At 38.2% G+C, this 144,179-nt stretch overlaps 1 long non-coding RNA gene across 1 annotated transcript; it reads left to right on the forward strand.

Moving 5' to 3' along the window:
- The first annotated feature begins 45,555 nt into the window (after nucleotides 1–45,555).
- LOC138987571 (uncharacterized) lies at nucleotides 45,556–99,983 on the forward strand. The gene is made up of 3 exons (XR_011463917.1): nucleotides 45,556–45,681; nucleotides 72,503–72,736; nucleotides 99,067–99,983. It is a non-coding gene; the product is annotated as an uncharacterized lncRNA (long non-coding RNA).
- The last annotated feature ends 44,196 nt before the right edge of the window (nucleotides 99,984–144,179 follow it).

The following is a 144,179-nucleotide window of genomic DNA, read 5'->3' on the forward strand; positions in this document are numbered from 1 at the left end:
CAGGATAAATAAGAATCTCTCTTTCCAAGCACAGCTCATGTTTTGTTCCTGGGGATATCAATGCCATTAATTTCTGATCAGTATGTCTTTCTAGAATATAAACCTTGTTAATAATGTAAAGTCTCTTGATGCCTACAAGTCCCCAGCTCTTCAGAACAACCTTGAAAAGAAGGTAATTTATACGACAAGAGTGGTGCCATGTCACTGGATTTTGAAGCGGGGAAGGATGCATTCTTTCCCGTCTTTTTATATTTTGTGGTGAGATAGTTTAAGAGGCTCCTGCTGTCTCAAACTGTCTCCTTCAAGTGATGACCATGAACTGGGCTCAGAAATGATTTGAACACTTAACATTTTCAAGGACAGAAATGTCTCCCAACGTGGGAGAGAGAGAGGGGAAGAAAGGATGATTTTATCACTCTGCTTTTCTCCTACCCGGCCAAACTTAGAGACACAAGAAAAACTGAAAGATGGAGATTCCAACACAGAGCTTGCAGTGCCTAATTGTATGCTGTAGAAATTAATGGCATAAATGCTTACTGAGGAATAAAAATATGCAGTGCTATTTAAGCCATGGTTTAAACAAATATAGCTTATTTTCAGTTAAGAGTGCTAACATGGCCACTCGCAGCCAAATCTCTTCGCAGAGCCTGTCGGCCACACTGTTTTCCCCACCGTGACAGATTGGGTTTAATTGAAAAGTTGCTAGTTTAGAGCTGTCCCTGAAAACTTGCATGGTGAAACAGAATCGGCTTGGTGATTGTCCTTCAGTCTATTTTTACATAGCCTCTTTATCCTGGTCATCATTTTTTTTTTTTAGAAACTAATATGAATATTTCCCATAGCCATCAAAAACATTTAACAAGGGGGAGTACTTACTTGTACTTAAAAATGTTCAAAGTCTTTGGATGATTGCCGTTCCTGATTCTTGTTTTTCACCATCAATGAACTTTCTGTGCCCTATTTATGACATGGGGTGGTTTTTAAAGAGCTATTTGAAACCCAGTTAGTGTACCATCAGAAGGAATAGCACTGAATAAACTGAAATAACTTCTCCAGGAGAGTGAGAGAATTGAGAAGAAGGTGAAAGGCAGGAAATTAAGGAGGTAATGAATCTAACTGTCCCAGTTGGGGATTTTCATTGCCATATTTATTTAATCATTTTCCTCAAATGTCTATTTCTGTGCATAGTACTGTTCAAAGAAAAACTGAAGCATATTTAAAATTTTGAGGTTTTATTTAAGCAAAAGTCAATCTGAAGAGCAGTGTACAACCTAGCAGGCTTCCCAGGCAGTGCTAGTGGTAAAGAACCTGCCTGCTAATGCAGGAGATGTAAAAGACATGGGTTCAGTCCCTGGGTTGGAAAGCTCCCCTGGAGGATAAAATGGCAACCTACTCCAGGATTCTTGCCTGGAGAATCCCATGGACTGAGAAGCCTGGTAGTCTAAGATCCATGGAGTCGCAAAGATTTGGACAGGACTGAAGTGACTCAGTACACACCTCACACATCCAACCTAGCAGATAAAAGGAGTTCTGAGGAGCTGTTGATTAATGAAACATTACTTTTCTTTAGAGGGTGGCAGGAATTTATCAGGCAGGTTTACGATTCCATGCCTGGGAGAGCTGTAGCCGTAGTCAAGGTAAGTTTTGATTTGGTGACATAGGGCTTTAGCACAAGCAACTCCATTTTGAGCCTGCTGTATTGTCTTTAACATTACTCTATGTGACTTTGCGTTGATCACTGAGGAAGGCTTTCTTATCTCTTCTTGCTATTCTTTGGAACTCTGCATTCAGATGCTTATATCTTTCTTTTTCTCCTTTGCCTTTTGCTTCTCTTCTTTTCACAGCTATTTGTAAGGCCTCCCCAGACAGCCATTTTGCTTTTTTGCATTTCTTTTCCATGGGGATGGTCTTGATTCCTGTCTCCTGTATAATGTCACGAACATCCGTCCATAGTTCATCAGGCACTCTATCTATCAGATCTAGTCCCTTAAATCTATTTCTCACTTCCACTGTATAATCATAAGGGATTTGATTTAGGTCATACCTGAATGGTCTAGTGGTTTTCCCTACTTTCTTCAATTTCAGTCTGAATTTGGCAATAAGGAGCTCATGATCTGAGCCACATTCAGCTCCTGATCTTGTTTTTGCTGACTATATAGAGCTTTTCCATCTTTGGCTGCAAAGAATATAATCAATCTGATTTCAGTGTTGACTATCTGGTGATGTCCATGTGTAGAGTCTTCTCTTGTGTTGTTGGAAGAGTTTGTTTGCTATGACCAGTGCGTTCTCTTGGCAAAACTCAATTAGTCTTTGCCCTGCTTCATTCCGTATTCCAGCCCAAATTTGCCTGTTACCCTAGGTGTTTCTTGACTTCCTACTTTTGCATTCCTGTCCCCTATAATGAAAAGGACATCATTTTTGGGTGTTAGTTCTAAAACGTCTTGTAGATCTTCATAGAACCATTCAACTTCAGCTTCTTCAGTGTTACTGGTTGGGGCATAGACTTGGATAACTGTGATATTGAATGGTTTGCCTTGGAAACGAACAGAGATCATTCTGTCGTTTTTGAGATTGCATCGAAGTACTGCATTTCAGACTCTTTTGTTGACCATGATGGCTACTCCATTTCTTTTAAGGGATTCCTGCCTGCAGTAGTAGATATAATGGTCATCTGAGTTAAATTCACCCATACCAGTCCATTTTAGTTCGCTGATTCCTAGAATGTTGACATTCACTCTTGCCATCTCCTGTTTGACCACTTCCAATTTGCCTTGATTCATGGACCTAACATTCCAGGATCCAAAGACTAGAGATCTCTTCAAGAAAATTAGAGATACCAATAGAACATTTCATGCAAAGATGGGCTCGATAAAGGACAGAAATGGAATGGACCTAACAGAAGCAGAAGATACTAAGAAGAGGTGGCAAGAATACACAGAAGAACTGTACAAAAAAGATTTTCATGACCAAGATAATCACGATGGTATGATCACTCACCTAGATCCAGACATCCTGGAATGTGAAGTCAAGTGGGCCTTAGAAAACATCACTATGAACAAAGCTAGTGGAGGTGATGGAACCCAAGTTGAGCTATTTCAAATCCTGAAAGATGATGCTGTGAAAGCACTGCACTCAATATGCCAGCAAATTTGGAAAACTCAGCAGTGGCCACAGGACTGGAAAAGGTCAGTTTTCGTTCCACTCCCAAAGAAAAGCAATGCCAAAGAATGCTCAAACTACCACACAATTGCACTCATCTCACACGCTAGTAAAGTAATGCTCAAAATTCTCCAAGCCAGGCTTCAACAATATGTGAACTGTGAACTTCCAGATGTTCAAGCTGGTTTTAGAAAATGCAGAGGAACCAGAAATCAAATTGCCAAGATCCACTGGATCATGGAAAAAGCTAGAGAGTTCCAGAAAAACATCTATTTTTGCTTTATTGACTATGCCAAAACCTTTGACTGTGTGGATTACAATAAACTGTGGAAAATTCTGAAAGAGATGGGAATACCAGACCACCTGACCTGCCTCTTGAGAAACCTGTATGCAGGTCAGGAAGCAACAGTTAGAACTGGACATGGAACAACAGACTGGTTCCAAATAGGAAAAGGAGTACGTCAAGGCTGTATATTGTCATCCTGCTTATTTAACTTCTATGCAGAGTACATCATGAGAAACACTAGGCTGGAAGAAGCACAGGCTGGAATCAAGATTGCCAGGAGAAATATCAATCACCTCAGATATGCAGATGACACCACCCTTATGGCACAAAGTGAAGAGGAACTAAAAAGTCTCTTGATGAAAGTGAAGGAGGAGAGTGAAAAAGTTGGCTTAAAGCTCAACATTCAGGAAACGAAGATCATGGCATCCGGTCCCATCACTTCATGAGAAATCGATGGGGAAACAGAGGAAACAGTGTCAGACTTTATTTTTGGGGGTTCCAAAATCACTGCAGATGGTGACTGCAGCCATGAAATTAAAAGATGCTTGCTCCATGGAAGGAAAGTTATGACCAACCTAGATAGCATATTCAAAAGCAGAGACATTACTTTGCCAACAAAGGTCCGTCTAGTCAAGGCTATGGTTTTTCCAGTGGTCATGTATGGATGTGAGAGTTGGACTGTGAAGAAAGCTGAGTGCTGAAGAATTGATGCTTTTGAACTGTGGTGGAGAAGACTCTTGAGAGTCCCTTGGACTGCAAGGAGATCCAACCAGTCCATTCTGAAGGAGATCAGCCCTCAGTGTTCTTTGGAAGGAATGGTGCTAAGGCTGAAACTCCAGTACTTTGGCCACCTCATGTGAAGAGTTGACTCATTGGAAAAGACTCTGATGCTGGGAGGGATTGGGGGCAGGAGGAAAAAGGGATGACAGAGGATGAGATGGCTGGATGGCATCACTGACTTGATGGACGTGAGTCTGAGTGAACTCCAGGTGTTGGTTATGGACAGGGAGGCCTGGCGTGCTGCGATGCATGGGGTCTCAAAGAGTTGGACACGACTGAGCGACTCTGCTGAACTGCACTGATGTCACTTTATGATCTTCATTTGAAAAACTGGTCTCAATACATTGTCATTCTTGGTAAAAATTCCTTCACAGAACTGATCAGGAGATTTCTATGTTGAGAGCCACTCTGTTTCCAAATTTTATGATCCTTTTCAAGGAAAATAGAAGGCCAGGTTGTCATCCGTAAGTAGTAACTTGTCTCCATTTCAATAAATATGAATGAATAATTAGTATGACTGTGGTCTAAACGAGCCCAGTGTCTTGTTACTCAAACTTTGCTCCATGAACCAGCATCACTTGGGGGCTTATTGGAAATGCAGGTTACCAGGCCCTTCCTCAGACTGACCAAGTCAGACCCTGTAATTTAACAAGACCCCCTACCCGCAGTATGCTATTAAAACTCCAGAAGCACCTTCCCAAATGAATACGTGTGAGACACCTGAGTGAATTTCTGGGAAAAATTTTTGGGTCTAGAAAATGTCCCTTACTTTTGTTTTTCTAATTTTTAACCACATAGTTAAATCTGCTGAACAGATGGTTACATTTAGGATTTTTTTTTTTAAGGTCTTGAAAAGGCAGCCCGTTTTTGGACAGCAGAAAGAATTTCAACCACCTAGGTACTCCAGTCTATTTGGATGCAGGAAATAACACCAAAGAGCAAGCCCTGAGGACTATGTGGAATGATGACAAACTCAATTGCACACAGGTGTAGAGGACACAGTGAGTAGCTGTTGGGCTGACAATATTAGCATCAGCTATGTAAGCATAATTATTGGTCAAGGGCAGATTGTTGTAAAACAGCTAATAAACAGGAAGCATTAACTTCCCTCGCACAGGGCCTTTGCAAAACCAATATTAGGCCTATGTGTTCTGTACATGTATTTTCTCTGAAGCCAATTAACCTCTTTATTGGAAAACAAGAGCTTCGTTATTGTTGAATGTGGCAGCTAATCCTTCACAGTAGATAACTTTCATTGAGCATGAGTGGAATGAGTTGTGTTTACTTCACTGACTGACATTCCCACACAATTAAAAGAAAGATTAATTGTTTAATTTCCTCTACATTGGTGCTAGTGAAGGCTAGGAGATCCATAAAACTAAAAACTATAGTTTTTCATTCACCCAAGGCCAAGGGAGCTGTGGAAATTTATTTTTGGACAGTATATATCTTTTTATTATCCTGGCCATGTAAGGATGGGTGAGGGCTTTGGGTATCTTTGTAGAATCAATTTTTATTATATTTCTTCCATATAACTTTGAAGGTTCAGACCAAGATAAGATATGAGCCTATAGATTTGTCAAATTACTTTGATGTTTCAGACCTCAACGTTTTGGCTGACACATGTAAGATAACACATGTAAGATGCCAACAGAAAAGAATAATGAAAATATAGGCAATGACTACTTTAGTAGACCCACCAAACTGGACATGTATTTCATAATTACAACTTGTACTATTAAAGTGAGTCCACCCAAGGTTGCAGGAAGAAATTTCATGAGCCAAGGTATGAAGTCATTGACCTTGCTGAATTTACTTGGAACCCAAGTAAAAGACTCAAAAACCAGGATGTGAAAGCATGAGGATAGCAGCTCTCTGTGTGTGAGTTTGTGTGTGTGTATGTGTGTACTGCATTACTTTTGTTATTTTATATTCATATTCCATCATCTGACCCTTGTCTTCAGTTCCTCCAATCTTTTATATTCCTTAGCTCTAATGCCCCATTTCTTCTGTCTTAACTCTCTTCTGTATATATCCAAGTTAAAGTCTATTCATCTCTAGTTCACTCCTACAGTTGAAATATATTTCCCCCCCCTGATTTTTGAAAGCTGCTCCAGTGCCTGAAGTTGTAGAGATATAAATATCCAAGCTTGGCCCCTAGATCAGTGTTGTTCAATAAAAGATAAAGTGAGCTATGTCATTTTAAATTAAATTATAATTTGAAATTTTCTAATAGCCAGGTTAAACAGTGAAACAAATTCATTTTAATTATATTTGTATTTATCCAATGTATCCAAATGATTATAATTTCAACATGTAATCAAAATAAAAGTATTATTGTGATATTTTTACATTTTTGGGGATTTGAAATTCTGCATGTATTTCACATTTACAGTATATCTCAGTTCAGATCAGCGCCACTTGAAACGCTCAGTAGCCACATGTGACAAGGAACTTAAATCATCAGAAGATAAACTTTATATATACACAAAGGTCTTAATTTTTGCCATGAATGTGAAATGCTGTTTACAAAAATAATATTATGCATTTTTAGACCCAGGGAAGATTCATCTTCATCAGTGTTCACCAAGAACTTCACATTATTTGTTGAACTACTGACAATCTGAAAAAGGTCATGAACTCTTTTTAATCTTATCATTTCTTGTTAAAATTTTAAAAACTTTCAACTGGGTGGGCACAACTACATCTTTTTTTCTTCATTCATTTTTGGGTGAGGGGTGTATGGGAGAGCACATTGAAGCTACTTTATCTGAATCACTTCCTTAGAAAGACCCCTTGCACACATCTTCTCATTTGTAGTCTTGCAGGAAAACCAAAGGACTTGGATAATTCAGCCTGAAAAATGCAGCTTTCACCATTTTTATTATGCTTTCCATTATGGTTTAATAAAATTATAGCTTTGGCTTTCCTTAGCATGTTATGGTATCTCTAAAATACTTGTGATGTCTGTACCCTACCCTCCGTTTAAAGCTTTCCTCTGCCTCCTGAGAAGAGATATGCACAATACGCTTTATTAGTCAGAAAACCCCACGGGATAGCTTCTCTTTCAAGTACTTTCAAAATCTCCTGTGTTTGTTCTGCCAATTCTGGCTGCCTTTATCAAGTGAAAGAACATAATTCTCATTGTCAACTTTATGATCTAAATCACAGAACAAGCTCTAAAATGGGCTTATCAAAGGCAGCTCATACTATCTGCTAGGGCACAAGTTACACAAACTGTAAGGAAATAGAGGAACTCCCCATTAAAGGAAGGGGCTTCCCAGGTGTCTCAGTGGTAAAAATCTGCCTGCAATGCAGGAGACATGGGTTCAGTCTCTGGGTCTGGAAGATCCCTGGAGAAGGAAATGGCAACCCCCTCCAGTATTGTTGCCTAGAGAATCCCGTGGCCAGAGGAGCCGGATTGAGCATGCAAGCCCATTAAAAAAACAAACAAACAAACAAACCACAACAACAAAAAAAGAAGTTTGAAAACTCAAACCTATCAAACAGATCCATTAGAGAGGGTTTTTCCCTATCTCAAAATAATTCTTTTTACCCCAGGCTTGCTTTAAATCAAGTTCTCTCTCTCTTCCTTGCATTTAAGTATTTGTTTATACATCAAAAACTATTTCAAAGGGAAACTGGAGAAAAAAGAAAGTTAAAGCTAAAGTGATGGGAATTGGTGCCAAATTGAGATTAGTTGAAAGGGAAGATAAATCATTTCTAAACTTACTGTCTAAGGTGAAATTAGATCCACCATTTAAAGATTCAGGTTCTGCTCATTTTCACCTTAACATGTACCTGGACAAATTATGAATGAAATTCTACAATGACCTTACTTAAAATTAATTCCCTACCCACCACCATTACATATATCCACAGAGAGGGAGCTTTTTAGTTTCATTCCAGACAACTCCGCAGTATCTCTGTGAGATGATGGCCACTGATTAATGTTTGTCTGAGGAGTGTAACTGCACGTTTTTAGAGCTGCTGGAAAGCCAATTCTTACCAAAAACAGCTGTGAAACCAGACTGACTTTTAACCTCCCCTGTTGAACACAGGAACTCTTGGCACAATTACAGTGCAAGTAGCACAGAAGCTATGGGGTTACCATTATAGAAACAGACTTGGCCAGCAGGAAATGTTTACATCCTGCATGAAACCCTGATGTTTGACATGAAACCGGAACTGCTCACCGTGGTTTCAGAAAACAAAAGTCTCCATCTTTGAATTCGCCCTCTAGTCCAAACAAGCAAATACTCCTATTTCCTCACCATCAAATCCCTCCCCTCCAACCACTCCTTTCTTTGAACTGTTTCTCTGTTCCGTAGACACAGAAAATAAACAGCCCGGCAGTGCTCTGTGTAATGAAATGCAAGCCACTTCCACCAAGGATCACACTCAGTAGCAACACAACAAAAAGAGAGGGACTCTGGGTTGATTAAGGCAATTCCTCAAGCATCTCTTAAGTAGGGAAATTATATTTTCATAAAAATGAACCACAGAAGTAAGACAGCGAGTTGTGCTATTAGCTTACTGAATTTGAGCCTTGAATTTGAACTCAAGAGGAAGTAAAGACATGCTGCCTTTTACCAGATCCCCCATGATCAAACATAGTTGTGTGAAGAGGGTAGAAATGAGAGAGAAAAACCTGGGCTGAGCAGATGAGGATATAGAAGAGAGAAGTTAAGGCCCTGTCCCAGTCTGTAGCAGCCCTTGGCAACGCTATAGCATCAGGAAACCACCTGGCCATGCAGTTTCCTGCCAGTAACTGGACAAAGGAAGGAGGCTATTAAGGCTCCCAAAGGACTATTAATTAGTTTAATGAGTAATGTACACCTGATACCCTTGGTTACTGCCCCTCCTCCACCAGCAAAATATTAAAGGGATAGGAAACTCAGAAGTGGGCTCTGTTTATCATCTTTCAACATGGCTGATATATGCACTTAAAAAAAAAAAAAAGACCACTAGAAAAATATGGAATCATGTAAATGCTCTTTGTTACTTACAAGAAAATACCAGGAACCTTGACCCTATCCTTAGGATATACACGAATTATTTTAGAACTTTCTATGGTCTTCAAAATAGTTTCCTACTGTCAAAGATATTAATAGTAATATGGGAAAATTGAACAATAGATAAATTTAAATACATTTAGTTTTTGGATCAGACTTAGTTCAAGATATCTTCTTAATCAAGCTATTTAAAAATGTTCATTTGTTAGGGAAAGCTTTGGTAACCTAACAACTAAGTTGATGACCCTATGAATTTCAAAAATAGTAAGATCAAATTATGTTTTAATCATCATCAAAATGTAGTTAGCTATATTTCTGTCTCTATTTTAAGTTCTCTCAACATCACGAAATATATCAATGGTTCTCTTATTCTGATTATTTTCTCACTACAGCTATTTTGTTTTCAACTTTTCTCATCCAGTTGGCATTCAATGGAATCCCACTACTGCATATTTTAGTCCTTCTCAGTCTTCTTTGCTGGATGCTCCTTACATTGAAAGTCTACTAAATTTTGCCAATGATGCTAGGGTGCTGTTATGTGGTTACACTTAATTCTTGGTTGATCACATCTGGTACCATAGCTTTATATAACTTCTGTATTTAACAGCTGTCAAACTTACATCCCAAGGCCCAACCACTTCAGACTTACCATATTACATTTCTACATAGATGCCTAATGGACTTATGAAATGTATTTTTTAAACTTTCATTTTATATTGGATTGTAGCTGATTAACAATTTTGTGATAGTTTCAGGTGGACAGCAAAAGGACTCAGCTATGTGTCTCCCTCAAATCCCCCGGGCATCCAGGCTGCCAGATAGCATTAAGCAGAGTTCTCTATGTTATACAGCAGGACCTTGTTGGTTAACCATTTTAAATATAGCAGAGGATACATGTCAATCCCAAACTCCCTAACTATCCCTTCTTCCCCCCCAGCAACCATAAGTTCATTCTCTAAGTCTGTGAGTTTGTTTCTGGTGAAATCTACTTTTTCTGAAGGCTTTCTCATTTCAGTAAATGGTAACCCTATTCTTTCTGTTGCCCCAAACCTGAAATTTTCCTTGATCTTCCTCTCTTTCTCTCATAGTCAACATAAATAAATTATGATAGCTCTAATTTCCAAATACATCTGGAATCTGGCTCTTTTTCACACCATCCTGCCCACAATTTCCTTAGTCCAAGCCAGCATCATTTCTCTTCTGGATTACTGTAATATTCCCAAATGGTCCTCATGCTCCTATCCATGCTCAGAAACACCCTATGGCTTCACACATCACTTAGAATAAACTGCAAGGTCCAAGTCCAGGATATAAATCCCTACCTGAGCTGTCCCTCTTCTTCCTGCTCTTGTCTCCCTTCTCCCTCTTATTCACTAGATTCCAGACACTCTGGGCTCCTTGAGTCCTTTGCTATGTTGACTTCCTTCGATTTGTCCCTCAAGGTCCACCCTTCATGTTTCTCCCTTTTCTTCTGTGCCTTGGTAGGAAGAAAGTTAGGGATTCCGTCAAAGGGTGTCTTAGGCCTCAGGTTCCAGCCAAAAGGGATCACTGCTAAGAGATCAGAGGAAGATAGGACAGAGTTTGTATCCACTAGCTTTCTCCCTGCAGGTTCTCCTTATTAAGAGGAGTCCAATCCTATATAGCAGCCCTCTCTGCACATTCCTCTCTGTCTTGAGATTCCTGTCACCAATCTAGCTCCCCATCCCCTCAGGCCTAATATGAATAATAGAGACCCACTGTAACTAGTCATACACACTGTATTTTTCCCAACAATTTCCTTGTACTGTCTTTGCTCTTTACACAGAGACTTGTGATGAGGCTATACTCAAATCACTCTACAGAGACCCTGACTGATATAAATTCCAAGCACTACCCTGCTTCAGGGTCTAGACCCTTGCACGCACTCTTCCCCATGCCAGGTGTGTTTATCTCCCTGATAGTCCCATGGCTCAGTTCCTTTCGTCACATCTGCCTCCGTTCAAATGCCATCCCAAGAAAGAGGCAGTCCTTGACTATTCTAAGTAAAATAATACAATCTCCCCTCTCTATCCCATTGCCTTGTTAGTTTTTCCCTGCATAACATATTTAACCCACTGGTGTGTCATGAATCTATTTGCTTATTGCCTACATCCATCCCCTTTGCATCTAAGAATGCAAAGGATGCTCTATTTGAAAAGGAACTATGTGAACTCTGAAGTGTCCTTCTAGCCTAGAGCAGAACTTGGAGTATATTAGGTACACACTTATCATATGATAAATGAATGAAGTAAAAGAAATAAATGAATGTATTTTGAATAATATGAGCAGAGGATTTAGTCAATGGGAGTACTGCAAGGGATCCATTTTTGTAGCTGGATTCTGTAATCTGAGGAAACACAATATATCAGGGGTCCAGTGTTCCTTCTTCCCAAGTGACTTCTGGATCCTTTCTAATCTTTTGATATCTAGTATTCAGCCTTTTTTCCACCGTTCTTTGAACTCTGCTTGCATAAACCAAATGAAAGAAGTCAACTCTGAAAGATATAAATATAGAGTTTGAAGAGAGAATGAGAAGCAAACCAAGCCGAAGACGGGCAAGCAGAGTTGAGGAAGTCAGCAAGAGAATGCTAATGAGGAGAATATGAATGAGGGGAGCAAGAGTGAGTCTAGATTTAGCAAGAGGAAAGCATTCTGCTCTATAGTCACCTGGAATTGGTAGTCGACCCATTTCTCCTGATTTATTTTCAGGAACAAAATAAAAAGATGGGTTCATAAATAAAATAAGTGTAGGTTCATAAATGTTACTTATATGAAGTATATTTAAGGCATAAATATGTTTAATAAGCAGTTCATTTTCAAGGCTATGGAGCCAAAGCAGGTCATAGAAAATGAAAGCCAGTAGAACTGCAAAAATCAAGAAAACTTTCCTTATAATCACTGAGTCACAAACAGACAAAGTGAGTAATACCTCCTTAAATCATTGTGAAACAATGGCAGCTATGAGTTTCAGGAACTGTACACACATTTTATGTTCTTGTCAATTTCCCTTTATTTTCATAAGTAGCATCACTGAACACTTTGCATTAAAACATGCTTTTGTGGATGAGAATCGCCTAATGCTGTATTTAAAAATCTGTTTAGATCTTCAATTCAGATGCTAGGAGTGCAATATAAAACCTCAAATTTATTGAATATCTTCTATGTGTGAATCACTTATTTATTAATATATTTCAGACTCCTGATTCCTGCCCTGAAGGAATTAACAGTTTAATAAAGGAAACCAGTGCTTTTAAAGTAGTGATTAATATCAAAGGTGTTTTACTAGTAACATGAATAAAGTCTGTGAGAACCTGAACACAGAAAAGGGTAATATTTCATGGAGGAGAATCAAATGAGCAAAGGATTGGCAAACATTTTAAAGGAAGTAATTTTTGAGTTGAAAATTATTTTTTCAACAAGAGTTTGGAAAATGACATCACTTGGTTAAAGAAAACAGCAGGGAAAAGGAGCAAAGGTTTTCAGAAAATAGTGAGAATGGACAAAAAAAACATGAATAGGCAAAAATAACTTGTAACATCAAAGCACCTTAAGGCTAGGTCAAGTCACATGAAAAAAGGAAATGACCACATGTGTTATATAAATGAAATTATGTACAAATGGATAAGAAGTGACAGATTTGAAAAACATTTCAGAGTTAGATTTGACAAGACACAATAACTGATTGGATTTGGATGGAGAGATGAGAGAAGTAAATTTGGCTCCTAAATTTCTACCTTGGGGAACTGACTGTATAAAAGCATTCTTAACTAAAATATTGAATAGAGTAGGGGGAACAGGTTTGAAGAGTTGGATGATGAGTGTAGCTTCTTATGCAATGTAGAACTTCTACAAGTTCTTGGTGAAGATGTCCATTAGAAAGTGAGAAACACAAATCTGGATGTTTAGGGTATTCAGTCCTGCACGTATAGATTTGGGAGTAATTGTATAGGTGTAACTATCCATGAGGCTAATTCATATAACTGATGAAATCAACAAAGTGTGCAAAATCAAGGAAGGAGATATGAGTCCTTGGACTAAACACAGATCCGAGGGTATGTGTTGGGTCGCACAGATTGTGGCGCTGTACAGTTCTAGGAATACCATTCATTTAGGCTATGAAGTGAGTGGTATCTATTGTAATTGCTATCCTGAAACTGGAGAAAATAAACCCCATAGATTACTTCAAGAGGGAGAGAGGTGACTGGAGGGCCAGGAGGGACAACCAAATATCAGAGGCGGAGGAAGGAAAAGTATCAAAACACATGCATGTCTGAGCCAGAATTATCACAGGGGTGAGAGGAAAACCAGAAGTGTAGTGTTTAAAAATGGAGGTGCCATTTTCAAAGGAGGCATAATCGACAGTGTTAAATTCTATGGAAAGGTCAAAGGCAATGCAGAACTGAAGGAGTTCTTTGTACCTGGAAACTAGGAGATGATTGCTGGCACCAGTAAGACTGAGACTGGGGCATAGTTCAGAAGTCATAGTTCAGTTCAGCTCAGTTGCTCAGTCATGTCTGACTCTTTGTGACCCTATAGACTGCAACACGCCAGGCTTCCATGTCCATCACCAACTCCCAGAGACTACTCAAACTCATGTCCATCGCATTGGTGATGCCATCCAACCATCTCACCCTCGGTTGTCCCCTTCTCCTCCTGCCTTTAATCTTTCCTAGCATCAGGGTCTTTTCAAATGAGTTGGTTCTTTGCATCAGGTGGCCAAAGTATTGGAGTTTCAGCATCAGTCCTTCCAATGAATATTCAGGACTGATTTCCTTTAGGATGGACTAGTTGGATTGCCTTGCAGTCCAAGGGACTCTCAAGAGTCTTCTCCAACACCACAGTTCAAAAGCATCAATTCTTTGGCGCTCAGCTTTCTTTATAGTAACCAACTCTCATATCCATACATTACTACTGGAAAAACCATAGCCTTGACTACATGGACCTTTGTTGGTAAAGTAGTGTCTCTGCTTTTTTATATGCTCTCTCTAGGTTGGTCATAACTTTTCTTCCAAGGAGCAAGTGTCTTTTAATTTCATGGCTGTAGTCACCATCTTCAGTGATTTTGGAGTCCCCAAAAATAAAGTCTCTCACTGTTTCCATTGTTTTCCCATCTATTTGCCATGAAGTGATGGGACCGGATGCCATGATCTTAGTTTTCTGAATGTTGAGCTTTAAGAAAGCTTTAAGTCAAATTTTTCACTCTCCTCTTTCACTTTCATCACGAGGCTCTTTAGTTATTCTTCACTTTCTGCCATAAGGATGGTGTCATCTGTATATCTGAGGTTATTGATATTTCTCCTGGCAATCTTGATTCTAGTTTTTGCTTCATCCAGTCCAGCATTTCTCATGATATACTCTGCATATAAGTTAAATAAGCAGGATGACAATATACAGCCTTGATGTTCTCCTTTTCCTATTTGGAACCAGTCTGTTGTTCCACATCCAGTTCTACCTGTTGCTTTCTGACCTGCATACAGATTTCTCAGGAGGCAGGCCAGGTGGTCTGGTATTCCCATTCTTTAAGAATTTTCCACAGTTTGTTGTGATCCACAAAGTCAAAGGCTTTGGTGTAGTCAATAAAGCAAAAGTAGATTTATTTTTGTAATTCTCTTGCTTTTTCGATGATCCAGTAGATGTTGGAAGTTAGAGTGTGGTAGGTCAAATAATGACTTTGAAAAGAGAAAACTGAAGTAACGTGTGGAAACTATAAATTCTTCATTGTTTCAATTCAGATTATTCCTTTGACTCTTGCATAAGATCCAATGGTGCTGTGTAGAAAATTATACATATATATGTATGTATAATTTTAAATATATATTTTAAATTAAAGAAATTAAAGTTTTGCTCTTATAATTTTTTTTTTTTTTTTATTTTATTTAACTTTACAATATTGTATTGGTTTTGCCATATATCAAAATGAATCTGCCACAGGTATACATGTGTTCCCCATCCTGAACCCTCATCCCTCCTCCCTCCTCCTCCCTCCCCATACCATCCTTCTGGGTTGTCCCAGTGCACCAGCCCCAAGCATCCATTATCGTACATCAAACCTGGACCGGCGACTCATTTCATATATGATATTATACATATTTCAATGCCATTTTCCCAAATCATCCCACCCTCTCCCTCTCCCACAGAGTCCAAAAGACTCTTCTATACATCAGTGTCTCTTTTGCTGTCTCGTATACAGGGTTATTGTTACCATCTTTCTAAATTCCATATATACGCGTTAGTATACTGTATTGGTGTTTTTCTTTCTGGCTTACTTCACTTTGTATAATAGGCTCCAGTTTCATCCACCTCATTAGAACTGATTCAAATGTATTCTTTTTAATGGCTGAGTAATACTCCATTGTGTATATGTACCACAGCTTTCTTATCCATTCATCTGCTGATGGGCATCTAGGTTGCTTCCATGTCCTGGCTATTATAAACAGTGCTGCAATGAACCTGACTCTACAACTTCCATTTTACTGACTTTTTAATGTAAATTTCTGTGGATGCAGCTACAGTAGAAGTATCTATCTATATGTTACCTTTAGATGATTAGTAGTAGTGTCTTGGAGAGCTGTGTTCAGAAGGATCCTGAGGGTTTCTATAAACTCAGCTCGAAAGTCTCAAATGTATCTGTCACAGAAAAAGAGCTGGGAATGCAGCATGTTCATTTTCAGAACAGGGAGTTTTTTTCATCTGTCTTTATATAGCCCAACACTTTATGCAGTGTCTGGTCCCATTTATTGCCATAAATAGTGGCTGAGTAAATGAGTAAACAGATAAATTAATATACTCTGAATTGCAGTGAACTTGAGTTGGGTCTTGATCAATTTGACTCAGTGAATATTTCTCAATCCAATGTCATTATATCCTAATGGGACCATAAGTAATTTTCTGCAAAAAAAATTTATGAAACCTTGCCAATGATTACATTGAAAATGATGCATTGAACTTATGGTGTGTAATAACTACATTCTCACTCAAATTCCAGCTTGATTTCTTGAGTGAAAGATAAATGGGAAGATTCAGAGCTGAATTTCTAAGAAGCATAGGATGTTCTGTTACATGCAGCTGTGGTCGTGTTTTCCAAACAGGATTTTCCCATCAGTAAGGTACAAAGAAAATCATGAAAAGTGTTGAATATCTAGATATTGGGAAGAGGGAAATGTCAGGTGAAAGATGTTATCCCAGGCAATGGGAATAATAGAATATGCTCAGCATGAGAAGGACCTGCACTAAGCAAGTTGAGTGGACTGAGATGTTCTGTGGAGATGCTGTAGAGGTGTGAAAAGATAAGGTCTCTCTACTGTCATTCACTGGGTGAAAATGTTAGGAAATATGCTTTTCATTCACCTGGAGAAAAGGAATTTGATTTCTATTTAATGAAAGAGTCGGTGTGCCTTGATACTAGGCAAAATAATAATAATAATAGTCATAATAGAAATAAAAGTCACTCAGTAAGTTTGGAGATTGGTTCAGGAAGGGCAATGTCATGGAAACATTTACTGGTCAAATTTTTCCATCCAGCCTCCTCCAAAAATAAATAGCTATTATCTTAACAGCCCATGAAATGCATACAATATAAGTTAAGTAATATAATTTTGTCATTTGAGGTCATGCTAACCTTCTTAAAGACAGAGCCAAGTACTCCCTAAGTTAATCATCACTTATTTTGGAGTTGGTGGCTATTTTGGCTTGAAGAGTTGTTCTGAACAAGCATGTGAAAGGCTGCTGAAATGTTACATTTGTTTATGTAAGGTCAGGCTAACCCAGAGGTCTTCAAGTATTATAAAGTGAGAAAAGTTTACATTGGTCCACAGTTGTGTGTGTGATTGTGCAAAAGATAAGCCATTCTTTACTACCCTACAAGGTCACACTACTCTTAAAGTTAAGTGCACTTTACAGAAATAATATCCATTCAATTGCATGTGAAATAGACTTGATGCATAGCATGTCTAAAGTTGTATTTCAGAACAGTCATTTCAGTGTATAAAAGGGGCAAACTTACATATTGAGAGTAGTGTCAAATCTTCAGAATTACTTTAAGACATCACAAAGAGAGCCCTCAATTATGAAGTTTTATATTTCACTGACTCATGTCTAAACAATCAGCATATGTCTTGGTGAAGAGCAGACTACTGGCCTGAAAATTAACAATTAATTTTATATTAAGTTTGGCAGAATGGGAACGACACAGTCAATAGTGCTAGCAAACAGCATGATTTATAGATCACTTTTAATTAAACATGAATTCTTTAAAGTTATTATAAAAAAGAACACATTACATTTGGTTTCTTTATCATTAATATTTTAGTAGGGGTATCGTGGGTGCATTTTTATACATCTGTATATATTTTTTTAGATTTTGTCCATCTGTCCTACCTGGCTAAATGCCAATATATGGATTAAAACAATGATCACAAAGATAAATGACCCAAAGGAGACTTTCAGAACAATTGATAATGGAGCTGAGATAAATTTGATATTTTAAGTGATCTTTCTCAAAGAACAGTGTGTTATTTGGAAGCAGCCATTCATTTTTTTCAATATTAAATATTTGTCAGCTCTTATAATTGAAATTTGAGCTAAAAACTTATGACTAAGTAAAATTCAGGGAGAGAGACTGTTTCTATATGTCAAGCTTGGATGAAGAATCTTCAATAGGAAAGCTGCCATTTCTTTTTTCCTTCAGATAAGCACTTTCTTTTTCTTAGTGGAAGGTCAGTTTAGAAGTCTATGGAAGGATTTAAGATAACTGGCTTTAAATTGAAAAATTTCAATAAACTCAAGATACCTGATCTCAAGCATTGCTTTCTCAAAGATGTACAGCTCAAGAAATAAAGGAAGCATGGAATGGAAACACGAATGACAGGGAAACATTTCCCTCTAGAAATTTAGAGATAAAACACGAAGTTTAGCAAGATGGAGCCACAGAGAAGAAATTACACTATATATATTTAACTTTAGACAAATATTGTAATAATAGCACTCTAAGTCACAGTCTGTGAATTATTTGATAAATATTTTATTTAAGATATACTAGTAGAATATTTATTAGTTTCCAGGCACTGTATGGGTACTGAGCATACAACGGGAAGGATAGACAGAAGAGATTCCAGATCACCTAAAGCTTTACAGGCCAGTGAGGGGGACAGACGATATAATCATACTGAAAGGTGTACAGTTACAAATGTTGCCCCACTGGCTCTAAAGAAAAAGTACAGGGGTTTATGACAAAGAAATATGGCACTGAGGAGTGAAAGGATGTTTGAGGTTGGTTTAGAGGTTGAATAGAAATTAACTAGGTGAAAGGGGCACTCTCAAATAATATTTATTAATGAAAGAAAATAAATTCCAGGTACTTGTCCCTGTGGCTAGAGAACAACATGAATTGGCTGAAAATTTGAAAATCAGTGAGACTGAAGAACAAAGAGCCAAGTTCAATCAATTCGGGAAAAGTAGGGGTACAGATCAAACTAGTGCTGAGTGTTGGTCTTTATCTCAAGAACAAGGAGAAGCCATGGAAGAATTTAAGCAGGGAGAAATGATCAGTGTATCTTTTAAGAGCTCCCTCCAGCTGTAGGATGTTGGATGGATTCCAAAGAATCAGAATGGCTATGGGTAGAAGAGTTCTAAAGAGCAGTTGTGAGAAAAAAAGTGCTGTAGCTCAGACTTGGCTAGTAGGGGTGATGGAGATTAAGACAAGTGGATGGTTTTAATGTCAATAAGAAAGTAAAAGAGAAAATATTCAGCAATTGTGCTGATCAACATTCTTGGTTGAAAACAACAAAAACAACTCTAGAAAAAGAGAAATTTACTGGAAGCATATCAAGAACCTAGCAGAATTGAAGGGAAATTGGAAAATTGAATTTGGGAAACAAATGAGAACAAGAGAAGTGAAGATAGCCAAGAACATGGCCAAAGTTACCTCGCTGGAATGTCAGTGCAACCATGGCTAACTGTGGACAATCTCAGACTACTTCTGCATCTTTACATATTAAGGCCCAGTTAGAGCATTCACTTCCTTGAGCATAATGTATGGTTCAGTGCCCTGCTGCCTCTGGGAGTAGCAGAGGTATAATTCACCTCCCTTTAGCATCTATCCTTAGTTGATGGGCTCCATCTCCCACAGTGACCTAACCAACAAGGGATTCTCCTCACTGCAAGGATGTTCATTTCACGTTTAAAAATCAAATTGCAATGAATGCATGCTGCAGTGTTAGACTGAATATGGCTGTTAATACAGCAAGGCATGAGACATAATTATGGCATGCTAATTCCTTAGATGGGAAATCCTGAAAAATTATGGGTTTGATGTAGGCTAGGGTTGGCTTATTTTCGGTGTGTGGGAAAAGGGAAGAATCAAGAGTTTGTTCTTGGACAAATAATTTAAGGATAAGATACCTTTGAGTCTCATTTTGACTTAAACTTTATTATCTTACGCCCAGTTCACTAAACTATTGGTGTCTCTAAGTAGGAAACTCCATTCACAGTTAAAGTGAACAAAATTGTTATTGTTACTAATGGATTACTTATCCTTTTCATCTTAATAATTTAAAGCTCTTTTTCTTTGATGAAATCCTTTTAATAATATCTGTCATAGTTCAGCATATGAATCTGTTTCTTAACCAAATAGGAAAAAATGAAATGGCTCCTCTCATTCTATCACTATGAGGTTCTTACCTTAATGTCTTTGGCAACAAATATCAATAAGATAAATTCTATTGCACATTACTATATAATGACATACCAAGTTTTCCTGGTTGGCTCATATGGTAAAGAATATGACTTCAATGCAGGAGACCTGGGTTTGATCCCTGGGTTAGGATGATCCCCTGGAGAAGGGAATGGCAACCCACTCCAGTATTCTTGCCTGGAGAATCCCAGGGACAGATGAGCCTGAAGGGCTACAGTTCATGGGGTCACAGAAGTCGGACACAATATAGGGACTGCTGCTGCTGCTGCTAAGTCACTTTAGCCCTGTCCGACTCTGTGCCATCGCATAGAAGGCAGCCCACCAGGCTCCCCCGTCCCTGGAATCCTCCAGGCAAGAACACTGGAGTGGGTTGCCATTTCCTTCTCCAATGCGTGAAAGTGAAAAGTGAAAGTGAAGTCACTCAGTCGTGTCCGACTCTAGCGACCCCATGGACTGCAGCCCACCAGGCTTCTCCGTCCGTGGGATTTTCCAGGCAAGTGTACTGGAGTGGGCCACCGTTGCCTTCTCCAATTTACAGACTAACAACAACAGAGGCTACTCAGGCAAGCATAATTCTACTACTTATAATTCTTCTACTACATTTCTTTTTTTTAACTTTACAAATTGTATTAGTTTTGCCAAATATCAAAATGAATCCACCACAGGTATACATGTGTTCCCCATCCTGAACCCTCCTCCCTCCTCCCTCCCCATACCATCCCTCTGGGTCATCCCAGTGCACTAGCCCCAAGTATCCAGTATCGTGCATCAAACCTGGACTGGCAACTCGTTTCATACATGATATTATACATGTTTCAATGCTATTCTCCCAAATCTTCCCACCCTCTCCCTCTGCAACAGAGTCCATAAGACTGTTCTATACATCAGTGTCTCTTTTGCTGTCTCGTACACAGGGTTATTGTTACCATCTTTCTAAATTCCATATATACGCGTTAGTATACTGTATTGGTGTTTTTCTTTCTGGCTTACTTCACTCTGTATAATAGGCTCCAGTTTCATCCACCTCATTAGAACTGATTCAAATGTATTCTTTTTAATGGCTGAGTAATACTCCATTGTGTATATGTACCACAGCTTTCTTATCCATTCATCTGCTGATGGACATCTAGGTTGCTTCCATGTCCTGGCTATTATAAACAGTGCTGCGATGAACATTGGGGTACACGTGTCTCTTTCCCTTCTGGTTGCAGGATATAAAATCAACACACAGAAATCCCTTGCATTCCTATACACTAATAATGAGAAAACATAAAGAGAAATTAAGGAAACAATTCCATTCACCATTGCAATGGAAAGAATAAAATACTTAGGAATATATCTACCTAGAGAAACTAAAGACCTATACATAGAAAACTATAAAACACTGGTGAAAGAAATCAAAGAGGACACTAATAGATGGAGAAATATACCATGTTCATGGATTGGAAGAATCAATATAGTGAAAATGAGTATACTACCCAAAGCAATGTATAGATTCAATGCAATCCCTATCAAGCTACCAACGGTATTCTTCACAGAGCTAGAACAAATAATTTTACAATTTGTATGGAAATACAAAAAACCTCGAATAGCCAAAGCTATCTTGAGAAAGAAGAATGGAACTGGAGGAATCAACCTACCCGACTTCAGGCTCTACTACAAAGCCACAGTTATCAAGACAGTATGGTACTGGCACAAAAACAGAAATACAGATCAATGGAACAAAATAGAAAGCCCAGAGATAAATGCACACACCTATGGACACCTTATCTTTGACAAAGGAGGCAAGAATATACAATGGGTTAAAGACAATCTCTTTAACAAGTGGTGCTGGGAAATCTGGTCAACCACTTGTAAAAGAATGAAACTAGAACATTTTCTAACACCATACACAAAAATAAACTCAAAATGGATTAAAGATCTCAGTGTAAGACCAGAAACTATAAAACTCTTAGAGGAGAACATAGGCAAAACACTCTCTGACATACATCACAGCAGGATCCTCTATGACCCACCTCCAAGAATATTGGAAATAAAAGCTAAAATAAACAAATGGGACCTAATTAACCTTAAAAGCTTCTGCGCAACAAAGGAAACTATTAGCAAGGTGAAAAGGCAGCTTTCAGAATGGGAGAAAATAATAGCAAATGAAGCAACTGACAAACAACTAATCTCAAAAATATACAAGCAACTCCTACAGCTCAACTCCAGAAAAATAAATGACCCAATCAAAAAATGGGCCAAAGAACTAAATAGACATTTCTCCAAAGAAGACATACAGATGGCTAACAAACACATGAAAAGATGCTCAACATCACTCATTATCAGAGAAATGCAAATCGAAACCACTATGAGGTACCATTTCACACCAGTCAGAATGGCTGCGATCCAAAAGTCTACAAGCAATAAATGCTGGAGAGGGTGTGAAGAAAAGGGAACCCTCTTACACTGTTGGTGGGAAAGCAAACTAGTACAGCCACTATGGAGAACAGTGTGGAGATTCCTTAAAAAACTGGAAATAGAACTACCTTCTACTACATTTTTGATGCTTAACGGAACACGACTGAATGACTAACACTAACTAATCATTCAGAAAATAAATCATTGATTTTTAATAAGTAGCCTACAAATATTTGGGGCATGCTAAAAGAATTCAGAGTCTAAATGCACATTGCTCAAGTAGAGTTAGAAAGCTATTCTCTGTAAATGAAGAATGAGACCTTGGGGAGTCAGTCTTAAACAGTGTATTATGAAGAAGGGACCATTCTTAAATAAAAAGGCACTCAAGTTCTTAATTAGTTTAAAATATTAATAGACATAGTAATATAAAAGACTATTGAAAATAATGTACAATTCAAAATTAATCATACATATTTAATTTTTTAATATTTACAATTCAGGTAACATTTTATTCAATTTTTTCTTCCAGTTTTTTTGATATAATTGACATATAACACTGTATAAGTTTAAGGTGTATAGCACAATGATTTGACTTATGTACATCATGAAATGATTACCACAGTAAGTTTAGTAAACATCCCTCTTCTCATATAAGTACAAAATTAAAGAAATAGAAAACAAAATGTTTTTCCTCATGCTGAGAATTCTTAGGATTTACTTTCTTAGCAACGTTCATACATAACATACAGCAGTGTTAATTATTAATCATGTATACTACATTACTAGAATATATTTATCTTATAACTGGAATTTTGTACTTTTTGACTGCCTACATCCATTTCCTGGAGAAGGCAATGGCACCGCACTCCAGTACTCTTGCCTGGAAAATCCCGTGGACAGAGGAGCCTGGTAGGCTGCAGTCCATGGGGTCGCTAGAGTCGGACACGACTGAGTGACTTCGCTTTCACTTTTCCCTTTCACGCATTGGAGAAGGAAATGGCAGCCCACTCCAGTGTTCTTGCCTGGAGGATCCCAGGGACGGGGAGCCTGGTGGGCTGCCGTCTATGGGGTCGCACAGAGTCGGACACGACTGAAGTGACTTAGCAGCAGCAGCAACATCCATTTCTCCCTCTACTCCCCCTACCTCTGGTAACCACAGTCAGATCTCTTTTTCTACAAATTTGTTTGTCTGTTTCTTTGCTTGTCTATTTTTGAAGTATAATTGACCTGCAACATTGTGTTAGCTCCTGTTATACAACATAATGATTCAATATTTCTGTGCATTACAAAATAGTTACCATGATAATGTTAGTTATCATCTGTCACTATACTAAAAATGTACATAGTTATTGACTATATCTTCCCACACAGTACATTTCATACCTGTGACTCTCTTATTTTGCACCTGGAGGCATCCACCTCTTAATTTACCTCCCCAATTTCTCTTCTCCCTCCACCCACAAGCAACACTCTTTATTTATTAGTCATCCAGGCCAATCATCACCCCAACATACACACAGACACACACATAAACAAACAGAATTCCCAGGCAATCACTAGTCTATTTTCTGTGTGGCTTTATCTGCTCTAAACAGTCACATATATAATATCATTCAATATACGACCTTCTGTGTCTTGCTTTGTTAACTTAGCATGTTTTCAAGACTCATACATTCGAATAATAGCATTTCACTTCTTTTTTTTGTGGCTGAATAATTGTATGGACATACTACATTTGTTTATTCATTCATCAGTTGGTAGTTATTTGAGCTATTTCCACTTTATGGCTATTATAAATAATATTGCTATGAACATTTGTGTGCAAGTATTTGGGTGAACATGTTTTCAGTTCTCTTGGGTGAGTGGACTTGCTGGGGTATATGGGAAGTCTACATTAAACTTTTTGAGAAACTACAAAATTGTGCTCCACAGAAACATCATTTTACATTCCTACCAGCAGTGCATTAGCGTTCTACTTTCTCTACATTCTCACCAACACCTGTTCTTTTCCTTAAAAAAAAAAATATCATTGACATCTTGGTGAGTGTAAAGTGATACCTCACTGTAGTTTTGAGTGGCCACAGGACTGGAAAAGGTCAGTTTTCATTCCAATCCCAAAGAAAGGCAATGCTAAAGAATGCTCAAACTACCGCACAATCACACTCATCTGACACGCTAGGAAAGTAATGCTCAAAATTCTCCAAGCCAGGCTTCAGCAATATGTGAACCGTGAACTTCCTGATGTTCAAGCTGGTTTTAGAAAAGGCAGAGGAACCAGAGACCAAATTGCCAACATCCACTGGATCATCGAAAAAGCAAGAAAGTTCCAGAAAAACATCTATTTCTGCTTTATTGACTATGCCAAAGCCTTTGACTATGTGGATCACAATCAAATGTGGAAAATTCTGAAAGAGATGGGAATACCAGACCACCCGACCTGCCTCTTGAGAAACCTGTATGCAGGTCAGGAAGCAACAGTTAGAACTGTGCATGGAACAGACTGGCTCCAAATAGGAAAAGGAGTACGTCAAGGCTGTATATTGTCACCCTGCTTATTTAACTTATATGCAGAGTACATCATGAGAAATGCTGAGCTGGAAGAAGCACAAGCTGGAATCAAAACTGCAGGGAGAAATATCAATAACCTCAGATATACAGATGACACCACCCTTATGGCAGAAAGTGAAGGGGAACTAAAAAGCCTCTTGATGAAGGTGAAAGAGAAAGAAGGGTGAAAAAGTTGGCTTAAAATTCAACATTCAGAAAATGGAGATCATGGCATCTGGTCCCATTACTTCATGGGAAATAGATGGGGAAATGGTGGAAACAGTGTCAGACTTAATTTTTTTGGGCTCCAAGATCATTGCAGATGGTGACTGCAGCCATGAAATTGAAAGATGCTTGCTCCTTGGAAGAAAGATTATGACCAACCTAGATAGCATATTGAAAAGCAGAGACATTACTTTGCCAACAAAGGTCCATCTAGTCAAGGCTATGGTTTTTCTAGTGGTCATGTATGGATGTGAGAGTTGGACTGTGAAGAAAGCTGAGGGCTGAAGAATTGACACTTTTGAACTGTGGTGTTGGAGAAGACTCTTGAGAGTCCCTTGGACTGCAAGGAGATCCAACCAGTCCATTCTGAAGGAGATCAGCCCTGGGATTTCTTTGGAAGGAATGATGCTAAGGCTGAAACTCCAGTACTTTGGCCACCTCATGTGAAGAGTTGACTCATTGGAAAAGACTCTGATGCTGGGAGGGATTGGGGGCAGGAGGAGAAGGGGACGACAGAGGATGAGGTGGCTGGATGGCATCACTGACTCGATGGACATGAGTCTGAGTGAACTCCGGGAGTTGGTGATGGACAGGGAGGCCTGGTGTGCTGAGATTCATGGGGTCACAAAGAGTCGGACACGACTGAGCGACTGAACTGAAGTGAACTGAATGATTCGGGAAATGACCTTGACCTTATTATATGCCTATTGGCTCTTTTATATCTTTTTTCTAAAACTGTGTATTTGGATTCTTTACTCACTTTTGATTGGATTTTTGGTCTTTTACTGCTGAGTTGGAAGCATTCTTTTTATACTTTGAACACTAGACCTTTATCAATTGCTTGACCTGCAAATATTTTTTCCTGATCTGTGAGTTGTCTTTCCACTTTCCTAACAATGTCATTTAAAACAAAAGTATGTAATAAAGTTTGTTTTCTTTTTGTTGTTGTTATTCAAGATTTTGGTATTATATCTAAGACCCCATTGACTAATCCAAGATGATGCAGATTTTATATCTGTTTTTTTATTATTTTATTTTTATTCACTTTTTTAGGGTTTTACAATTTTAGGTCTTACATTTAGGTCTTTGATCCATTTAGAGTTAATTCTTAGTGTGATCTGGGGGTCCAATTTTGTTCATTTGCAGGTAAATAGCCAGCTGGCACAGGACACATGTTGAAAAGCCTATTTTTTCCCCATTGCGTGGTCCTGGGACACTGTAGGAAAGCAATTGACCATAGATATCTGGATTTATTTTTGGAATCTCAATTCTATTGCATGGATCTCTATGTCTATCTTGCTATCATTACCACACTATTTTGATTACTTAGCATTGTAATAAGTTTTGAAAGTGGGAGATGTGATTCCCTCCAACCTTTTTTTTCCAACAAGTTTATAATATTCTGAGTCTCTTGAATTTCCACATGAACCTTGGTGGTCAACTTTCAAGTTCTGCAAGAAAAAACATTTAATATATTGATGGGAATTGTGTTGAATGTTTTGATTAATGTGGGGAATATAGCTATCTTAATAATATTCTTTGACTCCATGAGCATAAGATGTTTTTCTACTCATTTAGATCTTTTCTTGCTTTCAACTATGCTTTGTAGTTTTCTGTAAGCTTTTGCCCTTCTTTGCTTAAATTTATTCATCTGTGTTTATTCATTTTTATGCTATTGTGCTTCTCTGGTAGTTCAGTTGGTAAAGAATCTGCCTGCAGTACAGGAGGCCCAGGTTCAATCCCTGGGTCAGGAAGATCACTTGGAGAAGAAAATGTCAACCCACTCCAGTATTCTTGCTTGAAAATTCTATGGACAAAGAAGCCTGGTAGGCTACAGTCCATGAGGTCACAGAGTCGGACATGACTTAGCAACTAAACCACCATGGAATTGCTATCTTAATTTCACTTGCAGATCATTCATTTTTAGTGTAAAGAAATACAACTGATGTTGATGTATTGATTTTGTATTCTGCAACTTTATGAATTCATTTGTTATTTATTTTTGTGTGAACTTTTTGGATTTTCTACATATCCAAAATGTCATCATCAATGTTATCTTCAAATATAGTTTTATTTTTTCCTTTCCAATCTGCCTAATTTTATGTTTAATTTCTTGTCTTGCTTAACTGATCCAATTAGATATTGAGTAGAAGTACAGTGTTCAACAAAATTTGCAAGAGCAGACATGCTTGTCCTGTTCCTACTCTTGGGAAGAAACTTTCCATCTTAATAAATAATACTTTAGATTATATTTTATTTCTGTACTTTTATGAGTGCTGCAATACCTTATTTAGAAATTTTCAATAATTGAATAAAATACTCAGAAATCACACAGTGGAAAATGAGGAGAAGCAAGGAATAGTTCACTTTCCTCATTCTGTTCTTTTTTTTTTTTCTTTACCAATTCATTCTCCTTTTTCAGGTTGTTTTAAAACACTGGATGTAAGTAAGTTGTCCCTTTATTAAAATACTTGGGTTTTCAGCATTTACACTTAGCTGAAAATTATAATGAAATATTTTACTTTTAAATATATTTATGGTTGAGACTACCAGAGGTATTATTTTTAAAAAGGACATAATATCGTATCAACAGAAGACATCAATTATTATACTCAATTATACTGAATTTGTACTATCCAGAAATAAGAGGTAACTATACACAAGAGTTCCAGAAAAACATCTATTTCTGCTTTATTGACTATGCCAAAGCCTTTGACTGTGTGGGTCACAATCAAATGTGGAAAATTCTGAAAGAGATGGGAATACCAGACTACCTGACCTGCCTCTTGAGAAACCTGTATGTAGGTCAGGAAGCAACAGTTACAACTGGACATGGAACAACAGACTGGTTCCAAATAGGAAAAGGAGTACATCAAGGCTGTATGTTGTCACCTTGCTTATTTAACTTATATGCAGAGTATATCATGAGAAACGCTGGGCTGGAAGAAGCACAAGCTGGAATCAAGACTGCAGGGAGAAATATCAATAACCTCAGATATGTAGATGACACCACCCTTATGGCAGAAAGTGAAGAACTAAAGAGCCTCTTGATGAAAGTGAAAGAGGCGAGTGAAAAAGTTGGCTTAAAGCTCAACGTTCAGAAAACTAAGATCATGGCATCCAGTTCCATCACTTCATGGCAAATAGATGGGGAAACAGGGGAAACAGTGTCAGACTTTGTTTTTTTGGACTCCAAAATCACTGCAGATGGTGATTGCAGCCATGAAATTAAAAGACGCTTACTCCTTGGAAGGAAAGTTATGACCAACCTAGATAGCATATTGAAAAGCAGAGACATTCCTTTGCCCACAAAGGGCCATGTAGTCAAGACTATGGTTTTTCCAGTGGTCATGTGTGGATGTGAGAGTTGGACTGTGAAGAAAGCTGAGCACTGAAGAATTGATGCTTTTGAACTGTGGTGTTGGAAAAGACTCTTGAGAGTCCCTTGGACTGCAAGGAGATCCAACCAGTCCATCCTAAAGGAGATCAGTCCTGGGTGTTCATTGGAAGGACTGATGTTGAAGCTGAAACTCCAGTACTTTGGCCACCTCATGGGAAGAGCTGACTCATTTGAAAAGACCCTGATGCTGGGAAAGATTGAAGGCAGGAGGAGAAGGGGACAACAGAAGATGAGATGGTTGGATGACATCACTGACTCTATGGACATGAGTTTGGGTAAACTCTGGGAGTTGGTGATGGACAAGGAGGCCTGGCATGCTGCAGTTCATCGAATTGCAAAGAATCGGACATGACTGAGTGACTGAACTGAACTGAACTGGTACACTTAATGAGAATATATATCAACACTCTTTGGTCTCCCTGGAGCATACATGTTTCAAAGGCCACTAGCTGTCATACCTAGAAAGCATGTCTCTTTTTTAATGTACCTAATAGCTCTGATACCAAAAAGTCCAAGGAAGACTTACTGAGGTTCCGAAGGAGAGAAACCTTTACTGAGTAGAAAGATATCCTTGGAAATGCAAGATTAAAATGGGTGCTCTGATCATTATAGTTTTTCTTTTTAGTTTTTTAAGCTCTTTTTTAATTGAAGTTACAGTTGGTATACAATGGTATGTATAGTTGATACACTATGTATACCAAAGTGATTCTTTTCAGATTCTTTTCCATTACAGGTTACTATAAGATATTGAAAATAGTTCCCTGTGCTGCACAGTAGGACCTTATTGGTTGCCTATTTATATATAGTAGTGTGTATTTTTTTTATTCCAAACACCTAGTTTATTCCTCCCCACCCTTTCCCCTTTGGTAACCATAACCTTGTTTTCTATGTCTATAAGTCTATTTCCATTTTGTAAATAAGTTCCTTTCTAATTGTTTTTTACATTTCATGTATCATTATAGTTTGATATGATAGATATTAGCAGAATCTTTTGGTTTCCTAATTATGACGACAAAAAACTAGCAGTTCCTATAAAATATATCTTTTCATTTGTTAGATAATTTATAAACATTTATGAAACTTCCAGATTCTCCCAAGATGAAAGGAGAATTTGGTTATTTAACCAAAACCAAAATCCATTGACAGGTTTTAAGGAGAAAATGAATGTTATCTGACTCCATTTAGACAGAATCACATTGGGCTCTGAGTTAAGATAGGATGTGGAGGAGGAACTGTGGAAGTAGCAAGGGCAATTAGAGGGGTATTTCCAAGAAGCAGGTGAGAGGGGCTGGTTGGGCCAGGCTGACAGTGGTGAGGATGGAGAGGTATGATTGAATGATAGGGAGGTAGATAGAACAGTGATAGATCAGAGGGCAGATAGATAGGCAGATGGATTCATAGAATAGAATAGAACTGTCAGAACGAAAGAAAAAAATTTTTCGTTGGGTCAAACTGTCAAATCAAAAGGCAGATTCTCACAGGAGAACAGAAGGTGATTCATTTATATTAAGGCTAAATATATATATATGTTTGTGTGTGTGTGTGTGTATGTGGCAAAACTCAAAAGTAAAACTAGTCAAGGCATTGACCAATACAAAATTCAATGTTATTATTTCTATGGGGGAAAAAAAGGCGAATGATGCATAGGGACACTTCAAAGGTACCTCAGTGGGAAGTACATGAGAATCTGTTTTATTATCATATGTAAAAAAGAACAAAGAAACAAACATGTAAATAACCCTCAAAAATCTGGAAGGGTATACATCAATTGTTGATAGTAGTTAACTGAGCAAGGACTTACGGGTGAGATATATACCCATACACCTTTGTATTATTATTTCATAAGTGTTTTTCAGGATTTCTATAATGAACAAGTAGTGACCATGTATTAAAAATACCTGAAGCTAAAACAAACTCCCCAAGTGCTTGGTCAGGCATCTTGGCTTAAGGTCTTGGAGGAGACTTGTGTTCTTTGGGGATCCGTCAGCCACCTCCAAAGCCTTCAACTGACTGCAGAGTTTTGAACAAGCCAGTACTCACACCTGGTTATCTGTCAGCTTTCTAGATCACTAGTGCCAGGGTACAGGGCTTTCTGAGAAGAACCACATGGCTCCAAGCGACCAGGTCAGCTGGCTTGAGTGAATTCTTGTTTCATCTAAGCACAGAAGTGTTGGTTCTCCAGGTTGGGAATCAGATATTTCTTAAATACATAAAAGAAAATGTAAAAAAAAAAAAAAGGTACAGAACAAAATCGAAGTAGTCCTTAGAGGAAAGTGTAATACTAAGTAAATAATCATAAAGCAAAAACGATTAAAAACAGATTAGGTAAATGATTAGCTAAACAATTACAGAAAAAGCAATAAAAAAGAAAAATTCTATACCAATGAAACAAGAAGAAAAAGACAGAAAACTATCAAATCAAAACAAACCAAAAGAGAGAGAAATAGAAAGGAAAATCAAACTAGAAGTTGGCTTCTTTGTGTGAAATTCCTCTTAAGACGACAGAGAAGACATGGAAAGGCTATAACTCAAAATAAGAATGATAAAGGAGAAATAACTACAGAAAAAGTAGCTATTTAAAATAGAATAAAATGCTATAAGGAACTATAAAGCAACACATTTGAACATTATATGGTAGATAAATTTTGCATATTATAAGATATAAAAACTGACAGAAAAATAATATAATCTTGAATAGATTAATAACAATTAGATTTCATAGTAATCAATTCCGCTCTCCCCTCACTAAAATAAAGAGCCCCTGGCCTAGAGAATTCTACTCTGATCAAAATTTCAAGGCACATATAGTCCATATTTTATTATAAATCCTTTCACAAAATAAAGAAGGAAACATTGACCAAATAATTTTAAAAGACTAGTGTAACCTTGATTTCAAAAGCAGATAATGACTATACATAAAAAAGAAAGATATGAGCCCATAACTCTTGCAACCAAGATGCAAAATCCTAATTAAACTAATAGCTAAATATAATCCAGAGTTAAATAATAATAACAATATAAATATATCATGATAAATAAGGTTTATCCTAGGAAGGCAGGGATATTTTAACATCAGAAAAATATGTCAGAGTAACTCAGCGTATTAATATATTAAAGAAGATATATTCACATGACTGTCCCAATAGATGTAGAAAGATTATTTGATAAATTTCACTTTATGACTGATAATGGATTCTTAGAAAATCATAGAAAATTATAGAAAAGAACATCTTTAACTTGATGAAACCATCATACCAAGTCTAAGAGCAAACACAACATAAGGTAAAAATCTTCAATACATTATCTGAAAAACAAAAATAAGAGAAGGAATTGGCTCATGTCTGTACTGTTACCCACAACAACAGATATTTTAACCATTACATTAAGTCACACACGAAAAATAGAGATATAAGTATGGGTAGGGAAAAATATTACTTAACAGATGATGTATCAACTACACAGAAAACCCCCAAAGAATCAATAAACTATAAAACCAAGTGACAAATTAAGTAAGAGGTCAGACGAAGGAACAGCTTTCAAAATTCAGTAACATTTTTCTAAACTAGAAATAACCAGCTGAGAAAATATAAAAAGAGACAATACAGTTCACCACATTACCAAGCTCCATTTAAGAATTAAATTGAAAAGAATACACACACCTTTAAAGAGGAAATGAGTTAAACTGTAAAAGGACATAAAAAAAGATAAATAAATGGAGAGAATGCCCATACATATGGATGGGATGACTTAATACTTTAAAGGTGTGAGTTCTCCCCAAATTAATCTACAAATCAAGTGCAATTCTCATCAAAACTCTACCAAAACTTGGGAGAAATTCAACAAACTTATTCTACATTCATATCTAATTCTAAATGAAATTAGAAGCTAATTTAATATTGGGGGTGGAAAAATAGCAAGTTGAGATTTATTTTCCCACCAGACAGTTAGGCTATATTTTAAAGACATAAGAGTACTAGGTGCAGGCTCAGAACAGACAAATAACTAATAGAACTGAGTAGAGCACAGACATGAGCCCAGGGGCGGTGGGGAAAGGGTGGCTTATTTGGTGATGGCTTTGGCAAAACTGGTTCACTTTACAGAGCAGAACAAACTTCACAGAGATAAAGATTATACATCCTGGTCAGCCAGGATGGGAATAATAAATTAAGAAATGATGATTGTGATCTTTAGATGGAGGAAGGTTTCCTAAACTAGAGCCAGAAAACACAAACCACAAAAACCGTAAGACCCTAAGCTGATGGACCCTGTGCAGTGAAACAGATGAGAAAAGTTATTATCAGTGATTGACTGGGAGAAAAAAACTGTTTAGAACCTTAAATTATTAAAGGATTATTACCAGATCCCTGGATCAGAAAGATCCCCTGGAGAGGGAAATGGCAACCCACTCAAGTATTCTTGCCTGGGAAATCTTATGGACAGAGGAGCCAGGCAGGTTACAGTCCATAGGATTGCAAAAAAACTGGACATGGCTTAGCAACTCAACAACAGCCTAGTCTAAAATTATGAAAAATATTGAAAAATTGAAAAATTGACAACAACAAAAACCCAGAAATGCTAGAGAAAATGTATAAAGTATATAGAATATATAGGAAAAAAAAACTTAAGTAGTATTTAAGTATTAAGCAAGTATTTGAAGAAATTCTTGATCATTTTAGTATTCACAGAAACATAAACTAAATAAAAAAGGAAAAAGTACTTGATTATCAGATTGGCAGTAAGGACATAGATAAAACCAAGTGCTGATCAGGATGTGGGGAAACTAGAACCCTTATGTACTGCTGCTGCTGCTGCTGCTGCTAAGTCACTTCAGTTGTGTCCGACTCTGTGCGACCCCATAGACAGCAGCCCACCAGGCTTCCCCGTCCCTGGGATTCTCCAGGCAAGAACAGTGGAGTGGGTTGCCATTTCCTTCTCCAATGCAGGAAAGTGAAAAGTGAAAGTGAAGTCACTCAGTCGTGTCCGACTCCTAGCGACCCCATGGACTGCAGCCCACCAGGCTCCTCTGTCCATGGGATTTTCCAGGCAAGAGTACTGGAGTGGGCTGCCATTGCCTTCTCCGTGTACTGCTGCTAGTTATGTAAACAGGCATAAATATTCTGGAGAACTGTACTCACTAAGTGAAATGACAAGGATACTCACAAAAATGGATATGTGCTCACTGTGACCTAGCAAACTTCTAGAAGCATACCCTAAAAGTTCTCCTGCAAGTCCATGAGAGAAGAGAAGAATTGTTTGTGGATTTGTTTGTATAATCACCACTATGTAAAAGATATTTCAATTTTTGTGACTATAATGGAATAACATGCAACCTTCAGAGGTAGTGAACCAAATGTACATACAGCAAGATGAATACATCCTATTTCTTAAAAACGTTTTAGAAAAAAGTAAGAACTAGAATAAGATATATCACTTATGTAAATTAAAGCACATGCATGCACATAAATGATACAACACACTACATAAAACTTACTATGTGCATAAAATATCTCTTTCTAATTTACAAATACCTGCGTATACAAAAACATATAGGCATTAGAATAATTGTGGGGCTACAAAGTAGCCCAATGCAATTCTATACTTTTTGTGTATGTTTAAATTTTTTCAAAACTTTTTTTTTTCACTTTACATTAAGTACTTCATCCAGTCTCATCTGGATGCTGCAGAATGAATCTTAAAGACAGACTCATAGAAACACCACATCGTGCTGAGAGAATTGCTTCAGTTTTGTGCAAGATCAGAACTTGGTGTCACTATCCAACTAATATCGTTCCAGTTCCTGACAATGAATTCTACAGAGAGATAATCTGTCTGCTGCTCTGTTCTACTGAGAGTCCTGGATATCAGGGCCAAGAACTCAAACTTCCACATAACTGATCATAAAGTTCTTGGAACACCTCCATCTCACATGAACCTGATTTAGTTTTTACTGCATTAGGATGCTGAATCCTGAATCCACTTGTTCCTAACACAACTCCATCCTCAGAGGGATTAGGATCAAAATCAAAGACAGGACACATGTAATACCTATTGCTATTCATATCATAAAGTGCCCTGCTTCTAACACAAGTGCTTCAGCAATCATAGTTTAATAACAGAGGCACATAATGAACAAGGTGTATAATTAGAATTCTCACAATTTGAGCTAGAAGAACAAGCCTTCCAACTCTTCCATTATCAGAAGAATAATGAATGTATTTTGAGTATAATTATAATATTTCACTGAATTATGCTTTTCTCAAATTCTAGTATCTTAAACAAACATAATATCTATATGAAAAAATGATTGCATTTCAATTCCCAGGGAGCAGGTTCAATGGTATATGAGCATAATTGCCTATATAAAAATATTCTCTTTTGATGATTGTATAAAGTGGTAACTCCCAAGAAAAAAGTGAAGAACACTTTAAAGGTCACCTCATTCATCTGCTTTCCAGTAGTTCCAGAATAAAACTGAACTAGTTAATCATCACTTTTAAAGTGATAACAAGTAGTCAAATAACTTGTGAATGTTATAATGCAATACAGTATAATGCAATGTGAATGTTATAATGTGATTTTATTGTCTCTCAGATGAAATTTCATGGTTCAAGATCCTCAGGTAGGAATTTAGTAAATTTCACTTTACTAGATTTAATTTGTTAATATGGTCTCAAAAAAATATCTAGTAATAACTGAAGTGCTCCAAAAGACTTACTCAAGTAGGTGTTTCAATGAAATACAGAAAAATAAAAAGGGAAGATGTAAACTATCTCAGGGAGGGAAATAAGAAATTACAAATAAAGTATATTAATAAATATAAAATAATATTATGAAAATTTGGGGCAGGGGGCTTAATCAAAATTTACTGCTAAAGATTTTCTAGAAATTCAATATTGAGTGAGGTTTTGACTCAAAAGTAAGATATCATAGGAATGCTAAGGTAGAATTTAAAGGTTTTTATTTGTTTTATAAATGATGGTTCATAATTACTACTATCTTTAAGGCAGTCTATATAACATGATTTAAAAATTTGGTGACTGGCAAAGAAGAAAGAAAATATGGGTTACATATTGAATTTGTTTATGTGACTAATATACATAATAAATATTTTAAATTATCTTTTATTCAGAGCTTTTCTTTGAATTTTTCTATCAGATTTCAAATCAAGTCTCTAAATTTTTAGTCCACATATATAAACAGCATATTTGCATTTGTCAAATATTCAAACCTAGAAACAGTATAGGACTTTTAAAAAGACCAAATTTATATTTGTTCCTAATATAAAGGTATTGAATTAAATAAATCAAAATTCATTTACCTCAGTTCAGTCACTCAGTCGTGTCCAACTCTTTGTGACCCCATGAACTGAAGCATGACAAGCTTCCCTGTCCACCACCAACTTTTGGAACTTTCTCAAACTCATGACCATCAAGTCACTGATGCCATCTAAACATCTCATCCTCTGTCCTCCCCTTCTCCTGCCTTCAATCTTCCCCAGCATCAGGATCTTTCCCAATGAGTCAGTTCTTCACATCAGGTGGCCAAAGTTTTGGAGCTTCAGCTTCAGCATCAGTCCTTCCAATGAATATTCAGGACTGATTTCCTTTAGGATTGACTGGCTTGATCTATTTCCATATTATTTGATAAATACTGATTAATGTATCCATTAACAGACTCTAGTTTCTTCTATAATTATAAAAGAAAGATATACAAATGATCTTTGTAGAATCAATCAGAAAGTCAAATTAATCAAAATAATGAGAGAAGTTTAGAGTATTTTTGTAAAAATTTACCTTTCAATGAGATAATAAAGCAATTTCTTTTTCCAGTTTATAAAATGATGCAATCTCAATGCATAAATTTGTTATTTAGCAAACTGAGTCTTAATGAGCCTTTGCCAGACTCCACATTGATGAGAAGGAGTAAGATTCAGTGGCTATGTTTCTCTTACTACAGATAAAGGGAGTCCAAGCTCTCTCACTTTTACCTAGTTTATTCTGATTGCTTATATGCCAAAGATGTGATCTGGTTTTATTAGATATTTGATTGCTTTGTTGGAAATGACCTGTGGTCTCCAAGCGAGATGACCTCAAGATATATCTCTTCTGGGACATTTCATCCTATTTCAGATTATCAGCTCCAAAGGTTAGATAGTCAGAGATGGATTGGAGAGATTTTTACCTCTTATTCTCAAGCTACAAATAAGATTTCCATCCAGTTTATATCTGGTTTCAGTAGTCTCGCAGGGCTATTGGGAAAAAAAAAATGAAGCACGTTTGATGTAGTAAACAGCAAAGCTCTATATATAACCCTTTCATTTCATTGTTTATTGATTTGATGGGCAGTGATTTTCATGTACTTCTTTTACTTTATGACAATTGATTTTAATAGCTTTTATACAGAAAAACATATCATGTTAAATGTTTTGTGGAATCCTACATTGTTAATAATTCATTGTATTAAAAATCTTAATTTTGTTAAAATGGCAAAGACTCTAATGTTAAATTTGGAAAACAGTTCAAGCAATAGGACCACCCCCACTCCCTTTTTGGAATAATGGCAGGATTAGCTTGGTTAGGGTTAAAAGGTCAGAAGAGAAGGACATCCTTTTTGTCAATATGCAAATGAAAAGCTGCTTCAGACAGAAGGATTCTGCTTGATTGGACCAATGAACTCAGTCATTATTATGCCACCAAATATGTTCAATGTTGGAAGCTGGCCTCTGAAAACACGAACTCCTTTTTCTTAAACATCCTTGAGTTACGAAAAGGCTACGTTCATTCCCTTGATATGGAATTTAAGTGGCGTTATTACATACCATGCCAAGATGAGTAGTGACTATAGAATTTACATTTTATTTCACACATTTCTGATAGTAAAAGTTATAGCATGCATGGGAAATATTTGGAAGTTGAAGTCTCCCATCTTCAATTTCAGATTATGCAGTTAATAACGAAGGTCATATTATAGGCATATTTTGTCTCTGCAGAAGATGCCTCAGAAGTCACTTAGACCTATGTATGTATTTCCGAGGACTTAAATCTCTGAAAGTAAAGCTGTAATCAGCAAGATCAGAAAGATCAGCCAGGGATATTTACCAGACATTATAAAATGCAAACAACATAAAGAAGTTCTATTTGAACATACATGTCCTCTTTCACTGGTAACATGTCTCATAAACACCAAACTTGTATCCAGTATAGGGAATTAAGCAGGAATCTTTTTGTGACAACTCATCTATTTTTAAGGTTGTAGGTGGATTATAACATTGCTTGTTAACAGAAGACTCTGAAAGCATCAGCAGCTCTAATCTAATGGCTAATACACATTTAATAACAGGCCCATTGTTATTGCCATATGAAAGGCTGACAAACTACACAGGGTTTACATAAAAAACTATTAAGTTTATATAATCAAGACTTAGTGTTTCACTTTCCTCTTATTCACTATCCTTTCTCCCATTTCTATAATGAGGATCAAGGTGGAGAACAAATCCTTTAGTTCAATCTTCATTGCAGACCCTTTCCCACAGATACATGTTAAAACGAAAGGTCAGGGGTCTGACCTTTGGCCTCAGGCTGCTGGTCTCTGAACTCTTCCTACTGCCCTTTCACCTCCCCAGACCTCTCTCAGACCCAGGAAGCTACTGGGTCCTCAAATAGCCTGTCCAGCTGCTCCTTCTGCACCGTTTCTTCCCACTCCTAACCTCACCCCTGCAATGGATTCCCTGCATTCTGGAAGGTTTGCTGTAAATAACCAAATATCTGAACCATGAGGATCTCTTTTTGATCTGTCAGGTGAAATTCTCAATTCTCAATTCTCAATTTTTTAATAATAATGTGGATAACATTAGAGAATATGGGCATTTTATTATGACTAATAAATTGATTAAATACTCAGGAAAAGCCTTTGTATAATATGATTCCATTGGTTAAGGGAAGATTCTGACAAATATCTCCTTCTCAAGGTGGTTGGTTTCTGAATTTTCCTTAAAAGAGAAAGAGCTAGCCCATAAGTAATTTAGAGATTAAACTACTTGTAGCACTACAAACTGATCAAGATCAAAATATCTTTCATGGAAGGAGTAAGAGAGCAGGGGGAATACCAGAGGAAGGTGGCTAAACCAGAAAAATTTTGGTTGTGATAGTTCAGTTTATATCAATGGTGTTTGAACATGGAAAAGACTATTTACATATTCTGTTTTGGTTGAAATAGTAGTTCTAAACCATATTGTAAAAGCCATTGAATAGTATTATTTTACCTAAAATCAATTCAGTTCAGTTGCTCAGTCGTGTCCGACTCTGTGACTCTATGGACTGCAGCACACCAGGCGTCCCTGTCCATCACCAACTCCCAGAGCCTACTCAAACTCATGTCCATCACGTCAGTGATGCCATCCAACCATCTCATCCTCTGTTATCCCTTTCTCCTCCTGCCTTCAATCTTTCCCAGCATCAGGGTCTTTACCAATGAGTCAGTTGGTTCTTCACATCAGGTGGCCAAAGTACTGGAGTTTCAGCTTCAGCATCAGTCCTTTCAATGAATATTCAGGACTGATTTCCTTTAGGATGGACTGGTTGGATCTCCTTGCAGTCCAAGGGACTCTCAAGAGTCTTCTCCAACACCACAGTTTAAAAGCATCAATTCTTCGGCACTCAGCTTTCTTTATAGTTCATCTCTCACATCCATACATGACTATTGGAAAAACCATAGCTTTGACCAGAAGGACCTTTGTTGGTAAAGAGTTATGTCCAACTCTTTGCAACCCCATGGACTATACAGTCCATGGAATTGTCCAGGCCAGAATACTGGAGTGGGTAGCCTTTCCCTTCCCCAGGGGATCTCCCCAACCCAGGGATCGAACCCAGGTCTCCCACATTGCAGGTGGATTCTTTACCAGCTGAGCCACAAGGGAAGATCTTATTTAAAATAGCTGCTGATAATAGGCATTCCATTTTATGCAAACTCCAAATTATTCTACATTTTTAGTTTTAATTGCCACATGTAACTTCACTCAGTTTTTGATTCAGCAAATGTTTCCAAATCACAGTGTCAGTCTGTGTCAATAACTGAGGATGAACAAAATAAATTATATATGTTGATGCCAGGAGAATTCCATGAACAGAGAAGCCTGGCAGGCTACAGTTCATGGGGTCGCTAAGAGTCAGATATGACTGAGCACTTAAACTCCACTCTACTCATACTCTGATAGAAATATTACATTTCACTTTTTAAAATAAATAAGGCTAAAACAAAGTGATGAATTGTGTAGTATTATATGTTGCATGAAAATAATGAGGAAAATGTGTGATTATATTAGCTGTACTGAGTGGAAGGTAACCTAGAGGCAGTGCTATTTGACATCATTCATTAATCTAACAAATATTTATGAGCACCTAGAAATACTTGGAAAGTACTGCTAGGTACAGAAGATATAATTGTGGGCAACACAGGCAAAAATCTCTGCCGTCATACTTTGTATGTGTATTCTAGTGGATGAGAAAGAAATTAGTCAAGATAAATAATATATGTTGCAGGTAAGAAGTGAGAATGAAAAATGAAGCAGAGAAGGAAATGAAATGCTGAAGGGGGTGACATTTGATAAGGAATTCCTGGATGGCCTTCTTGAGAAGATGAATTGTGAATAAAAGTTTTAGGGGTAGAAATTTCCAAGGAGATGACGGTTTGGAAGAAACATTGTGTGTGTGTTAGTCATTCAGTCGTGCCCAACTCTTTGAGACCCCATGGACTGTAGCCTGCCAGACTCCTCTGTGCATGCAATTCTCCATGCCAGAATACTGGAGTGGGCTGCTATTCCCTTTTTCAGGGGATCTTCCCAACCCAGGGATTGAACACAGGTCTCCTGCTTTGCAGGCAGATTCTTCAGCATCTGTTGTAGGGCTTAAGTCAGTGTGTGTGTGTGTGTGTGTGTATGTGTAGGGATGACAAGAAAGGTTAAAAAAGAAAGGCTAGCTTGAGATCAAGGAGTGAGGAAGTGACTCACTTGGCTAAGGAATTTGCATCTTATCAGGACAATAAGGCCGCATCACAAGCTTTTAAGCAAGAAAATGATAAGACATGATGCTGGCAAGTTGGCAGAAGCAATGTTGCTATGCCAGCAGGGCGTGGCTAATATTAAACTGTGTATAACTCCAAACGAACCAAGACCTCCCCATATAGTTGTTGTGATTTTTCCATGCACTCATAGTTTCATTTTGGACACAGGTATCAGTGGACAGAATTATTGGTGTGTAAGAGTAGAGGAGCAAATGAGAAGATGGTGCCACAACCAAAAGAGATGGTAAATTGGAGCTACAGAAAATAAGGGTATCTGTATGGAAAATGTTTAAGAAAATACATTGGGTTAGTGCATGCATTTTTGGTGGTGTAAATATTAATATTTTTATTATAACTACTGGCTCTTTAAAGTACTCTTGAAAAAAATGAAAAAAAAAAAAGTGTCTAAAGCAGCAATTCTTAAAGCCTGGCACACCCACAACAGGAAGTTCCCAAGGTTTTTCATGGGGTTTACAAAGTCAAAATTATTTTTGTAATAATACTACAAAGCAATTTTCTTTTTCACCAGGCTGACTTTTGAAGTGATGGTGAGAAATCGATGGTTCTGGCACCTTAGCATGAACCAAGGCAAGGGCACCAAACTATACTGATTATCACTGTAGTCTTCACTGCTGCACATTCATGGGGAAAAAAGTGAAAAAGTGAAGTGTTAGTCTCTCAGTCATGTCCAACTCTTTGCAATGCCATGGACTATAGCTCACCAGGCTCCTCTGTCTATGGAATTCTCCAGGCAAGAATACTGGAGTGGGTAACCATTCCCTTCTCCAGAGGATCTTTCTGACCTAGGGACTGAACCCACATCTCCTGCATTGCAAGCAGCTTCTTTACTATCTGAGCCACCCGGGAAGACAACCTCTCTGATTAAACACTAATCAAATCATTATCTTTGAATACATATATTTTTAAACATTGTGATGCAAATTGGAAGTATACATGAAAGCACTTCTGCCAAAGTATAGTGGCATCCTTAAGGAGAATGATGTTTGCATTGCAAGCGGAAGTGTGTGAAGTGTGAAAGTTGCTCAGTTGTGTCCAACTCTTTGTGATCCCATACAGTCCATGGAATTCTCCAGGCCAAAATACTGGAGTGGGTAACCATTCCCTTCTTCAGGGGGTCTTCCCAACCCAGGGATTGAACCCAGGTCTCCCACATTGCAGGCGGATTCTTTACCAGCTGAGTCACCACGGAAGCATTGTAAGCAAAACTAGCTGCTTTTTGGGGCTTCCCAGGTGGCACTAATTTAGGTAAAGAAGCCAGCCTGCCAATACAGGGGACATAAGAGACGCAGGTTCAATCCCTGGGTCAGGAAGATACCTTGGAGATCATTCCTGGCAATCTACTCCAGTATTCTTGCCTGGAGAATCCCATGGAGAGAGGAGCCTGGTGGGCTACAGTCGATAAAGTACCACAGAGTCAGACAAAACTGAAGTGACATAGCATGCACATTAGCTGCTTTTTTTAATGGAACACGGTCTCTACTTCAGAAAATGATTGGCTATGTTTATTCAATACTTGACCATTTGGAAGAGAGATTTTCTTGAAAATAAAATAAAGATGTTACTTCAAGGGGGTGGGGGGGAAGCCTGTTAGAATCTGTTGCCATTGATAAACTTTGAACTTCCCATCAAAAATTAGTGTTTTGGAAAATGTAGATCTACCACCCTAAGCTTGACACCTTTTCAACACTTAGGATTCCTCTGAGGAGACTGTTAGTGCTAGTAACAAACATAATTTTTAAAATACTGTATAGAGATCATTTGAAAGAACTACATAAATCAGTAAACCAATTAGTTCTTAAATGGCCAGTGCCCATGATGTCATAAATCAAGCAGGGATAGACGATCGGTTCAAGGGATAGACAGACCAATGTGACACTAAGGAAAATTCACTGCCGTGGTCTCAGATTCCTAATTGTAACCAACCTTTAGGAAAATATCAGTTGTGGATTTTGGGTGTAGATCAAAGAAGATATCCACAATTACCTGAAAGGTATTAAACTAGTCTTCCTTTTTCTAAACTACATAGCTGATGAAGGCCATATTTTCTTCACATACTTTAACCAGAAAAACACTGCAACAGATCCAGTGCAGGAGCAGGTATGAGAATCTAATAGCTGCATATTAAAGAAATGGGTCCCCCCAAAATGTAAAACAATTCCTCTCATTATTTTTTAAAGAAAATGTAGTTAATTTTGTGAAATTTGTTATGTAATAGGTATATATCTTAAAATGAATGAATGATATATACATATTTTTAAATTTCTCAATTTTAATTTATGGTATTGTAAATACCCACATAAACAAAATGGGATAGGGTTGCCAGAGATAGTGAATAAAACTGCTGAACACACAGTAAATTTGAATTTCAGATTAGCATTGAATAATTGTTAATATACACATGTCCCATGTAATATTTGGAACATATTTATACTATTAATTATGCATTATTATCTGAAATTCAAATCTAACCAGGCATCCAGTATTTTTCCTAATAATTTTTAAGAATATAAAGAAATTCTAAAACCAAATGACTTGAAAATCCCTGCTTAAATGCATTTTACAGTTCAACCTTTTTCCATTTTATTTCCTTTTTCTTATATTTGCTCAGAATTAGTGAGGTTTCTGGGCTTCCCTCATAGCTCAGTTGGTAAAGAATCTACCTGTAATGCAGGAGACCCTGTTTCAATCCCTGGGTGGGGAAGATGTCCTGGAGAAGGAAATGGCAACCCACTCCAGTATTCTTGCCTGGAGAATCCCATGGACATAGGAGCCTGGCAGGCTACAGTCCATGGGGTCATGAGAGTCAGGCATGACTTTGGGGCTAAACCACCACCACCACTGAGGTGTAACTATAAGGCATCCCTGTGGCTAAGTCAGTAAAGAATCTGCCTGCAATGCAGAAGGCCTGGGTGTGATCCCTAGGTTGGGAAGATTCACTAGAGAAGGGCATGGCAATGCACTCCAGTATTCTTGCCTGGAGAATCCCCATGGATGGAGGAGTCTGGTGGGCTACAGTCCATGGAGTCACAAAGACTCAGACACAACTAAGCACGGTACAATTACAAGTAATTATTTTAAGGGTCTTATTAGTTCTAGACTTAATTGCTATTGAGCTGTGGTATTAGAGAAGACTCTTGAGAGTCCCTTGGACTGCAAGGAGATCCAACCAATTCATTCTAAAGGAGATCAGCCCTTGGATTTCTTTGGAAGGAATGATGCTAAAGCTGAAACTCCAGTACTTTGGCCACCTCATGCGAAGAGTTGACTCATTGGAAAAGACTCTGATGCTGGGAGGGATTGGGGGCAGGAGGAGAAGGGGAGGACAGAGGATGAGATGGCTGGATGGCATCACCGACTCGATGGACGTGAGTTTGAGTGAACTCTGGGAGTTGGTGATGGACAGGGAGGCCTGGCGTGCTGCGATTCATGGGGTCACAAAGAGTCGGACATGACTGAGCTACTAAACTGAACTGAACTGAATGATTGAAATAACTTTTATACTTATTTTAAGTAAATTTTCTTGTTGTACAATAGGAAAATGAAGTATTTTGTCTAAAAGTCCTACAATGTGAGATTTACACAATGTTAAAGGAGGGCCTAATGGGATGCAGTACTTCTCAGAGATACATTATCAATCTCTGTTTAATGTTTGCAAGTACTTTGCTTGTCTCAGATTGATTAAATGGCATATTTGCACTGAAAATAATAGCATTGTGCAGTACTTGTGGAAAACAAGTCTCTGAAAATGGCTTATGATTTAAAATTGTGTTAGGATTAAACCATTGGACCTAAATTTATGAAATAAATTAGTCATTTTATTAGCACCTAGAAATTATATCTATGAAGAAATCAGTGCTCCACATGTCTTTTTTGGTAGAAAAATGAAATTCAGAGTACCCCCAAGACCCCATAGTAGAGCCCTAAACAACAAAAACAACAAATTAGCTCTAAAAATAAAAATGTGCATCTTAAAATGAAATTTATTTTCAAATGTAATCCAAATTTTGTATGTGTACAGAAGAAAGTAATATACATACCAAAAAATGGATCTCAGCTATGTCAGCAGATTAGAATTATAGAGAACTCTCACTTTCTCTTTTTTATATCTCCCTGAAATATATTTTCATCTTTGGATTACATTGGAAATCAGAACAAAGCAGTAAAGATTATAATGCATTTTAAACATTCCTATCTTTCAAAAAGTAGGATCATGCTTCATAAACTATTCCTTCATTCACTTCATTTACAACATGTTTCAGAACCCTTCCATGTTGATATCTACAACCATTTCTTTTCTTTTAATTGCTTTCTAGCACATCTATACTAATTTTTTTTTCCTTCTCTTTCTTGACAGTACTTTTTTGCTGCTGTTTCCAACAGCACTACCATGAACATGAATACACACATATCTTTGTATAACTGTGAGAAGTTCCCAGGTCTGTGAGATGGAATAAAGGATTGTTTGGGGAAGATAGCACTGGTAAGAAGGAAGCATGGATACAGTTATTTTTACTTTCCTGCTGTTTCGTGGGAGTTATACAGAGGACTTTATTTTCCTAAGAGCTCACAGAAGGTTCTGGAAATGCCAACGAAGTCATCTTAACCTAGTCTGTCTCCATTATTTCAGGCTTTGTCTGATACCTTACATTGCTGTGTCCAACATCCATTCCAACCACTGCTAACATTCAGTAGCTGGAAAATTACAAGCCATTTCTCAGACTTTTGGGGGCTAGGATATGATTTAGTTCCCATCATATGCTGTGGGAATGTTTAGGAACTGAATCAAATGTAGGAAAAAGCCAAGTTTGGGGCATATATTCTGCTGGCGAAGATCAAGGCCAAGGTAGCAACTATAGCAGAGCCTTCCCCGTGTGGTGGGTGGAGTCCTGACTCAGCACTTCCTACTGCAGCAGCGGCATATTTCTGGATCATGGCAGAGGAGCCCGGACTGCAGCCGGGGAAGTCAGCACTCTTAGCAGCAGATTTATAATTTTTCAGCTTCCTGCATCCCTGATAGTGGTTTACCTGCTAAAGGCAAAGGCAAGGTCATTTCTGGAGCTACTAGTTGTTCCTGGTTGTTAAGGTGAGAACTGCTCCACCGTTCCTTTCAATGATTCTGTACGTTCTTAACTGTCTATAGGAGATTCATTATTACCCCAAGTCCAGCCCTCTGTCTGTTTTTGTAGTTTGCAAGCTAAAAATTGTTTTTGCATTTTTAACTAATTGGGGAAAAAAATCAGAAGAAAAATAATATTCTGTGACATGTGAAAATTATACAAGATTCAAATTTCAGAGTCCTTAAATAAAGCTGTATCAGAACATACAACTCCCACACCCTCGGATATTAGGAAGAGCTACTTTCATACTACAGCCGCAGAATTAAGTAGTTGTGACACAGACCATATGGCTCACAAAGTTTAAAGTCTTTATTAACTGGCCCCTTACACAAAAAGTTTCCCACCCACTGATCTAGAGTAAACTGTCTTGGTTTGACTAAATCCTGAACAATATGGATGCTACTATATTAAGAAATGTGAGAAAATGACAGCTACATTGCAATCAATGTATTTATTATGCCAACATTTTAGTCACTGGTATCTTTTCTATTTCTCACATCTGGTCCTGGTCAGATGATTCTCCTTGTTGAAACCATAATCCAGAAAGTTACAAAGGGTTTACAAATTACCATGGCTCTTAGCACTCTTCCAGATATTTCTGTTTCTCCTCAATAACATATGGTAAAATTGCACTTCTGTGCACCCTTGATGTTAGACATGATTGTGTGACTTTCTTTGGCCAATAAAATTTCAGCAGAAGGAATCCATATCACTTCAAACGTCTTAACTTCTTTAAGACACGACTGCTACGCACGCTTTCTTCTTGTCACCGTTTAGTCGAGCTGGTCCACTCTCCATCAGTCTCAATTTCTTTCTGAGTAAATGCAATAAACAGCAGTCTCTGCCGACTCTCATGCCTATACCATGAGTGGGAAATCTACCTTTGTTGTTTTTAAGTACTGTAATTTGGGGTTGTTTGGTACTTCAAAATAACCTATCCTGACTGATACCTTAATATATAAGCTAGATTGAAGCATTTGAACTCTTTAGTTCAGAAATGCAAAATAATGTACTTTATTTCTAAAATAAATCATATTTTGATCAGAAGATTCCATTCCCACAGGTAGTGGGGGAAATATTGAAACTTGTCAATGACAAGTAACTTTGTTTTTGTTTCTGTTTGGAAGTCTCTTTAGGTTAACTGATTTTTGTTGGGTAAATAAATATTCAACTCATCCAAGATTTAAATCTTATTAAGGATATTAATTATCACAGGTGTATCCTTCTTTCTTCCTTGCCAAGCTCCCATCTAAGTGAAATAGAATTCCCAAGATTTGCAGTGGAGGGAGTGGGGCTGAAGGTATATGTGCTCATGTTCAAGTGTTCTTGCTTCAATCTGTTCCAATGTATTGTCTGACCTTTCTCCTGCTGCTGCTTCTAAGTCATGTCAGTCGTGTCCGACTCTGTGCGACCCCATAGACAGCAGCCCACCAAGCTCTCATCCCTGGGATTCTCCAGGCAAGAATACTAGAGTGGGCTGCCATTTCCTTCTCAGTGCATAAAAGTGAAAAGTGAAAGTGAACTCGCTCAGTCCTGTCCGCCTCTTCACGACCCCATGGACTGTAGCCTACCAGGCTCCTCCATCCATGGGATTTTCCAGGCAAGAGTACTGGAGTGGGGTGCCATTGCCTTCTCCGGACCTTTCTCCTGAGCACCTGGCAATGATTAGAATAGGTTATAGGTGGTGCTGACTAGATTTCTGAGCATGGTTTTTCTTGATTGTTGTTGCTTAGTTGCTATGTCCAACTCTTTTGCAACCCCATGGACTGTAGTCTGCCAGGCTCCTTTGTCCCAGACAAGAATACTAGAGTTCCTTGCCAGTTCTTTCTCCAGGGATTAAACATGCATCTCCTGTTTGGCACGTGGATTCTTTACTACTCAGCCACCTGGGAATCCCCATGATGTTGATTACCCACTGTGAAAGTCTGTGTAATCAGAGCTTTCAGTTATGAAGTCCCCGTGTGCTAGTCTCCACATCCTGACTATGGGTTCTCTTTAATAAATAAAGCTCTTCTTTATTTTCATGGAGAACTCTCAGTTTCTGTCTCTCACTCTCACCTGAAGTGCAAGAGCTCTGTGAAGCTTTCCTCCAGACCACTTCCCTTGACTTTTTCTATTCTAATTCCTGGTGTCACATTGAACATGGTTCCAGAGAGACAACTTGTCTAAGAGATTTGGTATCTCCCCTGGGATATGTCTGGGCCTGTCTAAAATCTCTCTGAGTTTTTCTATGCTGTTCTATCTTTGGATTTTAACCAAACAGTGGGAGCAAGATAGCATCCATGTCTTACTCCTATCATACCTCACCTTCTTCTTTAACTTTTCTGGAATCAGAAGACCTTTCCACTTTCCATTTCCTTTACTAGCTGGTAGGAGCTTCTTTATGCTCTTTCTTATTCAGTCCGGGATATTCACATCCCCCTCTCTATAGCAATGTTAACTGAAGGCCCACAGAGAATGAAATTGGCTACCAAAAAAGAGGATATATCCTTCAGAAGGTACTTCAGAAATATTGCCCTTGTTACATTATTCTCAATTGATCTAATCATTATAAAACACAAGTACCATATATGCTAAAATATTAAATGAGTTCTTTTTTTCAAATAATCCTTCAGAAACAAGAAAGTCACCTTATAGAATTTCTCATATTTCTGGAAAAATTCTATTTGGGAAAGATACAAACCCCAAGTTACTCAAATTAATGATGGTATTAAATTTCTAAAAGGTAGCAAATAAATTTATGCATGCTTAATAATGACCCTTTAGTCTGATAATCACAAGTTTTGATGTAAAAACATGCCTTTTATGTATCACTTTAAAAAGTAAAGTAGCATTGGCTAAGTTGTTAAAATGAAACTACCAAATGAACATCTGTTGCTTGGTGTAAAATTTCCAGAGATCACCTTACCCACAAATCATGGAAGCACTGTATCTCCAACAACTTAGATGGAAGGGAAGTACTTTGGAAAACTAAAAAAAGTGGTTCTAGTTATAATAGATGCTGACATCTAAAGGAAAACATTTTCACTGTATTCAGGCATTATAAGTATTCATGCAAGTGAGGAGTTTTAATATAGATGTTTCACAGAATGAGAGCATGAAAAATAGTGGTTTGTTCATTACTGTATCATTTAACTTTACATATGATTTTAAAATTGTGTGTAATCAAATAACATAGTTAAATTTTATAAATAGCTCTTTAAACTATACCCTTAAAAACATGTATTTCAAGTTGGCAGATAAAGTAAAACAAAATAAAAACACACACACACACAAAGATGTTCTTTTGGTATCTTCTCTTTGGAAAATAGGGGATCATCATATACTCAAATTTGTTTAGTGTTCAATAAATCACACAACTGTAACTCTCTCTACCGTACATTCTTCAACATGAATGTAGCTCCTACTACTTAGGAATGAACACACTTTTTTCAAAGTTTTCAGATCTCTATTGGTTCTGATGAGCACACTATAGTTAGCAGATTTAAACAGAATCCAGTTTTATCTGGAAATCTTGATGAGTGGTGAGTGAAAGTTGCTCAGTCATATCCGATTCTTTGCAACCCCGTGGACTTGGAATTCTCCAGGCCAGAATACTGGAGTGGGGATCTTCCCAACCCAGGAATTGAACCCAACTCTCCCATGTTACAGGCAGATTCTTTACCAGCTGAGCCACCAGGGAGACCCAAGAATACTGGAGTGGGTAGCCTATCCCTTCTCCAGCAGAGCTTCCTGACCCAGGAATTGAATCTTCTACTCTTTATTATATTCAAAACTAACATTCCCATTCTCTATCTGCAGCATTACTAGCAACTTCCAGCTAATGAAAAAAGAATACTTTCTGAATCTAACCTTGTTTTTGTTCTTCTACAAGTTTTCAGCCTCCAAAATAAATCTCAGGAAATTCCTGTGTGATACTCACTTCATCCAAGCCAGTCTTGCAGACCTGCCTTTCATAAAATTACACAGTGACTTCTGCTCTTCAGAATTTATCCCTAAGAGTGTGTGTGTGATTCAGATAAAGAATTTCTTTGGTTTGAAGATAGAAACTATCCACTATTCTACAGCAGAAAGGAGGAGAGGAAGCAGAGAATGAGAGGGAGAAAGAGGAAGGGAAGAGACAAAAAAGTGAAGATCAGGAAAAGCTCGTGTAGGAAGCTATGGGAATATGGTGAGAAAGAATAAGATGAGCAGTCAGGTTGCAGTATGATTCCAAGTTTGGAATCACTTTCTTTTTCCAGAAGTGGTGAAGATCTGGTTGAAGATGTTTTTCAAATTTAAATATATATTTGTGTGTGTGTGTGTATGTGTGTGTGTGTGCACACATATGTGGTTTAGTTGATAAGTCATGTCCAATTCTTGCAACCCCATGGACTGTAGCACACCAGGCTCCTCTGTCCATGGGATTTTCCAGGCAAGAATACTGGAGTGGGTTGCTATTTCATACTCCAGGGAATCTTCCTGGTCCAGAGATGGAACCCGGGTCTCCTGCATTGGAGGCAGATTCTTTACCAACTGAGCTACCAGGGAATTATGTTATTAATAACCAATCAGAAATAAACCTAGAGGAAATAAGTATTCATGCCCTAAATCCAGAAACACTTTTTATAACTGCCCATTCCCACAGGGCTTCCTTAAAAGACTCTTAAAAGACTTCTTAAAAGACTCTTCCTGTGTTTTATTGTGGATTAGACATGTCTTTCTTTTTTTTCTGAGAAAGTTGAAGGCAAAATAGTGACTTACTCAGAATTATACAGCTAAGCCAGAGGAGAAGGAGGAATGAAACTGATCCAGGAGTCTCCCAGCTGGGCTGCACTTCTTATGTAACAATTCTCCCAAGTTCTCATCTGGATTCAGCAACGTTAGCAGAAGAGATGCCCAGTAACAACCTTCATCCAGTCTTCTAAGTCATCAGGGTGAGGTGATGGTAATTTAACATCAGCAATTTTCTCCCCTTACCTTTAACCCAAGGGATGAATACATTACTCCAAGAAGCAACAGTCTTTGAGTTAGTATTGTACATTGCACTCTAAAGTTTGACTGTTTATTACAGTGGTTACTATTCTGGGCCCAACGAATAGGGCCAATCCCAGTAATCTTTATGGCATGGTTTCCAGGATAGCAAAATCCAAATCTACTTTCTTTTCCTACCTTTTCCCTCCGGGGCTAGTGTACACAGGTGCATCAATCTGGTGTGCCAAGAGCAATCTTTTTCTGCAGAGCTGAACAAATTTCTTACCTTTTTATTGGAAGCAACATCTACATCTGGGCATACGCTGACAGCAAGTTGCCTCAGCACATTTTTAATCATTTTGGATTTAGGGATTAAAAAAGATCTGATCATGTTTTATGGTATTTGCTGTGATTAATAGCTGACTTCTGGAATTAACAAAGTAAAAAAGAGAAGAAAACTTGGCTCGAGAGTTTTTCATGCCATGTGGTTATGCTTCTGTATGTCTTGACTGAGCGTCTCTGCAAGCATAAGGAAAACAAGTTTTCTAGGTCTTATTCACATTGTAAATCACTCTGCAACAGTTCACAGGGTATGTTGATACTTGTTGGCAGAAGAGCAGTAGATTCAGTTACATGAAGCATTTCCTAGTGATGTGTGAACTATGTAGTGAAAAATCATGACTAAACAAATGTTCTAACTCAATCTCTCAGAAGTAGATATTAGTATTAGCTGGGTTAGTCAATCTCTTTCCCTTAGCTCCATTCTTCTGGTCCACCTATTTCTCTATCAATTACTTTATTTCCTTTTAAGATTCTTCTTCCTAAGAGAATGTAGAGTTCCACACATTCACTCCCCAGTCTTCTTTCCAATTTTGTTCTTCATATTTTTTCTCCCTCAAACCCACCATCTGTTTAATTGGTCATTCCCTTCAAAGGCTTAATTTTAGGCCTCTAAGGAAGCAGAAGAATTTAGTCAAGCTTTCCTAACTGGAATGCCTCACAAATCTACATTCTTTCTCCTAACATTATTTTCAAATATGTATTTCCTTTCAACTGACTACTTGATATTCGCCTCAAATTCAAAATTTCTAACACTAATCATTGCTAGACCATCTCCATCTAACTTCCTATCCAACAATTCCTCTTCCTGACATTCATAGTTCCAGTAACTAGTCACCATGCCTCCAGCCTTCCCCTGCAGAGTAACTTGTCTACTACTCTGCAATCTGTTTGTCCAAAGAGCATCCATTCTCTTGCTGAGAATCCACAAAATGATTGTCTGGTGCCTATAATCAAGATTATTTAGCCTGAAATAGAGAATATGCCAAAATATGACCTTAGTCTGTCTCTGCAACCATACCTCGCACTAGAGCTTTACATGAACTTTCTAATTCTGTCTCCAGTGCACATTGAACGTCACACTCTACTCTGCCTTAGTTCACTCTGTTCTAATTGCTGGGAAGCACTTTTCCTCTTTCCTACCTGCCATTTAAATCTCACCCATCTTTTATGACCAAATCCTATCTCCTTTGTCACGACTTTCCCTGATCATCAAATGCTAAACAGTCTCTCTCTATTTCGCCCTTCTCTGTCTCTTTGGTCGGTACCATTTTCTAAGTACTGATTATTCATAGCCTCATGGTGTTTGCTACGATTTCATTTATATTCATAACATCTCCCCCATAACTCATATGCCTCCTGAGAGCCCAGACTATCAAGCAAATTATATATCTTTATATTGATGATTTTTCCACAATAAAAGCATCATTGATTTGTTGATATTCACTTTTATTGCTATGAAACGAACAATATTTAGAATATATGCTATAGACATACATATGTTGAATGATTTGTGCACTTGATCATTGTGAATTATGGTCAGATAAAATCTGAATACAAGCAGAGTTCGCAGTTGTCTAGAGTAGGAGTTTAACATCCAGCATAATTGAAGTAAAGAAAAAAAGATAAATAAGCAGATGAAATTATTATTAACATTTCATTACTTATAAAGCATACACAGGAATCAATAATGGGGTGGGGGGGGCAGTGGATGAGAAAGACTTGAAAAAGCCTTGGTGGTGGCCAGGGAGACTATGTTGTTAAAAAGAATGTGAAAGATAAGGATGAGAATGCGGCACCCCAACAATCAACACAAAGAAATGGAACAGCTGTAATATTGTGGAGGTGATTTTATATTTGTAAAAATAACAGATGTTTGCATATGCAGCAATGTGGAAATTTACAAACTTATAAAAGCAGATATAAGTAGATTATTTAGTATTATGTACATTTCCCCAGTGTAATAACCATGACTGTTACATGAATATGTTGTGACTTCAAATCTGTATTTTCCCTGCCAATCTTAGTGACACCTTTCTTAATTTACTAGCTCAAACATACGACTATAAATCCACCCTGTATTAGGTCATCAGCCTGTTTTACTGGATGCAGCTCTTTTGCAAAGTAAATAAAATGTGTGCTGTTAAATTTTTTAAACAGTTGCCATGGAAACTCTAAGCTTCAAATGTTACTAATGGGTTGCGCTTTTTAATTAACAGATCATTTGATTTTTATAAATATATGCTTGACCTTAGTATTATTTTAATTGATTTTGTTTAAATAGCTTTATATTTTTAAAACTGCAATCAATAGGGTTCCTAGAAAAGGGAAGCAGACAAAAAATACTGGATCTAAGCCATTTTATAAGTCTTTCTGTTTAGGCAAATTATTTAGCAGAAAGATGAAGTTTTAATTATACTATTCAATTATATTTTCTAGCATACTAAATTTATCCCAGTCTTTTATGGGGTAAAGCAGCCTTGCCTAGATCATTCCAATGGCCTTTGCAAACATATGTTCAAGAAACACTTGCACAATGGCCTGGTTCTTATTAAAGAAAACAAAAACTACTACTGTCATATGGTTCAGATTGTAAGCACATGAAAAAATAGATTATTTTTAAAACTTGTTTTTACTCCAGGTCAAAATGCTCATTTGAGTAGTCATGGTTTAAGTCAATATTAGAAAAGATATAAATAAGAGGCATCAGAGCCAATGAAAATTTTTAAACCATTATTCTAATTCTTTTTGTTTGTTTCCTGGATTTTCATTCCAATAGAAATTTATGTTTGTGGAGAGTTTTAAAAACAATTAATTATCATGCACCAATGAGATGAGACTCTGAAAAACAACCACAGAGAAATGTTCCATCATCTCATGGTTATTCGGTCCCCACCAAAAAAAAAATCTGAGAAGTTATTAATATCTAAGTTAGGTTGTGCAGGAAAGAGAAGGAAGTGATTTGGAATGACAGGGAGAGGAGGACCAATTCTCATGGCACTGGGGATACACGGAACATTGATTATTGGACAACTCTTCTGGTTAATGGGTATATGAGCCTATTGAACAGATGGTCCAAGAAAGGAACTGGTGTAACTTAGAGACAATTTCATGGTACTGAAAAATGTAAATGAGGCTAATACATTTTGCAGAATAAACAAATTGAGTGATTGTCGAAAATTATTTCTGCATCTGAAATAAATAATTTTTAATATCTAATTTTAATTTAATATCCAAATACATTTTTAAGTGTTCTTACTTTTCAGTCCTATATTTGGTTATGAAAATTTTGCATATGTGAAAAATCATTTCAGTGATAAATGGAAATGAGTTGTTAAGCCAGGAAAAGACATTGAGAAGACATGCACATTGCTCAGTTAAAGAAGTCAGTCTGAAAAGTTTACATGCTGTATGATTCCAACTACATTCTAGAAAAGGTAAAACTATAGAGACAGTAAGAAAGTAAGTGGTTGCCAGGTGTTTGAAAGAAGGGAAGGAATGAATAGGTGGAGCACAGGGAATCTTTTGGATGGTGAAATTATTCTGTATAAAACTATAATGAATAATGCCATTTTGCATTTGTCAAAAGCATGGAACTTGGGAGCTCTCTGGTGGTCTAGTGGTTAGGGCTTGGTGCTTTCACTGCTAGTGGCTAGGGATCAATTCCTGATCAGGGAACTGAGATCCCACAAGCTGTGCAGCACAGCAAATTAAAAACAAAACAAAACAATGAAACTCTACAACACAAAGTGTGAACCTTAATACAAAGGATGGGCTATAGTTCAGAATAATGTATCGATATTCACTTAACTGTAACAAATATACTACACTAATGTAAGGTGTTAATAACAGGGAAAATTGTGAGCGGTGAGAGGGGTATATAGAAGTCCTTATACTATCTGTTTAATTATTCTGTAAGTCTAAAACTGTAATAAAATGAAATCTATTATTTTTAGAAGGTATTCACATATGTTTTTAGTTCACACTATTTTTACTAAAATAAGAAATGGGGTTTTTCCTCCAAAGGAAAATGGACCTTTTTCTTCACAGATTAAAAATTTTAAAAAGAATACATTTTAGTTTTCATCCTGAATATTAATAACAACCATCAGGAGTGTATTTTCTTTCACCGTTCACTCAGGAGTTCAAATGATTACTGATTGGGTTTTTTTTTTTTTTTTTTGAAAAAAATGTAATTGTCTTAATTAAATAGATTAATAGGATGGCAATCTACGTGTAATTTTAGTGAATCATAAATTGTCTTGGGCATTAAGAATCCACTAAGTAGAAAGTTAAGACTAACATAAATTGGAAATTTTTCTAATATATACCACCTCTGAATTAATGGGGATTCCACAAAAAGGCTGATTTTGTATAGACTGTAGTTTTCTGGTAGCTGAGGTCAGAGAGAGAAAAAAAGAAGTCTTTGAAACAACGCTTGCTCAATATTTAAAGTCTGTTGAGCCAGATGGCTGCGGGGCCAACTGAAGCATATTTCCCCTTTTGTCTTCTTTGTGTTATGGCTTTTGATTGTTCTTAACAATCCCAGATGTGCTTTGCTTTAAACCTCTTTCCTCCTTCCTGACCTCACATCTTCTGTATGTCTTCTGGAAAATGTCTTTAGAATTGCCTTCCCATATTGTGATTGGGATTAAGTCTTTAATGATGCGTTTCCAAATGACCACATCCCTTTACTCCAAGGCTATAAAATGTTTTCTGTCTTTCCCAGACCCACTCTTTAAAAGATCATCTATGATGGCTTAATTCATATTCTGAAGATAATTAAAACGAGGTCACCCTATTACAAGCTAGTGCCGTGATGTGTGTGATTACATTTACAGCATCTCGTTTCAAAAGTGATGTATTTTTTTAGACTTTTAATTTTTAATTCACTGTTAAAGTATATTTTATATTCCAGAACTTCCAAAATGGCTTTAACTTTAAATATAATTTTGCCTTGACTATATAATGTCAGTAATATCCTTGAAGTTGCAATATTTTGGCGAATATTGACTTAGCTATACAAGTTAGCAAGTACTAAAGTAAAAACATGCAGGTAAAACAAAAAATATTCAGCACCACAAAAAAGAGGAATGATGTACGTTTTAGTTATAATAATTAATATGTAATTATACAAATAGTCATACAAATGCCATGTGTATATGTAGATACATATTAAGGATTCATTGTGAAACATTATGACCTTTGAAATCTTGAGATTATAAAAGCAGATTTTAAATGTTCCAGCAAGGCGGTAATACAAGGTGATCAACTTAACAAGTGACTATGACACAATTTCTTTCTGGTTATTGTTTTTACAGTTTGCTGTTTCAAAATAACAGAACTTAAAAGGTTTAAGATAATAAAAATAGCCTGAAATGTCAAGACAAAGAACACTTTTAAAGAAGATTTGCAAAGAAGTCTCTTTCTTCAAAGAAATACAGTAATATTCCCATACAGGATTTTATACCCAATATATTAGGAAGATAAGCATTGCTCTTGCTAGAAATTTGATACCAGTTTGTATGTTGGTCTTCTCATTAAATAAGCTGCATTTGCTTCTCAACTCTGTAGTTTCAAGGACTTTTATCAACTAGACTTATTTTTTTCTTTTTTTAATAAAAGATATTCCTCTTAATGTGAGGTTTTGGTAAAGAATATCATTCCCTGAAGAAAACAGTTTTATATTTAAGCATGCACCTTTAATTTTATTTTTTTCCATTGCTTGAAACTAAAATGCCATTACACAAACAAGCACAAAACAACTGTGAAAAAGTCTTTGCTTCCAAAGCACAGCGTTTTTTTCTAATAGGTTTAGACAAAACCACTCATCTTATGCTTATGATTTGTCTGTCCACAAATTCAATATTGTTTCTATACAGAGTGAGCGTATATCTAAGTGGATATAAAACAGTTAAAGCAAACCATAGCAGACAGTGTGCATTTGAAAGCAGTGATGAGGCTGGAGAAGGGGGACAGGAACGAGGTGACAGTGATGGCGTGACCTTGAACACAAACACAGACAGTCTGAGATAATAGTATAGGGTGGATCCTCCTGAACACATCATATGACCAGCAAGCAGGAACACAAAATTGTAGTTACACGGTAAGGGGGAAAGTTTATACAACAACAAGAAAAGTATTGCTTTGTTTTTGTTTTATTTTTTATTTTTTTTCTTTTTTAGATTAACTGAGAATACAAGGAGTAAGCCAAGGTAAAAGCTAGCATTGACTAATGCTAGATTTCCAACATTTAAAAACGTTTCCAAGTGTTCATTCACTGCAATTCAGAGGTCATTTGTAAGCTGATTAGGAACTCAGGGGGCCTGGAAAAAGCCACGATGCCCATCAAAAACACGTCATGTATTTATCAGTTCAGTTCAGTCACTCAGCCCTGTCTGACTCTTTGTGACCCCATGGACTGTAGCATGTCAGGCTTCCCTGTTCATCACCAACTCCCAGAGCTTGTTCAAACTCGTGTCTGTCAAGTCAGTGATGCCATCCAACCATCTCATCCTCTGTCATCCCTTTCTCTTCCTGCCTTTAATCTTTCCCAGCATCAGGGTCTTTTCTAGTGAGTCAGTTCTTTGCATCAGGTGGCCAAAGTATTGGAGCTTCAGCTTCAGCATCAGTCCTTCCAAAGAACATTCAGGACTGATTTCCTTTAGGATGGACTGGTTTGATCTCTTTGCAGTCCAAAGGATTCTCAAGAGTCTTCTCCAACACCAAAATTCAAAAGCATCAATTCTTCAGCCCTCAGCTTTCTTTATGGTCCAACTCTCACATCCATACATGACAACTGGAAAAACCATAACTTTGACTTGATGGACCTTTGTCAGCAAAGTAATGTCTGTGCCTTAATATGCTGTCTAGGTTGGTCATAGCTTTTCTTCCAAGGAGCAACTGTCTTTTAACTTCATGGCTGCAGTCACCATCTGCAGTGATTTTGGAGCCCCAAAAAATAAAGTCTGTCACGGTTTCTATTTTTCCCCTATCTCTTTGCCATGAAGGGATGTGACCAGATGCCATGATCTTAGTTTTTCAAATGTTGAGTTTTAACCAGCTTTTTCACTCTCCTCTTTCACTTTCATCAAGAGGCTCTTCAATTCCCCTTCACTTTCTGCCATAAGGGTGGTGTCATCTGCATATCTGATGTTATTGATATCTTTCCTGGCAATCTTGATTCCAGCTTGTGTTTCATCCAGCCTGACATGTTGCATGATGTACTCTGCATAGAATATAAACAAACAGGGTGATAATATACAGCCTTGACGTACTCCTTTCCCAATTTGGAACCAGTCCATTGCTCCATGTCCAGTTCCAACTGTTGCTTCTTGACCTGCATACAGATCTCTTGGGAGGCAGGTAAAGTGGTCTGGTATTCCCATTTCTTTAAGAATTTTCCACAGTTTGTTGTGATCCACACAGTCAAAGGCTTTGGCATAATCAATAAAGCAGAAATAGATGTTTTTTTGGAACTCTCGCTTTTTCTATGACCTAACGGATGTTGGCAATTTGATCTCTGGTTCCTCTGCCTTTTCTAAATCCAGCTTGAACATCTGAAAGTTCTCGGTTCATGCACCGTTGAAGCCTCACCTGGAGAATTTTGAGCTACATTTTGAGAATACTTTGCTAGCATATGAAATGAATGCAATTGTGTGGTAGTTTGAGCATTCTTTGGCATTGCCTTTCTTTGGGATTGAAATGAAAACTGGCCTTTTTCCAGTCCTGTGATCACTGCTGAGTTTTCCAAATTTGCTGGCATATTGTGTGCAGCACTTTAATAGCATCATCTTTTAGGATTTGAAATAGCTCAACTGGAATTCCATCACCTCCACTAGCTTTGTTCATAGTGATGCTTCGAACTTTTATAGTACATACAAATTAATACTAGCCTGCCAAGATTTACTCATTTCATAAAGAAAGGACAATGACCTAAGTTCTTCACAAAAGTGCAGAAGAACAACAAAATATCTCCTTCCAACTTGCACAGATAGGCCAAGTCTGAGAAAGCCTTTCACATGCACACATCCTTCAAAAGAGAACACCCTCACTGGCATTGCTGCTCCTTGAATGGTCGTGTTTTCCAGTCACTAGATACCAGTTCACTCAGCCACTGCTGACCAAACAGATCAGGGCAACAAACACAAGGCTGACTAGAAACTGAAGTGTTTTCTGAAGTGAAAAAGGGGCTGACCAAAGACTTCTTCTCAGAATAAGTACTGAAAATGACTGAGTAATTAAACAAGTTAAAAATGGGAGTTCAAGCAGAAAAAGTATAATAGAAATATGGGGTGTGTTTAAAGGGCATAATAGAATATGCCTGCATTAAATTTGATGTGGAGAAGAAATCCAGAAACTCCAAGAATGTCACTGAGTTGAAGAGAGTACAGCAGAATGTCAACCCCAGTGGCTCAGAGGTAAAGAATTTGCCTGCAGTGCAAGAGATGTGGGTTTGACCCTGAGTCAGGAAAATCTCCTGGAGGAGGAAATGGCAACCCACTCCAGTATTCCTGCCTGGGAAATCCCATGGACAGAGGAGCTTGGTGGGCAGCAGTCCATGGGGTCACAGAGTCAGACAAGTGACTGAGTACACACAGTAGAATGGAAACAGAATTAAAGAACCAACTTCTCTATAGTCTGTACCTGAGACAACTTTGGCCCAGATATACTTCCAAGGATAATTCTAGGCCACATATAGACTTGAAGTAACTCAAATTTATAGAAAGATTTGAAATAGAACAATCTCAAGTCAGCTTAGCACAGTTGTTAAAAGAACAACTCTGAAGTCAAGCTGACTGGTTCAAATACCTGCTCATCCACTGACCAGCTGTGTGACCACTGGCAAAGTTACTTATGTTTTCTGTGGCCCAAACCCTTCTTTTGTAAAGTGGTCATAATAGTAGTATTCACCTCATAGGCGACTATCAGGATTAAATGAGTTAACTTGTATAAAGCCTACAGATACCACGAATTGTGTGTGTTATTGTTTTACTAGTTTTGAATGATGAAATTCACAGTACAAGTTTTATATTATTTTGACTCCAAAAAAAACAAAGTCTGAGCAATTGACCTATTAGCAGGAAAGAGGGATTCAGTATTGTGTCTGAACAACAACAACAACAAAATTATAAGTGAAGCTATTTTCCTTGATGGACGTTTAAACTGTGGGAATCATTTGAGTTTTCACAGCAGGTCAATTGTTTAAGTTATCCTTTACTGGTATTTCCAGTAAACCCACTAGGAGACCATGCTGCTCAGAATTCAGCATTCCACAGGAAGATGAACTAGGTTCACTTAGGGTTGTAAAGGTATACAGTAGCATGCATTGATAATTTTTCAGGTCGCAAACACCCTGACTGTCTCTGGCTGTGCTTCTCAAACTGGATTAGGCTGACCTTTGGAGAAATGGACCAAGCAGCACTCAAAGCTATTCAATAAGCAAGGCTCATCTTCTTAGAGTTTATTTAAAGCATTTTTAAAATAGACTTCTATTTTTTAGAGAAGTTTTAAGTTCACAGCAAATTTGAGGATAAGGTACAGAAGGCTCCCATATACCTGCTTCCTCCACATATACATGCATGCATGCGTGGTAAGTTGCTTCAGCCCTTTCCCACTCTTTGTGACCCTATGGACTGTAGCCCACCAGGCTCCTCTGTCCATGCGATTCTCCAGTCCAGAATACAGTAGTGGGTTACCATGCCCTCCTCCAGGAGATCTTCTCAACCCAGGGATTGAACTTGTGTCTCTTACATCTCCTGCACTGGCAAGCAGGTTTTTTACCACTAGTATTCCCTGGGAAGCCCGCATACGTGCATAGCCTCCCCTGTTACTAACATCCCCCACCAGAGGAGTATTTTGTTACGACTAATGAAGCCACGGTGAAACACATCATTATCACCGGAAGTCTACTCATGGCTTATATTAGGCTTCACCCTTGGTGTTACACATTCTAGGAGTTTGGATAGATGTATACTGGCTTGTATATTCCATTGAAGTATCATACAGAGTAGTTTCACAGTCCTAAAAATCATCTGTGTCCTGATTATTCATCCTTACCTCCCCTGACCCTTGGTAACCAATGATCTCTTTATTGTTTCCATAATTTTGGCTCATATAGAATATCATATAGTTGCAATCATACTGTAATTAGACTTTTCAGATTGGCTTCTTTTACTTAGTAATATGCATTTAAGTTCCCTCCATATCTTTCTATGGCTTGACAACAGATTTATTTTGGGTGCTGAATAATATTCCTTTGTTTGGATTCACTACAGTTCATTTATCCATCCACTTACTGAAGGCCATCTTGGTTGCTTCCAAGTTTTGACTATTATGAGTAAATCTGCTGTAAACATCTCAATACAAGTTTTTTGGTGGAAATAAGTTTTCACCTCCTTTGAAGTAAATACCAAGGAGCTCAGTTGCTGGATTGCATGGTAATAGTATGTTTATTTTTTCAAGTAAATTCCAAACCATATTCCAAAATGTCTGTACAATTTTACGTTTCCATCAGCAGTGAATAAGAGTCCTATTGTTATACATCCTTATCCAATTTAATGTTGTCATTATTTTAAGCCCTTGTCTCTTTCAGCCTTTGCAAATATATTTTTTCTGTCAGTAGGTTGTCTTCTCATTTTCTTTATGGTTTCCTTTGCTGTACAGAAGCTTGTAAGTTTGATTATATTCTATTTGTTTATTTTTGCTTTTGTTTCTATTGCCTTGGGAGACTGACCTAAGAAAACATAGGTATAATTTATGTCAGAGACTGTTTTGCCTATGTTCTCTTCTAGGAGTTTTATGGTGTCATATCTTACTGATTTTATTTGTAACTTAAATTTTAAAAATATTTTATGTAATAACAATGTATGTGCATTTTGAAATCTCAAGTGGGATATTAAAGAGATGGACACACAGAAGAACTATACAAAAAAGACCTCAATGACCCAGATAACCACGATGGTGTGATCAATCACCTAGCCAGACATCCTGGCATGTGAAGTCAAGTGGGCCTTAGGAAGCATTAGTGTGAAAAAACCTAGTGGAGGTGATGGAATTCTAGCTTGAGCTATTTCAAATCCTAAAAGATGATGCTGTGAAAGTGCTGCACTCAATATGCCAGCAAATTTGGAAAACTCAGCAGTGGCCACAGAACTGGGAAAGGTCAGTTTTCATTCCAATCCCAAAGAAAGGCAATGCCAAAGAATGTTCAAATTACCATACAGTTGTGCTCATTTCACATACTAGCAATGTAACGCTCAAAATCCTTCAGGCTAGGCTTCAACAGTACATGAACCGAAAGCTTCCAGATGTACAAGCTGGATTTTAAAAAGGCAGAGGAACCAGAGATCAAATTGCCAACATCTATTGGATCACAGAGAAAGCAAGAGACTTCCAGAAATACATCTACTTCTGCTTAATTGACTATACTAAAGCCTTTGATGCGTGGATTACAACAAACTGAACAATTCTCAAAGATATGGGAATACAAGACCACCTTACCTGCCTCCTGAGAAGCCTGTATGTAGGTAAAGAAGCAACAGTTAGAACAGACATAAACAACAGACTGGTTCAAAATTGGGAAAGGAGTACATCAAGGCCGTATATTGTCACCCTATTTAATTAACTTATGTGCAGAGTACATGTTGGATGAACCACAAGTGGGAATCAAGATGGCAGGGAGAAATAACAGCATCAGATATGCAGATGATACCATCCTAAGGCAGAAAGCAAAGAAAAGCTAAAGAGCATCTTGAAGGTAAAAGAGGAGAGTGAAAAAGCTGGCTTAAAACTCAACATTCAAAACACTAAGGTCATGGTATCTAGTTCCATCATTTCTTGCCAAATAGATGGGGAAAAAATGGAAACAGTGGCAGATTTTATTTTCTTGGGTGACTGAAGTCATGAAATTAAAAGATGCTTGCTGCTTGGAAGAAAAGCTATAACAAATCTAGACAGCATATTAAAAAACAGAGACATCACTTTGCTGACAAAGTCCGTATTGTCACAAGTATTATTTTTCCAGTATCATGTGCATATGTGAGAGTTGGACCATAAAGAAGGCTGAGCACCAAAGAATTGATGTTTTCAAACTGTGGTGCTAGAGAAGACTCTTGAGAACTTGGAGAGCAAGGAGATCAAGTTAGTCAATCCTAAAGAAAATCAGCCCTGAATATTTATTGGAAGAACTGATGTTGAAGCTGAACTCCAAAACTTTGGCCATCTGATCTGAAGAGCTGATTTGTTGAAAAAGATCCTGATGATGGGAAAGATTGAATGGAGTAGGAGAAGGGGACGAGATGGTTAGATAGCATCACCGACTCAATGGACATGAGTTTGAGCAAACTCTGGGAGATGGTGAAGGACAGGGAAGCCTGGAGTGCTGCAGTTCATGAAGGTGCAAAGTTAAACACGACTTAGCAACTGAACAGCAACAAGAATTTTGGGTATAAATCTTGGGAGATTAATCCCAAATCCTAGTTGAAACATGTTAACTTGATCCTGCCATTATAAGTGGCTTGATGAAAAAGGTAGATAAGCCCAGCCATGTTGAACAGCACCCCCTCATTTCACTGTCTGGTGGAGCAAAGGGATGCAGACCACGACACTAGTTAGGGGCCTGAATTTTAAAATTATGGATTGGCTTCTCACCTGTTCATGTGAATTCTAAACCTTACTAGTCTATTCTTAAGCATAAACATAAAAATCTCAACCAAACCCTCACGTGTGGGTTTCTTTAAAGATTTTCTGCTCTCCAGCTCCTAAGCAAAAGGAAGTATCAATCAAGAACCAGTTTCAGCATTTTACTGCCCCCAGCATCTAAGTTCTACCTTTGAATCAACATTGAACACAAGCTGACATGTCATTCCATGGATCCTTCTCAAAACTGTTCTCTTCCCTGATGTTCTATTATGTCTTCGACTTTTACTGAAGACCTTTGCAAGGAAGAGCCACATGAGGCCCATTTCTGCATTTGCGGGTGGAATTGGAATAAGGACATTGTCCATTAAATTACTCAATGTTCCCTACCTAAGACCCACATGAGAACTTGCTCTGAGTTTAGTACCAAGGAAAAAATGTGCCTTCTTTGAAAAAGTAGTAAATTTTCTTCTTTTCTATTGGTGAGTTATGTAATCCACTGTATTTCCTTTTTCTTTCTTTTTTTTTGTTTGTTTTGGCTGCCAAAATCATGCAGTGAGTTTTTATGCACAATTGTACCCGCTGAGTTAGGCTTTGCGGTTGTCGTGTTTTCTTCTTCCTTTTTTTCTTTCTTTCTTCCAATATATTCTTATAATATTATTGTACAGAACTTTTTTTGTCTGTTAAAATCTGTGTGAGAAAGTTGTTCAGTGTGTCCCCCCCAAAAAAGCTTACAAATCTATTGATTTATCTGACACAGATTTTTTGAGGAATTTTATGTTTTGTTTTATAAAATATTATTGAATTCAGTATAGGATAGACACCTAGTTAAATGTATAATTGTTGTTTAATCATATGCCTTTGGCAAAATATTATAGACATATAAAGTTATAAATCGGTTAAAAAAAAAAGGCAAAAAGCCCTCAGGGGAATAATCACCATACTCATAGAGAAAATCAAATCTTCCTTTCATCATATCAGTGAAGTCCTGCATTCATCCAAAAAATGTTTAAAAGTGTAGGCTTTGAGGTCACTATGGAGAACACAAACTTGTTTTAAAAAATGAATCACCCTCAATAAATTTATGATATAACAAATAAAAGCCAGTGTGTTTACCAACCTCACTTAAAGACAGGAATGAGGTATTTCTTGTACAGCTGCATTATACACCACTGTGCAAGAATTTTTTTATAATGAAGTTGAAAAAGAAGTCTTGCAAGTGAAAATAAAATTCTGTTATAGGAGAATTTTGTTATGAAAAGGAGGAAAACTTTACACAGAATAATTAATAGTTAGCTTGCCTCAAATTGAAATATGCAGAAAAGAATTAATTATGACTTTATTACAATCTGCAAGTAGCTATGAATGTAGGATTTCTTTTATTTTACGGTGATCTGTATTTCTTTGAAATAGCACTTTCTTAAAGGCAGGCCAAATTACTGTTGTATGTGGGCTGACAACGCAAACATTTTATCAGTTTCCTAAACTCTCACACAGGAAGTAGGGCTATGGGAATATTTTCACAGCTTGGTTTTGGCCTTTCAAGAATTGAGGTTTGAAGTCTGGTATAACTATTTGCTTTTCATACTCTGCTGTTTTTTGTTTTTTTGTTTTTTCACAAGGTGAATAACGCAAGAGTCTGGAAACCAATATTGGGTGGGGATTTTGCCTAGAGATCTATTTAGATTAGTTACCAAGCTTCTCAGCTTGTGGTCATTGAAGGTCACTTGGTTGATAGCTAAAATTTCAATTGGAACCTTGTCATATAATCAGGATTTAAAACCCAGCTGAGATTTTGTCTCTCCTATGAAAGAGGAGGTTGTTTTATGATTAGATTCAGAAAGTTAAAGTAGGTGTTGGCAATTATGAGCCATTTTTTGTAGTTTAAATTGCACTATGGAAACACCTGTCCAGAATAGCAAAGGAAGGCATGCCTTAAAAAAAATAAAATAGAAAAGTCTGATTCTGTTATGCATGAAGAGTCCTGCTTTTATTATCAAAACCTAGAAGCCACATTCAACCATTCTTGAGAGAATACTTTTTGTATTCTTTAACAGTGATTCTCAAGACCAACCACCTTACTAAAGATAGATTTGTAAGTGGCACAGGAAATAATTTACATAAAAAGCCCTTTTTTTTAATGATTAGAATGTTTTCTAGTTTATTTTCATTGTTTTTTTTTTTCATTACAGTAGTCCTCATGTTCTTAGAGCAAGTATATTGATGACCCATAAAATCATGCCCTAAAATAGGCAAAGTTTAATAAATCCTTTTGCTATTATTGTAAAAAGTACTCAGTAAATTTGGATATGAGAATTGAGCAAAAAGATGACTGAGAATATAGAAAAGAAACTCTGAATAAATGTCAAAATCACTAAGGTTCTTCTGATAGAAGTAGCATATCAATTTTGATCCTTTCACAGCGTACATTGGGATAGAGATTTGGCACAGAGAGGTAGCAGTGATTATTTATATATAATATAGTAAACCACCTTCATACCTGGCAATTTTGCCAAATAGAGTCATACTGAAGCATTCAAACAAACCTTTCAAACAATATCAAGATCAGGTAATTCATGAATATTTTTTATACAATTGTAAAGCCTGTAATAGCACTTTTCCCAAAACGTTCCATATTGTTGAGATTTACCTGGATAAAACATAAAAATATTCATATACATTATTATATGTTATCAGTTCAGCTCAGTTCAGTTGCTCAGTCGTGTCCGAATCTTTGCAACCCCATGAACTGCAGCACGTCAGGCCTCCCTGTCCATCAGCAACTCCCGGAGTTCACTCAAACTCATGTCCATCGAGTCAGTGATGCCATCCAGCCATCTCATCCTCTGTTGTTCCCTTCTCCTCCTGCCCCCAATCCCTCCCAGCATCAGAGTCTTTTCCAATGAGTCAACTCTTCGCATGAGGTGGCCAAAGTACTGGAGTTTCAGCTTTAGCATCGTTCCTTCCAAAGAAATCCCAGGACTGATCTCCTTTAGAATGGATGGGTTGGATCTCCTTGCAGTCCAAGGGACTCTCAAGAGTCTTCTCCAACACTACAGTTCAAAAGCATCAATTCTTCAGTGCTCAGCTTTCTTCACAGTCCAACTCTCACATCCATACATGACCACAGGAAAAACCATAGCCTTGACTAGATGGACCTTAGTTGGCAAAGTAATGTCTCTGCTTTTGAATATGGTATCTAGGTTGGTCATAACTTTTCTTCCAAGGAGTAAGCGTCTTCTAATTTCATGGCTGCCGTCACCTTCTGCAGTGATTTTGGAGCCCCCCAAAATAAAGTCTGACACTGTTTCCACTGTTTCCCCATCTATTTCCCATGAAGTGATGGGACCAGATGCCGTGATCTTCGTTTTCTGAATGTTGAGCTTTAAGCCAACTTTTCCACTCTCCTCTTTTACTTTCATCAAGAGGCTTTTTAGTTCCTCTTCACTTTCTGCCATAAGGGTGGTGTTATCTGCATATCTGAGGTTATTGATATTTCTCCCGGAAATCTTGATTCCAGTTTGTGTTTCTTCCAGTCCAGCGTTTCTCATGATGTACTCTGCATAGAAGTTAAATAAGCAGGGTGACAATATACAGCCTTGATGTACTCCTTTTCCTATTTGGAACCAGTCTATTGTTCCATGTCCAGTTCTAACTGTTGCCTCCTGACCAGCATACAAATTTCTCAAGAGGCAGGTCAGGTGGTCTGGTATTCCCCATCTCTTTCAGAATTTTCCACAGTTTATTGTGATCCACACAGTCAAAGGTTTTGGCATAGTCAATAAAGCAGAAATAGATGTTTTTCTGGAACTCTCTTGCTTTTTCCATGATCCAGCGGAGGTTGGCAATTTGGTCTCTGGTTCCTCTGCCTTTTCTAAAACCAGCTTGAACATCAGGAAGTTCACAGTTCACATATTGCTGAAGGCTGGCTTGGAGAATTTTGAGCATTACTTTACTAGCGTGTGAGATGAGTGCAATTGTGTGGTAGTTTGAGCATTCTTTGGTATTGCCTTTCTTTGGGATTGGAATGAAAACTGACCTTTTCCAGTCCTTTGGCCACTGCTGAGTTTTCCAAATTGCTGGTATATTGAGTGCAGCACTTTCAGAGCATCATCTTCCAGGATTTGGAATAGCTCAACTGGAATTCCATCACCTCCACTGGCTTTGTTCGTAGTGATGCTTTCTAAGGCCCACTTGACTTCACATTCCAGGATGTCTGGCTCTAGGTCAGTGATCACACCATCATGATTATCTTGGTCATGAAGATCTTTTATGTACAGTTCTTCTGTGTATTCTGTGTATTCTTCTGTGTATTCATAACATTATATGTTATGAATATATGAAATACTATAATGTGTATGTATATGTGTGTTCATGTGTGTTTGTGTATACTGAAAACAACCAAAAACTGAAGAAAACAAAAAACAAAAGAGAGTCATCAAATATCAGTATTTTATACAATGGCTTTTAAGATCTTGAACATCAGGCAAACAAAAAAGTGACCCTAGAGGGATGAGCCCCATGATTGCCTCCAATCCTCCAATTGACTGCTTTGAGGGAGTTCTCAGGCTACAGAACATGGAAGGTGCCCAGTAGGAAACTGGAAGTCTCCCTGAGATGATGAGATAAAGCTGAGAATCAGGAAAGACCAAAGAAGCTAGAGTTCACTAGACAGAGTACTGGAGAAAAGAGAGATGTACCAAGGAAAAAAGTCCAGAAATCCATAGAGTCTTCCTCTCAAGTAGTATTCAACCAAGTACTGGTTAGTACAGCATATAAGGAAGTTATATGAGGCTAGGAAAACAATCATCGAAATGCCCTGGGTAGAAAACTCAGAAAGATCTTTTCTCAGTAGTGGAGAATAATAGGTCTTAGTAAACATTACTCTGGTCCCACTTAACCAATTCTTAAAAGCAAGATGTGAAAAAGTGAAACCATTTCCAAGTAACAATCACATTGCAGAACAAAATTCAAAAGCAGTTATAGGAATACAAAAATAGTCCACATTAAATATAGTAAAATCCACAATGTATGGCAACCAATCAAAGATGACCAGAATACAAAGAAGTATGAAAATGCAACCCATAATGAAATTCAATCAATTGAAAGTGACACAGAACCAGAACCAACACAGATATTAGAATTAATATACAAGGGTATTAAAAATTGTGATAATATTCCACATGCTCAAATTGTTAAGTGGAGACATACAAAATATTAAAATGATCCAAACTAAATGTCTAGAGATGTTTTCTAGAAAACTACAATGTGTGAGATGAAAAATACACCACATAGCATTTTCTGCAGATTAGATGCTACAGAATGGAAGACTAATGAACTTGAAAACAGAGAAGTAGAAACAATTCAAATTGAAGCAAAGGAAAAAAAAAAACTGGAAAAAAGTGGATAGGGGATGAGTGAGTTGTGGAACAACTTATCAAATTATATAATTTAAATATACGCAGTTTGTTGTATGTGGTGGTGGTTTAGAAGCTCAGTAGTGTCCAACTATTTGTGACCCCATGGACTACAGTATATGTGTTTATATAGATGTTTAAAAATATGAATGATATAAATACCCTCGGGAATTTCCTCAGAAATTTGTAATCTAGTCATTAAATCAAGGGGGATTTATAAATAACATGATACATAGCAGCATAGACTGGAATCATTCTTACAAAAATCAATTTAATTTAGCACTTTGGGTTAATAAATATATGCATTCAGAACAATTATTTCTATTAAAACTAAAAAATATCTTTTTGCATATAGAAAACATTTTGGCAGTTTATACTTTTTTAATATTTTAAACTTTTCTGCATATGATAACAAATCTAATGTTACTGAAATAACACTTGGAATAACCTCTTTTAACCTTTATAGAGTACATTATTCCAATTCACTTTTCAACATACAATTAATTTTTTTAGAGATAAAACTTTTGAGTAGATTTAATTGCCAAAATAACTACCTTGGAAATTGAAATAACCTTCAATTATGAATTATGATCAAAAAGAGCTTTTTTATTTTTCACATTGTCTCATGAAATGACTTTCATTCCCCCCCAATCACCTTTTAAGTAACTTTGACATGACATTTTATTTTTCATCACTGGTAAAATACTTTCAGATGAATACAGTTTAATGAGACAAGCCCTTTGGCCAGTTATAACACAAATAGATCTATATTTGAGGAAAAGTACAGCCAGGTGTGAAAAGGGAGCTCTATGGTCTTGATATTGCTTAGACATTTTGTTTCAATGCTTCAGTCCAACTCATATGATGACATTGTCAGATATGAAGGTGCTTTTCTAAAGCTTGTTTGTAAACCAGTAGCAAAAGAACATCTGCCATTGATTCACTGATAATTCATGGATATTTCTTACAGATTAGAAAACCAAACACATCTTATTCTTATCCCATTCTCAAAAAAGTTTAATTATTTCCTGAACAAAGTTGTGCCGACAGAAGATGAAAAACAGGAAAATGTATAGAGAACTTAGAAGTTGTAGAATATCGATTCAAAGTACTCATCTCTATGGACTTCCCTGGTGATCCAGTGGTTAAGACATTGTTTTCCAATGCAAGAGGTGTGGGTTCAATCCCTGTTCAGGGAACCAGGATCCCACATGCTTTGCTGTGAAAAACACAAAGAGAAAACAGAAAAAATATTGTAACGAAGTCAATAAAGACTTTTAAAAGGGTCCATATCAAAAAATCTTAAAAAAAAAAAAAAGAACTACTCATCTCTAAGAAATATTTTTGGAAAACCAAACAGAAATTTATTTATCTTATGTATCACCTCCACAATAAGATACAATCAATTGAACAACATACCATCAACATCAAGATAACTTTTAGATTACATGTCCATGTAGATTGTAAGATGCATCTCAATGTCAGAAATATTTGAATCTTTAAATCAAGGAAATGTGCTATTTTATCATAAATAATTGGCAAAACTAATACAATTATGTAAAGTTTAAAAATAAAATAAAACTAAAAAAAATTTTTAAAAATTTAATAGATTTCAAGTAAATATATGAGAAAAGAGTGCACACATGAACAACAATTGAACAATTAATAGTAAAAAACAGAGAACAAGATGGCAGAGGAGTAGGTGGATGTGGAGTACATTTCTCTCCACAGATACATCAGGAATACACCTTCAGACACAGAAGTGTATGCAGAACATGAGTTAGAGCTGACAAGAATACCTGACCAGCAAAAAAGAATATATAGAACCATGCAAAACTCAGTAGGATGAAGGAACTGGGGGGAAAACAGAAGTGTTGGTAGGACTGGACCTGCCCTTGGTGGGTAGGGGACTGAGGCAGGGGTCTGATCCCCACATCAGGGTAATTGTCTGAGTGAGAGGAGAAACATTTAAGGCTGAGAGTGAAACAGCTGGTCTGTGGCAGCCTAAATGTAATGAGAATCATATACACTCCTTGCCACAGCCATACATACCCCGGACAGGGATACAGGTTCACTAGAAGGTACAGCAGCTGGGAGCTGGAGTTTAGGCAATGTGGAGCAATCCCAGGGTGAGGGCTGCTATTGATTGAGGAGAGACAGGAGGGGATGTGAGGGAGGAGATCATGGTGGGAAATGTCTGTGGAGGAAAGCCAGGGAGCCATGAAAGCAAGGCAATACTGCTGAGTCATGCATAGGGGGTGGAGCCATCATCATAGCCTCTCTCCCACCACAGGCCAACATTGGCAGCTGAACAATAGAGAAGCTGGCCCATTAAATGCCTGATGCACTGAACTACAGAGTAGGACCCCACCCAGGGTGCTCTTTAAGTGCCTGACACACCAATCTACAGAGTAGGACCCCAGCCAGGGGGGCCCCTCTATGTGCCTCAAACACCAAACAACAGACAAGGATCCTGGGTAAGACTCCCTCTAAGTGCCTGAACAGGCAGAGCTATGGAGAAAGACTGGTCAAAGAGGCCTTCTGATTGTCAGCTACAAGAGGCTTTAAAAAAGACTCTGATAGAGCCATAACTCCTGCAGCAGAGGCAGTCACTGTCCCTGCACACTTGGTGCCTCCAGGGCCCCGCAAGCCAAGCAGCTGCCACACCTTCACACTCAACCCTCACTGGGGCAGTGGGGCCACAGGCAAAAAGTCTTTTGTCTATGCACACAGGGTAGCTTCAGTCATGTCCAACTCTTTGTAACTCTGTGGACTGTGGCCTACCAGCCTTCTCTTTCAGAGAGGGGGTTCTCCAGGCAAGAATACTGGAGAATATTGGCCAATACTGGTCGCCATACCCATCTAGAGCATTATATTTCCTGCTACTCTAGCTGCCAACTTCCCTGAGTACCTGGTGCTGCCAGAACCCCTGCAACTAAAGCAGCTACACCACCTTCACACTTGGCCCACACTGGGACAGACCCAAGTCCTCCAGGGAAGCCTCAGGAGCAAACCCCAGTGGACAATCCACATGCAGAGGTGGAAATAAAACCACAGTTGAAACCCAGGGGCAGTGTGGCTAAAGAAGAAAACCCAAAACCAACCCACCAGCTGTACAAGCTGCAGACTAAATCCACATAATCAACTAGGAAGACTCTGTGTCTATGGAATATATAAAAGGACATTGAGAGCTCCCACAAAAGAAAATGCACTAGTTCTGAGAGTTGTGGACATTGCAGGCAGGAACACACAGGAGGAGGACTAGATTAGAATCTGAGCTGCCCACACAGCAGTCCAGAGACCAGCACAGTGTTGGAGGGCATCCTAGGGAGGTGAGGTCAACTGTGACTCCCAGTGAGGGAAAGGAATCTGACAGCATTGCTTCAAGAAAAACATTTATTATTCTTATGTTTTGACTTATTCTGTATATTCTTTTGAGGAGCTACCCCATGTCCGAGGTCAGTCGCGGCGGTTGCCCGAGGCCAGGGGCGGCAGCCTAGAGGAACAACCCCACGTCCAGAGGCAGTGCCTGCGCGGGCGCAGGAGGGCCGAGAGGAGCTACTCCACGTTCAAGTTCAGGAGGGGCGGCTGTGAGGAGACACCCCTCGTCCAAGATAAGGAGCAGTGGCTGCACTTTGCTGGAGCAGCCGTGAAGAGATACCCCATGCTCAAGGTAAGAGAAACCCAAGTAAGACGGTAGGTGTTACAAGAGGCATGAGAGGGCAGACACACAAACCATAATCACAGAAAACTAGTCAATCTAATCACATGGACTACAGCCTTGTCTAACTCAGTGAAACTAAGCCATGCCATGTGGGGCTACCCAAGACAGGCGGGTCATGGTGGAGAGGTCTGACAGAATGTGGTCCACTGGATAAGGGATGGCAAACCACTTCAGTATTCTTACCTTGAGAACCGCATGAACAGTATGAAAAGGCAAAATGATAGGATACTGAAAGAGGAACTCCCCAGGTCAGTAGGTGCCCAATATGCTACTGGAGATCAGTGGAGAAATAACTCCAGAAAGAATAAAGGGATGAAGCCAGGCAAAAACAATACCGAGTTGTGGATGTGACTGGTGATAGAAGCAAGGTCCGATGCTGTAAAGAGCAATATTGCATAGGAATCTGGAATGTTATGTCCATGAATCAAGGCAAATTGGAAGTAGTCAAACATGAGATGGCAAGAGTGAACGTCAACATTCTAGGAATCAGTGAACTAAAATGGACTGGAATGGATGAATTTAACTCAGATGACTGTTATATCTACTACTGTGGGCAGGAATCCCTTAGAAGAAATGGAGTAGCCATCATGGTCAACAAGAATCCGAAATGCAGTCCTTGGATGCAATCTCAAAAACGACAGAATGATCTGTGTTCATTTCCAAGGCAAACCATTCAATATCACAGTAATCCAAGTCTACGCCCCAACCAGAAATGCTGAAGAAGCTGAAGTTGAATGGTTCTATGAAGACCTACAAGACCTTTTAGAACTAACACCCAAAAAAGATGTCCTTTTCATGATAGGGGACTGGAATGCAAAAGTAGGAAGTCAATAAACACCCAGGGTAACAGGCAAATTTGGGCTGGAATACAGAATGAAGCAGGGCAAAGGCTAATAGAATTTTGCAAAGAGAATGCACTGGTCATAGCAAACACCCGCTTCCAACAACATAAGAGAAGACTCTACACATGGACATCACCAGATGGTCAACACTGAAATCCGACTGATTATATTCTTTGCAGCCAAAGATGGAGAAGCTCTATACAGTCAGCAAAAACAAGACCAGGAGCTGACTGTGGCTCAGATCATGAACTCCTTATTGCCAAATTCAGAATTAAATTGAAGAATGTAGGGAAAACCATGAGACCATTCAGGTATGACCTAAATCAAATTCTGTATGATTTATACAGTGGAAGTGAGAAATAGATTTAAGGGAATAGATCTGATAGAGTGCCTGATGAACTATGGATGGAGAATCATGACATTGTACAGGAGACAGGGATCAAGACCATCCCCATGAAAAAGAAATGCAAAAAAGCAAAATGGCTGTCTGGGGAGGCCTTACAAATAGCTGTGAAAAGAAGAGAAGTGAAAAGCAAAGAAGAAAAGGAAAGACATAAGCATCTGAATGCAGAGTTCCAAAGAATAGCAAGGAGAGATAAAAAAGCCTTCCTCAGTGATCAATGCAAAGAAATAGAGGAAAACAACAGAATAGGAAAGACTGGAGATCTCTTCAAGAAAATTAGAGATACCAAGGAAACATTTCATGCAAAGATGGGCTCCATAAAGGACAGAAATGGTATGGACCTAAGAGAAGCAGAAGATATTAAGAAGAGGTGGCAAGAATACACAGAAGAACTGTACAAAAAACATCTTCATGACAAAGATAATCACGATGGTGTGATCACTGACCTAGAGCCAGCATCCTGGAATGTGAAGTCAAGTGGGCCTTAGAAAGCATCACTAGGAACAAAGCTAGTGGAGGTGATGGAATTCCAGTTGAGCTATTTCAAATCCTGGAAGATGAAGCTGTGAAAGTGACGCACTCAATATGCCAGCAAATGTGGAGAACTCAGCAGTGGCCACAGGACTGGAAAAGGTCAGTTTTCATCCAATCCCAAAGAAAGGCAATGCCAAAGAATGCTCAAACTACCACACAATTGCACTCATCTCATACACTAGTAAAGTAATGCTCAAAAATCTCCAAGCCAGGCTTCAGCAGCACGTGAACTGTGAGCTTCCAGATGTTCCAGCTGGTTTTAGAAAAGGCAGAGGAACCAGAGATCAAATTGCCAACATCTGCCGGATCATGGAAAAAGCAAGAGAGTTCCAGAAAAACATCTATTTCTGCTTTATTGACTATGCCAAAGCCTTTGACTGTATGGATCACAATAAACTGTGGAAAATTCTGAAAGAGATGGGGAATACCAGACCACCTGACCTGCCTCTTGAGAAACCTATATGCAAATCAGGAAGTGACAGTTAGAACTGGACATGGAACAACAGACTTGTTCCAAATAGGTAAAGGAGTATGTCAAGGCTGTATATTGTCACCTTGCTTATTTAACTTATATGCAGAGTACATCATGAGAAACGCTGGGATGGAAGAAGCACAAGCTGGAACCAAGATTACCCGGAGAAATATCAATAACCTCATATATGCAGATGACATCACCCTTATGGCAGAAAGTGAAGAGGAACTAAAAAGCCTCTTGATGAAAGTAAAAGAGGAGAGTGGAAAAGTTGGTTTAAAGCTCAACATTCAGAAAATGAAGATCATGGCATCTGGTCCCTTCACTTCATGGGAAATAGATGGGGAAACAGTGGTAACAGTGTCAGACTTTATTTTTTTGGGCTCCAAAATCACTGCAGATGGTGACAGCAGCCATGAAATGAAAAGACGCTTACTCCTTGGAAGGAAAGTTATGACCAACCTAGATAGCATATTGAAAAGCAAAGACATTACTTTGCCAACAAAGGTCCATCTAGTCAAGGCTATGGTTTCTCCAGTGGTCATGTATGGATATGAATGTTGGACTATGATGAAACCTGAGCACAGAAGAATTGATGCTTTTGAACTGTGGTGTTGGAGAAGACTCTTGAGAGTCCCTTGGACTGCAAGGAGATCCAACCTGTCCATTCTAAAGGAAATCAGTCCTGGGTGTTCTTTGGAAGGACTGATGCTAAAGCTGAAACTCCAATACTTTGGCCACCTCATGTGAAGAGTTGACTCATTGGAAAAGACTCTGATGCTGGGAGGGATTGGGGGCAGGAGGACAAGGGGACGACAGAGGATGAGATGGCTTGATGGCATCGCTGACTCAATGGACATGAGTTTGGGTGAACTCCAGGAATTGATGATGGACAGGGAGGCCTGGCGTGCTGCAGTTCATGGGGTCGCAAAGAATCGGACACGACTGGGTGACGAACTGAACTGAATTGCATGTTCTTTTGGATTCTTTTTACTTTTTTCTTTCTTTTTCTTTTTTTTTTTTTTCCCCCATTTTTTTCAGTTTTATTGGCACTATGGAATCTAATTAAGCGTTTTAGGGTTTTTTCTCAGTCACAGTTTTTATTTTTTTTTATAAACCTTTGCCTCTACATTGCCCTTTTGCAGTTCTGTGGAGTTTTATATTTTTCTTTCTTCTTCCTTTTTTTTGTCTCTTTTTTTAATTTTAATTTTTTAAACCTATTATTATCTCTTCTACATTTATTCCTTTGTTTTCTTTTCCCACTGTTCTTTTTCCCTTGCAGTTAATCTTAAATGTATATAAATCTTCATCTACCTCTATTTAATTTTGCTTATCTATTCTTTCTTTCTTTTCTTTCTTTCCTTTTCTCTCATTGTATTTGCTAGTTTTGTTTTCATTGCTTTATTCCCCACTTGGCACCTTGCTTTAGTTTTGTTTATCAGTTTGTGCTTTGGTTAGATTTGTTCTTAATTGGTAGATATAATTTTTAATTTATTTTGTTAACCAGGTCAATCTCAATTCAGTTCAGTTCGGTCCCTCAGTCATGTCCGACTCTTTGCGACCCCATGAACTGCAGCACGCCAGGCCTCCCTGTCCATCACCAACTCCCGCAGTTCACCCAAACTCATGTCCATTGAGTTGGTGATGCCATACAGCCATCTCATCCTCTGTCGTCCCTTTGTCGTCCTGCCCCCAATCCCTCCCAGCATCAGAGTCTTTTCCAATGAGTCAACTCTCCCCATGAGGTGGCCGAAGTATTGGAGTTTCAGCTTCAGCATCAGTCTTTCCAATGAACACCCAGGATTGATCTCCTTTAGAATGGACAGGTTGGATCTCCTTGCAGTCCAAGGGACTCTCAAGAGTCTTCTCCAACACCACAGTTCAAAAGCATCAATTCTTCGGTGCTCAGCTTTCTTCACAGTCCAACTCTCACATCCATACATGACCACAGGAAAAACCATAGCCTTGACTAGATGGACCTTTGTTGGCAAAGTAATATCTCTACTTTTCAATATGCTATCTAGGTTGGTCATAATTTTCCTTCCAAGGAGTTAGCGTCTTTTAACTTCATGGCTGCAATCACCATCTGCAGTGATTTTGGAGCCCAAAAAATAAAGTCTGACACTGTTTCCACTGTTTCCCCATCTATTTCCCATGAAGGGAAGGGACCAGATGCCATGATCTTCATTTTCTGAATGTTGAGCTTTAAGCCAACTTTTCCACTCTCCTCTTTTACTTTCATCAAGAGGCTTTTTAGTTCCTCTTCACTTTCTGCCATAAGGGTGGTGTCATCTGTATATATGAGGTTATTGAGATTTCTCCCAGCAATCTTGATTCCAGCTTGTGTTTCTTCCAGTCCAGCATTTCTCATGATGTACTCTGCATATAAGTTAAATAAGCAGGGTGACAAATGTACAGCCTTGACGTACTCCTTTTCCTGTTTGGAACCAGTCTGTTGTTCCATGTCCAGTTCTAACTGTCACTTCCTGACCTGCATATAGGTTTCTCAAGAGGCAGGTCAGGTTACTGTTTATTTTTGTTGGACTCTTTTGATTTTGCTTATAGGTGTATATGTGTATGTGTATATTCCATTATTTTAATTATTATTTGCCTGATTTTGTAACTGCCATTTGTTTGGGGTTCATCTTTGGTTTCTCATTTTTGGGTATTTGTTTTAATATCACTTAATGTCATAACAAACCACTTGTGAAATCTTCATTCCTGATCAGAGATCAAGCCCTGAGCCGTTGGAGTGGGCGCACTGACTCCAAGACCCTAGATTACCAGAGAACTAACTTAGGGAGTATCTAATAGTTAAAACTCACACACAGAAAACCACTTGAATATAAGACCCGGCATCACCCAACCAGCCATAGCACTGTGTGAAGTACGCTCATCTAACCAACAAACAAAACAAAAATACAAGTCCAGTCATCAGCAGACAGGATTATCACCTCATTTAGCCTTGCCCATCAGAGGAAAAGCAAACAAACAAAACTCAGCACAAATCTCACCCAATATGAAGCTCACACAAACCACCGGACCAACCTTAGGAAGGCAGAAACCAAAAGGAAGAAAGAATTCAACCCTTAAGGCTTGGAAAAGGAGACCTCAAACACAGTAAGTTAAAAAAAAATAATGAAAAGGCATAGAAATACTACACAAATGAAGGAACAAGATAGAAACACAGAAGTCCAAATAAACGAAGAGAAAACAGACAAACTACCTGATAAACAATTCACAATAGTGATAGTAAAGATGATCAAAAACCTTGAAAACAGGATGAAGAAAATGAAGAAACAATTAACTAAGACCTAGAAGAATTAAAGAATAAACATACAGAGACAAACAACACAAGTACTGAAATTAAAAATACTCTAGAAGGAATCAATAGCAGAATATCTGAAGCAGAAGAATGAATCAGTGAGCTGGAAGATAAAATGATGGAAATAAGTTCTGAAGAGCAGAATAAAGTAAAAAGAATGAAAAGAACTGAGGATAGTCTCAGAGACCTCTGAAAAAATATCAAACACACCAACATTCGAATTATAGGGATCACAGAAGAAGAAGAGAAAAAGAAAGGATATGAAAAAATTTTTGAAGAGATTATAGTTGAAAATCTCCCCAACATGGAAAAGGAAATAGTCAATCAAGTCCAAGATGCACAAAGAGTTGCATACAGGATAAACCCAAGGAGAAATGCACCAAGACACATACTAATCAAACTAGCAAAGACTAAACACAAAGAAAGAATATTAAAAGCAACAAGGGAAAAGCAAAAGTAACATACAAGGGAAAACCCATAAGTTAACAGCTGATCTTTCAGCAGAAATTCTGTAGACCAGAAGGGAATGGCAGGATATATTTAAAGTACTGAAAGGGAAAAATCTACAACCAAGATTACTGTACCCAGCAAGGATCTTATTCAAAATTGATTGAGAAATAAAAAGCGTTTCAGACAAGCAAAAATTAAGAGAATTCAGTACCACCAAGCCAGCTTTACAACAAATGTTAAAGGGACTTATATAGTCAAGAAATACAAGAGAAGAAAAAGATCTACCAAATTAACCCCAAACAGTTAAGAAAATGGCAATATAAACATCAGTTCAGTTCAGTTCTATTGCTCAGTCGTGTCCAACTCTTTGCAACCCCGTGGACTGCAGCACCCAGGCCTCCCTTTCCAACATCAACTCCCGGAGTTTACTCAAATTCATGTGCATTGAGTTGGTGATGCCATCCAACCATCTCATCCTCTGTTGTTTCCTTCTCCTCCCGCCTTCAATCTTTCCCAGCATCAGGAAACATATAGGAACGTATATATCAATAATTACTTTAAATATAAATGGAATAAATGATCTGACCAAAAGACACAGACTGGCTGAATGGATACAAAACGAAGACCCATACATATACTGTCTACAAGAAACCCACTCAGACCCACCACATATAGACTGAAAGTGAGAGGATGGAAAAATATATTCAATGCAAATGGGAAGCAAAAGAAAGCTGGAGTAGCAATCCTCATATCAGATGAAATAGATCTTAAAATAGAGAATATTACAAGATATAAGGAAGGACACTACATAATGATCAAGGGATCAATCCAAGAGGAAGACCTAACAATTGTAAATATCCATGCAACCAACATAAGAGCACTTCAATACATAAGACAAACACAGACATACAAGGAGAAATTGACAGTAACACAATAATAGTAGGAGAGTTTAACACCTGACTAACACCAATGGACAGATCATCAAAACAAAATTAATAAGGAAATACAAGTTTTAAATGATACGTTAGATGACATGGATCTCATTGATATCTTCAGGGCATTCCATTCAAATGCAGAAGAATACAACTTCTTCTCAAGTGCACATGAGACATTCTCCAGAATAGACCACATGTTAGGTCACAAATCAAGCCTCAGTAAATTTAAGAAAATTGAAATCATATCAAGCATCTTCTCTGACCACAACTCTATGAGACTAGATACCAAACACAAGAAAAAAAATGTAAAAAACATGAACACATGGAGATTAAACAATACATTTCTAAATAATCAACAGGTTACTGAAGAAATAAAAAGGGAAATCAAAAAATTTCTAGAAACGAATGACAATGAAAACAAGATCACTCAAAAGTTATGGGATGCAGCAAAAGCAGTTCTAAGAGGGAAGTTTATAGCAATACAATCCTACCTCAAGAAACAAGAAAAACAACGAATAGACAAGCTAACTTTACACCTAAAACAACTGGAAAAAGAACAAACAAACAAATAAAAACACCAAAATTAGTAGAAGGAAAGAAATTATAAAGATCCGAGCAGAAATAAATGAAAAAGAAATGAAAGAAACAACAGTAAAGATTAATAAAACTAAAAACTGGTTCTTTGAGAAGATAAACAAAATTGACAAACCTATACCCAGACTCATCAAGAAAAAAAGAGAGAAGAATCAAATCAACAAAATTAGAAATGTAAAAGGAGAGGTTACAACAGACAATGCAGAAATACAAAGGAGTATAAGAGACTATTATGAACAACTATATGGCAATAAAATGGATAACCTGGAAGAAACGGACATATTCTTAGAAAAGTTCAATCTTGCAAGACTGAACCAGGAAGAAACAGAAATTATGAACAACCCTATTACAAGCACTGAAATTGAATCTGTGATCAAAAATCTCCCAAAAAAACAAACACCCAGGACCAGGTGGCTTCACAGCAGAATCCTATCAAGCATTTAGAGAAGAGCTAATGCCTATCCTTCTAAAACTCTTTCAAAAAAAAATTGCAGAGGAAGGAACACTTCCAAACTCATTCTACGAGACCCCATCGCCCTGTTACTAAAACCAGACAAAGACAACACAAAAAAAGAAAACTACAGGCCAATATCATGGATGAACATAGATGGAAGATCCTCAACAAAATTTTAGCAAACAGAATTCAGCACCACATCAAAAAGCTTATACACCAAGATCAAGCTGGGTTTATTCCAGGGATGCAAGGATTCTTCAATATATGCAAATCAATAATGTGATACACCATATCAACAAACTGAAAGATAAAAACCATATGATAATCTCAAAAGATGGCGAAAAAGCCTCTGACAAAATTCAGCACCCATTTATGGTCAAAATTCTTAAAAAAAAAAAAAAATGCATAGAAGGAATCTACCTTCAACATAGTAAAAGCCATGTATGACAAGCCTACAGCAAACATTATTCTCAATGGTGAAAAACTGAAAGCATTCCCCCTAAGATCAGGAACAAGACAAGGCTGTCCACTTTCACCACTATTATTCAACATAGTTTTGGAAGTTCTAGCTACTGAAATAGAAGAAAAAGAAATAAAAGGAATCCAGATCAGAAAAGAAGAAGCAAAGCTCTCACTGTTTGTAGATGACATGATACTGTACATAGAAAACCCAAAAGATAGTATCAGAAAATTACTAGAGCTGATTGGTGAATTTAGCAAAGTTGCAGGATACAAAATCAATCCACAGAAATCACTTGCATTTCTACACACTAACAATGAAAAATCAGAAAGAAAAATTAAGAAATCAATCCCACTCACCATTGCAACAAAAAGAATTAAATATCTAGGAATAAACTTACCTAAGGAGATAAAGAACTGTACAAAGAAAATTATGATACTAATGAAAGAAATCAAAGATGGCATAAACAGAAGGAGAGCTATTCCATGTTCCTTGCTAGGAAGAATCAATATTGTGAAAATGACTATATTACCAAATGCATTCTACAGATTCAATGCGATCCCTATTAAATTACCAATGGCATTTTCCCCAGAACTAGAACAAAAAATTTCATGGTTCATATGGAAACACAAAACACCCCGAACAGCCAAAGGAGTCCTGAGAAAGAAGAATGAATCTGGAGGAGTTAACTTTCCTGACTTCAGATTATACTACAAAGCTACAGTCATCAAGACAGCATGGTTCTGGCACAAAAACAGAAATATAGACCAATGGAACAAGATAGAAAGCCCAGAAATAAACCCATGCGCCTATGCGTACCTTATTTTTGACAAAGGAGGCAAGAATATACAATGGGACAAAAGTGGCCTCTTCAATAAGTGGTGCTGGGAAAACTGGGAAGCTATATGTAAAAGAATGAAATTAGAACATTTCTGAACACCATACACAAAGATAAAATGGATTAAAGACCTAAATGTAAGACCAGAAACTATAAAACTCTTAGAGGAAAACATAGGCAGAACACTCGATGACATAAATCAAAGCAAGGTCCTTTATGACCCACTTCCTAGAGTAATGGAAATAAAAACAAAAGTAAACAAGTGGGACCTGATTAAACTTAAAAGCTTTTGCACAGCCAAAGAAACTATAAGAAAGGTGAAAAGGCAACCCTCAGAATGGGAGAAAATGATAGCAAATGAAACAACTGACAAAGGATTAATTTCCAAAATACACAAGCAGCTCATACAACTCAATACCAGAAAAACAAACAACCCAATCAAAAAGTGGGGAAAAGACCTAAACAGACATTTCTCCAAAGAAGACATACAGATGACTAACAAACACGTGAAAAGGTGCTCAATATCGCTCATTATCAGAGAAATGCAAACCAAAACCACAATGAGATATCACCTCACACCGGTCAGAATGGCCCTTAACAAAAAGTCTACAAACAATAAATGCTGGAGAGGGTGTGGAGAAAAGAGAATGCTCTCGCACTGTTGGTGGGAATGTAAAATTGATACAGCCACTATGGAAGATGGTATGGAGATTCTTTAAAAGACTAGGAATAAAACCACCATCTGACCCACCAATCCCACCCTAGGTATATACCCTGAGGAAACCAAAATTGAAAAAGACACATGTATTCCAATGTTCACTGCAGCACTTATTTACAATAGCTAGAACATGGAAGCAACCTAGATGTCCATCGACAGATGCATGGATAAAGAAGTTGTGGTACATATACACAATGGAATATTACTCAGCCATAAAAAGGAACACATTTGAGTCAGTTCTAATGAGGTGGATGAACCTAGAGCCTGTTACACAGAGTGAAGTAAGTCAGAAAGAGAAAGATAAATATCATATTCTGATGTATAGATATGGAATCTTGAAAAGTGGTACTGAAGAATTTATTTACAGAGCAGCAATGGAGAAACAGACATAGAAAATAGACTCATGGATATAGGGAGAGGAGAGGAAAGGGTGAAATGTATGAAAACAGTAACGTGGAAGCGTACATTACCATATGTAAAATAGATAGCCAGTGGGAATCTGCTATATAGCTCAGGAAACTCAAACAGGGGCTCTGTATCAACCTAGAGGGGTGGGATGGGGAGGGAGATGTGAGGAAGTTTCAAAAGGGAGGAGATATATGTAAACCTATGGCTGATTCATGTTGAGATTTGACAGAAAGCAATTATCCTTCAATTAAAAAATAAATAAAAATTTTAAAAATAGTAAAAAGTCAGTTTTTACTTCATTTCTATAGACAAGTTTAAAGAAACTTTCAAACATATGTGATTTCACACTTGAATTTTTTTTTCCAGATCTTGATACACATTTCAGAAACTTTATGGCAATGGTATAACAGAAGTAGTGAGTTTTTTGTAGCTAGAAGTGTGATTATTACTTGATAGATATTTTCAATTTATCTTTAAATAATTGTCTACCAAAATTTCATTCTGTCTGGATGTTCCCAAATTTGTCCTCACATGTTTAGCTGATGGTCCATCTTAAATTCCAGGATGAAATTGTAGAGTGATTTATTTAGAAAAGTAAAAGAGAGAATAAGATTTATATATCTCAAAATTAGAAATAAAGCACATATATTGATACCTCTTTCATAAAACTGTTTTTAGTCAACAATCAGTTAGTTAATAGCTGCCCCCTTGAACTTCATATATGCAAAATATTTCATTACAATTTCATCAAACATAGAAACACAATGGAGCACCAAATGACTCAAAAACCTCTAAATTTGTAATAATAATACATTGAACACAAACACTGGAAAACGGTTTCTTTACTTAACTAAATGATGTCAATGTCATTGACTGTGTAGCCAAAATCCAGAAAGTAAAAACATTTTTAAGACTTGAGAAATGAAATGGGGATGTGGGGTTCCCAAGGCACTTGGAAAAGACAGTTTTTCTTATACCTGGCTAAAAAAAATGCAGACATAATTTATAATTCATTTCATGGTCAAATGAGGTGGCTGAGAGTGGGACAAAAACCTGGAAGATAGGCCCTTCCCCATCAATCAATTTCAAGGCCAGACTTGCCTGCTCTGCCTGTTTTCTTTGTTCATTAAAAAGTCTCTTCATTTCCTTCTCTTCTGTTTTCTTACTTGGTTCCCATCAGTGCCTCATTAATTGCAATTCCTATGAACTTCCTCCAAAGTAGTTGGTGCATGTAATTTGGGAGTGAGCTCCTAAATTCTTAATGCTTGGATTGATTTCAGGTTCTCATTAGTTTACCATGAGTTGGAACACATCAGATTTTCAAAAATTTAGGAGGATCTTAACTATTAATCTTGAGTTTGAAGGACATGTTTTGTCTAGTAGCAATGTTTTAGTTTTTTTATTTAATTTTTTGTTAGTATTTTTTGCTTTGGTTTGGTTTTTTATTTTCATTTTTTTGCTGTTTTGAGAAATTCTTATAGATTAGTGTATACAAAATTTTGTGTTTGTGTATTTTCCTGGGAAAACGTTTCATAGAGATGTTTCTTAGAGATGTTTTTACCCCCCAAAAGGAAGAAACCATGGTCTTAGGTACTTCATTCATTCAACTGACATTTATTAAGACCATAATATTTTCTTCAAACTGTACTTTCAAAATGTGGTGCTGGAGAAGACTCTTGAGAATCCTTCAGACAGAAAGGAGATCAAACCAGTCAATCCTGAGAGGAAAGCAATCCTGAATATTCATTGGAAGGGCTGACGCTGAAGGTGAATCTCCAGTGCTTTGGCCACCTGATGCAAAGAGTCGGCTCACTGGAAAGGCCCTAATACTGGGAAAGATTGAAGGCAAAAGGAGAAAGGGGCAACAGAGGATGAGATGGTTGGATGGCATTACTGACTCAGTGGACATGAGTTTAAGCAAACTTTGGGAGATAGTGAAGGACAAGGAACCCTGCATGCTGTAGTTCACAGAGTTGCAAAGTACAGGACATGACTTAGCAATTGAACAACAACACAACAATACTAAAGAACAGAGATGAGTAAGTTCCTGCTGAACTCCTCCTGAAAGTGTTTCTGGAGTCAAAGAGACACTAATGTGGACTACCGTGGTCCGGTGCAGCAAATTCTCTACTAAAAGTAGCTGAGTGCTCTTCAAGCACAGAGGAGGGGGAAACTGTGTATAGAGAAAGTTAGGAAAGAGTTCGTCTAAGTTGGGGCGTGATGCCTAGGTCTTGAAGCCTGAGGAGAAGATGAGCTCCTGTTGAGCTCCTGTTGCTCCATCTCCTGGCTCTTTCATGGATCAACTACATGCAGCTCTTTGGGGTTTAGAGCCCAGTGATTCTAGTCTCTAAACAGCACTTTCATGAAATGTAACCCAAGCTATAACTGGATCCAGAGATTCTACTAACTTTTCTCTCTCAAAGTCTTTCTCACCTCTCAGTTATTTCTGAGTTTCCCATGATACCCTTCTGCATGCTTTTTGAAACTACTCTGCCTGGGTATTCCTCTCAGGTCTGCTCATTGTGTCTTTTTGCTTTTGCTCTGCTCCTAGTGACCCTCAGAAAGTCTCTGTTCAGTTGGGCACCCTGGGATGCCAGTGACCTCTGGTGCTTCCTCTGCTCAGCACCCAGGGGTCCAGGTCCTTGTACATCTCCTTGCCTTTTCATAGGACCTGACAAGGCCACCTGTGGTGGCCAAGAGATGCCATACTCCCCACAAGATGGTTGTTCCCAAAGCCGTCACTTCTCTGTTTTGCTGATGTTCTTGCTCCTACTGTTGCTGGCACTGGAAGGGACCAGTTCCAGGATTATTAGATTCCAATCTGCTTCTCCACAACCAGATGGCTTAGAGATTATTGGTACTCCTTCATGTCTGTGTTGTCATTTCTGGATGCGCATTCCCAGCTCTGTGGCCTACTTTTAACTGCTCACACCTGCAGCTTTTCCGGAGGATTGTTCTTTGGCTACTGAAGCAGAGCAGAAAGGATCAGGAATTTGCAAATCCTCATTTCTACCACCTTCACCCAGCAGGCAGCCAATGACTGACTGCTATTACAAGTGGACTAAATTCCAGCTCCCTCACCTCAAGGAAAGGTAATGTGTGAAGCACAGTCTACATTCCAGAGTTACCCATAGGAGCCAGCCCAGGCTAGGATCTCACCTGAAACCATAGCCTTTGTTGACTTTCCCCCCTCACATATCCTACCTTTCTGTGCCCTTTCCAGTTTCCTGTTAATAAACCACTTTCACGCAGATCCTATCACATAAGAATTTGTGTTGTGGAAACCCAACCTAGAAAGCCAGGTCTATCCCATTCCTGGAATTCCTCAAGCCTGAGAAAGTAAGACAGTTCTTCAATCCTCAGTTCAAAGATGTATCTTATGCTTACTCCATATTGAAGACTTCCCTGGAATGTTTGGCAATGATCACTTTTATTTCCTTTCAGGGGGGAAATAAATAGCTGATTCTCTCAAGGTATGGCCTTGTCTCAGGGCAGCAGGACCAGCTCAAAATAGCCAGATATTAATATTTTTCAAAATCTGGATTATACAACCACACCCATGATCAGAGTTTTTTGTTTTTGCTTTTTGAAGTTTGAGTGAGGATGGAGAGTAGAAGCTAATAATACACAAATACGGCAGAGGAAAGATTATGGTAAAAATTCCAATGTAGCTGGAAGGCAGAATATGAAGCCATGAATAGAAGATGAAAGTTCAGATACTAAGTGCTTTACACCCCACTAAAGAGTTTGATCTTTATTGTATAGATACCAGGGATATTTAGATGAACTGAGATATAAAGAGGTATATTTTTTTAAGATAAAGGTCATAATGGACTGAAGGATAAGAAATAGGGAGAATCTTGGACATAGAAGTTGAGAAGTCACAGGGAAATACAGCTTGGGATGTAAGATAAAACTGTGGGTAAAGATCATCTAGGGTCTCCATAAAAAAAAAAAAAAAAAAATAATAAGGGGAATAGCCATGAGAAAACAAACCCTAAAATGCAATGCGTGCGCCAAATGGAAGGGGAAAAGACAGGACATGGATAAAAACCAGCAGACATTAATGCCCTAGAATCCACAGGAAACATAATATAGAGCATCAAATTTTATAGAAAAATCAAGTAATGTGAAAGCAAAATAGGATTTGGCAATGAGAATGTCATTCGTGGCTAACAGGAAAACAATCTCATTGAGATGGGGTAACAAGAGAGGACGCCAGATTGTAATAACTAAGACTGCATGAAATTTGGAAAAGTAGACTCTGTAAGTGTGGTCTTATCCTTCACACCACCGTTTTCCCCAGAAAACTCATCACATGTTGAAAAAAGAATTTGGAAGGAGTTTGAAGAGGATGCAGAAATAAGATAAAATATTTCTGAGTGTGAGGGAGACTTGGAAATATCAATAAACTCTGGAGGAGGAATGAAGAGGAAAAAAATAAATGAAGAATACCTACAAAAAGAAGGATCAAATGATGATCAAGATCCTAGATATGGGGAAGAATGTCTTAAAGAGAAGGCCAGGGGATACTGTCCTCTGAGACAGGAGGGAAGATGAATAAGGATGGATCTACAGCTAGAGGTCAGGTGTCATGGAGACAGGTGAGCAGTTCATAAGAGCCATTCTTTTGTTTGAAAAATCAAGCACAGTCATCTGCCAGGGTTTAGAGAGATGGAAGTGAAACAAGCACTTATGGAGAGGAATATAAAGCAAGAAATATTTTTTTTAAATGCATAATTACACATTAGACAAAGACTTACCAAGGGTATTGAGGGTCCAGTTGATTAAAGTATGGTGATATTGTTCAGTCCCATTGTAGAATCTTAATGTTCAGGACCAAGGATTAACAGTAAAAATAAAAGATAGTTATAAAGAAAATGAATGGGTAGATTCATCTTTGGTTGTATATTACCATAGTAGGGGCTGGGAGTGGGTAATGCCTCAGTTCAGTTCAGTCGCTCAGTCATGTCCAACTCTTTGTGAACCCCATGGATTGGAGCATCCCAGGCTTCCCTGTCCATTACCAACTCCCGGAGCTTACTCAAACTCATGTCCATTGAGCTGGTGATGCCATCCAACAATTTCATCCTTGTCCCCTTCCCCTCCTGTATAAAGAGAGACAGAATACAAAAGAAATTGAGGGTGCTGGTGAAAGTACATTTAAGTAATTAAATTATGATGTCTAGGTTTCATCTAGGTTTCATTGAAAAGGAATTGATATCAAAAGGAAATGGTCAGATTTGGAACATTTCAAGCAATAGATGTATACAGATAATTCCAGAAAGCAGTCCATCACAAAATGTAAGGACAGTAAAGAGATGCCCAAGGAAGGCAGAAAATGTGAGCTAGGGAATGGAGGTGAAGAGCAGTGGATATTGAAAGCCCAGCACCACTAATGTTACATGCAAATAGAGAAGGTAGCTAAGTCCAAGGTATCTTTGGAAAAGGTTGATAGAAAGTCTTATATCTACTACTGTGGGAAAGAATCCATTAGAAGATATGGAGTAGCCCTCATAGTCAACAAAAGTCCAAAATGCGGTACTTGGGTGCAATCTCAAAAATGACAGAATGATCTCTGTTCATTTCCAAGACAAACCATTCAATACCACAGTAATCCAAATCTGTGCTCCAACCACTAATGCTGAAGAAGCTGAAGTTTAATTGTTCTATGAAGACCTACAAGACCTCCTAGAACTAACACCAGAAAACCGATAGCCTTTTCAACATAGGGGACTGTAGTGCAAAAGTAGGAAGTCAAGAGATACCTAGAGAAACAAGCAGGCAAGTTTGGCCTTGGAGCACAAAATGAAGCAGGGCAAATGCTAACGGAGTTTTTCCAAGAGAACACACCGGTCATAGCAAACACACTCTTTCAGCAACATAAAGATGACTCTACACATGGATATCACCAGATGGTTGATACCGAAATCAGATTGATTATATTCTTTGTAGCCAAAGATAGAGAAGCTCTATACAGTCAGCAAAATCAAGACCAGGAGCTTACTGTGGCTTAGATCATGAACTTCTTATTGCAAAATTCAGACTTAAACTGAAGAAAGTAGCAAAAACCACTAGACCATTCAGGTATGACCTAAGTCAAATCCCGCAGTAACAAATAGATTCAAGGGATTAGATCTGATAGACAGAGTGCCTGAAGAACTATGCATAGAGGTTGACAACACTGTAAAGGAAGCAGTGATCAAAACCATCCCCAAGAAAAAGAATGCAAAAAGGAAAATGATTGCCTGAGAAGGCCTTACAAATAACTGAGAAAAGAAGAAAAACAGAAGGCAAAGGAGAAAAGGGAAGATATATCCATCTAAATGTAGAGTTCCAAAGAACAGCAAGGAGAGATAAGAAAACCTTCTTAAGTGATCAATACAAAGACATAGAGGAAAACAATAGAATGGGAAAGACTAGAAATTGCTTCAAGAAAATTAGAGATACCAAGGGAACATTTCATGCAAAGATGGGCACAATAAAGGACAGAAATGATATGGACCTAACAGAAGCAGAAGATATTAAGAAGAGGTGGCAAGAATACACAGAACTATACAAAAAATATCTTCATGACCCAGATAGCCACAATGGTTTAATCATTCACCTGGAGCCAGACATCCTCGAATGCAAAGTCAAGTGGGCCTTGGGAAGCATCACAATGAACAAAGCTAGTCATCACTAAGGATAAAGCTAGTGGAGGTGATGGAATTCTAGTGGAGCTATTTCAAATCCTAAAAGGTGATGCTGTGAAAGTGCTGCACTCAATCTGCTAGCAAATTTGGAAAACTCAGCAGTGGCCACAGGACTGGAAAAGGTCAGTTTTCATTCCAATCCCAAAGAAAGGGAATGCCAAAAAATGTTCAAACTACCACACAATTGCACTCATCTTACACACTAACAAAGTAATGCCCCAAATTCTCCAAGCCAGGCTTCAACAGTACATGAACCAAGAACTTGCAGGTATACAAGCTGGATTTAGAAAAGGCAGAGGAACCAGAGATCAAATTGCCAACATCCTTAGATTATAGAAAAGGCAAGAGAGTTCTAGAAAAACATTTTACTTCTGCTTCGTTGACTACTCCAAAGCCTTTGACTGTAGATCACAACAAACAGTGGAAAATTCTTAAAGAGACAGGAATACCAGACCATGTTATCTGCCTCCTGAGAAACCTGTATGCAGGTCAAGAAGCAACAGTTAGAACAGGACATGGAGCAATGGACTGGTTCCAAATTGAGAAAGGAGTACGTCAAGGCTGTATACTGTCAACCTGCTTATTTAACTTATTTTTCTTATTATTAATTTATTTTTTTATTGAAGGATAGTTGCTTTACAGAATTTTATTGTTATCTGTCAAAACTCAACATGAATCAGCCATAGGTACAGAGTACATCATGTGAAATGCCAGGCTGGATAAAGCACAGGCTGGAATCAAGAATGCCGGGAGAAATATCAATAACCTCAGATATGCAGATGACACTATCCTTATGGCAGAAAGTGAAGAGGAAATAAAGCTTTTCTAGATGAAAATGAAAGAGGAGAGTGAAAACTCTGGCTTAAAACTCAACATTCAAAAAGTGAAGATCATGGGATCTGGTCCCATCACTTCATGGCAAATAGATGGGGAAACAATGGAAACAGTGTCAGACTTTATTTTCTTGGGCTCCAAAATCACTGCAGATGGTGACTGCAGCCACGAAATTAAAAGATGCTTGCTCCTTGGAAGAAAAGCTATGACAAACAGCATATTAAAAAGCAGAGACATTACTTTGCCAACAAAGGTCTGTTTAGTCAAAACTACAGTTTTTCCAGTAGTCATGTATGGATGTGAGAGTTGGACCCTAAAGAAATCTGAGTGCTGAAGAATTGATGCTTTTGAACTGTCATGTTAGAGAAGACTCTTGAGAGTCCTCTGGACTGCAAGATCAAATCAATCCATCCTAAAGTAGATCAGTCCTGAATATTCATTGGAAGGACTGATGCTGAAGCTGAAGCTCCAATACTTTGGCCACTTGATGCGAATAACTGACTCATTGGAAAAGACCCAGATGCTGGGAAAGGTTGAAGGTGGGAGGTGAAGGGGTCAACAGAGGATGAGATGTTTGGATGGCATCAGCAGCTCAATGGACATGAGTTAGAGCAAGCTCCAGGAGTTGGTGATGGACAAGGAAGCCTGGCATACTGCAGTCCATGGGGTTGCCAAGATTGGACACGACTGAATGACCGAACTGACTGAGACATAGAGAATGATTGTGAGAAGCAGCAAAGCTGAGACTCACAGTCCTCAGCTCTTGTCCTGAAAACTAGAACAACAATATCCCAACAAAATGGAAAACAAAAGCAAGGAAACAGGTCTAAGTTGAGAGGGAGATGAATGTGTTAGATGTGATGAAATATTCAAGTGGAAATTTCCTCCAGATAACTGGAAATAGACATTTTAAAATACAAATCGAAATGGTATTGGTGTCACACCCTGAGTGTTCTGCTTCAGATTTCAACAACCTCTGATGTTATATGTTGACCTGATATCACCAAAACAAATCTTCCCAAATCACCTAGTTTTCCCTGATAATTCCCAACTCAGTCTATGCTGTCATCATCCAGAATTGTTAAAAGCTAGCATCTAGACATAGAGAATTTAACCCAATAAACTAAACCACATATGGAGTTCAGGATAGTTATTCTTACAAATGAATTTAATCTCTAAATTGATATATAGCAGCATTATGCTTTTGAAGCTAGACAGTGATTGACAAACTTTGGGGTGGGGGTGGGATAAGCCTACGAAGTAAAAGAGCACTTCATCATGCTTGGGAAATTCATCAAACACTGGCTTGAGTCACAGTTCTGCTCTGCCTGGGGAGTTGGGAGGATGCTGTCTGTGTACAAGTACATCATATCTAACCATTAGGATACTTAAAACTCTCAGCAATGAAAATGACTCTAGACAAAATATGTATTCTAAGGGGCTGATAGAGTTAATCCTCTTTTAGAAATCTAGATATTATTTTTTTCTTCATGTTCATCATATTGCAAAATAATTTATTCATCATAAGGTCATATGTATTAGTAATTTATGGCTTACACATATTTTCTCTGGGGCTCTTTTCTTATCCATAGTGCTGTGTAAATTGTCTTTATTAGGCCAAGTCCATGAGACCTCACTGCTAATTCTGAGGTTAATGCAAAAACCATAGAAATTTACCTCTTAATCCTACTAACCGATATTTCCTTCTTTCTTTCTCAAGTTTTATTTTCTTTTTCTACATAAGTATCACAATCTTTGGCCACCTGATGTAAACAGCCAACTCATTGGAAAAGACTCTGATGCTGGCAAAGATTGAGGGCAGGAGGAGAAGGGGGCGAAAGAGGATGGGATGGTTGGATAGCATCACTGACTCAATGAACGTGAGTTTGAGCAAACTCTGGGAAATAGTTGGGTACAGGGAAGCGTGGTGTACTGCAGTCCACGGGCTCTCAAAGAGTCAGACATGACTTAGTGACTGAACAATGACAATCAGAGTCTTGGCACAAGCAAGTTTTATATTTTATATGAGTAAAATCAAACACATTTTTTTTCCAAAATGAGAACAATACATAGTACATTGCTCAATCTTGCATTATTCCTTCCATTCAAAACATGGGTGAAATATCTTATCCCAAAGAACATACAATTAGGCAACTTGGTGGGTGTAAAGTCATTTATCAGCTCCCTCCCCAGGTATATGGAAAAAGAATTCTATCCATATCCCAATAACATCCCTTTTCATCACCAAGGGTGTATCTCATCAATGACAGACCAAGCACAGGTGGTGTTCGCTAAGACTTCGAAACAAAATTCTTTCCCCAGAGTGAACAGCTTCTTACAAGAATATTCGGAGTACAGTGTGTTCCAGGCATGTAGCACCTGTTACCCACTTGTTTAAATGTCTCATGAAGGGGACAGAGAAAAAATAGTTTCTCTCTGTCTCCGGGAACATACATAAATTTAGCATACAGTTCTTTTTTGGCCAAGTACAAGTTTGAATTACCTTAAGAAAGGCCATAGGATATACTTTCTTGAAGATGCTCTTCATGCTACCATTTATTCCATAAAATGACAGAGGAGGTGGTGACCCAGGAGAGAGGAGGAAGGGAATGGAGATAAAAGAAATGAAGAAAGAAAATGGAAGGAAGGCAGCATTGCAAATCCAACACTGAAACGGAGATGAAAAAGAAAACTCGTAAATTTCCTCTTACTACTAATGTTTGCATTATGCCCAAGTAGTTGGTCTCCCATGTCTACTTAATTATGAGAAATGTGAGACCCAGGTCACTGCTTTTTAAATATTGAAAAACCAGTACATTTATGAAGATGTTATTGCCAACTCCTTAGGAAATAGGTTGAGTTTATATTATTTTTCCTACATTTTGAGGTTAGCTCAGTCTAAATAGAGAACTGAATGTTTTTCCTCATGAGACCAAGCAGTCTTAATCTCATTAGCATGATACTTAAATGAAAAGATATTGGTCTAATGTTACTTTATTAATTGTAGCTATTACCATTGTTGAAAAACATAGGAGCATTGGAATGATTTTAGAAACAAAATCATTACTATATTAATTCAAGCTGTACCACGGTCTTAAACAAGCATTATCTACTACAGAATGCAAACACACGTGAGTACAGTTGACCCTTGAATAATAGGGGTTTGAACTGTGCAGTCCACTTATACACAGAGTTTTTGCAATAATCACCGACTACAGGACTTCACGCTCCTGGGTGGTTGAATCGGTAAATGCAGAATTGCGGACATGGAGCACTGACTCTAAAGTTGTAGGCAGACTTCCCACTGCATGGAGGGTCAGTGCCCTAACCCTTTTTTGTTTCAAGGTCAACTGTACTTTCAGAGTACATGTGCACGTGTTGTGCGTGCACACACATCAGTGTGTGGATTCTCGTGGACACATTCACACACCCCACAGTATTCAGACAAACCACCCAACCTCTTCAGCATTTCATTTCTATACTGAAGTGAAGCACCTGTCTTTACCCTCTGGACTACTGTAACTTTTAGACCACTGTTTATTAATAGCCATTCTGTGAATTGTTCTCCAGCCTTCTGAGGCTGTTTTCAGAATTACAAACACACTCATAAGAAGGGAATTCAAGGTCAGCAGTCTGTGTTAAGCAATTCCTATATTTATAAAGTTTCTAGAAATGGATAACTTATCATTCTTCCTCTCCATGCTTGCTGGGCTCAGGACCAGACGCTATTTTCACAAAGTCTTTTTTTAACACAGAGATGAACATCTAACATGCATCTGTGGTTCAACCTCACTCCAAGGGCCTGTGACTCTGGTGATTGGCTAAGGACTAGCCCTTTGGAATCAGTCCCACCCCCCTCTTCCTGCCAGCCTGGCTCACCTCAGGAGCAGGTGCAAAACTAGGAGCAGTATCCAGGCTCGGAAAAACTCTTCAGTGTTGCTGCAGTTCTGTCCAGGGAGTAGAAGAATGTGCAGTGATTAGAAACACATATTTCTGTTGTCATTGTATATGTGTGTGTGTTTTCACATTTTCACATTACAATTTACATTTTTTCTTTTTCTTTTTTTTTTTTTTTTTTTCACCGAACTTGAGTGAGAGCTTGTATTTAGTTTTGGACTCTGATCTGTGTTCTTTAGGCCTACTCAAATATAAAGATTTCATGTCCTTTGTTTTTGTAGGAAAAGTAAGCAATGGTAATTTTGCACAGTGTTGAATATGCAGTTATTGTATGATTATGGATAAACTGAAGATTGAGGCACAGATTTACAAACAAATCCAGAGAAAAATCAACAATTAAAAGAAATCATTAAAAAATGAATGTAGCTATGTACATGTGAAATTTCACACAAAAAAAATGATTCAAGTAAATGCTGGGAATCTCATAAATTTCATTCAGAAATCAATGCCTTGAAATCTCACTAAATATACATAAATTTAAAGTATAACAAATATCTAGGAAAAATGATGAAATGATAATAATGTATAAGCCACACTGCTATATACTGTACAGAGTGGGCAGCCAATAAAGGTTTGTTCCTTTTTCACTCAAATATTTGCAAAATGTTTTGTTGTAATGTTTCAGTAATCTTCAGGAAGAATAGAGAAAGAAGAGTAGAAACCTGTCTGTATACTACTAGAACTACACAGTGGTGAGAGTTTTCTTACTTGCCCCACGCTCAGTTTATCTTGGCAGCCATGTACTCACATGTGGAATATGACATTAGTCTAGGATAATGTGATAACATTTACCAGAAAGAGCAACTTAACATTCTCTGTCCTGACTCAGTACCCACCAGAAAGGTTTAGATCTTTATTTGGTTTCTCCAGTTGATTCTCTAGTAGGACAACATTGCTTTCAGCAGCCACAGTAGATATTCTACTTTACTTCATGATAATGTTGCAAGTGCTAATTAATACACTGTATCCTGTTTAAAAATAAATGTTGGCAATTTTTACAATAATGAGAATCTATACCTCAAAATCTGATCACCAGATTTGTGGTTTTAAGTTGATGGACTCAAGACATTTCCATTTCTTCTCCTCTCAAAACTCAACAACCTAACATCCAGGAGAAAAAAAAAAAAAAAACCAAATACATGAAAACCAACAAATTTGAAGAGCTATTTAAAAAATTAGAATAAATCTGTAATCCCAAGGCACAGTGTTGGAAGACTGCAGTAAACAGAAAAATAACTGAGAACGATGGAAATAGTAAAATCTTAAGGATAGATTTATTGACTCATATGGCCCCTAACAACCCCAGAAAGTCTCAGAAATTGGAATTACTGGGAACACTCTGAAGATATCAGGGTAAGTATTTGAAAAAACCAGCTGAGGAGCAATTAGCCTCACATCCCCAGTTCCCACTCACTGTGAGTACCTTCTGATGACTATTCTACTTCTAACACACCTGCAAGCATGAGCACAGAAGACTGCAAATTACCATACAAAGGAAGATAAATGGAATCAAACTAAAACTTGCTTACTAAACTGTGGACCCTGATCCATTCTTTCCCACCAAATTCTGGCTATCTGGTAGGCATGTTAATTCCCCACAGGAAAATATAAGAGAAAATGTACTGCCTCACAGAAAGCCCCAGTAGGAATCCAAACATTGAGGGGATTCACAACATAGAAACTGGCTGGTCAGTCTGGCAAACACAGGAGGTTCAGCCATGCATAAATGCAACCCACACCCATAGAACTTCCTATTCAAATTTTAGGGCCTTTATCTTACTTAGAAACAAAATCAAAGAACTGAAAGCTTCTAAAATTAAGATGAGAAAATAACCAAAATAGATTTAGGGAGCGAAAAAATGCTTTAATTAATATCCCTGGAGAGTAAGAGAGGTATTGAACCCATGGAACAAAACTAACTGCTTAAAAAGAAACATTCATGGAACAAGAAATAGAAATTAAAGCATAAAAAGATCACTTGAATAAGAGTTCTACAAAAGAGCTGGAAGATCAAAACTGCAAAAAGATAACCAATAAGAGAGAAAAGATGAAAGAAAAACAATTAAGTGAAGAGGCCCAATATCTGACTAATAGGAGTTTCACAGAGAAAACCAGAAAATTCCCTACCTTTGAAAGATGTAAGTCTCCAGATTGAAAAAACCTGCCACCAAGTGCCTAAAGCTATAAATGGAAAAGAAAAAAAAAAAAATAAAAAGGAGACCCTCCAGAGAAAAAAGGGGGGCACATACAAAAGATCAGGAAAAATCACATTTGCTTTCTAAAAGCAACTTAGAGGCCGTGAAGACAGTAGAACAGTGCATTTCAAATTCTATACTATCCATTCTAGTAATTTATATCCAAATACATGATCAACCATATGTAAAAATGAAATAAGGACATTTTAAGAAATTTGTTAAATTTCTAGTTGTTATTCAATCGCTCAGTCATGTCCGACTCTTTGTGACCCCACGGACTGCAGCACGCCAGGCTTCTCTGTCCTTCAGTATCTCCCAGAGCTTGCTCAAAGCCATGTCCATTGATTCAGTGATGCCATTCAACCAGCTCATCCTCTGTCATGCCCTTCTACTCCTGCTCTCAGTCTTTCCCAGCATCAGGGTCTTTCCCAATGAGTCGGCTCCTCACTTCAGGTGACCAAAGTATTGGAGCTTCAGCTTCAGCATCAGTCCTTCCAATGAATATTCAGGACTGATTTCCTTTAGGATTGACTGATTTGATCTCCTTGCTGTCCAAGCGACTCCTTGCTGTCCAAGCGACTCTCAAGAGTCTTCTCCAGCACCACAGTTTGAAAGCATCAATTCTTCAGCACTCAGGTTTCTTTATGATCCAACTCTCAGATTTATACATGACTACTGGAAAAACTATAGCTTTGGTTATACAGATATTTGTCAGCAAAGTGATGTCTCTGCTTTTTAATGTGCTGTCTAGGTTTGTCATAGGTTTTCTTCCAAGGAGCTTTTCTTCTTTTAATTTCATGACTGCAGCCAGTGTCCCCAGTGATTTTGAAGTCCAAGACAATAAAATCAGTTACTGTTTCCATTTCTTCCCCATCTAATTGCCATGAAGTGAGGGGATCAAATGCCATGATCTTTGCTTTTGAATGTTGAGTTTTAAGCCAGCTTTTTCACTCTTTTCTTTCACTTTTATCAAGAAGCTATTTAGTTCTCTTCACTTTCTGCCATAATGGTGGTGTCATCTCCATATCTGAGGTTACTGATGTTTCTCCTGGCAATCTTGATTCCAGTTTGTGCTTCATCCAGCCTGGCATTTTGCATGATATATTCTGTGTATAAGTTAAATAAACAGGGTGACAATAGACAGCCTTGACATACTCTTTTCCCAATTTGAACCAGTTCATTTTTTTATGTCATGTTCTAACTGTTGCTTCCTGACCTACATACAGGTTTCTCAGGAGGCAGGTAAGGTGGTTTGGTATTCCCATCTCTTTAAACATTTTTCACAGTTTATTGTGATCCACACAGTCAAAGGCTTTAGTGTAATCAATGAAGCAGATGTTTTTCTGGAATTCCCTTGCCTTTTCTATGATCCAATGGATGTTGGCAATTTGATCTCTGGTTCCTCTGCCTTTTCTAAATCCAGCTTGTACATCTGGAAGCTCTTGGTTCACATACAGTTGAAGCCTAGCTTGAAGAATTTTGAGCATTACGTTACTAACACCTGAAATGAGCACAACTGGATGGCAGTTTGAACATTCCTTGACATTGTCCTTCTTTGGGATTGGAATAAAAACTGGCCTTTTCCAGTCCTGTGGCCACTGCTGAGTTTTCCAAATTTGCTGACATATTGAGTGCAGCACTTCCACAGCATCATCTTTTAGGATTTGAAATAGCTCAACTGGAATTCCATCACCTCCACTAGCTTTGTTTGTAGTAATGCTTCCTAGGGCCCACTTGACTTCATGCTTTAGGCTGTCTGGCTCTAGGTGAATGACCACATCATCATTATCCGGGTGGTTATTCAGGTCATTGAGACCTTTTTTTTGTACAATTTTTCTGTGTATTCTTGCCACCTCTTCTTAATATGTTCTGCTTCTGTTAGGTCCATACTATTTCTGTCCTTTATTGTGTCCATCTTTGCATGAAATGTTCCCTTGGTACCTCTGATTTTCTTGAAGAGATCTCTAGTCTTTCCCATTCTATTGTTTCCTTCTATTTCTTTGCATTGATCACTTAAGAAGGCTTTCTTATCTCTTTTTGCTATTCTTTGGAATACCCACCTGCAGCAGATGGGTATGTCTTTTTTTTTTCTGCTTTGACTGTTGCTTCTCTTCTTTCAGAAATGCTGTGTCTCAAAATAATTACTTTTTGTCTTGTTTTTCCAGAAGTTACAAGGCATATTTCATCTACAACAAGGGATAAGCCAAGAAGTCTTAGGATGAGGAATGAGAGCTCAAAATCCCAAATGGAGTGCTCAACAATCCAGATGACAGTTGGGCAGAAGCCTTCACACAAAGAAGAGCCAATCCTGAAAACCTCTATTTAGGGATTTTCTAAAGAATACAGAAGAGACACAAAGGATGCTTTCAGGGGAAATAAAGATGAAAAGGAAATTGATACATCAACAACTAGAATTGACTGTATGGGAATTTGAATGGAGCAATATATTACATGGCTATCAGAAGGTGTATAATGACTCAGCCATAATTTTTAGGTAATTAATGAAATAGGAAAAAATGCACTTATTAACTCCAGGGGAAAATACTATTAAAAACCATATAACTAGAGCATTTCACTTGGTTCAACAATGGATAGTATTTACACTAGTCATGATAATGGTAACACTAACTATGGGTTTGTCACCAAACTGTAATAGAGTTGGATAATGGTTAAACTTAAACACACTCAAAATAAGGTAATCTATGTTCTATGTAGCATTTTGGGGGCTTCCCTGGTAGCTCACCTGGTAAAGAGTCTGCCTGCAATGCAGAAGACCCTGGTTCAATTCCTGGGTTGGGGAGTACCCCTGGAGAAGGGATAAGCTACCTACTCCAGTATTCTTGGGTTTTCCTGGTGGCTCAGATGGTAAAGAATCCACCTGCAATGCGGGAGACCTGGGTTTGATCCCTGGGTTGGGAAGATCCCCTGGAGGAGGACATGGAAATCCACTCTAGTACTCTTGCCTGGAGAATCCGCATGGACAGAGGAGCCTGGTGGGCTACAGTCCATGGGATCACAAGGAGTTGGACATGACTGAGTGACTAAGCACAGCACATGTAGTATTTATAAGTAAAGAGCTAAGTACCAGAAGAGCTAAGAGAGATGGCATTTCTTATTTCCAAAGGGGGATCACTGCGGTGAAGGGGCTAGTGGTGGGATGGATTGGGGAGAGGGGCACTGCTATGTCTTTCAGCAATTATTTACTTTTGAAAATATGGAATCAAAATTAAAACTAAATCTTTAAAAAGCTTATGATCCCATTAAAACAAAGTAGGAATAAAGAATGATTTTTAAACACGCAATGCAGTAATTACTCTGAATTCCACCAAAATATGATACCCTGGAAAGTACAGCTTAAAACAGCCCACTAAGGTTCTCCTTTATTTATCTGAAAATTGGCGATGTTGTTATTGCATTTACCATGTCACTGAAGGCTAGGCAGGGAATGAAGCAGAAAATGTCCTTACCCTCATGCAATTCATATCTTTTCTGTACCACATGAGATATAAAATATCAGTTCTAATTCAAAGGAGAGACAGGAAGTTGCTTGAAGGGGAGTCAGGGACTGATGGAACAAATGAGCTTGGATGCAAAATACTTTTAAGATCTAAATAATCCCTTAAGGTTGAACATATTTTTTAAATGTGTAGTACAGAAATAGTCCCATCATTCTAGAAATATTGTATATTTAAGAATATGCCATATCAATTCCATGGTAACTGCACTGGAAAAACAAGGACAACCCAGGCTACAGTTTCTGAAAAATTGGACATGGAGTTGGAGCACCATTCTGTCAAACATTGTGGAATGCTTTCTAACCTTAACTTTAACCCTGTTTGACTTCTTCTTTTGGAAGAAAGGAGATAACAACCAAAAGCACTAATATTAAGGCTGTGATTTTTTTATGTCTATGCCAAAATTGTATTTACTACTGCACCCTTCCTATATCAGTGAATGATTTCAAATTCGCTGTGCACCCCCACAAACAACAAAAGCTATGACAATGCTTTTGTCCCCAAGCTGTCTATCTGTCTAAAGCATCTGAGCCTGAATCAGCAAAAGCATCTTACATTACCATTCATTTGTGTACAGTACAAAACAATGATGGTATGGCAAGACTGTAAAATTTACTGTAACTGTAAAATTTTCCTTTTCCTTTTTATGTATTCATTTAGCAGTTGTGATGTATTTCAATGCTGGAGGCATAGGATGACCAGTACAAAACTCACATTCAAAGAGGAAGAAACAAATGATCAACAAGTCAACAAGTAAAGACTCCCAACGTCTTCAGAAAGTGGGAGATAACCACTATAAATAAAATACAACACAGAGAATGAAGGTGTTCATTTCAATGGAGCAGTTCAAGAAAAACGTTCAGAACAGTGGGTCACTCGGTAATGTCACTTGGCTTAGAAACACTCCTGATGGATTCATGACCTTGTCCTGAGAATATCCTGTTTCGTTTTGTTTTTTATCCCCACTCTCTGATATAGAAAGCATTTTCTTCCCCTGTTCTCTGGACTTCTCTAAGAGTCTGAACTGCTAACTCTCAAGATGCTTTCATCTAGATTTTATTTTTTGCCACATTCTTTACCGGGCCAGCAACCTCCTGATTTTTGACTCAGCTCATGAGAGATTTAATTCTTGCAAATTCCCATTTGGAACCTGTTCAGTGATTGGGAACTATATTTCTGTGTGGCTACAAGGAATTATATTTTGAATGGCAGTCTAATATTTTCTGATTGCACAGCTGCTAAGTGTTATTTTGTACTGCTTCCCTTTACTGGTTCAGAACCCTCTAAAACTTTACCCATGGCAGTCAGATTTTGACAGCATACAGGATGGCATGACTTCAAGTATTGCTGGATTTGAATCCCCAGCGAACTTGAAAGCATTTTAAATCCATTTTACTAGCAAGATAAATTTGATTTTACTCTTGTGGGTTTTGTAACATTGATTTTAGGTTTAAAAATTAAAAGTGAAGAAATTCTAAAAAGGATTTCTGCTGGTTGTTAATTTTATGTTTTTACACAATTACTCTAACCTAACAAATAACCAGCAAAGAACCAGTCTGCCAATGCAGGAGATGTAAAAGATGTGGGTTCCATCCCTGGGTCGGGAGAGTTCCCCTGGAGGAGGGCATGGCAAAACACTCCAGTATTCTTGCCTAGAAAATCCCATGGACAGAGGAGCCTGACAGGCTACAGCGTACAGGGTTGCAAAGAGTCGGACACCAGTGAAGTGACATAGCAATAAATAACCAGTTTTCTGAAACATTAGAAAAAAATGATACTGAAGCATAAATAACGTTCTACACAATAGATGCTAAATAAAAAGGCAATTCAGAGCCTTATATACTACGTACACAAACGGCCAACCACATGTGCCCAGGCAGTGACAAAGGATCGCCTTCCCCCTCTCCACCCCCGCCTCCAAGGCATGTCATCTGCTAATGGGCTTCCTTACCCCACATTCTTCTCTGTGGTTCCACAAGGAAAGTAGTCATGATTTCATTTAGGTCTCCCTGTTGTGTCTTTGCCACAAAGTATAATCTTTTCCTGTCTGGGGTTCCTTTCAAAATGCAAGCCTCTACACACTTTCTTTTACAAGTTGGATCTCAGGTCTGAAACACTATCTCCCGCTGTGCTGAACATCTGTTCAGAATCTTACTACTTATTTTTCTTTCCCCACTTGCTTTCCCACTGGTTATTTCCCACACCAAAATTACTTGACAAAATGGGGTTAGCCAAATTGGTTTGCATGCTCTGGAAGCCCACTGTCTTTTACATTTTACAATGTCCCACAGCACAGAGGACAGAATTCTATGCCTATTGTGATCTGCCCATCATTTGTTGAGAGAAGAAATGGAAGGATGGATGCCTCGTCTTTACAACTCTCGTAAGTGACATTCAATGGATGTGATCTTCTCTTTATTAAATAAAATGTTTGGACTCCATCACCTACTATGATTAACAGAGGTTAATATATAAGAAGTTAAAGGGGTTTGGGAGTCACTAGGTTAAATAGTTTAACCTAGAGTTTATCCGTAGAGTTGGAAAAGAGGAAGACAAGGTATTTTATTCTATTTTTAAAATTTTTAATTGGAGGATAATTGCTTTACAGTATTGTGTTGATTTCTGCCATACAACAACATGAATCAACCATAATTATACATATATCCCCTCCCTCTTGGACCTCCCTCCCACCCAACGTCCATCCTACCCATCTAGGTCATCACAGAGGACTGAGCTGGGCTCCCTGTGTCACACAGCAACTTCCCACTAGCTATCTATTTTATACATAGTAGTGAATATATGTCAATGCTACCCTCTCAATTTGTCCCACCCTCTCCTTCTCCCACTATATACACAAGTCCATTTCCTACTTTCACGTCTTTATTCCTGCCCTTTATTCCTTTTATTTATTCCCTTTATTCCTGCAAATAAGTTCATCAGTATCATCAACAAGGTATTTTAAACACAGATACGTTGAGCAAAGATAAATTAGACTAATTTTACAGCACAGGAATATACTTGAAAGTGCTTTAAGCAGAGTGATACGAAGTACAAGGACAAGAAAGGAAAGTATGGGTCTTTTAGAAAAACAAAAGCAAACCAAGCCATTCAAGTGTTGCCGGGGATAACGGTAAATCAATCACACAGTCAAAACCCAGGGAAAACCTGGAAATCACTGCAGCTTTTATTAATCAAGAAAAAATCATTCTTTTTACAAAACAAAGCAAAATTCCTTAAATAGAAAATACTCACCATCAACATAACTGTCTCATTTGTGATGTCAAGGATGCAGAGTAGCTAAAAGAATAGGATTCTAACAGCCCTTTGAGCCTTATGGGTACCCACCTGCAAAGCAAGATGGGGAGACACTTTCCTTTACTGACCTTTCCTTTGCAATTCATGAGCATCAAATGTGAGAATGAGATTCAATGTAAATGCTAGCAGGTAAACCAGATCAATTTTTTACTCCTAACCTGTGACTAAAAATAAATTTTAAAAGTGCTCATCATTTTTTAAAACAACTGCTGTTAGAATGAATTTACATACTAAATGTGCTTCCTCGTGGCTTGGATGGTAAAGAATCCGCTTTCAATGTGAGAGACCTGGGTTCAATCCACAGATTGGGAAGACCCCCTGGAGGAGGGCATGGCAGCCCACTCCAGTATTCTTGCCTGGGGAATCCCATGGACAGAGGAGCCTGGTGGGATACAGTTCATAGGTTCTCAAAGAGTCAGACTGAGTGACTAAGCAGAGCACATACTAACTATCCAGACCTGACCACACAGTGTCAGCAGGAATTCCAGAGGCCATCATGGACATGCTTTCTTCATTACCTGACTATGAAGGGCACACTGTATTGGGGTCCCACATTCACCCCAGCAGGAAAAGCTGTGTTTCACATCTCCACAGGGTGAGTGGCTATACTTCTGCAGGAGGAATTGTTAGGCCTTTCCATGGTTTCCCTACGTCTCCTGAGCTGACCCGTAACAGTGATACCCAACCCACTAGAGGCTTGAGTTTAAAACATTTAGTCCTCCGCCTTAAGAGAAATTTACATATATCATAAACTTACCAAAACATCACTGTTATTCCAGCCCTGAGTTTTGATCAGTTTCCTACAAAAGGAACTCATAGTACCTCCCCTCAGACTTGGAATATGAGTCCCTTAAACTTCTTCAAGAGTTTCTCTGACACAAGAGAAGCAGAGTGTTAGGATAATTAATGGGTACTTCTTGGCCATAGGGAGAGAGAAGCCAATGGGCAAATCATTCTGCCCACTTTTTCTTTAAGCAGACTGATTCCAAGACACGCCTTATTTGAATTCTCAGGCTGTTCCATAGTAAGAAGCTACCAGCCGTAGCAGGCACTGCTGGACCACACATCGTGGGTCATTTTCCTTCCTCCTTCTGCGTGTCTCTCAGCCTGTCTCTTGTTCCCACCCCTATGGGATCACACTCCAGAATACGGTACTCAAACTAACCTTTGAAGATGAGCTTTCAGGGGCTCCTACGTCAGGACAGCCACGGGTAGGACAATCCGCTGGGGGACAAGGCGGGGGTTGGGGATGAATTGGGAGATTGAGATTGACATATGTGCACTGCCATGTGTAAAACAGATAGCTCATGGGAATGTGCTGTCTAGCACAAAGAGCTCAGCTCGGTGCTCTGTGATGACCTAGATAGGTGGAATAGGCGTGGAGGGAGGTCCAAGAGGGAGGAGATACATACGTATACTGTTGTTTGTTGTTTAGTCACTCAGTTGCGTCTGACTCTTCGTGATCCCATGGACTGCAGCACACCAGGATTCCCCGTTCTTCACCGTCTCTCAGAGTTTGCTCAGACTCATGTTCATTGAGTTGGTGATGCCATCCAACCATCTCATCCTCTGTCACCACTTCATGACACAGCAGAAACTAATGCAACGTTGTAAAGCAACTGTACTCCAATAAGAAAAAGTAAATTAAAAAAAAAAAGTAAAGTAGTGGGATACAAACTTCTGTGGGTCCAGGAGCTGACACACTTCTCTACAGAGTGATGAGAGGATGGAGATGTATGCCACCTCTTGTCAACCTCCGGCTTGAAAGTTTTCCAGATAAAACCCACACTGTGTATGATTGTATGAGTTGCTCTCCCCCTCTTCATATCCTTGCTATGATAACTGCTGTAGAAAAATCCCAACAGGTCATTTTTCTCCCAAGGATTTTATTTATTTTTTTTTATTTTATTTTTAAACTTTACATAATTGTATTAGTGTTGCCAAATATCAAAATGAATCCACCAGGATTTTAAATAAAAGTTGTGTAGGTCTCTAGAGAGATCTACAGATGAATATGAACAAAGGTTTGCACATTGTATTTGCAGACTGCTCTCAGGGTTGGTTGGTTTGATGATGATTTTTTTTTTCAACACAATAAAATTGAACTGTTAGGGGAGAGTGTGATGAACTGGGAGATTAGGTTCGACATAAATACACTACCAGAGTAAAACAGATAGCCAGTGGGAAGCTGCTGTGTGGTACAGGGAGCTCAGCTTAGTGCTTGCTCTGTGATGACCTAGAGGGGTGGGATGGAGTAGGGTGGGAGGAAGGTCCAAAAAGAAATGGATGTATGTAAACACACAGCTGACTCACTTTGTTGTGCAGCAGAAACTAATACAATATTGTAAAACAATTCTACTCCAATTTTTTTAAAAAGTCACTTGGGATGGCATGTTCATTATTAAATCCCTAAAATGTCTATAGACTTCACATCACTACCTTTTTCATCTTTAACACAGTTCACATTTATTATGAACTTACCAAATGAGACAATGTGTAAAGTACATAGCACAATGTGAAGACCACAACAAGCTTTCGCTAAATTTTGATTTCCTTCCCTTATTACCACAGTAATTCACGTTTCCTTTCTCCAGCTCTGTGGAAATGAACTGGAAAATAGAACTTCCTAAATATGACAAATGTTCAGAAGTTTGTGTTACATTTTTGGCAACGTCATTAATGTCAGTGAGCTTCTCCAAAAACCTGTATTGATGTCATTTTAATATCTGAAATAGTTCATTTGGCAAACATAAACAGCCTCAATAGGCTTGATTCTGTGGCCTCTTGCCTGGATAATGGATATAAAACTAGGTCCTAACTGAATTTTCTTGTTCTTCTGTTCTGGGTTCTTAAAATTCAGATAAGCACATCAGAAAAAAATGAAACTGCTAAAGGTCCCTGTCACCGTCACTTCCATCTTCAGGGACCAGGAATGCCTTGGGCTGCAAATTCCTCAGAAACTGCCTGTCACCTTCTCTTTTCCTCCAACGTGTCACTCATCACCAGAGACTATCTTCCTCTGCCAAGATCCTCCAGCAGCTGGAGATAAACCTTTGATCTGAGAATTTAAACCTGGATGGTTCGTGGATTTATTTCCTCTTCTGCCTTTTTTCCCCCTGAAATCTAGAATTTGTTTGCTCATTCTGTAAATGGCCCATGTCCATGGTCTTGTCCTTGAGGTCACATGTGATATTTCTTTTTTGCCTGTAATTGGTTGATTCTCCCCTAAGACCTCTACAATATATAGGACTAAGAAGAAGTCTTCTTGAAATCTCTGCTTAGACCATCATTTCACATCTAAGATGATATCTACTGCTTGATTTGCAGCACTCCTTTATAAGCAACTTTTCTGTTTAGGGAGATATTTGAAGACTAAGTATCTTTAGGAAGCTCACTGGACCTTCACTCTTACCTGTGAAAAGAACATGGATTATCTCCTATATTGTGCCAACCATTCTTTTCTAATGATACTAGTTTTAGTTCCTTGATGGAAAAATTATGTTCAGTTTTAAAACTGCAATATCCATAGTGAGGCATGTTTCTGCTCCTTAATAATTATCTCTATACATGATCAGAATGAGACCTCAGCATTGGGTGTACTCCCTAAAGCCATATTTTTAAGGAGGTTTTTGGAATCCAACAGACTATCACTTTCAATAAATCAACTATTTTTACCAACATATATGAATATTAGCTGTTTACTATAGTTAATTTTCTGATGATATGTTTCATTATCTATATCTCCCCAGGGATTGTATTAAGAGAAGAAAATACATCTTATGTATTTAACGTAGAACCCAGGTCTCCTGCATTGCAGGCAGACGCTTTACTCTCCGAGCCACCAGGGAAGCCCATGAGTGTATACCAGAGCCTTCTAAATGAATTATTGATTTGATGAATTTGGTTTGGTCTTAGTGACGCAACTTATAAGGTTAATACAAAATGGAACAATTTTCCAAACTGAATTTTTAACAGATCTTGTAAATCCCCCAAACTAAAGTTAATCAACACCTTAATTAATTTTAGGATTACTGTACCTACTAATTAGTAGTTCATATATAAAATGGCATTGTGTACAAAAAGCACAGACTTTTCTGTCTCAATGTGTGTTTATCAAAATGTATCCTAGGAAAAAAATTCTTTATGGGTGATTGTTAAAAATCATCACAGATTACTTGGCACCATTCCAGACCTTCTGATCAGAGTCCTTTGGGGCTAGAAGGCAAGAATTTGAATTTTTAATAAGTTCCCTGGTTCAGTCTCCAAAATAGTCAAGTATAAGAAGCCACATATCTGAAAGCTTACATAAAAGAAGTTGAAATCTCCACTTTGGTGGTAGCAAGCCATCAATTTGTCTTCTACACTGAATCTGCTACACTGAGGTACTTCACAAAATGAGAATCAGCACTTTTTTCTTTTTCTTTCTTTTTTTTTTTTTTGCAGAGTAAGATTCCTCCTATTTGCTAAAATAAATAATACCAAGATTAAGAATGAGCTATAAATTTCACTAAATGCTGATAACTTGAAATCTCCAAAATGGAATAAATTACTGGCTATTGCACTTTAAATGGACATTAAGAGTGTTCCAAATTACCGAATGTTTTGCCATTTTGATAAATTGGTTTTAATTTTTTATCAGACTATATTTAAGTACCCTCCTGTAGCATGTGCCAGAAAGTTCCATTAGGCATTCTCAATTGCATTTATTTTCTTTAATGTATGAACTGTATAAACTAAAGAGAGTCTGCAGAGCCTGGTGCCCAATGCCACTGCACTGCTGGGAACAGAGCCCCCTGGGTTCAGGGCTGCATTCACACTGTGAACTCCAGGAAACAATATGAAAGCATGAAGGAAACTTAAGTTATAGAGTTACTATTTTGTTTAATCTGATTGTACAAATATTGACTCATAAGTACAAAGAGAAAAGTGAAAATGGCACCTGCTTAAAACAATTTGATGAACAATGAGATTTGCTCCACTTTATGCAAAAAAGGGGGATGGGGGGTTTATAGTAAAGACACTCTAGTCCTGAGAGTCTAAGAGAGTATAATTAACTCCTTGGCACCGTGAGACAGACTCTCTCTGCATGTGGTTCATTGCCAGTAAAGGACATGCCTGGAACCACTGGCCAAGAATTATAGGCATTTGCTGTTACTTTAAAATATTCATGTTTCAGCTACAACACAGCATATTTTCAATTGACAGATACAGAAAGAAAAAAAAATTCTGCCCCTCCCCGCTTTCCTGGCATAAGAACCCTATATAATTAACTCTTTAGTTTAACAAAACTGGTAGTTTTCAGTACAACCATGGGTTTAGGGCACTCAATATTTTGAAATCAACCAGCCATAAGAATTTTTATTGTTTTTGTTTTTTAATTAGGACAATTATTTTCCTACTTAGATCTGATTGATATAGTTTAGTACACTTTAATTAAAACTGAACACAAGGATGAAAACCATGGCAATAATGGATGAAAGAGCCCATCCAGGCACTCTCTCGCCAAGTTGAAAGTCAGAAATGCACGAAAACCAGCCATCAAGACTTTGAAGACTGTAAGACCTTAACCACAGCTTGCTGGGACTTCCCTGGTGGTCGAGTGGTTAAGACACCACACCTCCAGTGCAAGAGGTGGAGGTTCAATCCCTAGGAAGGGAACTAGATCCCACATTCTGCAACTAAGACCCAGCAGAGCCAAATAAATTAAAAAAAAAAAAAATCAGTCTACTGATGATTAGATATTAAAAACAAAGAATGTGTTCCAGCTGTAAAAGAAAGATGACAATACAGAAGTAATACACAACTAAGCAAATATCATTTTTAAACTTTTCTTTTGCTTCCTATTGAAAGGAATTTCCTTCCTCTTTTGTAGAAAAACTGGAGTAGTTGCACAAGTGCCAGATTTAACATGCCTCTCAGACTCAGCATTAAGGAAGAAAAGAAAAAGTTTGGAAATGGCTCTTCTGTTTAGGTCACTAGTGCATCATTATCGATACTGGATGCTTTGTCTATCAACAATCAGAAAGCAAAGATCACTGCTTGCTGCATGAACTATATATTTGAAGATGGGCCTGTGACTTACAATCCAATATTAACTCTGAAGTCAGTGTGTAAGGATAATATTCCACTAATTTTTTTTTTGTAAACTCTCAGTTTTATTCTCTGAATTTATCTACTTCATCCTATGCCTCAGGCCAATTACCTGAGACCTTTGATCTAAATTCCTCTACAAATACCTGCCTCTCTACGACCAACAAATCATATGTGGAAGCTAAAAAATGGTACAGATGAACATATTTCCCACGCAGGAATAGAGATGCAGACATAGAGAATGGGCATGTGGACACAGTGTGAGTGGAAGGGGAGGGTGGGACAAATTGGGAGATTAGGATTAATACACACACACTGATGGCCTTCCCAAGTGGTGCTAGTGGTAAAAGAGCCTGCCCGCCAATACAGGAGACATAAGAGATGTGGGTGCAATCCCTAGATCTCCAATCCTTCAATCCCTAGATCGAGAAGATCTCCTGGAGGAGGGCATGGCAACCCACTCCAGTATTCTTGCCCGGAGAATCCCACGGGCAGATGAGTTTAGCAGGCTATAGTCCATAGGGTCACACAGAGTCAGACATGACTGAAGCAAGTTAGCACATACAGCACGCATATATACTACCATGTGTAAATGAGATAGTTGGTAGGAAGCTGCTGTATAGCACAGGGAACTTAGCTCGGGGCTCTATAATGACCTAGAGGGGTGGGTCTATTTCTGCTTTATTGACTATGCCAAAGCCTTTGACTGTGTGGATCACAATAAACTGTGGAAAATTCTGAAAGAGATGGGAATACCAGACCACCTGACCTGCCTCTTGAGAAATCTGTATGCAGGTCAGGAAGCAACAGTTAGAACTGGACATGGAACAACAGACTGTTCCAAATTGGGAAGGAGTAAATCAATTGTATATTGTTACCCTGCTAATTTAACTTATATGCAGAGTACATCATGCAAAATGCTGGGCTGGAGGAAGTACAAGCTGGAATCAAGATTGCCAGGAGAAATATCAATAAACTCAGATATGCAGATGACACCACCCTTATGGCAGAAAGTGAAGAAGAACTAAAGAGCCTCTTGATGAAAGGAAAGAGGAGATTGAAAAAGTTGGCTTAAAGCTCAACATTCAGAAAGCAAAGATAATGGCATCCAGTCCCATCACTTCACGGGAAATAGATGGGGAAACAGTGGAAACAGTGTCAGACTTTATTTTGTGGGGCTCCAAAATCACTGCAGATGGTGACTGCAGCCATGAAATTAAAAGATGCTTGCTCCTTGTCAGGAAAGTTATGACCAACCTAGACAGCATATAAAAAAGGAGAGACATTGCTTTGCTGACAAACATCTGCCTGGTCAAGGCTATGGTTTTTTCAGTAGTCATAAATGCATGTGAGAGTTGGACTATAAAGAAAGCTGAGTGCTGAAGAATTGATGCTTTTGAAATGTGGTGTTGGATAAGACTCTTGGGAGTCTCTTGGACAGCAAGGAGATCCAACCAATCCATCCTAAAGGAAATCAGTCCTGAATATTCATTGGAAGGACTGATGCTAAAGCTGAAACTCCAATACTTTGGTCATCTGATGAGAAGAACTGACTCATTTGAAAAGCCCCTGATGCTGGGAAAGATTGAAGGCAGGAGAAGAAAGGGACGACAGAGGATGAGATGGATGGATGGCATCACTGACTCAATGGACATGAGTTTCAGTAAACTCTGGGAATTGGTGAGGGACAGGGAGGCCTGGCGTGCTGCAGTCCATGGGGTCACACAGAGTCGGACAGGACTGACCGACTGAACTGAACTGAACTGAACTGAGAAGGACGGGATGGGAGTTGGGAAGGAGGTTCAAGAGGGAGAGGGCATATGTATACATACAGCTGATTCACTTTATTGTACAGAAGAAACTAACACAGCATTGTAAAACAATTGTATTTCGATTTTTAAAAAATCTGATGTGAAACAACCAGCAGCAGACACAAAATCATTTTCTCATTGTGGCTCAGAAACCAGCACTGTGCCTTCCACACAGCAGGTGCTTGCTATCTGCAAGTTGAATTAAAATTAAATACCTCCTTTCTGTAGAAATCTGCCACATTAAACTATTTTTATAATTTCTAAAATCCACTTTATTCATAGAACAGATCCTTTGTCGGGTTGGTTTTGTAATATTCTATTAGACCTTTAACAAAATTTACATTTTTTATGAATGGTTTTGTCTCTAAGCCATACTTAATAATGTGTTCCATAAAGTAAAAATGCTAGGCTTGGTCATTCAGGAAGTGTTGCATTTGTTTTCTAAGCTTCCATGGTGATTACTTCCTTTCAATAAAGGGCCACATGATTTAAATTCAAAATGTGGTATTGGTCACTTAGAGCAAACAACTCAATAATGATGATCGACTTGACATTGCAATTGAACTTGATAGTTTTCAAGGCTTCACATGGATTACCTCTTTTACTGTTGATAATGGCCACTTATATATGACGCTAACATTATCTCCATTTAAAGAGGAATTTGTATATTCTAGTGGACGATGCATTAACTATATATTCATCTATCTCTGCAAACTGGAAGCAAAATTTATACTTTTAAAATTGTTCTCTGAATTTATCATTATTTTAATTAAATGTGACACTGTTCTTCATAAGAACTTTGTTCCATTTTTCTAAAGGGAGGGGATTCCTACCTTAAACTTTCAAGAATGCTGTGGGCGGTGTGCTTCTTTACTTTGCTTGTGCTCAGTTGATAAGTCCTGTCAGATTCTTTGCAACCCCATGGATTGTAGCCCTCCAGACTCCTCTGTCCATGGGATTTCCCAGACAAAAAAACTAGAGCAGATTGCCACTTCCTCCTCCAGGATCTTCTCGACCCAGTGATGAACCCTCGTTTCCTGCTTGGCAGGCAGATTCTTTAACACTGCGCCACCTGGGAAGCTCAAATACCAGAGGAAAGAACGTAGACAACTCTATATTCTCTCTTTTTTTTAAGATTTATTTTAATTCACTACTTACAAATAATTGGGCTATATTAATTTCTGAATGCAGGCAAAATAATAATTTACTGACAAGATCTGTAACAATGGTTAGCCCAGGTTTTGTCCTATGAAAGATTCACAAACACTGGAAATCAAGGACATAATTTTTAAGGGGAAACAGGGTAAGAGTTCTGTAAAAAGTTTTTAATTTTAGATTTACATTTCAATAGCTATCTTTAGAAATCATCTTGCAGGTTTAAAACAAATAACTCCTTGTTTAAAATGAAAATTTACAATTCAAAGCTTCTGTTTTAGTTAGCTCAGCTGTCATAACAAAATACCATAAGTTTGGTGGCTTAAACAACAGAAATGTATTTTCTCACAGTTCTGGGAGCTAGAAGCCCAAGATCAAGGTACTGGCCCATTGGATTTCTGCTGACAGGTCTCCTTACTTGCAGCTGGCCACCTTTTCCATGTGTCCTCACTTGGCCTTCATTCTTGTGCACGCTGAGACAGAGAGTTTGCTCATGTCTTTTCCTATAACTAACCCTACTGGATGAGGGCCCCAGCCCTATGACCTCATTTAACCTTGATTCCTTCCTTAGAGGTTTCATCTCCTAATGCAGTCATACTTGGGGTTGAAGCTGTAATACATATATTTGGGAGAGGACACAAATTTTCAGTCCATAAGTGGCTTCTTTCAGAGAATGTGACTTTACATTTTTAAGTCAGTGTTTCTCAAAATGGGAAACTCACACAATTGTTTTTCTAATGATGCTTTGTATATTATTTAAGTTTGATAAAAACTGATCATAGCACTGATGTATCTGGGACTTCCCAGGTGGCGCTAGTGGTAAAGAACCCGCCTGCCAACACAGGAGACAAGAGACACAGGTTCAATCCCTGGGTCAGGAAGATCCCCTGAAGGAGAGCATAGCAACCTACACCAGTAATCTTGTCTGTAGAATCCCATGGACAGAGGAGCCTGGCAGGGTTGCAGAGATGGACATGACTGAAGCAACTTAGCATGGACCACATTGATGTATTTGAGGTGTAAATTAGAGCATGGTGGTTACATGCACGGTTGCTCAGAGTATGTCTGTTAGGTTTTGAATCCTACCTCTGTCCCTTCTCATGTGTTACGGACATCTTACCTAATTATTTTTTCTCAGTTTCCTTATCTATAAAAAAGAAATAATGCAAATCATCCATATTAAGGTCTGCAGGGATTAAACGAAATAATCCTTAAATTTAGCAAAGTGTCTTTCAATATCATAAGCACATCAGATCAGATCAGTTCAGTCACTCAGTCATGTCCAACTCTTTGCGACCCCATGAATCGCAGCACGCCAGGCCTCCCTGTCCATCACCAACTCCCAGAGTTCACTGAGACTCACATCCATCGAGTCAGTGATGCCATCCAGCCATCTCATCCTCTGTCGTCCCCTTCTCCTCTTGCCGCCAATCCCTCCCAGCATCAGAGTCTTTTCCAATGAGTCAACTCTTCACATGAAGTGGCCAAAGTACTATACAGCACATTATTAATAATATTTCATCAAAACAATCTTAACACTTATTACGAAAGCACAGCATCAGCTTGGCAGTACACAGGCATGGTCATCTCAGTCAATTTTTTATTTTTACTTTTTCTCTAACTAACATACTCACTCTCCATTGATTCTCCACTGGAAATTATTCTCCATCAATTCTATCCTTAAGCTGATTCTCCTAAATAATGATTCCTCCTGATAGATGAAAGCATTTCTTAACCATTTAAGTGTATTCCCCGCCCCCTCGCAAGATATTCTTTTGGTTTTGAAATCTGGCTTTTCAAATATATCCACATCAAGGATGAATGGACATTTTACCAAAAACTTACAGAATCACTTGATAATTTTCCATCTATGATAAAGGAGCAAAAATAGGCTGCGGCACATGCAAACACCACTGGCTTTGGCATCATGTGAAGTAGCCTTATGGTTTGAGGGTCTTAGTATAATGTTGCAAGATACAGTAAGAACATTCAAATATTGGCTACTTGAAGGGATTACTGAGCATGCTGTCCTAATTTAAAGGCTGAGAATGACTTTGTATAGTAACTATAACTTAGTCTAAATGTTTTAATTAGTGCTTTGTTTAGCCTATGGGTATTCTTAGCAAGGGCTTGTCCAATGGCTCAGTGGTAAAGTATCTACCTGCAATGCAGGAGATGCAGAGACATGGGTTCAATCCCTTACGGTCCATAGGGTGGAAAAGAGTTGGACCAAGCCCGTACTCAGTTGAGCACATATACACACACACACATTTTTAGCAAATTAAGCACATCTATAGTACAATTCTTTGACTCTTGAGTCTCCTTTCTTTAAACATGGGTCTATCTACTCATTTCCCTTAGTTTCCTTCTTCTTCTATCTCCTGTATATCTCTGTTCTGTGAAAAGAAGTGGGTCATCTCTGATAGGAGATCTTTGATATGGTTGTAGAAATGAGTCCAGTGGGTACATGGGGATGATTATACTAATGCTTATGAAATGTTAGATTTTACCTTCTTTCTATGATACTGCTATTGCCTAGAAGATAGGAAGATGGGTGATTTCTCCTTAATGCACTACATACCTAATATTGATGATCATTCTTTTTCTAACACTTTCTCCAATGTTCATGTCAACATTTTATAGGAAATATTGTCAATTGTTTTTGCCGTGGCAAGGTTTCCCCACCGCACTGAGTTCACTGCAGCCTGGCATGCACAGGCACCCTAGGCCTCCATCTGGTGAAAGAACGTAATCTGGAGACCATCAAGCATGAAAGGAAATCATGAACAAACCAATACAATATTGTAAAGTAATTAGCCTCCAATTAAAATAAATAAATTTAAATTAAAAATTAAAAAAAGAATAAGAATACAAAAAAAAAAACATATCTAGTCCTTGTGCCTGGATTCCTGTGTTTGTTCAATCTAGTTGGGTATCTTAGGAGTTACTAGTATTTAAAATTAGAAGGATATTTTGAATTTTCTTTAATTTTGTGGAAATTACTTTTTAGGTTTTCAGAAAACCTAACATAACAAGAATATTCATTATAAACCCTCTCTTGCATTTCTTTTCACAAATCTCCCTTTCACTGTCCTCTTCTTTCTATTGACCCCTCTCTCTTTCTTCTTAAGAGGTCCCCAAACTTTCTGGGACCCTGATCTGTAAATATTAAATGTCAGAGACCTGTGTTCCAGTTTCCCTTACATCCTTCATTGGCACATGATCTTGGCTAAATTAGTCAATATCATTAGAACTTGGTTTTCTCATCCATAAAGAATTATTTATTTGCCTAAAGACAACACCAAGTGAATTCTTGGTCTCTCTTCACTCTAAAATATTTCAGCAGTCTGTTTCTACAATGATTCTCAACTTTCAAGCATCCTTGCTACAGTGGATTTATATTTTTATTTGTATCCTCTCTTCCTCCAAAGCATCTGGTGACCTCATCTTCAACAAAATTGTGCTGAACACTTATATGTAAAGACTGCATGCGTGCTAAGTCACTTCAGTCATGTTCGACTCTGTGGGACGCTATAGACTGTAGCCTGCCAGGCGCCTTTGTCCACAGGATTCTCCAGGCAAGAAAACTGGAGTGGGTGACCATGTCCTCCTCCAGGGCATTTTCCCCACCCAGGGATTGAACCTGTGTCTCCTGTGGCCACAGCGTTCCAGGCTAATTCTTTATGGCTGAGACATCAGGGAAGCCCTATGCAAAGATTAGGTACTACTCAAAGAGATGTGAGAGATAAATTGTTTCTTCCTCCTAGAAAAGCCTGCACTCTACTTGAAGGTAAAAATTGTCAAACTTTTTTTAAAAGATAAACATCAATACAAAATTGCATATGATTTATACCAGTTAGTGATTAGCAGGACTTCCCTGACAGTCCAGTGGTTAAGAGTCCATGGTTCCAGTGCAGAGGACAAGGGTTTGATCCCTAGTTGAGAAACTAATCCATATCTTGTGCAGTGCAGCCAAAAAAAAAAAAAAAAAAAAAAAGTCTCAACTAGTGATATAGCAATAGATTGATTCAGAGGGCTAAGTTGATAATAGAAGCCTTCCAGAGGAGGTGTGATACAAGTTAAGCATATAAGGTATGGAACGACTTAGAGAAATAGAAACCATGAGTGTGTACCTGGCTGGGAAAACAGCCACAACAAAAGTAAAAGAGTAGAAGTTCTTTGCTGGTTTGGCTGGAATGTCATGGTTATAGGAAAGTGATGGAGACGCACTATTTAACAGGTTGTATCTAGATATCCACCCCAGTAGCCACTAACCACAAATGGCTACACAAATTTAAATTCTAATTACTTAAAGTTAAATTTTAACTACTTAAAAATAAATAAAATTTAAAATTCACTCCTGGGTCTTATTAGCCATATTTCAATTGCCCAATAGATACACTGTCTAGGTTTCTCATAGCTTTCCTTCCAAGGAGTAAGCGTCTTTTAATTTTGTGACTAGTAGCTACCATATTGGACTGTACAGTTGGAAAAACAGTGTTGTATCAGAGTTTTACAAAACCTACACTTTTATTTGTGCAGAGGCAACTTTTCTTCCCTATGAGCAGTGATGACTCTTCACTCTGAGAGGAACCCCTTCGTTATATCTGTGAGCTGTGCCAAAAGGAATTTTCAAATTGCTTTTAAAGGTCTCAAACCTGTATTTGTAAAGGTCCTTTTTGGTATGTCTGCCTTATACATATCCTATCTTTAAAAATTCTCTTGGTCCTTGTCCTCAAAAGAGTGGAACAAGGATATGTTTGCTTTATAGAATCTTCCACTGTTGTGGGAAATAGGAATGGACTGTTCTGTCCAATCACCATAATTTTCCATGAGACCTGGCGTTGGACATTTGACATGTGGCCATTATTGAGGGCTCTGGATCTGAGAATGTACAGCTTTTAGCTTTTAGCTTTTTTTACCAATTCCCAATTTGTACAGGATAAAAAATAAGAGAGTATATAAAAGCACATCTTAACCTGAGCTCAGGTAGCCCTGATCTAAGGGCAGAATTCAAGGAGTTCATTAACTTGGAAGGGGGGAAAAGTACGTTGATTTTCATCAGCCTCTAGCTACACTATAAATTTAGGCAAAACTGCAGTAATGCTAGTAATACCTGTGATTTTATTTCCAGTAAAAATTACAAATATTTTTATATCAAAGCTCTCAAAAAATGTATACATATTTTGGAATTATTGTAGATATTGACACACTGTCAGATCTTCTAATTGACTTTATTGTATGACTCAGATGGTAGAGTCTAGTCTGCCTACAGTGTAGGAGACCCAGGTTCAGTCCTTTGGTTGGGAAGATCCCCTGGAGGAGGGCATGGCAATCCACTCCAGTATTCTTACCTGGAGAATCCCATGGACAGAGGAGCCTGGCAGGCTGCAGTTCATAGTGTAGTATAGAGTCAGACAGAACTGAGCAACTAACACGCATATTGTAAAGAAGCATATGTATTAATATATTGTAAACATTTAAATTAAAAAATAAAAATTTTAGTTAACATGTTGAATATGTTTTAATATATTTGATTTTCTTTTTAATATCATATATTTTATACATTCAAAAGCAGAGACATTTCTTTGCCAACAAAGGTTCGTCTAGTCAAGGCTATGGTTTTTCCTGTGGTCATGTATGGATGTGAGAATTGGACTGTAAAGAAGGCTGAGCACCGAAGAATTGATGCTTTTGAACTGTGGTGTTGGAGAAGACTCTTGAGAGTCCCTTGGACTACAAGGAGATCCAACCAGTCCATTCTAGAGGAGATCAGCCCTGGGATTCCTTTGGAAGGAATGATGCTAAAGCTGAAACTCCAGTACTTTGGCCACCTCATGCGAAGAGTTAACTCATTGGAAAAGACTCTGATGCTGGGAGGGATTGGTGGCAGGAGGAGAAGGGGAAGACAGAGGATGAGATGGCTGGATGGCATCACTGACTGGATGGATATGAGTCTGAGTGAACTCCGGGAGTTGGTGATGGACAGGGAGGCCTGGCGTGCTGCGATTCATGGGGTCGCAAAGAGTCGGACACGACTGAGTGACTGATCTGCTCTGATCTGATCTGATACATTGAAGGCATTTTCTGAGGTTTTTCCATAGGTTTTTTTTTCAAAGCTCCAAGGGCATCCATAGTATAAAAATGGCTAGTAACCCTTATTCACACAGAGAGAAAAAATGAGGTATATATTATAAAGGAGCAGAGATGAGAGCCCTGCACCTCTAGAGAGAAGATCCTGATGAATTTCTACTTTTATTTTCAATATGGTCTCCCCTTTGCTGTAGTTGGGCTGAATCCAACTTTGTTGTTGTTGTCCAATCACTAAGTTGTGTCTAAATCTTTGAGAACCCGTGGACTGCAGCACCCCAGGTTTCACTATCCTTCACTGTCTCCCAGAGTTTGCTCAAACTCATATCCACTGAGTCAGTGATGTAATCCAATCATTTCATGCTCTTTCACTCCCTTCTCCCCCTTCCCTCAGTCTTTCCAGCATCAGGGCCTTTTCCAATAAGTCGGCTCTTCGCATCAGATGGCCAAAGTATTGGAGCTTCAGCTTTACCATCAGTCTTTCCAATGATTATTCAGGGTTGATTTGCTTTAGGAGTGACTGGTTTGATATGCTTGCTGTCCAAGGGACTCTAAAGAGTCTTCTCCAGCACCACAGTTGAAAAGCATCAATTCTTCATCACTCAGCCTTCTTTATGGTCAAACTCTCACAACCATTCCTAAATATTTGAAAAATCAAAGCTCTGACTATACAGATCTTAGTCAGCAAAGTGATGTCTCTGCTTTTTAATATGCTGTCTAGATTTGTCATAGCCTTTCTTCCAAGGAGCAAGTGTCTTTTGATTTTGTGGCTGCAATCACAGTCCACAGTGATTTGGGAGCCCAAGAAAATAAAATCTGCAACTATTTCCATTTTTCCCCCATCTATTTGCCATAAAGTGATGAGACAGGATGCCATGATCTTAGTTTTCTGAATATTGAGTTTCAAGCCAGCTTTTTCACTCTCCTCTTCCACATTCATCCAGAATCCAACTTTAAGATGTCTTTATACCACCTGTGTCAACTGACATCATAATTAGCCAAATAATTGCATTGTTGTCCAGTAAATATGTTTATCAAGCAAGAGAGATGCATTCATTCGATAAAGTCAGGTAGAGATTAGACTTCCAAGACATTACAGCCCTTTCAGGACTAAATAGTAAATCATCACTTCTTAAGTAACCCTAACTGTTTTTAGACCAGTTCCTTGGATAAGAAAAAAGAAAAACTCCCTAGAGAAAATGAATGCACTGGAGTAGGCTGAAGGCCAAGGCCCATTATGTTTGCTGAAATGCCAAGCTACTCCAAGCTTTCCTGGGTTTTTTTGTACCAAACAAGCCTACAAAAGTTGATTGAATTTTATAGACTTTCTTCTTTGTTTTATATATATCATTATTCCCTGTCCTCTTAAACCATTACCATGGACTTTTCAGACCAGTACAGAATCTCACCTCCCTTTTCTACAAACAAAATTTGCTCATTTTTTTCTATTCACTCACAAATATTCACTTAAATTTTTATTTCTAAGCTAAAAAAACCAAGTCATCAGTTCCCCAGTACCTAGACTGTGGTCCAAAAGGCCTTTGAATTTACAAATGAGTCAGAGTTGTCAGAGCTGACTACCTAGATCACCAGACAAAAGCCACCTTTGAAAAATTAGTATATATGAAATGAGGAGGGAGCAGAGACAATTCACATTTTTATTTTGACAGACTTAAATATTTAATTCCACTTTCCTATATTAATGCATACTTCCCAGCAAGGTGTGTGCTGGCCTAAATTAATCTGTCACATACCTTCTGTTATAGCTGGCACAGCAAGGTAGCCCTTGGACTGCCTGTACCTCCCATAATAAGCACCTCTGCTCTCTTTTCTCCTTTCTTTCAGAAAACTGAAAAAACTGCTGGAGGCTCTCCTTATTCAGGATTCAGCTGAATTTCTATTGAGCCCAGAAAGTATGGGCTTAAACTCTGACAGTTTAGGCAAAGTGTGCAGATGCATATTTGATCATACTTACTTTATTGCCAGCTACAGTAGAATTAGGAATCACAAGCTTGCCTTTTAAACAAAAAAATCTGCATCACTTATACCATGGTGTTAGTAAGTTTAGTTTGTGAAATTAAAGACTCTAAGGATATTGTGTTGGGGCCAATAGATTAAGACTGTAGGGAAGGGTAAATGATCATAGAGTAAGAGTGTGGAATGTAGAAGAAGGAGAGGGAAGACTTGAAGCAGTAGAGCAAGGAGCTGACCGTCAGAAAGGTGAGAGATAAGGTAAAGGTAAGATTGAGAAGGGATGTAAGTAGGCAAACTTTGTTTAGTTTGCAAGTTTACCCAGGGCTTTGTTGGCAGAGCATGTATACCATTGCGAAAGAAGTGAATTTCTAATTTAGGATATTGTCATCCTATGCCAAGATAATCCTGCTCTTCTCCTGGGAGAAGGAAAGGAAACAACATAAACCCAGAATCCAAGTCTGAGTTAATCGCCACTAAATCCGCACCACAGGGCGTAGGACTTAGCACGTTGTTGGTGCTCTCATCCTGGCTAAATAAAGATCAGTTTTACTTTTTTCCTCTTGTTTCTTTGACTCTAGAACACAATTAAATGAAGGAGCTGGTCTGTATCAGGGATCATGTAACTATGGCTCTGAAGCCAAATGCAGCCTGCCATCTATTTTTGTAAATAAAGTTTTATCGAAACACAGCCAAAGAAAATAGAAACACAGCCATGCTTATTTGTTTATTTATTGTCTGTGATTGCTTTCACTCTATAACTTGCACATTAAGTATTTGTGAGAGACACCATCTGGCCCCCAGAGATGAAAACATTTACTATCTGGCCCTTTACCAAAAACATATGCTGCATCTTGGTCTATATTAAGGGGTTGGGAGTTTTCTTTGAGGTTAAAATAATTTGGGAGTTGGAAGAACTTTTGGATGCTTCAGAGTAGTGTTTAGAACAGGAAGAGGACTCTAGTTCTCAGTAAAGGATCTAGCAAATGGAGACAGGGCATCCCTTATGTGTGTTTAGGGAGGTGGGTAGAGGCACATAAATTGAGATGTTAGGTTGTAGAAGCAAACCTGTTTCTTATCTTTCTTAGTAACAACTCTGGTTGACTTGTTCTCACAAAGTCTGGGCATTTTCACTCTCTTTAAGGATTAAAAGAAAAACATTGCTGGAACACTAGAAAGAAAGATTCTTAGCTAATATTTGAGTAATGGGTGCAAGCAAGTGCTCTCTCATTTAATTAAGCTGCTTTAAAAGAATTGAACCCATGCTCTATCTTACTTTGCAATGCAGAGGCTTTACAATCAATAGATTCTGATAGGAAAGTGAAAAAATTAAATTTTGCCGCTTTGGGTTTCCCAAATTCAGACAGTGAGTGATAGATTTATAAAAAAATATTCAGCTCATTTCAGTTGCTCAGTCATGTCCAACTTTTTGCGACCCCATGAATTGCAGCACGCAGGCCTCCCTGTCCATCACCAACCCCCAGAGTTCACTCAACGCACGTCCACTGAATTGGTGATGCCATCCAGCCATCTCATTCTCTGTCATCCCCTTCTCTTCCTGCCCTCAATTCCTCCCAGCATCAGAGTCTTTTTCAGTGAGTCAACTCTTCGCATGAGGTGGCCAAAGTATTGGAGTTTCAGCTTTAACATCAGTCCTTCCAAAGAGCACCCAAGACTGATCCCTTTAGAATGGACTGGTTGGATCTCCTTGCAGTCCAGGAGTCTTCTCTAACACCACAGTTCAAAAGCATCAGTTCTTCAGTGCTCAGCTTTCTTCACAGTCCAACTCTCACATCCATACATGACTACTGGAAAAACCATAGCCTTGACTAGATGGACCTTTGTTGGCAAAGCAATGTCTCTGCTTTTGAATATGCTATCTAGGTTGGTCATAACTTTCCTTCCAAGGAGTAAGCGTCTTTTAAGTTCATGGTTGCAATCACCATCTGCAGTGATTTTGGAGCCCCCAAAAAATAAAGTCTGACACTGTTTCCACTGTTTCCCCATATATTTCCCATGAAGTGATGGGACCAGTAGCCATGATCTTCGTTTTCTGAATGTTGAGCTTTAGGCCAACTTTTTCACTCTCCTCTTTCACTTTCATCAGGAGGCTTTTTAGTTCCTCTTCACTTTCTGCCTTAAGGGTGGTGTCATCTGCATATCTGAGGTTATTGATATTTCTCCCAGCAATCTTGATTCCAGCTTGAGCTTCTTCCAGCCCAGCATTTCTCATGATATACTCTGAATATAAGTTAAATAAGCAGGGTGACAATATACAGCCTTGAAGTATTCCTTTTCCTATTTGGAACCAGTCTATAGTTCTACCTCCAGCTCTAACTGTTGCTTCCTGACCTGCATACAGGTTTCTCAAGAGGCAGATCAGGTGGTCTGGTATTCCCATCTCTTTCAGAATTTTCCACAGTTTATTGTGATCCACACAGTCAAAGGCTTTGGCATCATCATTAAAGCAGAAATAGATGTTTTTCTGGAACTCTCCTGCTTTTTTGATGATCCTGCGAATGTTGGCAATTTGTTCTGTGGTTCCTCTGCCTTTTCTAAATCCAGCTTGAACATCTGGAAGTTCATGGTTCATGTATTGCTGAAGCCTGGCTTGGAGAGTTTTGAGCATTACTTTACTAAGCGTGTGAGATGAGTGCAATTGTGTGGTAGTTTGAGCATTCTTTGTCATTGCCTTTCTTTGGGATTGGAATGAAAACTGACCTTTTCCAGTCCTGTGGCCACTGCTGAGTTTTCCAAATTTGCTGGCTCTTAGAACCTTCTTAATCTGCTTGGTTCTTTTTGCTCTCCTCCTAAGTGCCAAAAATACTAAACATGGCTATGTTTAGAAGCCATGCTAACTTCCGTCATTTAGGTAAACTGCTTGTCTGTTATGATAATGTAGCACAATTACAATTATTAATACCACCCAGTACTTTGGCCACCTCATTCGAAGAGTTGACTCATTGGAAAAGACTCTGATGCTGGGAGTGACTGGGGGCAGGAGTAAAAGGGGACGACAGAGGATGAGATGGCTGGATGGCATCACCAACTCGATGGACTTGAGTTTGAATGAACTCCGGGAGTTGGTGATGGACAGGGAGGCCTGGCGTGCTGCAATTCATGGGGTCTCAAAGAGTCGGACTGAATTGAACTGCATGGAAGGACATATTCATTAACTCTACAAAGGTCTTATTTTCCACTTCCAAGGAAAATTTCAGGTGATATACAGAGAAGAAAGTGCATCACTCCTGAAGCCAAAGACCTCCATTAAAGTCACGATTCTTTCGTTAACTCACATATAATCTTTGTGAATTAGCTTTTCTAGTTTCCTCATCTGTAAAATGAGGTTAATAATAAATTCACAAGGGTTGTTGTGGGTATTAGAAAAAATCGATGTGAGAGATGACAAATATGAGGTTACTGATATTTCACTCTTGGAGTTTGGTAGGCCATTTCTCCAAACACAAACAAAAATATCTCCTGTGAATTGGTAGACATTGGCTAGAAATAGTCTTCTGCCTTCTTCTCTTTCCCATCCACCACCATTCATTCCCCATCTATTAGCTGGAAACACTACCAGAGTGGAGAAGGGCTACATGGTAGAGAAACACTCCAATCTGTCTCTACTCAAAGCTTGTCACCACTGCAGGAAATCCTGGCTTAGACTTAAAAACAGTTGAATACATGAAAGACTATTTCTCACAAATAATTGTCAGTCAATACTTAGACAATCAACATCAGGATGGACATGCTGATCTAAAGGAAGCAAAATGGCTTTAGAGGAGATATGAAGAGTTGACGTTGAAATGAGCGTATCTTAAAACTTCTTGAAAAGTCGTAATGATACATTTTATTTATTCTGGCAGCAATTTTTAGGTTCCAGATGCTGTTGTTATTGCTTTAGTGTATGAATTAAAATAATACTGAATAGTAATTTTATAAAGTGGGACTTCCATAAATAGCTTCTAATGAGAAAACCCAAGTCATTTTATTTCACTTTATTTCACAGTATTAATTTTCAATTTCTTAGGGAATTTCAAAACTTGATATCTTTAGGGTTATTCAAATTTTAAATTTAAACTAGTAGAAAATTTTGGCTATCTGGAAGTAGTCAATCCTCTTAACTTCCACTTAAAGCCCAATTATTCAAGAATGTTATAGATGACTATGAGTCTTTGGGGAAAAATCAGCAAGACTTTAAGTGCCCATTAGCTAAAGTAAATGATAGTGAAACACCTAGAAAAGTGCATGTGGTATCTATCCATGTGAATACTAAATTAATCACCATAGCAGCCCATGCTAGGATAAAATATTAACAAGACACTTCCTATGACATAAAAAAATATTGACTGTCAAAAATATAAATGCTGTTAGAGTATCATATTTGTCAAAGAAAGATACATTTAAAAATATTTACTGAATGTTAACAAATACCAAAAAATTACTTAAAATGTCTGCTTTATTGAGAAGTGTCTGTTCTGTAATAGGATAGGTAGCTATTATATTACATAAGTCTTTAATGGTAGTGTTCTTAGTAAGCAACTGGAAATTTTCTATCATAAAATATAAAGAATGATTAAATACCAATCAATCAATCAAAAATACATATTTAACACCTGTAAAGTTCAAGAACAAAATGAATAAAACTTTTTTCTCCCCCTCAAGATTCATAGAATCTGACTGGGGAGGGGAGAAAGAGAGTGAGAGGAGGGGGGAAGAAAGGGAAAGGAGGGTGGGAGGGAGGAAGGAAGGAAATTTATTTATTTATGTATGATATATATAACAGGGTAAGGATGTAAAAATAACTGCTGGCATTTGCTGGGTCTTCAGTCTGGACCAAGGACTGAACCAATTGCTAATCATCTTACTTAACTGAAGATTAAATTAACCAATTGCTAATCATCTTATTTAATCAAAGATTTATTATAATTCTTATAACGATTAGAGAGATCAATGTTTACCCCAAAGTTATCAGGATGGGAACCATAGAACCAGGATGCAAGGCCAGCTCTATCAGCATTTCAGCATTTTAGAAATACTAAAAGCTCTTTCAGCATTTAAGCAGTTCAGTGGGGTGGCTGACCATGGGCTCTACAGACCAGTGCCTGGTTTTGAACCGTGGCTTTTTCCATTCCTTGCTTAGTGACCTGGGCAAATGTTTTAACCTCTAATAATAGTAATAGGTTTCAGATGACTGGAGGTGAGATTGGAGAGGAGAGGCATGAACATAGAGTGCAGACAGGAAGAATGTATGTCCTAGGGATGCTAGCTGGAACAAAGACTAGATCCTTCAGGCCCATGGGAACTAAGCCCTGGGATGAGGGAGAAAACAGATTGTGGTGGATCTTAAATGGAAAAGCATGAGGTTCTCGTTTCATTCAGTTAGCAACTGGGAAGCACTAGAAGTGGAAGAGATTGAACGAAAATATTCTATATTGCTTTTCTGTGATTAAGCCTGAACAAAAATACTATCCTCAAACTTTCTGGATCTGTATCTTAAGGAGTTTATTTTTAATTCTCTAACATAATACAAGGCAAATATGGATGTCTTTATTGCATGTCTCTGTGAAGCATTGATTGAGGGTGGGTGTTAAAATAACTAGTGAATAAAGTAGTTTTCAAAAACAAGGAAATATACAAAAGCTTTTCTTCATGCACTGTGTCTGCCTTCAGTTCAGTTCAGTTGCTCAGTCGTGTCCAACTCTTTGTGACCCATGGACTGCAGCACGCCATGCTTCCCTGTCATCACCAACTCCCAGATCTTGCTCAAACTCATGTCCATTGAATCAGTGATGCCATCCAATCATCTCATCCTCTCTTGTCCCTTCTCCTCCTGCCTTCAATCTTCCCCAGCATCAAGGTCTTTTCCAATGAGTCAACTCTTCGCATCAGGTGGCCAAAGTATTGGAGTTTCAACTTCAGCATCAGTCTTTCCAATGAATATTCAGGACTGATTTCCTTTAGGATGGACTGGTTGGATCTCCTTGCTGTCCAAGGACTCTTAAGAGTCTTCTCCAACACCACACTTTAAAAGCATCCATTCTTAGTGCTCAGCTTTCTTTATAGCCCAACTCTCACATCCATACATGACTATTGGAAAAACCATAGCTTTGACTAGATGGACTTTGTTGGCAAAGTATTGTCTCTGCTTTTTAATGTACTATCTATGTTGGTCATAGTTTTTCTTCCAAGGAGTAAGAGTCTTAATATCATGGCTGCAATCACCATCTGCAGTGATTTTGGAGCCTCCCAAAATAAAGTCTCTCACTGTTTCCATTGTTCCCCCATGCATTTGCCATGAAATGATGGGACAAATGCCATGATCTTAGTTTTCTGAATGTTGAGTTTTAAGGCAACTTTTTCACTCTCCTTAACTCCCAGCAAATGAGATGGATGGAAAGTATCAAAAGATGTAAATTAATAGTATAATCTTACTGAATTACTTGTTCTTCTAAACTATTTGTTATTTTTTTAACTATCTAATCTGAATAATAGTAGACATAAGAAGACAATTTTGGCAGGCAGCTCAGTATTCCAAGAAATATAGTTTCCATGCTATCCTATATATAGTAATTAAATAAATACATTTTTACCTCTCTCATGAGACTGTCCTTTAAGAAGTAACTCAATGTATTTAGGCTGTGAGAAAACAAATTGTCTATATTCTCATGGTTTTCACATCATTCATCCTTCAGATGTCTTTTTTTAGCTATTAAAAAAAACGCCAGTTGTCTCTCTAAATTCTATATATAACTTAATGTATGGGATTAAAATACTAAATTCCACCAATGATTTGAAGAAAATGAAGAATACTATGATCTGGTCTTATATTATTTTTAATTTAATTTTTATTTTATGTTGGTGATTTACAAAATTGGTGATTTACAATGTTGTGTTAATTTCAGGTTCACAGCAAAGTGGTTCAGTTATATATATACATATATTCATTTTTTTCAGATTCTTTTCCTATATAGATTATTATAGAACATTGAATAGAGTTACCTGTGCTATACAGTAAGTCCTTGTTGATTATCTGATCTGGTCTTGTAAATGTGCAAAGCATTAGATACTGTTTAAAAACATCATTTCTGAAAAATAATTTGTCTCACTTTCTTCTAAATGGCTTAAGGTGTTTCAATTGTTTAATCTTATATCACTTTAGTAAAGGTCTGATTAAAACTTCTCAACACCATGAGTTGAGGAAAATGTTATTTATTTTATAAATGGACAATGTAAGACCTGAAGACATTTTATGATTTTTTTACTCCTAGGGAGCAATAGAATCACAAGAACCTCAACTCTTCTCCTTTTAGCTTTATCATCTTTCTTCTGAAATCCCACTAAAAAAATTTTTTTTAGGATTAAAAAACCCTAATGAAAAACTAAGAAATAGTTTCTCACAAAGGTTTATATTTGTTTTTATATGGTGGCGGAGAGCAGGTGTTATATGATTCAATAAGTTTAGAAAAAGTTGCTTGTTAGCCAAACAAAGCTTTTAATATACTTTTGTACATTTTGGAATCTAAACAGTGAGGAAACGGTGGTAGAATTTTTAACTTACTTTATCATAGGAGCCCCTTTCACAGGCCTTCCAGCAGGACAAGGGTTCCAGAGAACGCACTTTGTTAGTTGCTGAGGTGGCGCCATACAGGGCGCCTCCATTTTCTCTCGGGCATACAAAGGGGGCCCAACTTGAGGACATGAGGAGAACTAGCTTCTTGCATTGATTTCTATTTTAACAGAACCTGTGGTAACCCAAGGAACAACTGCCTATCAATCAAAGGAAAATAAGTGCCATGCTCACTGTTTACTTCAGGCCTCTCTCCCGTCTCCTCACTTGACTGTGTTCTGAACAGCTTCAGAAACTCCCACAATCTGCAGAGTCAGTGCTTGTGAAAGGAACACGGCAGTTAGTGCAGTTCATCAGGGGAAGGATCATCCAAGCCTGATCCCAGAGCCTGTCTCCTTGGTAATTCTGTGGGCCTGTCAGCTGAGCAGAGGCCACTGAACTCCCCGGCTGAGTACTCTGTCAGCATTTTAACTGGGATTTCATTTCAGAAAAAAAGAGGCATATTACAAACTGTGTCTTAAAAAGGAAGTAAAACTTTAACATTTCAGGTACTTAGGAGTGAAAAAGGCAATGAGGTATAGAATCTTCCACATTGGTGCATTTTGCTAGCAATGCTGCTTCACCAATTTGGCTTTAATTTCCCCAATATTAAAATGAAATAATATACCATTTACTTGCTTCATCTCATGCTGTGAGGATTTAATGAGGTAATAATATCTGTTACAATTTAAGTTTCAGTGCCCCACAAGTTTAAGTCTTCTGGCAAGTCACGGATCTTCTCTGGGCCTATTTCCTATGAAATGGTAATAATCATGCTTTCCCAAGCTACATTTTAAAGTGGTAATGAGGTGCTAATAAAGGTAAATGTTTTTTAAAGCTATATATTATTGTACATCTTTGAGAAATGTTTTAAAACCAAAATAGATTTTTAAAAAGCAAAAGAAAATTCTTTACAGAATATATGGGAATAATTCATATCATTTTAGCTGATCTTTTGTAGTGTTTAGGTCTGTAACACTTTCAAGTGGGAAATAAGTTTTTAAGACATATGTTAATAGGCACTTTGGGGTATAGTGTGAGCCTCCATCAATTATTAAAACAAAATATATTTGTATGTATATAGATAGATATGACTGTTTCTCTAAGTTCTCATTTCTTGATTCTTTTTATTTTCTCCTTGTTGAAAACATTCATCAAAAGATATTTTAACAGTAAGGGAAAAGATCACAGTGCCTTCATAACTGGGTCACTGTGTTCCAAAGGTTGTGGAACCCAACAAAATCACATAACATATTTCTCTTAGTCATGCTGAAACGTTCTTGGCTGTCCTTGCCTCGTGCCCCATCCTAGCTTCTCCATTCCTGCACGCAGTGGTTAGTGTTCGTTTTGGGTGACGCTCCTCCCCTTCCTTCCCACACTTTGCTCGTGGTATGTCTCAAACTTGATTGACCTCAAGCCCTCTGTTGCTCTCACTTTGTCTTGAGATGTTGCTTGCATTCCATTTCTAGCTCTGGTACAGGTTTGATCCTGACAATATCCCCACATTAACCACTGAATCAAAGACTCTGAACAGACTTCATAGTGGAGGATGATGGTGGATGGGGCAGCGGTAACCTCATAGGTCATGGGAATCAAGTGAAGAGAGTATATTCAATTCCTACAGCTGATGTAACAAATTACCACAGACAGCATCTAATAACAACATACATTTAGTCTCTCACAATTCTGGAAGTAGGAAGTGTGTAATAGGTCTCATCGAGCTAAAATCCAAGTGCTGACAGAACTGCATTCCTTCTGAAGATTCTGAGGGAGCCTTTCCCAGTTCCTAAAGGCTGCCCACATTCCTTGGATCCTGATTGTGTCACATTTACGCTTCTGTCAACAGCGCTCCTTCTCCGACTCACCTACCTCCCTCTTCCACCTGTAAAGACATGTGTGATTACATTGGTTTCACCCAGAAAATCCAGGATAATCCCTCCATTTGAAAATTCCCGACATAAATCACCTTAATCAAGTCCCTTTTGCCAAGTCAGGTAACAAAATCACAGGTTCTAGGAATGAGAATGAAGATGTCTTGTGGGAGGGGCCACATTACTTTGCCCACCACCACAAAGAAAGAACGAAAAGTTGGGAAAGAGAAGTCAGGACCTCAGGATGAAACCAACCACAGAAAAGATGGCAAAGATGACACCATCTGAATGAGGCTTTCCCCCTGGGGGTCTAGTGGCTGCTCTCCTGCCTCACCTGTACCCTGTGATCTCATCCTCCTTTCTCCACTGAACGGAAATGATTCTGAAGTTCATCTCAAAGATAATGAGCTAATCTAGGCTAATGTTCTCTTCAGGCCGGGTTGCATTATCACCAAGACATCTACAGAAAAGGATGTCCCACTTTATTGACCTCACCACTTAGTGAGTTAACTGTTGAGAATTTGTGCCCAGAAAGAAAGGAACAGAGACCCCACTGGGAAGATGCTTTGCTGAGAGATCCTCTCCAGTCACTGCAGGCAATGAGTTGCTTTAATTGGCTTCCTCTCATGTAGGTCTGGCTCAAAATTCTTCCCACTGAACAGAAAGATACACCTAGGCTTTTTTAGGACTATGGTTTACTTGTATATTCATGATGAAATTGTTCTCCTTGATGTAGATTAGTGATTTAAAGGTCACCAACATTTTATTTTAGCCAGACCTCTTGAATCAGAGCATAAAAAATGAGCCTGTTCTTAACAATTTCTCAGATATATTAAATGATCCAGGTACATAAATGTGTTAGACAAAATTGTGTGATCTCATGTGTAGAATCTAAGAAAAAAAAATCAGAGATTCAGAGAACAAATTGATTGGTTGGTGGTTGCTAGAGAGTGGCCTGGGGAGTTGGTGAAATGGGTGAGGGGCATCTAAAGACACAGACTTCCAGTTATAAAACAAATAAGTCATTGGGATGCAATAATATACAGCATAGTGACCATTCTCATTTCACATGCTAGTAAAGTAACGCTCAAAATCCTTCAAGCTAGGCTTCTCCATATGTGAACTGAGAACTTCCAGATGTAAAAGATGGATTTAGAAGAGGCAGAAGAATCAGAGATCAAATTGGCAAAATCCACTTGATCAAGAAAAAGCAACAGAATACCAGAAAAACATCTACTTCTTCATTGACTATGCTAAAGCCTTTGACTGTGTAGATCACAGCAAACTGTGGAAATTCTTAAAGAGATGGGAATACCAGATCAACCTACCTACTTCCTGAGAAACCTGTATGCAGGTCGGAAAGCAACAGTTAGAACAAGACATGGAGCAATGCACTGGTTCAAATTGGGAAAAGAGTATGTCAAGGCTGTCTATTGTCACCCTGCTTATTTAACTTATATACAGAATATACAATGCAAAATGCCAGGATGAAGCACAAGCTGGAATCAAGATTACCAGGAGAAACATCAATAACCTCAGATATGGAGATGACACCACCCTCATGGCAGAAAGCAAAGAAGAACCAGAGAGCCTCTTAATGAAGGTGAAAGAGGACAGTGAAAAAGCTGGCTTAAAACTCAACATTCAAAAGCTAAGATCATGGCATCTGATTCCATCACTTCATGGCAAATAGATGGGGGAAAAATAGAAACAATGAGAGATTTTATTTTTTGGGGTTTCAAAATCACTGTGGATGGTGACTGCAGCCATGAAATGAAAAGACATCCAGTTCCTTGGAAGAAAAGCTATGACAAACCTAGACAGCATATTAAAAAGCAGAAACATCACTTTGCCTACAAAGGTCCATACAGTCAAAGCTATGGTTTTTCTAGTCATGTACGGATGTGAGAGCTGGACAATAAAAAAGTCGAAGCACTGAAGAATTGATGCTTTCAAACTGTGGTGCTGAAGAAGACTGTTGAGAATCCCTTGGGCAACAAGGAGATCAAATCAGTCACTTCTAAAGAAAATGAAAGTTGCTCAGTCCAACTCTTTGAGACCCTATGGACTATACAGTTCATGGAATTCTCCAGGCCAAAATACTGGAGTGGGTAGTCTTTCCCTTCTCCAGGGGATCATCCCAACCCAGGGATCTAGCCCAGGTCTCCCGCATTGCAGGCAGATTCTAATATTGAATGTCTATTTGAAAGTTGCTAAGAGAGTAAATCTTAAAAGTTCTCATCACAAGGGGAAAAAATGGGGGAAAATTAAAAAGAAATGTATTTATACTACTATACTGGCTTAACATCTAGGTTCTATCACACAGCAACTGTCCCTGTTGCCACCTCTGATGCAACGCCTGTTATACTTTGTTTTTTTTTTTTTTTCAATTTACAGGAATCACTGTTTCAGGGAAAATTTTCTTAAGTTTCCTGTTCTGGGAGCTTGGATTAACTCTGATGCTTATTTGTATCCTGTACACACCACATTACTGTTGGGTTGGGCCAAAAAGTTCTATATTGTAAAATCCCAAAAGAAATATTTGGCCAACCCAGTATTTGCATGTAAACCTTTCATTAGCCTGTGGAGTTCCAAAAGCAGATCATGAACTTCAGTCATCCTGGAATCCTCACAGGTGTTTCATAATGGTTTGATAAACAGATAGAGGAGGCATCCCACAGATAAGGGGCTGTAGCAGTAGAAATGGAGAAGGCAATGGCAACCCACTCCAGTACTCTTGCCTGGAGAATCCCATGGACGGAGGAGCCTGGTAGGCTACAGGCTAAGAGTAGGACACAACTGAGCGACTTCACTTTCACTTCTCACTTTCATGCATTGGAGAAGGAAATGACAACCCACTCCAGTGTTCTTGCTTGGAGAATCCCAGGGACGGGGGAGCCTGGTGGGTTGCCATCTATGGGGTTGCACAGAGTTGGACACGGCTGACGCAACTTAGCAGCAGCAGCAGCCGTAGAAAGCCAGAGACGCTGGTCAACACACACAATGGCACTGAGAACCTGGGCAGAGCACCTGAGAATAAGCAGAATTCCAAAACTGATAGGAGAAGCACAGACCTGGGAGATAGCTATCTTCCCTATCCCTTTGTCTTCAAATATTTTAATGAGATATTACCTGTATTAAACTCCCTGCTATTTCCTCCATCCAAACACCCACCAAAAGCCTGGCATATAGTAGGACTTAACATGTGCTTAATAATTGACTGATGACCTAGTTCTGGCTCAGTATGACCCAAGAGGCAAAGCCTAAGTCAAAAATTATACAAGGACAGTCCAGTGGTTAAGATTCTGTGTTTCTGCTGTCAAGGGCATGGGTTTGCTCCCCAGACAAGGAACTAAGATACCACATGCCTGTGTATGGCATGGACAAAAAACTTTTAAAAAAATTTATAAATCTAAAATTACATAATTCTAAGGCCATTTAATCAGAATGACATAGAGATAGAGAGTGAATATGTATTGGCTTTCTACAGTGAGGAGACTCCTGTGGTAGCTGGTGAGCATCAATAATAAAGGAATAAAAGAGATAAAATATGCCCTTAAACTTTGCATTGTTACAGAGGAAACAGGAAAAATTAACACAGTAAAAATGATGCAATAATATATACTAAGTTATTCTGACCTTAAGGATATGGAAAAATTGTCCAATTGACGTTCTGAAGTCTAGTTCAGACCATGGCAAACAGGGTCATAGGAAGAAGAGATATCATAGTTTCCTTCCCCAAATCCATTCAAATTTCCCTCATTGGGGAATATTCATGAAGTATATAGCTCATGCAGTTATTCCAGAGATGAACTCATTTTCCCCTTTATTAAAGGGTGGTTCAATGAGAAAGCAAAACTTAGGAATTTTGTACAATGGATGTGATAAGGCAGCATACAACTCCTGTTATAGTTAATGGTTGTCAGAACTATGGAAAAGTCAGCCTAAAGACGAAGCCAACACAAATGAGGCAGAATCACGAAAATCACCAAGAAATGGGAGAATTCCATTTAAACTGTACCTGAAGCCTTTGGTATCTAAGTACTTCTTCATAGACTCCACTTATCTTTCAGCCAGTTCAAATTAATACCAAAGGTATCCTGGATAGATACAAAGGTATCCTGAGAGGTACAACAAGGTGTATCTATGTCCCATCTTCATCTGTCCTCTAGTTAATTTATTATACAAGAATGTGTAGGGAACATTTTGAAGACCCCACACCACTGAAAATATTAAAACCATAAATGTCTCTAAGAAGAAACACAACATATGGAAGAGACAGTAATATGGACATAGAACACCAGATATGAATACTGCTAAAATGCAAAAAAGATGAAAATAACCAAATTCAGATAAAACCTTAAGGAGAAAAACCACTCCTCTATAAGAATAGTCTGAGCATTGAGAGTGATCCCTGTCTGGTGATTGCTGAAGAACTCAAAATGCGATCATATCCACCCTGGAGAGGACAGGAGTAATTAAGGATTAAGGAAGGCTGAATTGTTTTCTCTATTACTCAATCGGTGATCATCCCTGACAGGATAAATGTTGCATTTTTACTAAAGAATTACTTTTCATTGAAAGCAAATATGATTCACTAGCATAAACCTAAAAAAAGAAACAACAGGTGGTGAATACAACTCAAGACATTAAATTTCCATGAGTCACTGAAGCCAGATGGCATGCATTTGAGAATTCTGAAGAAATTTAAGATCAAAGCTTTTTAAACACTAACAATATGGGCAATTTATCATATAAAACAACTATCAGAGTTAGGGAGATTGCCAAATGTATTATATGACACTATTAGGAGAAGCACAGATTGTTCAGTCAATTCAGTTAAATGCAATGAAACCTAAAAATGCATTGGCCACCATCAAGTGCCAAGCACTGTTCTAGGCACTGGACACTCACAGGTCTTCATGAAAAGGTCATGCTGTTCATAGTCTCACCATGGAGGAGACTATTGCTGTGTCAGTAGTAGCCAAATATGTCAAACATACTTAATGATTGTATAAAGAGAACAATATTTAAAGAATTTTCTGATTTTTTTTTTTTTTTACATTTGAGGGTGTACCTGTCAGGGCTCAAATATAGATGGTAAAGGATCTGCCTGCAATGCAGGAGAGAGACCTGGATTCAATCCCTGGGTTGGGAAGATCCCCTGAAGAAGGCAATGGCAACCCACTCCCACATTCTTGCCTGGAAAATTACATAGACAGAGGAGACTGGTAGGCGACAGTCCATGGGATCGCACAGAGTTAGACCCAACTGAGTGACTAACACTTTTTACTTTCAGATATAGGAAACTAAAAGCATTCTGCTTAGGCTAAGAAAATAAGATTCTGGTGCTTTGACAATTATGGGAAGGGAAGTCCTGGTGGTTCAGTGGTTAGAACTCTGCACTTTCACTGCCAAGGGCCCAGTTTTGATCCCTGGTCAGGGAACTAAGACCCCCACAAACTGTGATGTGACCAAAAAACAAAAGAGAACTGTGGGAAAACTAAAGGAGTAGGCCATGCACTGAGCTCCCAGGAAAAATACTCTGAAACTATGTTCATGGGAGACACTGCCTCTGTCTTAATCAGGAGACTGGAGAAGCAAGAGGCTGCTAGCTCCAGAGCGGTCATGCCCCCTCTTCCATAACCGCTGCCAGCAAGACGAGTGTTCTCCACATTTCCTTTCAACACTGTCAAGCTGAAGATTGGACATTGGAAACTACTACAGCTGCCACAGAAGAAACAAACACCCAAGGCCATGCTTACCAGTCGAAACAGCTGAAGTAACAGGAGTGTGGTATTTGCTGCAGGATGTCCACCTCCACCTTCTAAATCTCAGAAGTGGATATGTGATGGGGAGCCACAGTGAGGGCTGGGACATGTAGATGTGGAGTAGTATTGCATTGTATTAATAGTAGACTGATATAAAACAGCAGGTCACATGGAAACTGGGTAAAACGGAGGCTGAGTGAGCTAACCCCTGGTCTCTGCTACAGACTGTATCATCTCCCTCTCTATTTACAATCCAGGATTTCCCAACCCACTCCCACACACGAATCCACCCCAAAGCAACTCCTGTTCTTGTCTATCTTGCCTGATATCTTCATTATCCACCCAACTGACTGAACAAGACAAAAGCTTTGGAGTCAGCATCAGCTACTCCCTCCTTCACTGGACTATCAGTCAAATTGTCAACATATCAAGTTACTTCTATGTCAGATGCCACAGCCTTAGTGCTGGTCCTCTTCACCTTTTAAATGGATTCTTATTAAGATTCCTTACTGGAAATCTGTAGGGCTTCCTTGGTGGCTCAGATGGTGAAGACTCTGCTTGCAATGCAGGAGGCCTGGGTTCAATCGCTGGGTCAGGAAGTTCCCCTGGAGAAGGGAATGGCAACCCACTCCAGTATTCTTACCTGGAGAATCCCATGGACAGAGGAGCCTGGCAGGCTACAGTCTATGGGGTCACAAAGCGTCCAATACAACTGAGCAACTAACACACACACACACACACACACACACACACACATTAGCAGACTAAAAATCTAGCAGACTCTTCCCTTTCAAAGAAATTTTCCATGTCTCCTGACTTCCAGAATTATCTTTCTGAAAATCAAATTTCATCATGTTAACCCCTTTGAAAACCTTTCAAAGGCTCCCAATTATCTGCACAGTAATGTCTAAGCTTCTTGGCAGAGCAATCAAAATCATTCTAGATTAGACACAAGCCTAACTCTTCATATCTCTCTATCCAATGCTATATCCCTTTATCTCTGCCTAGTAATTTTGTACTTCTCACCACTCCTCAAATACAATAGATGAAGCTTTAATTTTTCCCCTACATATGCTGGGGTTTTTTTGTTTGTTTGTTTTGTTGTTTTTTGCCATTCTGGACTGTACTTTCCAACAGTTAATAAACTCCTCTTCATTCTTCAAAACCCAGTGTAAATGTTACTTTCACAAAACTTTCCCAAGCAGAGTGCATCTTTCACTCCTCTTCACTGCTACCCTGTGTTTCTCACCCTGCTATTCAAATATGTTTCATAATAGATAGATTTTTCTCACACTGCCTGTCCTCCACTAAACTGAGAGTGCCTTTAAGGCAAAAGCAGTCTCATTTAGACTCACATTCTTCCCCATCCCAACTCTACCACAGGGGCTGGCACATCAAAAGATTCAATAAATATTTGTTGAGTGACAAAAAAATATTGTTGTTGTTTAGTCACTAAGTCCTGTCTGATTCCATGGGGTCGTGGTGTGTGATCCCAGGGACTGTAGCACACCAGGTGTCCTTGTCCTCTACTATCTCCTGGAGTTTGCTCAAGTTAATGTCCATTGAGTCAGTGATGATGCCCATTTCCTTCTTAAAGAAAATATAAAACGTTTATTTCAAAAAGACTTTTTAAAATAAAAGAGCATTCAAAGGCTTAAAAATATATCAACCTATTGTGATAAAATAATGTTCCTCCTCTCTTACCTGACTCCAAGAGAAAAATGGGAAAAGATGTTAAGGGAATAGGTGTAATGTTCTTTTTAAGATCTGCTCAGTGTCTAAAAGATATAAACTTGGCAGCCTGACACAAAAGAGTCAGGATGAATGCACAGTAGTCTCTTGCAGGCAGCATTCACTTTCTAACAAGAGTGAGTCAACATTTCACAAAAGCTTATGTACAGCTTTCCTTGGACTCTGTATATGTTTAGACTATAGTTGCTGGATGTCTTTAGGGAAAATTATTGATTTTATGCAAACCAAAAGAAAGAAAATCTGCTCAAATCCAGAGGGAACTTGTTACAGGCTCCTCTTATAATAATCGAAATAATTATAAGAAAATTATAACCTATAAATGAGACAAGGAGGGCCATGGACCTACATTTGCTCCTCGTGGGAAATACAACGATGCAGTTTGATTGAATGTTATTCTTAAAGATATTAGTGTCAAAGCATAGTTTCCCAAAGTATATGCAGGGAATACTAGGGAGGGTTTGTAGTTAAGAGACTGGAAAATGAGATATGGTATTGTGTTTTTAGAACATCACAAAGATGATAGGCATAGGAGGCTTCTGGGAAGTCTTCTTGAAGTTGTTTTACATGTACTGTTTCTCAAATATATTCAGCTGCTCTCATTTTCATTTAAACATCCAGCAAAACTGGTGCTCAATGCTAATGTAGGGAAGGCAGAAATCAGGAAAGTTACAGTTGATATCTCATGATAGGAATTCAATGATTAGGCTAGAGTAGCTCTCTGATTCTAAAAAAGAAGAAGGAACCCTACAAACTCTAGTGCCTTTAGATGATCCCTTCCCAGTAGTAGCTCCCAAGCAGATATGGCCACATCCTAATCCCTGGGATCTGAGAATATTACCTAATATGGCAGAAGAATAAATATTGCTTTGTATGGCAAAAGATGCAATGAGAATCATGGACAAGATGCTTATCCTGAATTGTAAGTACAACCACATATATCTTTATAAGATTGATACAGAGGTGAGATGTTGTAAAGACAGAAGCAGAGATGGGAGTACCAGGGTAGGCACTGGAAGCTGGAAGAAGAATGGATTTTTCCCCAGAGCCCTTGCAGGGTCTGTGCCCTGAAAACACTTTGAATTCACACTTCTGGACTCCAGGGTGTGAAAGAATAAACTTCTGTTGTTTTAAGCCACCAAGTTTGCAGTAATCTGTTACAACAGCCACTGGAAACTAATATACCCAGTTGAGTTACTCTCTGACTGAGGCACAAAACCATGTCCTGCCAACCTCCACAAAGTTCCTGAAGGTAAGGAATCAGCCTGCCACTTCCACCTCGGGCATCCCAATTTTGTTTAATAACCTGCTAGCTTCCTTGTTGAACCTATTTATATATAATCACCCATATAATAGGTTGAGGTGATGAGATTCATAAATTTACTACCCACTGTGAATAGCATCTTGGTGTATGGAGTTGTTTTTATGGCACAGTGCATTTTCATGATGAATCCGTTTGTCCCCTTTTCCAACTTCTGCTTAATGCTTCTATCATTAGCTTAAATATATGTGGGAGACAATTGAACTCCACTAAAGAGGACAAGGGTCAAAGTACTGAGACCATATTCATGAGACACATAAAAGGCATCTTCTTCTGAAGTTGACGGCATCCGTGGAAAGTGCCCTGTTGAGCGCGCTGAGGTTCCTGCTGGAGGCCATAGTAGAATAGGATCTTGAGGTAAATATTCACCATTGAAGCATTTCAAGAGGAGGACCCAGAGACAAAGCATACAGAAACACAGAAATTAAACTCGGCACAGATATGTCCCTCTTCCAGATAATAAAATAACTTTTGAGGGGCCTTTAATAGGAAAATGACCATGTCATTGGATCAACATTGCATAGTTCTGATGAGATTGGCGGAAAGGTCTTAAGGATGACACCACTGCTTATGGCTTCTTTAACACTAGCATTCCATCTGCCATCAGAAGAGTCCAATTTATAAAAAGAAAATATTAATTTACTTAAAGAAGTGGACTTTGCAATGCATGGTTAAATACTAAACATATTTTTCATTAACAAGAAGAGATAATACTTCTATCACAGATGTAACATAATATTTTACATATTATATTATGAGTTCAGTTCAGTCACTCAGTCGTGTCCGACTCTTTGTGACCACAAGAACTGTAGCACGCTAGGCCTCCCTGTCCATCACCAACTCCCGGAGCCTACCCAAACTCATGTCCATTGAGTTGGTGATGCCATCTCCTCCTCTACCGTTCCCTTCTCCTCCTGCCCTCAATCTTTCCCAGCATCAGGGTTTTTCAAATGAGTCTGCTCTTCGCATCAGGTGGCCAAAGTATTGGAGTTTCAGCTTCAACATCAGTCCTTCCAATGAACACCCAGGACTGATCTCCTTTAGGATGGACTGGTTGGATCTCCTTACAGTCCAAGAGACTCTGAAGAGTCTTCTCCAACACCACAGTTCAAAAGCATCAATTCTTCGGTGCTCAGCTTTCTTTACAGTTCACATCCATACATGACCACTGGAAAAACCATAGCCTTGACTAGACGAACCTTTGTTGGCAAAGTAATGTCTCTACTTTTTAATATGCTCTCTAGGTTGGTCATAACTTTCTTTCCAAGGAGTAAGTGTCTTTTAATTTCATGGCTGCAATCACCATCTGCAGTGATTTTGGAGCCCAAAAAAATACTGACACTGTTTCCCCATCTATTTGCCATGGAGTCATGGGACCGGATGCCATGATCTTAGTTTTCTGAATGTTGAGCTTTAAGCCAACTTTTTCACTCTCCTCTTTCACTTTCATCAAGAAGCTCTTTAGTTCTTCTTCACTTTCTGCCATAAGGGTGGTGTCATCTGCATATCTGAGGTCATTGATATTTCTCCCAGCAATCTTGATTCCAGCTTGTGCTTCATCCATCCCAGCATATCTCATGATGTACTCTGCATATAAATTAAATAAGCAGGGTGACAATACACAGCCTGATATATTCCTTTTCCTATTTGGAACCAGTCTGTTGTTCCATGTCTAGTTCTAACTGTTGCTTCCTGACCTGCATACAGGTTTCTCAAGAGGCAGGTCAAGTGGTCTGTATTCCCATCTCTTTCAGAATTTTCCACAGTTTATTGTGATCCACACAGTCAAAGGCTTTGGCATAGTCAATAAAGCAGAAATTGATGTTTTTCTGGAAAATTATATTGTAGACATAAACATTATAAACAGAACTTATGAAAGTTTGGCTACTTAGCATTAATTAAACCTTACTTAAGATTCTAGGACATTCATTCTCAATCTTTAGGCAGTAAGTCAGAAGTGAAGGGTTCCCTACCCCCAGTTTTTCCTTAGTCTGTAGGTCAAAGGAAAGTACAGGTTATGGGAAGAGTGCCATGTGCTGAGAAATGTTTTAGAATGTGTGTGTGTGTGTGTGTTGAATTGTAACAGTGTGGTAGTGAGCTTCCTCTCCTTTTCCCTTTTTATACATGCTGCAATTTGCATTGGGAGTAAAACAGGAGACAGAAGAATATATATTTATATATATATATATATATATATATATATATATATATATAGGATCTTTACAACCCAGGGATCAAACCCATGTCTCTTGTGTCTCCAGAACTGGCAGGCAGATTCTTTACCACCAGCACCACCCGGGAAGTCTGTGTGTGTGTATATACACACACATGCACACACACACACACACACACACACACACAAAAAAAGAGATTCAAACACCTGGTACCAATGTAATTGTCTTGAAAACTTTGTATTACACACTCAAATGACATCTCATGAATCTTTATGCTCTTGAAAGAGATTTAGAGACTCTAAAGGAATAAAAATAATTGTTTACATTTAATGAGAATTTTCTGGGTGCCAGCACTGTTTCATATGCTTTATGCCTGTAATGTGTGAAACTCTCACATGAACTCCATGAGATAGACACCATGTTCCCACTCTTTTATAAGTGAATAAATGGAGGCCAGAATAGTAACCACATTCCCAAAGTCACACAAGTTCGAGCATACCTATATTCAAACAGACTATACTGCATTTTTTAAACATTTGCTTTCCATATTTTCATTTGTTGAATTTTAAGCCTTTGTATATGATTTCTTCATTGATGAAATTCTACACAGCTATTTTATTTTTCTGTATTATTTGAAGCCAATACTAACTAGATGTATGAACTTGGATTTAGATGTCAAGTCTCTCTTTTTCGATCTACTGAGTTTGGATTACTACATAGAACTGTTTTGAAACTCTAAAGTAAAAGAGGATAATTGTTAACATTGTCTATATTGAATGTTCCAGGAAGTTGAAAACCAAAAAAACCCTTCATTCCCAGCAAGATGGATCATCCCAAGCAAGATACATTCTAGGATACTACAATTCCATCTTTTCTAGGTTTTTTAGTAATCTCCTACAGAATGTGGAGCACACTGAGCACTCTCTTCTCACAATTACAACATCATGAGGCCCAAACTGCATGGCCATAAATAGCTTTAAGACAACCCATCTTTTTCATTGGTAATAAAGGATAGTACTTCTATTATAGGTGTGAAGCTATAATAGAAGTGAAGCCTTCTATAATCGGTGTGAAGCCACATGAAGCTTCCCTTCACAAATTCCTGATCTGACTCCTGAATTTTTTCCTGATTTTTCTCTTTTAAACTGAAATCACCTTCTACTTGAAGTCTTTTTTTTTTTTTAGTAGTTGCTTGGAGGAGTGATCTTATTTTAATGGTAATAAAAACAGGGCTCCTTATCAAAGTAAAACTAATAAGTGTTAATTATATACCCTCCCCTTTCAGTTCAGTTCAGTTCAGTCGCTCAGTCGTGTCCGACTCTTTGCGACCCCATGAATCGCAGCACGCCAGGCCTCCCTGTCCATCACCAACTCCCAGAGTTCACTCAAACTCATGTTCATTGAGTTGGTGATGCCATCCAGCCATCTCATCCTCTGTCGTCCCCTTTTCCTCCTGCCCTCAATCCCTCCCAGCATTAGAGTCTTTTCCAGTGAGTCAACTCTTCACATGAGGTGGCCAAAGTACTGGAGTTTCAGCTTTAGCATCATTCCTTCCAAAGAAATCCCAGGGCTGATCTCCTTTAGAATGGACTGGTTGGATCTCCTTGCAGTCCAAGGGACTCTCAAGAGTCTTCAACACCACAGTTCAAAAGCATCAATTTTTCGGCGCTCAGCCTTCTTCACAGCCCAACTCTCACATGCATACATGACCACAGGAAAAACCGTAGCCTTGACTAGACGGACCTTTGTTGGCAAAGTAATGTCTCTGCTTTTCAATATGGTCTCTAGGTCTATTTCTTACTTTGTGTTTGTTTCATCTCCTCGAGGCTAATTCCCTATCTTAAAGCCACTGTTGGGCTTCTCTCTCTTTACTCTTTGCCACAGCTTTAGTACAGGTTCCATAAGCATCACATCTTTTGAAGGTTGCCACTTAACTTCTTTTGGAATAGGGTCGACTCTGCATCTTCAGGACCCTCGCTTCCCAGAATAAGGGTACTCACTGGTTTAGGAAGGTGCCAGGTCCACACAAAGAAAAAACAGCAAGGAATCCAAAGCTTCCAAAGGACAGATGGATGCCTTTCTGCCTGGAGGAGCATCTGTGTGGGAATACAAACAATGGAGATGATAATGAGCCTCTCATTAAAACCTCTGAGATTCAATCAGGAGGGAAATCATGCAGGAGAACCGGTGACAAAGCAAACCAAATGTTAAAAGATAAAGTCCAACTCACTCTGCCTCTGTATACAAGTCCTTTGGGACCTGAGCCTCCCAATCCCTGAAACTTCCTCTCCAGCTAATCCTGACCTGGATGACTGCGTTCTCAAGTGTGTCAAGATCCTTCTTGCTTCTCCACCTTGGTATCTATATCTCCTTTCACCTGGAGGGCCAGCCTGGCAAGCTCCTTCTCCCCCAGTTCAGATTTAACTCTATCACTTCTTCAGGTGAGTTTTCCTTATTTACTCAAGGTACTTCTGCACATTTTACCATTTATCTCTTTACTCCAAACACATACCTAGAGGAAGGGAGGAAATATGGTCTGACTGTCTCTAGCACTTACCTGTAGAGTCTGATTCCTACTAGGTACTTAATAAAGAGTAGGTGCTTGAGTGACCAAAAGCATAAAAAAGTAATTATGCACTTATGTTCTGCTATTAGACAGATCTGAGTTCATATCCAGCCCTGGTATTTACTATGCAGGTGATCTTATTAAATTTATGTAAGCTTCAGGGTTTGTTTTTTTTTTCTCTATAATATCTATCTTAGAGGCATACTGCTATGATAAAAAGTGGCATATGAGAGGTGCAGTAAGACTACGAAAACAGTAATATTGTCAGTA

This window comes from Bos mutus, chromosome 1 (genome assembly GCF_027580195.1).
Source record: "Bos mutus isolate GX-2022 chromosome 1, NWIPB_WYAK_1.1, whole genome shotgun sequence".
Classification (NCBI taxonomy): domain Eukaryota; kingdom Metazoa; phylum Chordata; class Mammalia; order Artiodactyla; family Bovidae; genus Bos; species Bos mutus.